At 47.8% G+C, this 126,414-nt stretch overlaps 5 protein-coding genes and 1 long non-coding RNA gene across 12 annotated transcripts; 2 read left to right on the top strand and 4 right to left on the bottom strand.

The window, feature by feature from the left end:
* Window positions 1-12,137: 12,137 nt before the first annotated feature.
* SELENON (selenoprotein N) lies at window positions 12,138-28,418 on the top strand. Of its 3 annotated transcripts, none has more exons than XM_082366728.1 (12): window positions 12,138-12,342; window positions 12,974-13,091; window positions 16,248-16,381; window positions 18,941-19,153; window positions 19,370-19,494; window positions 20,058-20,195; window positions 21,903-21,984; window positions 22,445-22,633; window positions 23,016-23,121; window positions 24,206-24,318; window positions 24,412-24,513; window positions 25,964-28,418. In XM_082366728.1, exons 1-12 carry the CDS (start codon window positions 12,154-12,156, stop codon window positions 26,132-26,134), a joined length of 1,680 nt encoding a protein of 559 aa, XP_082222854.1. In that variant the 5' UTR covers window positions 12,138-12,153; the 3' UTR covers window positions 26,135-28,418. The 3 variants fall into 3 exon arrangements, with proteins under 3 accessions (XP_082222854.1, XP_082222855.1, XP_082222853.1); XM_082366729.1 differs by lacking the exon at window positions 12,138-12,342 and adding an exon at window positions 12,500-12,523; XM_082366727.1 differs by lacking the exon at window positions 12,138-12,342 and having other exon boundaries at window positions 12,556-13,091.
* Window positions 28,419-30,158: 1,740 nt separating this feature from the next.
* MTFR1L (mitochondrial fission regulator 1 like) lies at window positions 30,159-42,167 on the top strand. Of its 3 annotated transcripts, none has more exons than XM_082366963.1 (7): window positions 30,159-30,289; window positions 33,128-33,269; window positions 33,693-33,797; window positions 36,988-37,097; window positions 37,322-37,533; window positions 38,752-39,073; window positions 41,147-42,167. In XM_082366963.1, the coding sequence occupies exons 2-7, from the start codon at window positions 33,246-33,248 to the stop codon at window positions 41,250-41,252; spliced, it is 879 nt and encodes a 292-aa protein (XP_082223089.1). In that variant the 5' UTR covers window positions 30,159-30,289; window positions 33,128-33,245; the 3' UTR covers window positions 41,253-42,167. The 3 variants fall into 3 exon arrangements, with proteins under 3 accessions (XP_082223089.1, XP_082223091.1, XP_082223090.1); XM_082366965.1 differs by lacking the exon at window positions 30,159-30,289 and adding an exon at window positions 30,301-30,550; XM_082366964.1 differs by lacking the exon at window positions 30,159-30,289 and adding an exon at window positions 30,586-31,728.
* A 407-nt stretch (window positions 42,168-42,574) lies between these two features.
* On the bottom strand, window positions 42,575-84,334 carry AUNIP (aurora kinase A and ninein interacting protein). 2 transcript variants are annotated; one of them, XM_082366814.1, is made up of 5 exons: window positions 84,205-84,334; window positions 80,518-80,613; window positions 73,140-73,234; window positions 46,231-46,372; window positions 42,575-44,183 (listed from the first exon to the last, which is right to left on the bottom strand). In XM_082366814.1, the coding sequence occupies exons 1-5, from the start codon at window positions 84,260-84,262 to the stop codon at window positions 43,330-43,332; spliced, it is 1,245 nt and encodes a 414-aa protein (XP_082222940.1). In that variant the 5' UTR covers window positions 84,263-84,334; the 3' UTR covers window positions 42,575-43,329. The 2 variants fall into 2 exon arrangements, with proteins under 2 accessions (XP_082222940.1, XP_082222941.1); XM_082366815.1 differs by lacking the exon at window positions 80,518-80,613 and having other exon boundaries at window positions 84,205-84,287.
* Window positions 74,457-84,331, bottom strand: PAQR7 (progestin and adipoQ receptor family member 7). 2 transcript variants are annotated; one of them, XM_082366950.1, is made up of 3 exons: window positions 84,205-84,248; window positions 80,518-80,613; window positions 74,457-76,539 (listed from the first exon to the last, which is right to left on the bottom strand). In XM_082366950.1, exon 3 carries the CDS (start codon window positions 76,516-76,518, stop codon window positions 75,466-75,468), a length of 1,053 nt encoding a protein of 350 aa, XP_082223076.1. In that variant the 5' UTR covers window positions 76,519-76,539; window positions 80,518-80,613; window positions 84,205-84,248; the 3' UTR covers window positions 74,457-75,465. The 2 variants fall into 2 exon arrangements, with proteins under 2 accessions (XP_082223076.1, XP_082223077.1); XM_082366951.1 differs by lacking the exon at window positions 80,518-80,613 and having other exon boundaries at window positions 84,205-84,331.
* A 10,637-nt stretch (window positions 84,335-94,971) lies between the features above and the next one.
* On the bottom strand, window positions 94,972-103,343 carry LOC309616446. The gene is made up of 2 exons (XR_014237485.1): window positions 101,502-103,343; window positions 94,972-100,997 (listed from the first exon to the last, which is right to left on the bottom strand). It is a non-coding gene; the product is annotated as an uncharacterized lncRNA (long non-coding RNA).
* Window positions 103,344-114,717: 11,374 nt separating this feature from the next.
* On the bottom strand, window positions 114,718-120,302 carry STMN1 (stathmin 1). The gene is made up of 5 exons (XM_082366999.1): window positions 120,197-120,302; window positions 118,522-118,594; window positions 117,847-118,019; window positions 115,664-115,855; window positions 114,718-115,234 (listed from the first exon to the last, which is right to left on the bottom strand). Exons 2-5 carry the CDS (start codon window positions 118,532-118,534, stop codon window positions 115,163-115,165), a joined length of 450 nt encoding a protein of 149 aa, XP_082223125.1. The 5' UTR covers window positions 118,535-118,594; window positions 120,197-120,302; the 3' UTR covers window positions 114,718-115,162.
* Between the last annotated feature and the right edge of the window lie 6,112 nt (window positions 120,303-126,414).

Raw genomic sequence — 126,414 nt, 5'->3', positions numbered from 1 at the left:
GCGGATGCTATTTTTTGTATCTAAAAATATCTGATTGGTTTCCTATATTTGGGACAATATTTTGATCCCGCTCAGCCTGTCTCTTAAGTCAGAGCTTCTCAAATTTGAATGTGCACCTGAATCACCTGGGGGTCTTATTAAAATGCAGGTTCTTATTCAGTGGGTCTGGCATGGAGTGTTTCTAACAAGCTCCCAGGAGATGCTGCCGCTGCCGGTCCTTGAACCACACTTTGAGTAGCACGGCCTCAGTGAATGGCCACTCCTTTAGTTTCTGCCCTTTATGTGCATCCCTGGAGTTGGTGCTGGCATGGCATCTATCGGTACCTTGGCTACAGAGGGACCGACCTCAGAACAGGTGTCTATCACCTACGCCGGTGGCTCCTGCTCCTCCAGGACAGTCAAGATAAGACAGGAGCAGGCTCACTGGGGGCTTAGAACAATGCTGTCCAGTAGAACTTTCTGTGATGATGGAAATGTTCAAAAGGGTGAATATTTGAACTGCTGTCCAAAAGGGTGGCCACAGGTGGATATTGAGCATTTAAAATGTGGCAAATGCGACTGAAGAACTAAATTTTTAATTTTATTTCATTTTAGTTAAATTTAAATAGCCACGTGCGGTTACCGGCCGCCATTTGGACAGTGCAGCCTTAGAGCTCAGAGAGCCAGTCCTCCGCTCGCTGACTCCCTGCCCCACTGGAGCCTCCACCACCTGCATCGTTACAGAAAGAATCTTAGCACAAAACATATTGTTTGGGGACTTGACGATTCCTTTGAACGTACATGGTTTTTTGTGTTTTTTTTTAATAAATTTATTTATTTATTTATTTATGGCTGTGTTGGGTCTTCGTTTCTGTGCGAGGGTCCTCTCTAGTTGTGGCAAGTGGGGGCCCCTCTTCATCGCAGTGAACGGGCCTCTCACTATCGCGGACTCTCTTGTTGCGGAGCATAGGCTCCAGACGCGCAGGCTCAGCAATTGTGGCTCACGGGCCTAGTCGCTCCGCGGCATGTGGGATCTTCCCAGACCAGGGCTCGAACCTGTGTCCCCTGCATTGGCAGGCAGATTCTCAACCACTGCGCCACCAGGGAAGCCCCACATGGTTATTTTTATATGCATTCCAGCCTCTGTTTTCTGCAAAAGCCCCTGGTTTTTGCTTTGTTTTGTGTTTCTTCTCACTCACTGTTTATCTGCAGATTGGCCTGCATTCGGTCAGGTTGAAGTTAAGAAAGGCAGAATGGCAGGCCAGGAGAGGAGGAACACAGGCCAAAACCGAATGGACCTGGGTTCAGCTCCACCCTGCCCTTTCTCTGGGCTGTGTGACCTTGGGCAAGCCCCTTAACCTCCCTGAGCCTCTGCTTTTCCATCTGTGGAAAGGGAGGGTGGTTTCAAGGGTGAATTGAGCTCCTTAGTGTAGGAACTCAATACATATAGTGATGATTGTTATTGTTATTATGTGAACACTCTTCTTAAACTATAAACCTTGCGTAAATGTGAGGCAAAACACTGCTGTCAAAAATTATTTTTTTTAACAAAATGCTATGAAACTTGGAGGAAACCACGTCAACCAGGCCCAAGAGACAGACCAAACTCTCAAAGCAATAAATCTGAACATTTTCTGTTTTTCGCATAGAACAAGCACATTGCCGTTAGCCCTGAATCTGGAAAATTGGGAAGTTGGGATGAAGATTTGTAGGCTGTCCAAGGGCTTCCAGGGGCCAGCCTGCTTGTGAAGGATGCTCAGGCAGGGGTGGAGGGCTGAAGGAAGATGCTGAGAGCTTGCCCAGGACACTGGCAGAGTGGTGTCTCTGCTTTGGAGGGTGTTTGAGGTCCTTTTCGTCTTTCCTCTTCATGGAGACCCTGAATCCTTCCTACAACTTTGGAAGGGAGGCGAGGCCTGCAGCTATTTACGGAGGAGGAAACTGATTTGATTAGTCCACCTCTCGTCCCATGGAGACAGTGGGGAGACAGGCCAGAGCTGCTTATCACTCTCCACGTGGGGATGTCCCCAATCTGGGGGCTGAGATGAGAGCATGCCGAGTAGAGGGAAAGGTTTCACACACACACACTCACATACACACATACGTACGCATGCATTCGCATGCATACACACTCACACACATGTACACCCTCACATGCACACACACAAACACCCAAACACTCACACATTCACACATATACACATGCACAAACACACAATCACACCCACTCACGTGCACACACATACACACACACACAAACACACCCCTCGACTTCCCTCTCCTAAGCCTTAGGATTTATTGGCCAACCTGGCAGTCATCAGGGGTTGGCTGTCTCCCGGTAGGGGGGGCGGGTGTGGGGAGTTGACCCAGATCGTCCCAGCTCCATCAGGAGCCCCTCACCACCAGTCCCCTGAGACCTGGAAGGCGCGGGGCGGGGGGGGGGTGGCCAGGGAGGTTGCGGATTCTGCGCTGGGCCGCAGAATGATTCAGAACTGGACAGTCATTAGATCCGTGGCTCCCAGAGTGTGGAACTGGGTCGCAGCACCAGCAGCACCTGGTAGCTTGTTAGAAATGCAAATTCTCAGGCCCCGCCCCAGACCCACTGAATCAGCAGCTCTGGGGGCGCCCAGCAGCCTGTTTGTAACAAGCCCTCTGGTGACTCTCACTCAGGCAGAGGTGGGAGAACCGATGCTGGCTGACCTCCAAGGCCACCCAATGCCCCAGAGCGAAACCTATGCCTGGTCAGTCTCCATCCCATATCGCTCCCGCCTCAATTCTGCATGTGTGGCTTATCAGAGGTTCTGCCATAAACCAAAGAAGAAGTCTGCCCCCCCTTTGAACAACAGAAACACCCTCTGATCACTTAATTCTCTCCTCAAAAAAATAAATAAAATTCACAATGAAATCTCTTTGTCACGGAAACTGAAATCCAAGGAAATTGAAGTCCAAACTCCTCCTTCTCCAATTTTTATTCTGCACAGTTTTGACCAGAATAAAAATTCTGCTCTCAGTTTTTTTCCTTAGATGTCAGGCCCTCTCAGATGTTGGGGTTCCTACAGCTGCAGCTGAGGAACCATCTCCTACATCACTGGAGGTGGCCCTGTCACCTCCTCCAATGCTGAATTAACCTGACCCTGAGTTTCTGGAGCATCTTGCTTTTCTGGGGTCAGGCTCAGTAGGACGTGAAGAATCCCAGCAACAGCCAGAGGTTAGAATCTACAAGCAAACTCCACTTTCTCTGGCTGTCATCCCTGCAAAATAATGCTCCAGAGCCCTGCTAATCCAGACCCATGATGCCCTCATCATGCAGGGGCTGGAACAGTGACAGAGAGTCCCAGGTGGAGAAAAGCCTCAGCCCTTCCAGGGGCCAGGTGGTGTAGCCTCGGGGGCCACTTCCTCTAACCTGGAGGAGAAACCCTGTACATGCTTGGCCTCCTCCCAAGGACGGAGGCATTAGGGATACTTCCATCTTCTGCAATTCTTTAGAGAATTTCAACTGTGGCAGTCCTAGGCCTTAGGACCTGCCTGGGACCCTCTCCAGGCACGATTCTGCGTATTTTTAATGACTAGGTACCTTTGCTCCTGGTTGCTGGCGCCCAGCTGATTGGAGCGTGGGCTCTGCCTGGGTCACATTCTCCACCCCTCCTATGTGCAGGAGACCCCACGTTTGTAATAGGTCCATTCCCTACCAGGCCATCTGTGCTTTTCTCTCTGCATTTCTCTATCCATTAAGTTCTTGAGATTGGGTTATGGGGCTCATTGCTGCTGCCCTGGGCACTGTTCTGGAATCCTCCAGGCTTTGTAATTCAACAAGTAGCCGTTAACCATCTCTGCTGCGCAATGAGCAAGGTGCTAAAACTGCAGCTGAGAACAAGACAGACAAGGTGGCTCTTCCCACGGGGCTTCCAGGCTAGTGACCGAGATGTAAACATATCTGTAAGGTGAGTGCAGGCGGAGGCCACGGACAGGGGACATGTGAGAGTAACAGGGGGGACACAGATGGGGAGGTCAGGGACGCCCCGGGGAGCTGACACGTGTGACAGAGCATCCCAGGCAGAGGGAACAGCGAGTGCAAAGGCTCAGGGGTGGGAAGTTCTAGTGTGTCTGAGGAGCGGGAAGCCAGCAAGCCAGGGGGAGGCGCTGTCCTACCGGCTGGAAGAAGTCGGACAGACGGGGCTCCACCCTGCAGGCCTCTAGAACTGGGCGGAGTTTGATTTTAACCTGAGAGCAGCAAGAAGCTAGGAAGGGTTTGAAGCTGGGGCGTGAGATGACCTACTTTCCATTTTTGAAAGTTTCCTCTCACTTCTGAGTGGAGAGGCCTAAGAATTCTTTTTTTCCTCTTACATCTGTCTCAGTGGAAAACCATTCTTGGGTTCCTAAGCAGAAGCTTCTGGAACCAGTGCCCCCAGGAGCGCAGAGAGAGGCCAGTGCCCTCTGCCATGTGTTCCTGCGGCCCGTCCTCAGCCTCTGCACTCTTCCGGTCTCGGGCCTGGGAGACTTCAAGCCACCGGAGCCGCCCTTTGACCTTCGTTCCTGCGGCTTCCACTCCACTCCGTTTCCCCCCCGCTCCTTTCAAGCAAGCCCAGCTGCGTTTCTTAAAAATAGAAGCCTCTTCTTAAGATGGCTCTTCTCCTTCCCTTGTGCATACGGAACCAAGGCTGTTTGTGGGGTCCAGGGTCTTCCTCTCTTTTCTCTTTGGAACCTTCTGGATTTGTGGCAGGTACGAAGTCAAGTTGGGTTCTGGGTCTCAAACATAATACTCTCACCACCTTCACCCCCTCCCCGTGGGGAATGCCGGCCAGGAGACGGCCTGCCATGGGCGTCCCCCACAGGCCTGGATTTCACCCACCTGCCCACGCCATCCCCACACCCCGCTCTGCCTTAGAGCCCTCCCAGCACTTCCCGGAGGGTCCTGACTCCACACATTTCTGGGGCTTTCCCTCTGGCACATGGCTCCCCACCTACAATCACCATGTGGCCTCCACACCTTCTCTGCCCAACGCTCACCTGCTGGCCAAGGGGTCCACCCTGACTGCTGCCGCCCACCGTGGCTTTAAGGGCCCCCAGAGGGGTGCCCTGCCCCCAGCTCTCCGGGGAACATCTGACAGTGCTCTCTGAGATCCTGCCTCTGTCTCTGTTAAATCTCTCCAGGATCCCTCCCATTGAGGAACACTTCCAATGCCTCCAACCCCTTGCTCCCATCTTGCGAGACTGTCAGCCTCCTCTTCCCTTTGCATCTTTGTCTCTGCGCTCACCCTGCCCTTAAGGAAATGCCCCCCTTGCTCCACCTCAATCACCATGTCTTCCTTCATTTTACTTTCATTTTTCTGCTTTAAATCAGTCCTGTTTCTCCTTGAGCTTTTAAATGAAACTTTTTTTAAAAAAACTTTTTCTGGGGGGGTTGGTAATTTCTTATTTTTTATTTAGCACCCCCCAAACTGAAAATAGAGTGAAAAACAGTTGAAAATTGAAAATTGCCTAATGTCATAGGAATGTTTACTAAAAAAAAAATAATAAAACCTTTTCGATTGAGGTTTAATGTAATCCAGTAACACGTGTAAAGGACAGTAATTTTAAATTCACAGCTCAGGAAATGTTGACCCCTGTACAGCCCTTATGACCACCTCCCCGATCAAGACAGAACATTCCCAGTCCCCCGGAAAACTTCCTCCTGCTGCTTCCTGTCAATACCTGCCATCCCCAGAGTGAATCCTATGCTGACCTCGTCCACCGCTAATTTCAGCACAAAATCTTTTAATTCCCTTCTTGGTCTTTGAATTATAAAAATTCCACTGAGTTTTCCTCTGTCTCAATTTGTAAGAGACGATGTATAACGATTTATCTCCTATATAATAAGGGCCCTCACACTTTTTGTCTGGCCATCATAAAGCCCTCTTCTATCCTTTGTGGTTAAAACCTCTGAAGTACACAACTAAGATCAGAGCTTATGAAATAAAGCATCCTGGAGGCACCTAAGATATGTCCGTCCCTTGTAGGGCGGCCGGCTCATCCCAGCTGGCCTGGGATTTTGCAGCTGTTCATAGTGAGCGACCCTCAGTCCTGGGCAAACCGGGAGGTTGACCCCCAACCCCTGTTCTCTCCGTGGCCACAGTTCAAAATGGACACGAGGAGCAGAGCTTGGGGCTGTTAACTCCGCACCCTCTTCCTGTGCCTGACACTGTTTGAAGGCCCCCAAATGGCAGATTCATTTTCTGTAGCTTGTGTGGAACTTGGCTATCTTTGCATTTGAAACTCTCAGCTTCCAGTCCTGAATGAGCAACAGGATCGCGGGGAGGGTGGTTTTATAAAAAGGAAAAATTCTTCCGGATTTGGCATTCGATGCTTAGCACTCCAAAAATCCCACAGAGGAAAACTCAGCTAGTGCTCGCTGCAGCCCAGTGATTCTCAACCCTGACTGTGCATCAGAATCGCTGGCGCACTTGGGAGAATGCTCTCCCCACTTCTCCAAACCAACTGGGGTGGGGGTCGGGCTGGGGCTCTGGTCTCTCTTCAAAGGCCCCAGGCGACGCTGGTGGCAGCCAGGCTAGTGATGCTGAGAATAAAGCAGTGCATGTGGGCAGAGTCCCAGGGGCCGGCCCGACCCCAGGAAACAAATCTCTCTCTGCCTGGACAGCATGAGAGTCTAGCCAGAGGCTGTCGTGACCCCTACAATCAATCTATTTTCTGGCTAATCACAGCCCCAGCCCCGCGCCTTTGAGTCCAGCCAAAGCCACTCAGCATTCCAAGGCTCGGCCACATTTGTGGCCACATACAGCTGCTGTGGCCACACAGGCCAAAGGCCTCTTCCCTCTCCTTTGAGATCTCATTGAATCTGGTGGCTTTAGATGTCATCCAGAGGCTGGGGACTCCCAAGTCTCTAGCCCAGGCACTGCCCCCCTGCAGCTCCGGACTCCCACACACTGCCTCCCTGACAGCTTCAGGCTTTGCTCCACACGGGCAGCTCAGGCATCTCCACACTGCAGCCCCGACCCAGCTCCCCCCGCCCCGCCTGGGCCTCTCAGGCTTCCCCGCCTCGGGAATGGCACCACCATCTACCCGAGCTCAAGCCCAAACCGATGCTTGTCTTTGCTCTCACCGCCCTCCTCTGACCCATCAGCAAGCCCTGTCTCTCATCAGCCGCCGCATCGCTGGCTGCATCCTCCCGCCTCTCTCCAGGAGCCCAGCCCCTGACATCTAAGGGCTGGGAGCTGAACGAGCCTCCCGTCTCCCTCTTTCCACTCTTGCTCCCCTCAGTCTATCCTTTACCCAGAAACCAGAAAGGTCTTTTTAAAAATGCTTTACCGGGGACTTCCCTGGTGGCGCAGTGGTTAAGAATCCGCCTGCCAATGCAGGGGACATGGGTTCGAGCCCTGTTCCGGGAAGATCCCACATGCCGCGGAGCAACTAAGCCCGTGTGCCACAACTACTGAGCGTGCGCACCACAACTACTGAAGCCCACGTGCCTAGAGCCCGTGCTCCGCAACAAGAGAAGCCACCGCAGTGAGAAGCACGGGCACCGCAACAAAGGGTAGCCCCCGCTCGCCGCAACTAGAGAAAGCCCACACGCAGCAACGAAGACCCAACGCAGCCAAAAATAAATAAATAAAATAAATAAAATTTTTAAAAATGCTCTATTGGTTTATAATTTATATGCCATAAAATTCACCCATTTAGAGCAGACAATTCTTTTTTTTTTTAGTATATTCACAGAGTTGTACAACCATCAACATAATCTAATTTTAGAACATTTCATACCCCCGAAAGAAGCCTTGTAGCTATCAGCTGACACTCCCCATCCTCTCTCCTCCCCTTCCCCACTCCAGCCCCAGGCAACCACTAATGTACTTTCTGTCTCTGTAGATCTACCCATTCCAGACATTTCACATAAATGGAATCATACAGTATGTGGTCTCTGTGTCTGGCTTCTTTCATTCAGTTCTCTCATTCAGTATAATGTTTTTGAGGTTTGTTCACACTGTAACACACCTCAGCACTTCAATTCTTTTAATTGAGTAATACCCATTGTATGGCTATACCACATTTTGTTTATCCACTCATGAATCGAAATCTGGGTTGTTTCTCTTTTTTGGCTACTAGAAAGGTCTTTTTAAACACAAATCACGTCACTCCCCTGCTTAAAACCTTATGATGGTCTCCCATCATATCTTAAGTGAAACTTGTTGCCATGGCCTGCAAGCTCCTTGATGACATGGCCCCAGCCTCTGTCACCAAGCTTTTCTCCTGTCACTCTCCCAATAACTCACTCTGCCTTCTTCATGTTTCTTGAACACACCAAGCTTGTTTCTACCCCTGGGCTTTTGCCCAGAAGAGGAAGGGGCATCCCAGGCAGGAAGAGGAAACTTGTTTCCTCTTCCCTCTGCCTGGGATGCCCTTTCCTCCGTTCTCCACAGAGCTGGCCTCTTCTTTTCACTCAGGTTGCAGTGTAAGTGTTACCTCCTAGCTGAAGTCACCTACCCCCGCCTGTGTCACTCTGTTGCACCTTGTTTTACCCCTTCGTGCTCACCATTATCCGAAATTATCTTCTCCGTATGTTCATCACCTCTCTCCTCCTACTAGAATATTTAGCTCTAAGGGAGGAAGTACCCTGTCTGTCTTCTTCGCTACTGTGCTCCTGGGATGTAGCATAGCTGCCGGCACAGAGTAGGTACTAAGTTTGTTGAGAGGCCCACGGGGTCCAGACAGGTAAAGCCACTCCTGCAATGGCACCAGAAGCCTCAGTTTTCCCAAGTGACACTTTGCTCCCATTTGGAATGCCGGTCCTATTACTGGCTGCCAAGATGTTAGTGTTGGGTCTGAGGCGAATCACCCCTCTGACTCTCCAAGGTCTCAGATGATAGGGGAGAAACACAGAGCCACATGGCTCTCACTACCCCCCAACCTCACCCCCACCCCCACCGGTTTATTATCTCAGTAGAGCTAGGGTAGAAAATCCTAATTTCGTCTTACTGCCTGGAGAGTGGCAGAGCTTCCTGCCGGAAAGAGACCCGTTCCTGGCGAGCTAACCCCGGGAGACAGGAAGCAGAAGAAAAGAGGATGCTTCCAGAAGGCAGGCAGGTGTGGTTGTGTGTGTGAGAGAGAAAGAACCACGGCCAGGGTTTGAAGCAGTGACCCTGCCACCAAGGCTACAGCAAGGCCCGGCCCTCCCTCCTCTTCCAGTGGGTGGGTGGAGTTTGGGGAGTATTTACACCGACCCCTGGCTCGTGGAAGCGGAACTCCTGTGCCTCGAGGCAGAAGCAGGGACACCGTGGGCAGGGAGCCGCCCTCAGCAGTCTGAAGGTGCGTGGTGGCGCAACGTTCCTCCCTTCTGGTGACTGCATTGTCTCCAGGATGAAATCCAAGATTTCCACATGCTGGGTGGAGCCCAGCCTGTCTTTCCTGCATCCTCTCCCTTCACAGCACCCTCAGTCCCTCTGCCCAGAACCACTGGACTACGTCCTCACAATCCCATGGACATGCCCCCAGGCCTTTGCCTCTGTTCTTCCAGTCCCTGCAATGCTCTTCCCAGTGCTCCGCTGGTGACCTCCTGAACGCAGGCCCGCCTGGACTCCTGCTCCGTGAAGCCTCTCCTGACCCCTCCTGACAGTCAGGGGGACCTTCCCCTGCACACATCCCTCTTGTCGAGCACTCACCTCCAGGGAGTCGGCGTATCCCTGGAGGATACTTGTCTAGAAGACCAGACTCCACTTTCTTCTCCGATGGATCCCCAATGCCCAGAACAGAGCACAGAAGACCCTCAACAACTATGTGTTGAATGGGTGAATGAGTGATGCCCCTGCTAACCGGTGAGCTCCTCAAGGACATGGCCAACGTGCCACTCACCTTGGTGCAGTTTCCAATTGCTGCTACTACCAAATACCACCCTTGCCCTCTCGGGGGCCAGAGACAAGGTGCCAAAGAGCTCCTGTAGGGCGCTGGCCACAACTGCCCCGCTGGCCCAATTTTTCAAGGCTCTGCCCTGCTCTGCCCTGGCCCTTGGCTTGGAGGCAAGCCCTCCTGGGAACAGAAGGACACCCAGCCCTGCTCCAGGGCCAAGGCCCAGAGCTGACGTCTCCCCAGAGCTGGGTCCCAAGATTGACCCTTTTGCCAGAGGCTCACTGACCTGATTCAAATCCTGCAAGCCCACCCCTCCCCTCCAGAAACCCCTTGAGCTTTGAGAGACACGCCCCTCCCAATCTCAGCCGAATCTCTCCAGCCCTGGGCCACCAAGGCCAGTGGGGTGTCTGTCTTTAACAAAAAGCAAGTGTAACAAGTAAAAGTAACCTGGCAAAGAAAACTTCCCTCATTTATTTTCCAGGGGCCTTGGCTCATCAATCTTCCCACCTAACCTGCTCTGTTATCTGTTAGCTTTGCTTCTTGATAGAATGGAATTTGGTTTTCTAATAGCATTTGTCGTATGCAAGGTGTCCCCAAACATTAGCGGTAATGAGTTGGAAGTGGCACAGTTGGACGCCTTCGGAAGCCAACACTAGATGTCAGGCCCTCAATGGGTCCCTTCGAGGATATGGGCCGAGAGCTGGGCCCAGGGCCCACAACTCTTGGTCCCTGGGAGGCAAATCACCCAAAAGACATGGGAGTGCCCATGATGTGCTGGGTCACGCATGGGCACTGGGAAGGCAGGACCCTGCCCACATGGCACTGTCATGGCTGGTTACCCATGAAGGACAGAAGTGGTGGTAGAGACCAGCTCCGCCCCCACTCAGTCGTTTGGACCATTCCCTGAGAGGCCGCATGGCAAGAGATTTGGACTCAGATAGACCTGAGTGAAAGGGCTAAGGCTCCTCAATTTTATTTTATTATGATGATGATGATGGTGATGATGATGATGATGATGTCCTTGCCTCACAGCTTGCGGGATCTTAGTTCCCCGACCAGGGATCGAACCTGGGCCCCAGCAGTGAAAACGCGGAGTCCTAACCACTGGATCGCCAGAGAATTCCTAGGCTCCTCAATTTTAAAATGAGACAAACAAACCTCACGTCACCGTGTGGCTTGAGGACAAAATGAGATGGCATGAATCTCCCAGCACCAAGTCCAGCACATAGTGGGTGCTCAGTACCTGTTAAATCCCCCCTGACATCCCAGACCTGGGAGGTGCACGTGCAGCACCGCTGCTCCCCTGGGCTCGGGGTTCTTGTCTAGAGGCTTTGGCAGCTGCTGCCCTCTCGTGGGAATTGCAGGCAAAGCCATCTCCGGCCTCCTGGGGCCTTGATATAACGGAAGAGAGGCCCAGTGCAACCAAGGTTTCTGGGGACTTGAAAGAACTTCCTCAGACTCCACTCGCTCTATTCCCAAGGCCCTCCTCCAAGTGTTGTTCTCCGGAAAAACCACTCCTGTGGCCAGGGCAGGTCCAGCAGGGGAGAGCGGGTAACTCACAGCCGGTCTTGCCTTGTGCCTGGGAACTACCACCCCTGCCAACCCGGGTATTTCGTCTTCACCACAACCCACAGAAGGGCCTCTGTTGAATCCTCCTTATAGGCGAGGAAACTTTGGCCCCGCGGGTGAGGGTTCAAGGCTGCACCACCTGTGTTGGCCTTAAACAGGTAGTTCCCATCCCTGAGGAACTGGCAGGGGTGGCCTTACAGCCGGACCATGAAGGGAATAGGGAGGGTTGAACTTCGTAGCTTTTCTGTTTCTAGATGACTTAAGACCTTTCAGCAAGCAGGTGGGATAAGGGTGGAGAGTGGGGTGCCCGGCGACCGCTGGAGGACGGCAGTGCCCTTCTCTGGCCTCCCTCACATCTGCCAAGTAAGGTGGACACAGGCCTGGCGGCCCCTGAGCCCCCTCCCAGGAAAAGCTTCGGCTGTGCGGGTCCTCGCCACCCCCACCCCCGCCCAGCCCCTCCTCCCAGTCCTCAGCCTGGAAGTGCTCACGGCTCCACCAGGCAAGATGAGACGCGGAGGCCCGGTTTCGTTTTGGGAGACCAAGTACAAGAAGGAGGCACCGACTGGCAGGAAGGGGCCTGTGGAGCAGGAGCCCCGGCGCCCCCTCACGGACTCCTGCGCCCACTGAACCCGCTGTGCGCCGGACCCCGCGCCCCAGCCCGCCCCGCCCGGCGCCCAGGCCCGCCCCCGGCCCCGCCCGCGCCCGCGCCCGCGCCCGCGCTGCCGCGGGTCAGCGTCCCCTGCCGCCCGTCCGGAGCCGCCGCGAGCCGCCGCCATGGGCCGGGCTCGGCCGGGCGAGCGCGAGCCGTCCAGCCCCGGCCCCGCCGCGCCGCCCGCGTCCCCGCCGCGCCGCGCCCGCGCCCGCGCCCTGGCGCTGCTCGGAGCGCTCCTCGCCGCCGCCGCCGCGGCCGCCGCCGCCCGGGCCTTCGCTCGCCACGCCGAGGCCCAGGCGGCCGCGCGGCAGGTCCGAGCCGGCGGGGAGGGCGCGGCGGCCGGGAGACTCGGGTGGGCCCGAGCAGCGGTGGGGCTCGCGGAGGGACCGGGCTCCGAGGGGCGGGTGGGGGCCGGAAGGCCGGGAGGGCGGCAGGGAAGGGATAGGACGAGGCTCCAGGGGTCGGGCAGACTTGGAAGGACTGATGGGGGAGGTGAGAGGACTGGCCCAGTGTGAGGCAGGAGCTGGGACAGGCTGCAGGGGGACAGTGCAGATGGGTGACTAGGACAGTGCAGACAAAGCAGAGAGCAAAGGTGGGACCCGAGCATCTGGACGGGCCGGGAGCGCTGGGACAGTGGGGAGGGGAGACCGGAGAGGACAATGGGTGGACCAAGAGGGTGACACGAGATGGGTGGGATGGGCCCAGATAGAAAGGGAGCACTTAGAGAGTGGACAGTGGATGAAGGCTCAGAGTGAAGCAGGGACCAGGAGGGATGGGAAGGGGGACTGGGGCTCTGGGGCGTGCAGAGGTGGCATTTGGACAGATGGGCTGGGAGATGGGCTGAGAGAACCCAGGAAGATGTGGCGGAAGCAGCTCCCTCCACCCATTTGGGATGCCAGTTGGGTGCACAGCTGCTCAGCCCAGCCACCTCCTCCCGAGCAGGACTCGGCGCTGAAAGCCCTGGGGACAGAAGGCCTCTTCCTCTTTTCCTCTCTGGACACTGACGGGGACACGTACCTCAGCCCCGAGGAGTTCAAGCCCATTGCTGAGAAGCTGACAGGTACCGGGAGAGGCTGGGGACTAGGCAGGAGGGAGCCGGGGCACCGCCCTCTACTTCTTGCTCTGTGTCTTCTGTGTCTGCTGTGAACAGAAGGGCTGCCTGGAGTAGGGGGAGGACGGTGCGTCCTGGCAGCCCTGGGGTCCTCCCAGCTCTGACATTTTCCGGCTGGTGGTTTGGGCAAGCTGCTTCAACACGGGCACCCACACATACTCGCACACCCAAGCCTGTTCTCCTCACTTGTGACTAAAACTAGTTAACATTCCCTGACCACCTTCTCAGGACCAGACATCACTTTAAGCACCTCCTGTGAGTCATCTCTTTAATCTTCACAGTGCCTGTGAGCTGGACCTGTCCTGATCCTCTTGTGTATAGTTTAGGAGACGGAGGCGCAGGAAGGCTCTCCAGCTTGCCCAGGCTGGAAAGGTGCAGAGCCAGGATTAGGGGCCTCCTGTCTTCAGGTCCTGCACCAGCTCATTTGAAGCTTAGAGAAAAATGTCTGCAAAGTGCCCACCATGCAGTAGATAGTCAGTAGACAGGAGCTATTACCATTACTGCTAAATATTAAACTCTGCTCGGGAGCTGTCAGATTCCTATCCCACCTTGTTACCCGTTTTTGCCTGGTTGTAATCAGTGATTTTTATTGTAAAGATGAGGGGCTGAAGCATTCTAATGAATTATAAAATGCCTCTCTCACTGCTCCATCACCACCCTAACCTCTGTGTCCATATCTTGTGACGTTTCTTGAACTTATGATCTTGGGCATTTACTTGTTACCCAAATTGCCTGGTGTAAGTAGGTCAATAGATGGGAAAGACTAGAAAGAGACACCAGCTGCTCTCAGGCCGGTAAGCACCAAAGGACCGTGATGGGCTTTCTGTGTCTCAGGATGGGTCAGGTAGGTCAGCCACGTGCTGACCCGGTGGCCTTTGGTCACTGCCAGAGGAGGAGGGTCAGATGAATAATGCTAATTTGCTGGAGCGGATGTGTCAGTGCCTCCCAGGGGCAGTCAGTACTGTCATGAAAGCAGATGGGCAGATACACAGGTCAGCCCTGTGTGGATTTGCTTTGACTTCTTATTTTGCACACACTTCTCCGAGCAGCCACACAGCCACCTCCTTGTCCTTTTTTATGGCCAGAGAGCAAGAGTTCCCTCATAATGACATGTTGGCCAAGCTTGCTGGGCTTGGGGCTGCTTTTAATTTTTTCACACAAATCTTTTTCTCCATCAGGGGAAAAGAGTCCCTCAATTACCTCCTAGGCCACTGTGAGTGCAAAACTGGACCAAGTTTTTGGGAGAACAAAAAACAAAACAAAACCAGAAAAACACCAAATCTAAGCAGGAAGTAGAGGCAAACAGTCCTCTCTAGTTGGTACAGTTATGTGTGTTTAATTTTCTGCTTTATACCTTAAAAGTTTTACAAGTTGTCAGTAGTGAGCAAATTTTACTTGTAAGTCAGGAAATAAAACTTTTTATTAAAAAACCAAAGAGCCATAAAATGCTGGGTATTATTATTCATAATTATCTATGATAACAGTTAAGTAATTGGATAAGCAAGCCAACCAGTAACGCTGCACATTCCCATTGTTCCCTTCCTCTGAGGTTTCCAGATTGCTGTTTTGAAATTTTGTTGCCTTGACTTACAAATGCAGAAGTAACCATGATTCTTTAGAACAGGGATTTGCATCAGGAGCCACTGGGGAGCATTAATCGGGAGCACATTTTCCAGATTCTAGCCCCTGAAAACTCTGACTCAGTAGGTCTGAGGGGGGTTCTGGGCATCGGTAGTTTAAAAAGGCATCCTGGTGATTCTGATGATTCCTGGTTAAGAATGCACCCATTTTAATGCACCCATTCAGTCTGTCAGTCCGTCTGTCAACAAATGCCAGATGTGGTCTCTACCAGCAAGAGAGCAGTCGTAACAGGACCCACCCGTGCTTCATTCCGTTATCTGTGTCGTGGGACCCCACCCTGCTGTTAGTCACCCCTTCTGCAGTAGCCGTCATGCCTCCCTTAAGCCTTCATCGTGACTCCCTCCACCCTTGAAAGACTACAGACTTGGCAGGTCTCTGAGCAGGAAGAGATCTGACGAATCAAGTTCAGCCACTAGCCAGTCCAGCCCCTCGTAATGATGGGGAAACGGGCCACCCAGGAAACAGGAAGAAGCAGGTGTCCTCACTTCTGGACCAGTGCTCTTTCTGTGACACCAAAGATGACCTGATTCCACGTCCCCTGACCTCTCTGAGCAGCCTTTGCTTCTCCATGAGACCTCATGACGGGACAGGCACAGTAGCATGGGCTCCATCTCTCATGTGGGAAAACTGGAGAGGATGAGTGATTTGCCCCAAATTGTCCAGGAAATGGAGCCAGCCTCACCCCGGAGCTGGGCTCAGGGAAAGGGGAGTGAGAATGGCCTTTCTGCAGCCAGCCTGGCCTGGTGGAAAGAGCACACATTAGAGTCAGAAATTAGGTTTGAGCCCTAGCCCCGTGGATCCCCAACCATGAAACCACCGGTAATAGCAATACAGCTGACATTTATTACGGGTTTACTCTGTACCAGGTCTGGATTATCTCATTTAATCCTCATAACAAGCCACTGGGCCAACCATCACACAACCTGTTGAGGAGTGGGGCTAGGATTTGAACCCAGGTCGTCTGGTTCCTAAGCCTTTGAGGAAACTTTTGAGATCTTAATGCCCCTGGAAGAGGGTTGTGGTTGATCGTAGGTTTAGAGTAAAACAGACCTGGGTTTGAATCCTGATTCACACACTACCTAGCTGTGTGTCCTTGGGGAAGTGACTTCACCTCTCTGAGCCCCCAATTTCTCATTTGTAAAATGGAATTGATAATACTGCCTTCACAGGGTTACTGTGAAACTAAAATGTGATATACATTGGAGAAAACGTATATGTGTGATATACCATGTGGTATACATCATATGTACACATTATATATCATATACATACAATTTGTATATGTTTGATAAACGATGTGATCTATATTGTTACTTTGTTGCTTGTTACCTGTTACAGCCCCACCCCCACCCCCATCCCTGCCAGGCCTGGCTCCCTTAATCACTGGCCAATGTGGACATCCTAAGAGAAGTGAGGCCCTGCCATCTAAGGCAGGACCCCTCTCCAGCGACCTGTATCTCACAGGGTCAACTCCTTCGGCCAGCTATGAGGAGGAGGATCTGCCCCCTGACCCCAGCGAGGAGACACTCACCATAGAAGCCCGATTCCAGCCTCTGCTGCCAGAGTCCATGACCAAGAGCAAAGATGGGTTCCTAGGGGTAAGTTGGGGCAGGAGTGGCAGGGGGTCCCCCACAGGCGGGACCAGAGACAGAGGGACCATCTGTGTGCACTCACCTCCTGAGAATGGGTCTGTGGTCTGCTCACCTTCCCTTCTTTCTGTCTTTCCTTCCTTCTTTCATCAGCACCCTCTGTGCACCCAGTGCGCCAGGCCCTGGGGGTCCAGAAGTGGGTGCGACGCTGTCCCTGCTGTCCGGGCACACAGTCTGTTAGGGGAGGTAGGAGGGATAAGCATGAGCCTCTGACCCAGAGTGGGGGTCTGGATGGCTTCCTGGAGGGAATGACATTTGACAATGACTGCAGGGGACGAGGGCTCAGCCCACTGTTAGTAGGGGTAGGAAAAGGATCCGGCTGGAGGAAACAGCAAGTGCACTAGAGACCGTGCTGATGCAGCCGCCTCGCTTGTAATCATTACTTTCTGCAAGTCAGTCTTTCCCCCCAGGCTGTGAGTTTCCTCAGGGCAAGGCCGGTGACTCTCACATTTGTGCCTCCCCAGGCCCCTAGCACAGTGCCTGGAGCCTGACAGGTGCTCTGTTGAGCTCCGATGACCGGACCTGAGGTTCAGCCCCTGGCAACGGCTGTAGGGTGGGGATGACCCTGACAAGTGCCATCCTAACCAGCCCTGTGGTTAGGACCGGAGGCCCTGTGGACAGGGTCTCAATCCCTCCCAGGACCTAGGCATCCCCAGGCCCTGCCCGCCTTTCCCACTGTCTCCCCTGTGCTCTCCTCTCAGCTTTCCACTACTCCAGATGTCCGGGCTTTCTTCCAGCTGAGAGCCTTGTCATATGCTGGTCCCTCAGCCAGGAACAACCTTTTCTCTTTGCCTCACTCACAGCTACTCAGCTTTTACAGCTCAGCTGAACTGTCATTTCAGCAGGAGATGCCAGGCAGGCCACTGAGGGCAGAGAGAGGGGGTGGCTGGACCCAGGGCATGGGGGACACACGCAGGGGCATCCTGGTCAGTGGGACTGGAAGAGAAGTTGCCAGATGGCAAAGGGCCTCAGCTGCCTAACTTTGGCCTTTGTTCTGCAGCAGCAAAATACCATAGCAGATTTTGAAAGAGGAGAATTCTCTCATCAGATCTAGGCTCTCCAAACTGGCAGCTGGGGAGAAAAGGGAGGCAAGAAGACCAGTTCCCAGGAGGGAGGGGGAGACAGGTGGGGGGAGGCCATGGTGATGGAGAGGAAAGGCAGCCCGGGGGATGCTGGGAAAGGGAGAAAGGCAGGGTGTGGCTACTAATGGAAAGGGAGGGGGGGCAGTTGAGGTGACTCAGGCTTCTGGCTGGTGGCCAGGTGCATGGGGGCCCATTGCCCGATGGGGGTTGGAGGAGGGAAGCAGGTCTGGTAGGGAGGGTATGAGGTCAGTTTGGACTGTTGAAGTTGAGTTCCCTGAGAGATGTCCAGGGGGAGAGTCCAGTAAGATCTGGGTGGAGAAAGGTCTGGCATTGATGGACTGAAGTGATGTCTGAGCAGATGAGTCCCTCCTACAGGGCAGAGAGAACAGGGTGGGGCAGGTGCAGGGGGCCCACCTGCACTTACAGGGGAGATGGGTCCGGAGCAGCACCGCAGCCCTGCGTCCCTAGCTCAGCCCCCTTTCGCGGGCCGCTCCGCTAAGAGCTCGCCAGCCTGTGAGCAGGACCCAGCAGACGGGCAGGCTCTGCCTGGCCCTGCAAGCCAGCCCCGCTTTGAGAACTTGCCTGTGAAAGCCCTCTCCTCCCACCTCAGCTTCCCACTGAGCCCGGGTCCCATCACCAGGGAGGTCGAAGGTGGGGCAGCTCCCTGGTGGCTGAGCACCCTGAGGGGGGCCAGGCACTCACTGTCCTGGTGGCCACTGATGGTGGCCCAGAAGGGCAGGGAGGAGCTACGGAAGGTGGAGCTTTGACCAGGGGACCTGCATGCTCCAAGGTCCCGCCTCTGCTCCAGGCAGATGTGCAGAGAGGCCTGCAGAGCGTCTGACCCTCATTCTGTCCCGCCCTTCAGCTCATCAGACAGCAGTGGGGTGGGTTACTGTTGAGGAAATGGCTCAGGGAAGGCCTTTGCCAGGGATGCGCAGCCAGCGTGGCCCAGGCTCTGCAGAAAGCAAGGCCGGTGGACGGGGAGAGGAAGCCCAGGGCAGGGTGGGGCACCCGGGATTGGTCTGCTGGCTTATGTACAAGAGGCAGGCAGGCCTGTGTGAGGCCCGGGACCTGGGCTTGGAGAGGGAGGGAAGAGGCCATGAGAACCCCCCTCACAGAGCCCCCCGTTCCAGTCCTGGGTGGCCCCTCCAGCTGCCTCTGCTCCCCTGCCCTCGAGCGAGCTGTTCCAGCCTGGGCTGGACCCGAGGGGCCACAGGGGCACCACTTCTCTGGGCAAGGGGCCGGGGAAAGTGAGATGAGCCTCAGCTCTGGCAGGAGAGTGCCAGGCTCGTGGCCGTGAGCAGGCAGGAGCCTCCCGGGTCCCTCTGCTTCCTGGGCTTGTGGGTTGGCTCAGGGCTCGAGGAGACCTCCGCACACACCTGGGACGTTCTCAGTGCCCCAGAGCTTCGACTTTCCTCTGCCCCAGGTCTCCCGCCTGGCCCTGTCCGGCCTCCGCAACTGGACGACCGCAGCCTCGCCAAGCGCGGTGTTTGCCGCCCGCCACTTCCGGCCCTTCCTTCCCCCTCGGGGCCACGCGGAGCTGGGCGAGCCCTGGTGGATCATCCCCAGTGAGCTGAACGTCTTCACTGGATATCTGTCCAACAACCGCTTCTACCCACCACCCCCCAAGGGCAAGGAGGTAAGGGTAGCCCACGGCAAGCCCCAGGGCCCTGCCCCCCAGCCCCAGCACGGCCCCTCCCCATCGGCAACTGGACCCCCAGGGCCACGCCTACCCCACCTGCTCTCTGGCCTGCCTCTGGCCCCACCCCCACCTGGGCCCCAGGTCCAGAGCTGACCCTCACCCAGGGGAGCTGGGCCCAGCAAGCCAGCCCAGGTCCCACTGCCCTCCCCCCAGGTCATCATCCACCGGCTCCTGAGCATGTTCCACCCTCGGCCCTTCGTGAAGACCCGCTTTGCCCCTCAGGGGGCCGTCGCCTGCCTGACCGCCACCAGCGACTTCTACTACACCGTGATGTTCCGGTGAGGGGTCCTGGCAGCCCCATCCTTGCCTCCCACCAGGGCCTGGGACTCCAGGGAAGCACAGATGGGTTGAGCACCAGGAGGCGGGGCCTGACTCAAAGCCCCCAGCTCCACCACTTACCAGCCTGTGGTCCCGGGCAAGCAGCTTTGGCTCTCTGAGCCTCACTTTCCTCATTGTGCATCAGGGCGGTGGTGACTTCCTCCAGGAGGAAGAGAAAAGGTGTTGAATGTGCTTAGCATGGGGCTGTTGGCCGTGATTGTCATCCACACAAAAGGGGGTGCGTAAGAGCTGTGACACCAGGTCACACACACCGTGGAGGGCTCAGAGGAGGCTCGGGCAAGGCTTCCGGGGAAGGCAGCACCTGAACTGGGCCCTGAAGGATGGGCAGCGCTTGGAGGGCGTCCCTTCTCCCTGCCCCACACACTTCTTCCTCCCCCGCCCAGCCCTCTGCCCCACACACAGTCTGGCCAAGGGTTCCAGGCTTTGGGGCAGAAGTGAGAGGGGAGGTGGGCAGGCTCTGCTCAACAGGGAACCTGCTCCCAGCCGGACCCTTTCCCTCCAGCATCCACGCCGAGTTCCAGCTCAGCGAGCCGCCCGACTTCCCCTTCTGGTTCTCACCCGGCCAGTTCACGGGCCACATCATCCTCTCCAAAGACGCCACCCACGTCCGTGACTTCCGGCTCTTCGTGCCCAACCACAGGTGAGAGCCTTGGCCCCGGCCCCGGCATCCTGCTCCCATTTGCCCCTCACCAGCTCCAGGAGCTCAGATACAGGGGCCCGGAGGCCCCCTCAGTCTCTCCCCAGAGCTACTTCTCTTGGGAGGGGCCTAGAGCTGACCCAGGAGGAGGTAGCTTGAGGTGGGCTGAGGGAGGTCATTCCATCATCTGATAGGTGTGTCCCAGGCGCTGTGTGGGCCTGGCCTGCCAGCTCTGTGCTGGGACCCAGCGCAACGGCCAACAGCCTCTCCCTGAAGATGGAACTGCCCCCCCGCCCCCCGCACCGTACTGCTGACAGACCTCCAACAGACCCGTAACCACAGCCTGCTCATGCCATCCTAGGCGAAGGCCAGCAGGTGGGGAGGGACCCGGCTGGTCAGGGTCCAGGAAGGCCTCCCAAAGGAAGGGACGTCTGTGCAGCGACCTGGGGGCTGAGGAGAGTTTAGCCAGGCAGAGGGAAGGGCACATACAAAGGCCTAAGAAGCAGGCCCTCCACGCCTGCAGTTGCTACCACAGACCCTGGGGGGCCAGGGGGTGGCTTCTGGGAGGGCTCAATGCCAGTCACCTGCCTGCTTGCCTGCCTGACCTGCTCAGGGACAGCCTCTTGTCAGGGAGGAAAGGGACGCAGAAAGTCTTTCCAGATTCCTGACCCCCAGCCCCAGCACGGCCCCTCCCCATCGGCAACTGAACCCCCAGGGCCACGCCTACCCCACCTGCTCTCTGGCCTGCCTCTGGCCCCATGCCCACCTGGGCCCGTGATAGCACGCAGCCGCTTAGTGAGCCTGAGTGACTCTGTGCAGGGACAAGACCTGGGCTGAGAGATGAGGGGCCCAGAGCGAAGTCTCAGCCGTGGCACCCTTGGGCTCCGTGGCTGTGGGCAAGGCCCTGGACCCCTCCAGGCCTCAGTTTCCTCATCTGCTAGATGGGAGGCTGGCTCCTGGGCAGGAGTGAGGGGGTCATTGGGACAGCCTGGGAAGAGAAAGTTGCCCCCAGGACCAGGAGCGGTTTCCTCTCAGTCCCCCGAGGGAGGGAGCATCCTGGGCCACGGGGAAAATGAGGAGGAAGGACGAGCTGTCCTCCTCCTTCCTCGCTCCTCAGGCAAGCCCTTGTGCTGCAGGGGCTCAGCCCAGGGTTGGAAGTGGGGTCCTGGACTGAATGAAACAGAAGGAGGGGGCAACTGCTCCTGGGCCTGTGTCTCAGGCCTAGACCACGGGACCGCCGACCGGCTCTGAGGGCACCCAGCTCACCCTGACTGCCTCACCTGCCCAAGGTGGTTGGTTGTCTGTCCTGGGGCTCCCCCATGTGGCGGATCTGCAGGTTGCACATGCTCAGGCCAGACTTCCCGCGGGGGGAGGCACTGATGAGCGCTGTGTGAAAGAGTCATGGATCGTGGACAGTGCGTGAGCCATGGGTATGGAAGCCCTTCATGAACTGTAAAGGACTGGGCCAGTGGAGGGTGGCATGGTCGCAGTGCCTTCCAAAGAGGCAGCCTGGGGAGAGGAAAGGGCCCAGGCTCTGCCGTCAGAACTCTAGTGGCTCTGAGACCTTGGGTCCACCCTGCCAAGTCTCAGCATCCTCATCTATAAAATAGGGTCAGCTGCATGCTTTCAGTGAGATAAAGTCTGACGTCTGGTTAATGGGCCTTGATGGCGGTGGTGTTCTGCCCTGGCCACCCTCTCACCTGTCCCCAGGTCTCTGAATGTGGACATGGAGTGGCTGTACGGGGCCAGCGAGAGCAGCAACATGGAGGTGGACATCGGCTACATACCCCAGGTGAGCGCACCTGGGTAGGGTGGTCCCTACCCAGGTAGGTAGGCGGGGCTCGGCCGCAAGGCCCCGCCACAGGGCCCCGCCACAGGGCCTCTCAGCCTGGCTGCAAGGAGGCCCAGCTGGCTAGGAGCCTGGGGGCAGTGAAGGACGGAGCTCCTGCAGGCTGAAGCCGCTGTCCCCAAAGCAGGACCCTAGGAAGCCACCCGTTCTTCCTAGCCAGCGTCTGCCATGGGCCCGCAGATGGCGTCACACTGGCTGGACGCTGGCTCTGTCCTGCACTCACTGCACAGCCCTGACCAGGCCCTGCCCTTCCCTGGGCCTGTCTCCCCTCCTCTGCAATGAGGGGCAGATCTGCAGAGGTGCACCTCTGCAAATCTTTGAGGGTCTCTCGGGGCCCCTGGAGGACTCGGGCCCCTCGCTGAGACGTCCCTCAGTGACCATCCCTCACTGACCTCCGGCCCAGATGGAGCTGGAGGCCACGGGCCCCTCAGTGCCCTCTGTGATCCTGGACGAGGATGGCAACATGATCGACAGCCGCCTGCCCTCGGGGGAGCCCCTCCAGTTTGTGTTTGAGGAGATCACGTGGCAGCAGGAGCTGAGCTGGGAGGAGGCCGCCCGGCGCCTGGAGGTGGCCATGTACCCCTTCAAGAAGGTGAGGCCAGACGGGGGTAAGGGGCGGGGCTGGGATCCCTGGGGCTGGGTCCGGAGCTGTGGGAGCAGCAGGTGGGCACTGGGCGTGGGATGCCATGCAGGGCTTGCTGCTGAGGCTGCCTCCCTGTGGGGCCCAGCCTGGGCCAGGGAGCCTCCCCTTTGCCCTTTAGAACTTGGAGGAGGTACCCCCTGGCTCAGCATCACCCCTTCACACAGACACACAGACACACGCACACAAACACACACACTGCAAACATACATGCATATGTACACACACACGTATATACACTACAGACACACACTACATGCACATCACACACTCAGCCCCTGAATGGGACCCTGGCGGCACACAGTAGCTTCTCTCTGTCTCGACTTGGCCCCAGGTCACCTACCTGCCGTTCACCGAGGCCTTTGAGCAAGCCAAGGCCGAGAACAAGCTGGTGCACTCAGTCCTGCTGTGGGGGGCCCTGGACGACCAGTCCTGCTGAGGTGAGGGAGACCCTTGCAGTCTGAGGGGAGAAAGGGGGGCAGACTTCATACCTTGCGGGTACAGGAGGCCCTGAGACCAATGGGACTCTCCTGTCGCAGTATGAGGGACTCAGGGACGACATGGGGCAGGGTGTCGGGTGACGGCTCGCAGGGTTCTGTGCTAAGCCCAGAGGAAGCTGCTGGACACAATAGAAAGAGCCCAGCTCAGCCATTTTCAGCCTGGAGACCTTGGCCAAGTGACTCCTTCCCTGAGCCTCAGTTTTCTCAGCAGTAAGAGGGTAACATACTTACCTCCCAGAGTTGTGAAAACAGATGTGAAAGTGCCTGTACTTGCACACGAGTGAGAGAAGGTAGTGCCAGAGCCTGGGCTGCATTCACTTATTCAGATAATTCAACGAAGACCCGCTGGTGCAAAGTTCTTTGGGTGCCTGACACTGGGTACAAAGATGAGCAAACAATGGCCCTGCCCACATCCAGCCAATCGACAAACATCCTGGGCACCTCCTGTGCCGAGCCATAGGCTAGGTGTTGGGCATCTTGCACTGAGGAAGTCAGAATCAGCCCCAGTCCTCAGGGAGCACACAGTGTGTGCAGAAGGCAGACAGTGAATGAACAAGTACAAGCGTGGTGAATTTACACAAGGCATGGTCCAGAGTGGCACGAGAGTGTGTAACGGGGTGGCAGGGTCAGGGAAGGCTTCTTTAGAGAAAGTGACATATAAGCTGAGACTTTGAAGGATGAGGAGGATGATTTTGCCAAGTGACAGGGGAAGTGTTTTAGGTAGAAGAATTGTCTGTGCAAAGGCCCTGGGACAGAGTTTAGTGGATTTAAGAAGCTGTCACTGTCTAGAAGCCCCTGGGCCAGGTAGGCCCCCAGCCAAGTCTCAGCCCAGGATGCCAGTATGTTATTGATGTTAGTTACAGCTGCCATTTATTCCCCACCTCCTCTGTGGTAGATTCTTTGAATCTGTTATTTCACCTGGGTGCACTGACCGTTCTACAGTTTATGAGGTTTACAGCTGATAGAAAACCCAGTGAGACATGCAGGGTGCCTCACCCACCTGGCCTTGCCTCTCCCGGAACAGGTTCAGGGCGGACTCTCCGGGAAACTGTCCTGGAAAGTTCGCCCATCCTCGCCCTCCTCAACGAGAGCTTCATCAGCACCTGGTCCCTAGTGAAGGAGCTGGAGGACCTGCAGGTGAGTGGCAGGTGGGCGGGAAGAGCCCCATGGGCGCCCTTGGGACAGTGCTGGGAGCCGAGGTGTCAGGAGCGTGCCCAACTGTCCCCATAGAACAATCAGGAGAACCCATCCCACAAGAAGCTGGCCAGCCTGCACCTGGAGAAGTACAGCTTCCCCGTGGAGATGATGATCTGCCTGCCCAATGGCACCGTGGTAGGTCCCCCACCACTCATCCCCAGCCCCGGGCCAGGCACCATGGGGCAGGGGAAGCGGCAAACAAGGGGCACGGCTTACAGACCTCATCAGGCTCCAGGTCTGGCTCTACCACTTCCTGGCTGGTGTCTTAGCCAGTCCGAGCCTCAGTTATCCCCTGATGTCCCCTCGGCCTGCCTCGTGCAGGTGTCGGGACACTCCCTCAGAAAGGGAACCTCAGCAGCACTTTGGGGACCTGGCAGCAGTGGGCATGGTCTAGCAGCAGAGTGGACAGGAACGTGACCTGAAAGAGAAGGCTCAGACCATTGCGGCCAGTCCTGGGATGGAAGGGAGGGAGGGACAGGCCTCGTGACAGGCAGAGAGGACCTGGGGACGCCCCAGGCTGAGCCAGGCTTCAAGACCCTATCTCTCCCGAAGGGCCCCTTACACAGCACTCACATCGTCGCGTTGGGTTCTCACGGGAGCTTTGGGGATAGATGAGCACGAATGCCGATCTCACAAACAAGGAAACTGAGGCTCAGAAAGGTTCAGAGACTTGGCAAAAGCTGCATAATTAAGAAGTATAGCTGCCGGGAATTCCCTGCAGTCCAGTGGTTAAGACTTGGCGCTTTCACTGCTGTGGGCCTGGGTTCAGTCCCTGGTGGGGGAATTAAGATTCCACAAGCCGTGCAGCGCAGCCAGAAAAAAAAAAAGAAATACAGCTGACTTTCAAAACAGGCGCCCGCCTGTGAGCCTCAGCGTCACCTGCTCTTCTGAGCAGAGCTGCCCCTTATCCTTTAAGTCCCAGGGGATGGTTAGTGTGGGACTGAGGGATGGAAGCAGGTGGGGAGCAGCGCAGGAGCAAGAGCTGGGGCTGGCCTGGAATGGGGGCGTCCAGTGAGGGCTTGGTGGCGAGGAGGAGGGTGCCAACCAAGGGCCTTCTGTCTGGAGTTCAGAAGAGGAAAGGCCCGGGAGAGCCAGCCAGCTCGCACCCGTCCACAGGCGCCCACTGTGGTGGACTCGGCCCAGCCAGGGCCCGGGCTGGCGAAGCTGGGCGGACAGGACTCTGCCTGGGCTGCGGGTGGCCCGTGCTCTCCCGCTCGCTCGATTTGTTTGTTCGTTTACCGGACACCTGCCCTTAAGGTGCCCACTACCTGGAGTGGGAGGCAGATGGGGACACAGGCGTGTGGGCATTTCGACAGAAGTGAGTGCGGAGTTCAGGGCTTCTGGGAACAGAGGAGAGAGGTCATGGGGCTCAGAGGCAGAGGAGGGAAAGGTGATGCCGGAAGGCGTTAGGTTTCACCTGGTGGGCGAGGTGTGGAGCCCTGGAGTCAGAGGGCCCTGTGAGCAGAGGAGGAGGGGGAACGGGTTGCCCCTGCTGTCCGCCATCTGCCTCAGCAAGAACAGTTGAGGCTGCGGGGGCACTGAGCCCGGCTGGGCCCCCGCCCTCCTCACCCCACCCTTCTCCCAGGTCCACCACATCAACGCCAACTACTTCTTGGACATCACCTCTGTGAAGCCTGAGGACATCGAGAACAATGTCTTCAGCTTCTCATCCACCTTTGAAGACCCGTCCACAGCCACCTACATGCAGTTCCTGAAGGAGGGCCTCCGGCGCGGCCTGCCCCTCCTCCAGGCCTAGTGCGCCTGCTGGGCAGCGAGAAGCCCGCTGGACGGGGAGCTGGACAGGCCCCTCTGCCCCGGAGCCAGAGCAGCCCTCGCACATTTCACCTTCCACCTCTCAGGCTGCCCGTGGGGTCTGCGGCCATCCGAGCTTTGCCTCAGTGAAGGGGGGACAGGGGGTCCTCGGCTGACCAGGTGGATGAACCTCGAGCTCCAGCTGCCACCATCAACCTTTTACTACCTACCTGGCTCCGGAAGCTGCTTGGGACCCCAGAAGAGGGCCCGGGGTCATCTCCCTGGACCTCGCTCACTCAGGCACATAGTCCCGGCCCTTGCAGGGCAAGTAGTAGGGAAGAGTGGGTGCTAGGAAGACAGGGCCACCCCTCTCTCCTTACCTTCACCCCCTCCCAAAAGAAACATCAAGAAGCCCTGGCCTGAGGGTGTGGGCAGGCTGCCGGGGAAGCACTCCTGTTTGTCCGGCGCCTTCTTCCTCGCGTAGCCCTGGCTGCGCTCCTGTGCTTGGTGTCCCCAGTGGAGTCAGTCTCAGCTGGAGACAGCCTTCTGGAAGCTCTGGGTAGAACCCTCCTTCAGAAGCGGAAATCGTACTGTACCCCTGCTGCTCCCCAGACCACTCAATCCAACCTAACGATAGGACCCCACAACCTATTTCAGGACTCACTGGAAGCCAGCTCTCTAGGGAGGTTTACCACGAAGTAAGCTTCTGCCCTTGGCAAGGAGTCCGCTGAGGCCCAGGGCCATGGCACCCCTACCGCCTACCCCAGCACAGGCCACAGCGGGGCGGCTGGAGCCAGTGTCCCTGTAACACCTCCTGCCCCTCAGACCTCAGCTCCACAGAAGTGTAACCCAGTCAGAGAACACGGTGTCCCCCAGCACTGGCACTGTCCCAGCCATCAGGCAGCCCCACCAGCCTGTCCATTGCTGGGTGGCCACTGACTCTCCTTGGCCACTCTCAGGGCCTTGGTCCACATCCTGAGCCACTGACCACGGCCAGTCTCTTTTTATACACGCAGGGCAAGTGTTTTTATGTGAACTTTCTCACAGTTTATATGTATTTTTGATAGCCCCGGCACTGAGGAGAAAGGAGGGGGCAGTGGTATCCCCCAGCAGCTGCCCCGTGATGGCTGGATCTGAAAGCCTAGGTGGATCCAGCTTGATGTCTTAGCAGTTGCTCCTGTGGGAAGAAACACCCCTCTCTTCCTTCTCCTCTTCCAACTGTTTAAAAATAGTCCTCAGAGGGTCAGTATACCCCCTACTCTATCCTTGTCCTCCGCTCAGGCCCATGAGGGGCCCTTGGGCTTTCATAAATCCCCCTCCGCCGCCCATCCCTGCCCTCATTTATGCCCCCTCCGCCACCCCACAGGGGGGCTCCCTCCTGACCTGGAAGAGGAAGGAAGGCAAACATTTCCTCAGATGCACTCCCAGCCCTCCCACCTGCCACTGGAGTTTCCACACTGAGTCTTCCCCACAGACTGTCGTGTTCTCAGTGTTGTATCAAGTATCGTAATAATGGCCAGTTACCAAGAGCTTTCTCTACCTAAGGCACTTTGTTAAAATCACATGCATGTCCTCATTTAATCCTCACAGCAGATGTGAGGCGGATAGTAATCGTTCCCATTTTGCAGATGAAGGAATTGGGTCTCAGGAAAGTGAAGTGACTTGCCCAAGGTCACTCAGTGGTAGGGTTGAGATTCAGCCTGTGTCTTGATGTTGGAGTGTTTTGTCTTGCACTACACACGCCACCCCGCAGCCCACCCCCTCTCTCCCCTGCCTGTTTTCAGTGAGGTGAGAAAGCCTTTCAAACCAAAATGTCTTATTCCCCTCCGTCCTCCAGAGCAAATGAGGTGTGAGCCAACAAGCTCAGCCCAGTTCTTTGTGTCCCTTCTGCAAGGCAGTGCTTCCATGCCGCTTACAGGGAGGGAGGGCGGGCCCCGAGCCTGTCTCAGTGCTTCCAGGCATGGGTGGCAGTAGCCTGTCCCATGAGCCACCCAGTGTCAGCAGAGGCTCAGCCTTCCCACCCAGCAGGGTCTTCCCCTCACGCTGGTCTGGGAAGGCCGGCGCCGTGATGAGCGACCCGTACCCCGTGAAAGGTAAAGCTTGCTTGGGCTTTCTGCATCCTCACCTGATGCCTCTGCCTGACCCCCCACCATGAGCCTTGAGGCTCATGGTGGGGGAGGGCCGCAGCTGCCCTCTTTTGTCACCCCTCTGCCACTTCCCTGCCCTGTCCCCAATGTGTCCTATAATAAAATTGGAGATTAGGGTGTTTCTAAGTGCCTTTCCTTTGAGCTGGATGTTGTTCAGTTCTGTTCTCGGTCTCATTCCTCTGCTGAGATTGGCTTGGCAGATGGGCAAGGGAGCATGGCTGGAATGCCTTTGGGGACTATCTTATTTGTCACCAGAAGGCTTGAGTGACTTGCTTAAAATAAATTTGTGATAGACCTAGAGGAAGAACTTACTATTTTTAGAATCTGGTGCTCTGTGTTGAGAAAGATTCTGAAGTTAAACCCATCATCTTAGAAGCAGAGCCTGAGACAGGCATTAGGTAAATTTTTTTGAGGGTGTGGACTTCAGGAAAAACCTGTAAAAGAAGGATTGAAGCAGAAGGGGGAAAGGAAGAACCTTGAGCAGGGATAGAGTCTCAAAGCCAAGCCTTGGCCAGATCGCAGGAGCAGGGCTCTAGAGCACAAACCACACTGCCAAGTTGAACTGGCCTCTTGTACCCTGTATCAGTCAGTCAGTGGTTTAGGGGGTAGAGTAACTTACCAGGTTAGGGCTTCCATTCTGAGAATGGGGCAGCTGTGAGTAGCCAACACAGCTGCTGGGGGATGGATTCACGGGTTGGGTAAAAGGTATCTTTGGGGAGAACCAAGGAAAGGCAACTAGAGTGGATTTGCAAGAACTGCCGTTGCCCAGGATGGGAAAGCAATGATTAAAGCAACGATTTGTCATCCTGGAAAGAGGGCTGGACCTGAAAGTCAAATTTCATCATTTGAAATATGGTGGGGATCAGGGTGGACACTGTCTCTGACTAGGACCAGTTACATAGTTCGCAGGATCCAGTGCAAAATGAAAATGCAGGGCCCTGTTGAAGAAAACTATTTTGTTAATTTCAAGAGGTCAACAACAGGGCATTAAAGCAAGAACGAGTCAGTCTGAGCATGATGCCTGTGTGAATGCACAGGTTCTCCCTGCCATGAAGCCCATCTGTCCCTGGCAGCTAGGGCTTGCAAGCTTTGAGCCTAAAAAACTGCAGCCTAGGAGCCAGGCACATCCATGTGCTGAAGTCAGAGGAGGGCATGTGACCCAGGCCTGGATGCCGTGGAGACAGGACCCTGGAGGTTTGAGCACGAAGAGGGAGTGGGTGAGTGAGACTGGAAGGAATGTGGGTCTCTTTCGCAATGCCTCTGGTGTCTTTCCCCATCAATCTACCCATCTGATCAACCAACTCACTGAATGTACCGTGTGTGTGTGTGTGTGAGAGAGAGAGAGAGAGAGAGAGAGAGAGAGAGAGAGATACATAAAGGCTAAAATAAAAGAAAGCTACAAAGCACTGGGGGGCAGGAGTCAGAGGAGAAAGAGGCCCATTCTTGCTGCAGAGAAGACTGTAGAGGGTCTTGGCTGGGAAGCATGAACTGTGAAGGCACCAGGGCGAGATGAGGCAGCCAAGCACTAAGTCTGGGGCCTTGAACGCCAGAGGGAGGATTCTGAAGTTTGCAGTAGGGGTGGGGACAGCAGTCACCGATCAATTTGGGGGCCGAATAGCAACAAAGACCCCTTCCAGAAGTCGTTTCGAGACTAAGCGCGGAGAGCGGCAAGGAGGCCGACAGCAGCGGCGGATGAGACCGGGCAAGCCTCAGGGATCTCCTAGCGCAATCAGCTTTTCCCCAGGGCTTTGACAGGCAGGGGCGTGGCCTCTGGTGGGTGTGCCTCCTCCCTCAGGAACTGCAAGTGCGCCGCCCCTCCCCCGCAGAGCCCTCGCTCGCCCCGCCCCCAGCAGGGCCCGCCTTCCGAGGGCGCGCGCCGCCGCGGCTCTGTGCGCAGCTGCTAGGGATCGCTTCCGGGGGGCGGGTCAGCGGAAGTGAGGGCGGTTGAGGCTGGGCGGCCCGCTGTGGTAGGAGGGGCGGTGAGGTGAGCGAGTCCGGAGCTGCAGTGTGAGGTGAGACTAGGTCCGAGTGCCGCCCCGGAGCGGGAGCGTGGCCTTCCGGCCCGGCAGTCACGCGGCCTAGTGCCGGGCGCTGTGCGGTGCCCGCGGCTGCTGTGCCCGCGCCGGTTTTCGCGGGAGCCCGTGTCGTCCGCCTCACTATGTCGGGGGAAACTGAGTCCCCAGGGGCAGTTGCTCGCCCGAGTCACCCAGCTGCACCAGAGGCTTCTCGTTTCGGCCGCCTCCTCGCTCCTTCCGGGACCCGGCCCCGGGCCTGTGGGTCCAAGGGCCGCCCGAGCCGCGGCGAAAACTTGGCCGACCTTGGCCCTGTCGGGTCGGGCTGTTGCGGGGGAGGGGAGGCGTGTCCCGGGCAAGGTCCCCGCGGCGGCTCCCCCGGCGCAGAACTGCGCTGAGCGCGGCGACCTCGGCGGGGACCGGGGTGATGCGACCAGGCCCCGCTCGGGAGGCGCTGCGTCTCCGGCGGGGGACCGCGTGTACACACTGGGGCAGCAGCCTCGGAAGGGGCAGTGCGCGCGCAGAGGTGGTGGGAACCAGCCCCCAGCTTGCTGGCCGCGTCTTCTAGCCAGACGATTGTGGAGGGTTCAAGGCTAAGTCGGCGTTCTCGTTGGTCCGTGTCTTAATTGAACAAATGCTCGAGTGCCTGCTGTGTACTGAGCGAGCGCTGGGCTGTGCCTGGGAAGTCCCCGTCCTTCGGACAAACTGCACAGCACACCGTTACCTAGTTACTGCTGCTCGAAGGAAACGCGGGGTGCGGGTCGGGGAAGGGGAGGCGATGCTTGAGTTGAGCTCCAGGAATGATTAAGGATGAGCTTGGAGAAGGGGGTGCTGGTGTTTCGAGCAGAGGCAATAGTGTGGACAAGGTCATCGAGGGGCTGAAAGGCCAGCGTGGCTGGAGGGCAAGGGGAAAGCAGGTGTGGCCGTGAAGTGTGCAGGGACCAGAGTGGACAGGCCTTGTAGGCTGCGGGGAGTTGGGTACACAGGGCAGAGAAAGATGAGGTTGGGCCTGATTGGGGCCGGCCTGCTGGCCATGCTGAGGAGTGTAGATGTTATCCTCTTGGCTCTAGCAAGCATAGTGGGTTTGAAGCACGGCAGGGATATGATTAGCACTGTGTTCTAGAAAGATGCCCCTGGCTGTCGTGTGAGGGTGAGGCCCAACTGAGTTTGGAGGTAAGTTTGGAGAGGAAGTGGCTGCAGTGACTAAAGTGAGAAACACAGGGAAGCAGTGTCATGTGGAGCTTGTGGCAGCCACTGAAATTCAGCAAAGAGCCTGGCACACAAAAGGACTTTGATAAAAAAGCTTGAACTTTGCTGAGAAGATGGAGCCCGTGCAGGAGGCAGCAGGGTCTGGACCAGACTTTCTACTGCCGTGACCACTGAGTGACCTTAAACCAGTCCCTTCCTCTCTCTAGCTTCTTTTCCTCATGCATCGTAAAGTGAGTGATACCTCCTCTCCTAGCGGTGGAAGAGAGACCCTCCAAGGGAGGTTTCCAGAAAGAGCTGCTCCGGTCAGCGCAGCCCAGCCCCTCTTCAGAGGCTGCCCTTGGCTCCCCAGTGACTTCTTACCCAGGGCATTCCCAGCCCTCGTGACTTGAACCCCACCCTCATCTACCTTTGCGGCCTTACCATACTCTGCTTTTTACATATCTCTTCACACTCCTTTCCTAGACCTCTGGTGGTGGTGCTGTTTTCCTTCCCTTCTTACCCCCTCTGAACTCGCTTTGGGGCCGGGGACTGAACTCACCTGGCCACCTGCCTGGTGTGCCTTTCTTAAGCAGTGATATTCAGCCTCGGCTAGAATTATGTATTCAGGTCCTATCTCTCGTCTAGATTATGAGTCCCTTGAGAGCCTGGCTGTGTCTTACTCCTTCCATAGCCCCTCCAGTGCCCAGCACAGGGCCTGGCACAGAGCGAGTGTTGTTAGTGTTTGATGAACAAGGGACTGAATGAGCTCATTGACTGCAGCTGCTCACCATGCAAGGGCAGCTGTGAGGAATCCAGTCAGCAGCAACTCCACCCATCTGTGTCTTGCTTTAACAGTTCATTAAGTACTTTAAAATCCCGTTTCACTGATTGACTCTTAAGGTAACTTAGAGTGGCAGCTCTTCTTGTCATCTTTTTACAGATGGAGAAACCAACATTCAGAAAGGTTAAGTGACTTGCCTATGGCTACTAAGCCAGTAGATGGCTGAGCCAGGATAAACACTTCTGGCTCTTTTCCCTTGTAGCCCAGTAGACTGAGTTTGGCTACCGGTGGCTGGCTGTTCTTTCTACTGTTGTCTGTTTTACCTCTTCCCCTTATGGGGGCCCAGCAGCGCTAGGCTGGGTGGCACATGCTGGCCTTTTTACATCTTATCCCCAGGAATGAATGTTGGGCTTGGATGGTGCCTACACTGTGGCTTTCCCATGAGCTTTTTTAACTACCAAAGGGTTCTATTTACATCTTAAGAAGTTTGCTTGTTGTTTTATCTTTCTTATCAACTTTTTAAAAAAAATTTTTTTTATTGAAGTATAGTTGATTTACAATGTCATGTTTCTGGTGTACAGCACGGTGATTCAGTTATACATATATATTCTTTAGAAGCTTTGCTTCAGGAAACCTAAGTGCTCAGGAAGCCTCCCAGGGTTGGCCAAGCTCATATAGCGAATCTGAAATAGAACCTTTAAGGGTCTGGATTTGTTGAAGCCATTGTTGGGTGAGGGCAGCCTCTTTGGCTGGTTTTCTCCCCCTGTGAAATGTCAGAGAAGCCTCAGCGTTAGTCATGGCTCTGCAGGGCCTGGTTTTGTGGGGCTTGTGTGGTGGCCACTGAGTCTCCTGTGGGGGCTCTTTCACAGGAAGAGGAGTCTGGTTCCTTAAGATGGCCTGATATGAAGGCGTCACGCCTCCTGCGTCCCCAAGCCTCCAGAGCTGCCCTGTGGCTGCCTTGTCCTTCAAGTCCAGGAGCCAGTCGAAATGTCGGGAATGGAAGCCAGTGTGGTAAGGGGCATTCCCAGGGCAAGGGTGTGGTGGGGAAGGTTAAGCACCGGACCTGCTGCAGTTCTGAGATTCTCAAGTTAATTCTTCCCCCACCCAGGCCTGGAATTGAAGGGTCCTCCCTTCCATCCCCTCCCCCAAGGCAGAACCAACTATGATCTTGGGGCAGTTAAGGAGTCAATGTGTTTCCATCATTCTGTGCAGAGGGAAGGGAGGGCAGCCTGGCTGATCCCTACACCCGGCTAATTCCTCACCCTTTCACTGGACCCTCCCAGCATTGACTGTGCCTCGACAGCAGCAGGTGTCCCCTTAGGTGGCTGGCCCAGGTGAAGGCTGGCCCCTGCTAAAGGGGACAGGGGGAGAGGATGGGGACAGTAGTTGGATGTTCTCTGAGGTTGTGGCCGTCCCTGTCTCTTTCTGCTCTAGACCATCCCGATCTGGCAAAACAAGCCGCATGGGGCTGCTCGAAGTGTAGTAAGAAGAATCGGGACCAACCTGCCCCTGAAGCCATGTCCCCGGGCATCCTTTGAGGTAAGTGAGCTGGAAGGGCAGGCAGAGTAGAGGCTCAGAGTGTACGGGAGGCTGGTGCTGCTTCTGTGCCCCAGACTCCTTGGCGTTGCCAAGGCAGGTTGCTTTCCTGGTCACTTCTAGCTACCTATTTTCAGTGTTTCCCTGAGGCCATTACATCCCATCCTCTTCCTTCTGGCCAAGTCTAGCCATTCCTTTACTGGGCTATTTCAGTCTCACCTCTGTGCCTAGGGGGCCTTTAGTACCCACTTTGCAGCACAGATTCTTGTCTGGCCCAAGTGAGTAAGACCCCCTTGTGCAGTGGAAAGCTCAGTAACGTTTATTAGTCCCAGCTGCCTCCCTCTGAGAGCTAATGGTTAAGCATCAGCTCCAGGCTAGATGGTTAAGGTGTGTGCATTTGGGGAGCTGGGACACAAAAGAGATACTTCAGCTTTCTGCCTACACAAAGGAGACAGAAATACATGCCTGAAAAGATGTGGGCCCAGGGCGAAACAAAAATGAAGGAGCCGAGTTTGTATGTCACATGGCTGAGCTGCAAAGTCTGTGTAGGAGCTTGATCTGGAGTCTGAATTGGTGTCAGGGTTGGTATTAGTCAGGAATGGGTTGCGAGGGTGTTGTCCCTTGACCCAGATTGCCAATTATTGTGTAGGGCAGGAAGTGGCCCTAGCTGCCTCAAGCATCAGGAGCAAAGGGAAGGACAGCTAGGGAGTGTGAGTCTGTCGGGGTTGCCCCCACACTCGGCTGTAGCCCCTCCAGTCCTTTGCCTGCATGCTGCTGGGCAGAGATGATCAAGGGCACGGGCTCCCACGGAGCAGGAGTAGTGTTAGTAATACTAGCTAACATTTACTGAGCCCATACAATGTGCCAGGCTCTGTGCTAAGTACTTTATATATGTTAACTCATTTAATTGCCGATAGCAGAGGAGCACTCTGGCTAATCAAGGAAAGCAAATGGAGGCTTCCCCTAAATGGCCCATCTTAGCATTAGCTCCTGGGTCAGTGGAAGTCTTCCTCTGTAACCCTGGAGTATCACTTCACTCCTGTGAACCCAGGTTTCCTATCAACTCCTGATCTACCTACCAAACAGTCTGTAACAGAAACCTCTGAACTTAACTCATGTATAGGTGGATTTTTGAGAAATTATCTCTAGATTTGTTGTAAATTGATTACTTTAAATATTTGAAGGGAATCTTGCTGATTTATTATTCTTTAATTTACCCATATAAAAATATTCAATTATGAAAAGTAAAAAAGGAGAAAGGGAAACAAATTACCTATAATCACACAGTCATGACACAATAACTGTTAATGTTTTAGTGTAGTTCTTTTCCATCTTTTTCTAAACGCATGGTTCTTTCTTTGTTGTAATCAGTAAGTACATAATTGAACCTTCCTAATTTTTCATTTAACATGGTGTCACTCAGTCTCTCTGTTCCCTAGTTGTTCATTTGGGTGAAGGAGCTATTTTAAGGAGTTACATTATGATTCCTTTTGTATAATTATTTTTTTATTTAAATCTAAATAGTCAGATTATCAAGTTTGCTTCTAACAGTGTTTGTTGCTGTAACATGTTACACCAGTAGCTAACACCAGTTAGCTACAAAGGTGTTGTAAAGAGCTTGCCAGCAGAAATTTCCTGTTGCTATAACAGATTGTCCATGTCCTTGCACCTGTATTCTCACAACCAGAAGGCAAGACACTCTTAGGCAGTGGTCATCTCTGTTAAAAAGTAACTTTGGCCAGTACCACTGAAGACCCCTTTGCTTTAGCCAGGGGTCAGCAGAGGGCCAGAGAGTAAATATTAGTTTGGCCAAAAAGTTCGTTGGGTTAGTGAATACGTTCAATAACGTTCTTGGTGAAAATGAAAAATGTGATTTATTTTTACTTAAAACCGAACTAGGGCTTCCCTGGTGGTGCAGCGGTTAAGAATCTGCCTGCTAGGGGCTTCCCTGGTGGCGCAGTGGTTGAGCATCTGCCTGCTAGGGGCTTCCCTGGTGGCGCAGTGGTTGAGCATCTGCCTGCCAATGCAGGGGACACGGGTTTGAGCCCTGGTCTGGGAAGATCCCACATGCCGCGGAGCGACTGGGCCCGTGAGCCACAACTACTGAGCCTGCGCGTCTGGAGCCTGTGTTCCGCAACGGGAGAGGCCGCGACAGTGAGAGGCCCGTGCACCGCGATGAAGAGTGGTCCCCGCTTGCCACAACTAGAGAAAGCCCTCGCATAGAAATGAAGACCCAATACAGCCAAAAATAAATAAAATAAAATTAAAAAAAAAAAAAAAAAAAAAGAATCTGCCTGCTAATGCAGGGGACACGGGTTCGATCCCTGGCCCTGGAAGATCCCACATGCACGGAGCAACTAAGCCCATGCGCCACAACTACTGAGCCTGCACTCTAGAGGCTGTGAGCCACAGCTGCTGAGCCCACGTGCCACAACTACTGAAGCCTGCGCGCCTAGAGCCCGTACTCTGCAACAAGAGAAGCCACGACAATGAGAAACCCGCGCACCACAACGAAGAGTAGCCCCCACTCACCACAACTAGAGAAAGCCCACGCAAAGCAACAAAGACCCAACACAGCCAAAAAATAAATAAATTAAAAAAAAAAAAAACCGAACTAACTTTTTGGCCAACCCAGTATTTTAGGCTCTGAGCCATACTGCTCTCCATTACAACTACTTACTTCTGCAGTTATAGCTTAAAAGCCATCACAGATAATACTTAAACAAATGGGTATGACCATTTTTCCAGTAAAACACTGTATATAAAAACAGGTCCCATCCCTGCTCTCGGCCACCGTGTTTTGCTTGGAGGATGCAACAGGCTCATGACTGGTCTCTGCACCTTCCCATCCAGTAGCCAGAGTAATCTTTTAAAACCTCAAATCTGATCCTTACTTACTTAAAATCTTCCAGTGGCTCATTACTGATCTTAGAATCAAAGCTCCTAATTCACTTTCCAGTCTCTCCCAACTCCCCACCCCACCCCACCCCACCCCACCAATCCTGTTCCAGCCATGCTGAATTACTTGTAATTACACAGACTCTTGCTTCTGGCCTCTTATTCAAGGTATTTCCAACTGGGACATCTACGAAGACTTCCCTACACATTAGGTGTTCCTCCTTTGTATTTTGCCCAGTCTCCAGTTGTTTCATCATGAAGGCAGTAAATGTTGATCAATTTTGCTTCCCTACAGACCCTGCCCAACATCTCTGACCTCTGTCTGAGGGATGTGCCCCCAGTCCCTACTCTGGCTGACATCGCCTGGATTGCTGCAGATGAAGAGGAGACTTACGCCCGGGTCAGGTAGCGGAGGCAATAGCCTGCCGGCTGGGGAATGAAGAGCTTCTTCCCAGATGAGGTGGTAGGCAGCAGGAAGAGTGAGAGGTGGAGGGCAACAGGAATGAGAGCTGTGGGCTCAGAGTGGGAGCAGAACCTGGCTGTATTACTCTTGTAGGAGTGGATGAAGGAATTGTGGAAGCAGTGCAATGGCCCGCTCTCTCTGACACACTTGTCTTTCCCTGGTCCAGGAGCGATACACGCCCCCTGAGGCACACCTGGAAGCCCAGCCCTCTGATCGTCATTCAGCGCAATGCTTCAGTGCCCAACCTCCGTGGGTCGGAGGAGAGGCTCCTGGCCTTGAAAAAGCCAGCCCTGCCGGCCCTCAGCCGCACCACAGAGCTGCAGGAGGAGCTGAGCCACCTGCGCAGCCAGATTGCTAAAATAGTGGCAGCTGATGCAGGTAAGAGCCCCTGAGCTAGGACCAGGATATAGCAGGCTGTTCCTTTTTGCTTAGCTTTTGGACAGGATAGGGACAAGGATGGTCCTTGGTTCGGGGGTACTCGGGCCTAGGGCTCTGAGGTTGCCATGAGGCCTGGCTAGCCTGTTATAATCTTTGGATGGTTTCCGTCAGCCATTTTGGGGCTGACTGGTTGGGTTAGGAACAAAATCTTCACTTAACCTGGGGCCCCAGGCAGATTCCCCGCCTTGGCCACAGAAACCAACACTCTCTTCCAAGTGTCTTTAAGATCATGTCTTCCATGAGCGCTCATGGCTTTCCTTTTCAATATGAAAAATAAGCATTCCCTACCACTAAGAGACATCCCTCTTTGTAAGCACCTATCTCCCCTTTCCTTGCCCTTTCCAGCAGAGACCCTCCACCCATTCCTCCACCTTTCTGTCTGCAGTTAAGGCAGAACCACTGGAAATGAATGGGATGACCAGATGCAGGAAATACTAACAGGTGGATCTCTCCCAAGGTGCTCAGTGTTTAACCCTCATATACCTCCCATTCTCACTGTTTTGCTCCTCACTGACTCAAAGTCATAGCTCCCAAACCTTGTCAGTTGGTAGAACACATAAAAATCATGGTGTTCTCTTTGAAATCTTCATGTATTTAATTCCCTCATATGGCAGTTTTATAGAGGAAATGGACCTGAATTTTCCATTTATATTTGTTGGCTACTTTTTTTGTCCCTAGGATGTTCCCTAGAGACTTAGCAATTGAGGAAATTCTATCCATTAAAATCTGGGCACTAGGAGGACCATCACCATTCTGGTTTTTTGCTTCAGAACAATTCTTTCAGTCACAGATAGCTGGATTCAAAGGAGCATAGTCAGAAGCACTGGCCTAGTTAGAGAAAAGGGCAAATTCAGGCCTTGGTTCTGCACTGTTGCTTCAGTCTAAAGAGTGCTGTCACTCCACAGCCCACTGCAGAATGGGAGCTTTTAGGAGGCAAGGCCCTTATGGGGTGGCTTTTTTTCTGCCCTCCTGGAACACTGGAAGAGCCCAGTGCTGCTACATCTTCTTGAGATCCTGAGAGGGGAAGGTAGTGGAGGAACCCAGGATGTCATGGTGTCAGCCTAGGAAATGAATGTTTGGTAGGCAGTGCTTGCAGGGAGATGTAACTGCTGTATTTTAGCCCCAATGTCCATCCATGCCTATTGTTTTCTCTTTCAGCTTCGGCTTCATTAACGCCAGATTTCTTATCTCCAGGAAGTTCAAATGTCTCTTCTCCCTTACCTTGTTTTGGATCCTCATTCCACTCTACAACTTCCTTTGTCATTAGTGACATCACCGAGGAGACCGAGGTAGAGGTCCCTGAGCTTCCATCAGTCCCCCTGCTTTGTTCTGCCAGCCCTGAATGTTGCAAACCAGAACACAAGGCTACCTGCAGCTCGTCTGAAGAAGATGACTGCGTCTCTCTGTCCAAGGCCAGCAGCTTTGCAGATATGATGGGTATCCTAAAGGACTTTCACCGGGTGAAGCAGAGCCAAGATCTGTAAGTATATTATAAGGAGCTGTGATGATCTGTTTATTGTTTAAGTTGCCTGTGGCCAATAATCCAATAGAAAGTACTTACATAGTAAGTCCTCAATAGTAGTCATGTTATTTCATTCACAAAGCTTGCTGCCTGCTTGCTAGTGCCTGGGGCCCCAGTTTGAGGAAAGAGCAACACTTTACATTTGGTTGGGGTGATCTAACCCAACCAAATGTTGTTAGACTAATAGGGATTTTACAAGAAGGCTCATCTAATCCAGCTTCTGTCCCCCAGAGGGGCTTCACCACTTCAGTTTTCATACTGCTAGTGACAAGTGTCCCCATGCCCCACCCTTCAAAACATAATTGCGTAATAGTTATTTTAGTATCTCAAAAAAGTAGACTTATTTGGTGAAAGGAACATTTCCTTTAAACACAGTGGTCCATTATTCAAACCAGCCCTACAAATTCAGAGATTTATGAACGAGGCTTTTGAGACTCCTAGGTAGTTCCTAAACCTGGCCACCTATCAGAAGTGCTCAGATTTGTTAAAAAAAAAATACACCTTAAACTTACCAAAGCAGAACCTCCAAGGAGTAGAGCTCTAGGTGTTTCTGATGTCAGTGTAAGGGGATGTGGGAAATACCTACCATGAGAAACTCATCTAGCAGAGAAGCCCTAGAGCTCCAGCCTGAGGGAGTCACCACCTTGCAGTGTTTCCCTACTGCACAGGACATACCAAAAGAGCTTATTCAAATGCAGGTTCCTGGGCATCGAAATATTTGACATCCGGACCTCAAAATCCAGAGGCCAGATGTGCAGCTGTATTTGTTAATGCAGTTAAAAAACTGTTTTGGGGGGTGGGGAGGTGAGGGCTGTCTCCTGAGCTGATGAAGTTCCTCTTAAAGGAATAGTGACTCACCTCGCACAAGGATCCCTTTGTGTTTTCTGGCCCCATTTTCGTCGGAAAACTAGACAAGGGTCCTGGTAGTCGATTCTGTAGGAAAGTTACTTTTACCTTCCTTCTCTGGCCATACGGACCCGCAGTTCTTTGTTCTCCTGCATTCCCAAATTCAGCTGCTGCTGCTGCTTTGGGGCCACACTGAGCCTTTTTCTTCTGGTCAATGTTTTATAGATTGGACTCTCCAACTTTCTTATACCTGCCTCTTGTACCATATTAGATCTGTGACCCCTTACTGCCAAGCCCTTCCTCTCACTTGTGTCCTGGGCCCTTTCCTCCTTTGTTGATAGAAGGTGCTGGGGGTTGATGACTAAGGAGCTGGGCTGATGACTAAGAACGGGAAAGTAGCCCCATCATCAGGGTTCAGACATGTGACAGACTGAAGGCAGTTCCTCTTGTTTTTGTTTTCAAGGTTTAATAATCAATCTTGGCCTTTATATCTAGCATAATGACCAATAAAATGCTTTCGTGAGGATGTATGTATGTAAGAGTTCACTAGAATTTCAAGCAACTATTTTCCAGGAAATTACCTGATGTTATCAGGTAATTTGAACCTACCCTAATCTGAAACTGGTTTTGTTCCCACGGGTCCCTTATGATGTGAACATTTTACTATAAATTCTGGATTGCTTATAAAAAAATCTCTCAGTTTCCCTGGCAGGGAGACGAGGTAATAGTAAATCCTCAGCACACCTTTTCCCCAGAACGAATAAATGTCAGAAAAGCCTAGAGTCATCAGTCACTTCCCCTGCTCACCTGGGGAAATGCTACTAAGAAAAGATAGGGCCAGAAGGTGGGAACAGAAGCTTAGCCACCACAGGCCAATACCAACAGGTTGGCCCACATTTTGTAGCCATTTCAGGAAATAGTAAAGCCATGTCTAGTTAAGAGATGAGATCTGTAACCAGCAAGCTTGGTTTTGAACTGTGGATTCACCACTTACTGAGTGACTAATGACTTTGGGTAAATTCATAACCTCATTGTGCTTCAGTTCCCTCATCTGTAAAAGGATTGTAGTAGCTTCTACCTCATAAGAGTGTTGTGAGGATTAAATGAGATTGTATTCCAACATACAAAACACTGCCCAGGGCAGAGTAAGTACTCAATAAATATAAGCTATTATTGTGTCTCTAGGAACCGGAGTTTATTGAAGGAGGAAGACCCAGCCGTCCTTATCTCTGAGGTCCTAAGGAGGAAGTTTGCACTGAAGGAAGAAGATATCAGTAGAAAAGGAAACTGATAGCACTCAGCTCTGCAAACTCAGTCTCATGCTCCTGGAATTCCTTCAACAGCTGCCTTCCTCACTGCAGATGTTTCTGCCTCTCAATTAGAAATCTTCTGCAACAGTCTTGCCGAAAGCTAGAGCTTGGACTAAGAGAAGAGCTGCATTATATGTTTTCCGTACTTCAAACCTTAGCAGAAGCTGCCTGTTTTGAGCTGAGACACGTTACAGGTAATTGTGTAGGTTGGAATGTCCCAGTTTAAAGGGTGAGATAGAAGTTTCTGGTTTTTCCTTGCCCCTGTGTGAAAATAGGTCCTAAATGAATGACTGACTTCACTGCACTAGACCCCATAACTGGTCTCACTGAACACTTTGTGCCCAGCTGTCACTTACTCTCAGCCAGTTCCTTGCAGCAGAGCAGGGCTGAGGGGAGGGGGCTATGTTTATGTACATGTTCACAGGGCAGGGAAAATCTTATGCTGCTCCATCATGAACTGACACCAGTGCCCAGCAATCACTCTCTCCCCCTTCCCTGTCCAACACCTACATGTAGAGGTCGAGCCACTGGACCAGCTGACACTTGGGCTGCTGGGAGGCCTGGGCTGTTTTTTCTTAAATATATTTTGTAATACTGTACAACCAAATCTACCCTCCAAGGCCCTGGGCCCTCATTGGTTCCACTAATTGAAAGCTCTTTCTCTTCCATGGACTTTAGTTTAAGCCCAGTAGGAAAGAGAAATGGAGATGGGAAAGAGAGTACCATCCCTCTTCCAGGCCCTTGACTGCTCCTTTGCATTGGGCCAAGGTTTGTACCTACCATACCATGCATGACTCAGATGCCCTCAGGTCCCTTTTCTCTACGGTATGTATCCTGTGTGTGTTTGGGTTGAAGCACTACCTGACATTAAAGGAAGGATTTGGAGAGATATTGCATTTGCTGTGTCCATCTCTGAGTTGTGATCACCCAGTATCTCCCACAGGTATAGAATTTTTATTAATTTTAAGGTATATGAACTTCTGTAAACAGGTTCCTGGCTTCCCCTTGCCTTTAGAAGAGAAAGCTTCCCTAGGGAGCTTCTTGTCTCTTTGTTTACAGAGAGATTTTGCCCTAACCTTTCAAAGCCGGTCCGTCTTATAACTTGCAAGCTTGCCCCCCAGAGGCTTATTTTTAAGCCTCTTAGGTACCACACCTGCAACATGGGAAACTGCCACCTAGTGGATGTCTTGAGTAGAACACAAGTCAAATTAGACTCGTGTTCAGATCAGACCCATGGCAATGACAGCAGAGTTGCGTTTTCAAAAATAAAATTGGTAATGTTTTAATTACCAGCAGAGCCAGCTTTGTACACAGTCATTTATTTGGATTCATAGTTTTACAAAGGGAGTTCTCTCCTACCTTGTAGTAGAAGAATGATATAGTCCCATTTAGATTGTTATATAGGTCAGCCTTTTTTAGGGAGATGTTTAAACATATAGTATATAACTTTAAAATGCTGTAAAGTTACCACAAAAATAAAATAACAAAACTACCTAATCATTCTACCTCTCTCTCTATCCTCCCTGCCCCTGTACACCTGGGTCTGGGAGATTTGCCTTATCATCACTCAAAAAAGTGTCAAGAATAATGGTCACAGCTTAGGTTGCATGGGTAAGATTACAGCCAGAGATTAAAAGACCACACATCCGTAAGAAGCAGTATCCCAGTCAGGCATCTGAAAGGGCAAAGAGGTGGCTCTGTGCAGGCTGAGTAGCAGGCTCTTCAGTGGAGAGATGAGCACCTGCCCTGCCTCTTCAGTGCTCACCATAGACTCATGCAGGGAATATGCCAGCCACCTCCTCCTCAGGGAGGGGCATGATGCCAATCAATCAGTCATACTGTCTCAACAAGCGGCACCACCTGCTTTATTTACACAAAGAAAATGCTCAATAATAACAGCATCATCCCATGCCTCCCTCCCACCGAAGATCATTCTCCTGAATGACCTTTCTAAAACAAAGATCTTATATTCCCCTACTCCAATATACTCACCCCCTGGAGATACTTTCTTATATGTCATTTCAAGATACATTTAGAACCAAACCCTCGCAAAGACATTTAGACTTGGTGCCTGATAACTTGATTACCTTCAGAGTCCTGGGTAAAGAGCAAATCAGGCTGCAGATTTAACTGAGTGGTCCTATCCTGGCACTGAGCCCAAGGGCTGTTAGGAAGCTGTCCTAAGCCCTGATACCGGTCATTGGTTACATCTCGGAAAGGAGCTCTAGAGTTGTGGGCAATGACCCTCTGGCCCTGAGAATCCTCGGTGAAAAGCTGACTCCAGGAGTCCTTGTCATTCTTTTCGCTGTCCCAGGAAAACACAGGAATAGGACAAGGGCTTTGTTTCACTGCTTCTTTGTTTGCTCCACTCCAGGAATCCTCGTATGTTTGAAGCAGGATGGGGGCCTGCCTGTTTCTTTTGGCAGACACCTTTTCCAAGTTAGTCTTATCCAAGAGCTGATGGCCCTTGTGCCCAGGTGTTTTACTGTGTCTCTCCACATTCTGATGATAGTTCTTTTTCTTAGATCCATGAGGCCATCCCCTTTTCCAGGAAGAATCCTCTTCCTCCTTTTGGTCCAGTAAGCAAGAACTCTCCAGATCTTGGGTGAAGGAACAGGCCAGTGAGGCTTTACTCTCTCCAGCACAGACAAAGGTATCAGGCTGGAACAAAGACAGCACAGTCACGCATGGGCTTCCTGTTCCATGGTGATAAGAAGCCTGGAAGGACTGAGGAGGAAGTCTAGCTTCCTGGATGTCTGCAGGGGTTGAAGTGGCTAAAGGGGGTGCCATGCAGTCATCCCCCAAGCCCTGGATCAGATGGTCTAGCTGGGTTGCATCTTCCTTAGACTCTTTGTTGGTCTGACGTTCTATATGAGATGAAACACTCCTCTGGTCACCACCATTTGTCTTTCCTAGTAAAACAAGACAAACAAATATTATTCTGCAGGAAAACTCCACCTGAGTAGGATTTAGGTGGCTTTTTCTGAAATCAGTATCAGCTACCATAACTACTAGTGCAGGGGTCTTAGGACTCTTCACAGATCTTTGTAGCTGATCTTCCTACTTTCAGTCTCTCTTCTTTCCTGAATGATCTAAAACACAGCTCTTATATTCCCCTACTCAAATATACGGATGCTTCCCATGACCTACCTAATAAAGTCAAACATGTTACACAGTCAGACCACAGCCTACTTTTCCAGTTGATTGGGGTTTGTTTAACATAGGCCACATCAGTTTTGCTTTTGTTTTTTATTTAACGTAGTTTCTGCTAAATAGTGATCCTGGCCAAATATCACCCCTGGATATTATCCTTTGAGAAACATGTTCAATATACACCATTTTTGTAAAGTCTCAAAGATCACATTGACCAGCCAACTCTGAGAAACCTTCTGGTGACAGTGAGAAAGAATGTGGGTCTCCTGCTCCCCAGACATTTCATGGGAAAGGGAGTAAAGACACAATTAGATGCTAAGTCCATCAGTAGAAAGGACAATTAAAAAAACTATTAGGGGCTTCCCTGGTGGCGCGGTGGTTGGGAGTCTGCCTGCCAATGCAGGAGACACGGGTTCAAGCCCTGGTCTGGGAAGATCCCACATGCCGCGGAGCAACTAGGCCCGTGAGCCACAATTACTGAGCCTGCGTGTCTGGAGCCTGTGCTCCGCAACGGGAGAGGCCGCGATAGTGAGAGGCCTGCGCATCACGATGAAGAGTGGCCCCCACTTGCCGCAACTGGAGAGGGCCCTCGCGCAGAAATGAGGACCCAACACAGCCATAGATAGATAGATAGATAAATAAACCCAAAAGTTAAATAAATAAATAAATAAATTAAAAAAAAAAAAAAAACACCAAAAGATAGGATGGTTCTTATTGGTGAGATTATTCAATAATACAATTGAGATTCCAAATACACACTAGAAATGAGGATGAAAATTAGATTCTCAGGTAGTGTAATGAACAACAACAACAAAAAAGCATATCAATACCCTCCAAAAAAAAAAAAAAAACTATTAGTGTCCAGCCTGTCCACTTTATCAGGTGTGGAATTGATCCTGTCTGCCTTAAAGATAGATGACATGGAATTCCTACTCCCCCCCCCACCAAATTATGCCAAGATCTAATTACAAACAAGGCTGAATGACTGATTTCTTCTTTCCTTCTCCAAGAAATATACCACAGAAATTGTTTTGTAAAAGCGTTCTCAACTGGCCTAAGACTTCAATACAGACTATGTAGAATATACCAGAATTTTGAAATGGAAAGTGGTTTTGAGAAAAATCTGCCCTTGTTACTTAAAGCAAAAGTAAGTTTTTGTTTGTGGTAGGGAGAAGGCATTTTGAAGGTTTATGCAAAGCAGTCTGGGAACAGCACCAAGAGTTAGAGCTCTCTTCCCTGCACCCTTCAACTGGCAAGAACCCTGCTCTGTAAGCCCCAGCCTGGTCTGAGGCAGCTGGTCCCCTGAAGAGGAACATGCAAACAAAGAATTGCCAAAGGATGATGAAACACAAGCCAACTTTATGCCAAGCTTTCTAAGAAAAAAAGCGCTTTTGAACTTTGATTAATTTGAGAAGCTTCATATAGACATATCAATTATCAATTAATCTTATACAGACTGCTAATTGTGGCCAGTCCAAGACATATATCTTACTAATGGCACATCAGCTCCCCTCTGCACCCCCAACTCCCAAGTATACCTTTCCTCACTGCTCTGTCAGGGAATACCAATACTTTTCTGGTTCTGTTTAGACTGAGATAAACAGAACCAGAAAACTACGTTTGTAAAAGTATGTATATATTCCTTTCCAAAAGACGATGCTTTACTTGTGTTTTAAAACATCTTCTAATAGGTCAGCTAAGTTTAACAGAATGCACTAATGGCACCACTTCTCATAAATATCCCAGCATGGAAAAATGAATGCACTCCCTTTTGGTCCCTGGTTGCTTCCAGTCTGGTCACCATACCTGGCTGCAGGGTGAAGAAGGAAGCAATGCTGGTCTGCCGAGTGCCTGCAGGTGGACGACTTCTTTGAGTAAAAGAAATGTTAGCCTTTCTCTCTCCAGGAAAGAGTGTTAGCATTTTGGTACTTGACTTGATTAAATGTGTCTGAGAAGGGGGAGAAAAAGAATAAGAGAAACCTATTAATATCAAAACAGCTGCCAGACAGGATTCAGTAAACACCAGTAACCCTCTTGGAAACACACTAGACCTCTTGGACTCGACTAATATCCTCTACTCTAGTCTTTGCTGTACATCGCCTTCCACCATTTTCTGCCAACTGATGGTGTTTGTTTTTCCTCAAGAATCACATATTCCAACCATAGCCCATTCTCTCTGCTTCCCCATGGAAATCAGGCAGGCTGACTAAATAGGAAGGGATTCCACAGGTGATATTCTCTCCTTTATATTTAAAGATAATTAATGAAACTAGGGACCTCTCTGGCAGTCCAGTAGTTAAGACTCTGTGCTCCCAATGCAGGGAGCCGGGGTTCGATCCCTGGTCAGGGAACTAGATCCTGCATGCCGCAACTAAAAAAAAGATCCTGCGTGCCACAACTGAAGATTATTATGCACATGGCAACGAAGATCCCGCGTGCAGCTAAGACCCGGTGCAGCCAAATACATAAGTAAATAAATTTTTTTTAAATAATAAAGATAATTAATGATTCTACATCAGTAGCAGTTGATACATTTTTAATAGTTTTCAAATAGTCACACAGTGGTTAACAGCATGGCTCCCGAGTCACACAGCTTCTGTTCAAACCAATACCAATTCTGCCACTGCCAATTACTAGCTGCATGACCCTCTAGAAGTTGTCTGATCTCTGTCTCATTCTCATGTGTGAAATGGGGACAATAATAGTACCAAGCCCATAGGGCAGTTACGAGGATTTGGTGAGTTAATTCACATAAAAGGCTTACAAAGTTTTGGCACATTATACAGCATTTAATAATAGTTGGCTATTATAAAGAGGAGGAGCAATGAAACAGCAACAGTCTTATTACATTTTCATCTCCCCGCCCTTTATACTTTGAGTATGAACTGGAAGATGGGCCAGAGAGGTTTGGGATGTGTCAACTTTTATACCTCATCCTTATTTAATGTAATTTGATTTTGTTTCCATTTGCTTGTTATGGAATGCTTGAGAAGTAGGGAGAATAGGATTATATTCAATTCAATTTGGCTGTGAAAGCCACAGAAGAAATGAGATTTGCCAATATCCATTACCAAGTTGGAAGTAGGCCTGAAACTTGAACCCAAATTATTAATTCTAGCCCAAAGTTGACTTCATTTCATTTTTACATTTGGAAACTAAAATGTACTTTAAGTGGTTAAAAGACGGAAGAAATCCTGGATGTAAAACTGATACTTTGACTTGTACTGGTATGGAACATTCTCTTCCACCATACCAAACTAGAAAACTGGATAAGATACATGAAACAACTGATTTTAGACAACGGATAACAGGCAGTGCAGAACTGTGATCCCCAACAGCAGGAAAACAAATGAAGTGAACCCTGGGACACCCTAGCTTTCTGCTTGAAAGCACTTCTCAGAATGCAATGTATAGAGAGAGTACTCAGGCAAAGCATTGCAGTCTTGATAAATTGAGTAGACTGAGATTGGAATTTGGGGAAGATGAGGTGGCTGGGATTTGCAGTGCAGAGAAGTATATCCAGAAATCTACATAGGGATCCCTTCAGTCCATTACTGAGTACTGACCTACACGTGTGTTAGGCGAAACCCCGTGAGGCCAGACAAAGAAATGCCAGGAACTGCAAGATGAACAATTCCCAGAGCTCACACAGGGCTGGGAGAGTTCCCACTAGCCAAAGTGGAAAGACCTTTTTAATACCAGTGGCATTCAGCAGAATTAGCAGAAGGATCACCCCTTAGCAGTAGAGCTAAACTAGCTGCAGAGCAAAAACTTCCAAACCTGTCCTAACAAAGCTTAAAAGCAAGCTTGATTAGCAAGTAACTACCTGCCAAAACAAATTTCAGTATTCTTTAAAGACAGTAAAATCCAGATACCCAGCAATGTAGCACACAACCAAAAATTGCTAGATATGTGAAACAGCAGGAAAACAATCCATAATGGGGGGTGGGGGGTGGCGTGGGGGATCGGTTAAATGGAAATGAGTCAAATACCAGGGATGACAGAATTAGCAGACAAACTTTACAATAAATATGCTCAAGGATTTAAAGGAAAACATGAAAATACTGAGAAAAAGAACATACAAAAAATTCATTAGATGGGCTTAACAACAGATTAGAGACTACAGGAAAAAAATAACAGTGGACCTGAAGTCAGAGCAATACAAACTATCCAAAATGAAGCAGAGAGAGAAACAAACTGAAAATAAACAAATTCTTAATGGTCTGTGGGGTATCAAGCACACATATAATGAGAATTCCAAAAAACAAGGTGAAAGTGGGCAGAAAATATACTTAAAGAAATAATGGCCCAAATTTTTCCAAATTTGATGAAAACTACAAACAACTGTGATTGTCTTTTTCAAAGACAAAGACCAATTCAAAGACCAATACAAGATCTCCCATTTCACATGCTTTTCTTATAATTTGACCTTGCTACTCTTCCCATCAAGTGGTGAGAGTCATATTCCCTTACCTTGAACTGGTGAAGAACTTTGTGACTGCCTGACCAATAAAGTATGATAGAAGCAACACTACACGATTTTCAAGACTGGGTCATAAAAATGCCATGCACTTCTCTGCCTTGCTTTCTTGAGATGCTCACTCTTGGAACCAGGCCCCCATGCTATGAGGAAACCCAAGCAGGCACACAGCTCTCTAAATTGTATGGGAGACACATCCTAGATATTTGAAATAATGTGAGTTAGTATGCCAACAAGTATCTGAGCACCTACAGGCTAGGTACTAGGAAACAGTGATGAACAAAACACTAATAACCAGTCTCTTGACTGGTCAGGCCCCCATTTACTACCTGTTTCAATCAGTCCCATACCCAACATCTAGATAAATCTTAAAGCACAACTGTGATCATACCATCTTGTTCTGGCAAGAACCTATAGCATAAAATGTAGACTCTTAGACTGCACACACTGATAACGATTTCAGCTTTCTTCTTCTCCATTACCAAAAACCCTTTATGCACACTCTAACATAATACTCAACTAGATACCAGTCCCTATTATGGACTTCACCGTCCTCACTTCTGTGGCTCACAAAGAAGGGCCTTTTTCACACCCAACTCTGAAATGTTACCTATTCTTCAACTTAAGAGCCAAGCATTCCTGATTCTCACAGCTAGATGTGACCTCTTCCTCTTTTGAACTTGACATTTATCACTTGGTATTTCAAGACTTACACTACAAAATCCTGGGATCAACATTTGATTCACATACTTTTTTCCTATCCTCCACACAACCAGCTTAATACACATACTAGGTACTCAATTCAACAAATATTTTAGGAAGAAAGTGGATATATAGGAAGGATACATTCCAGTTTCTGTTTATTATATACCTACTCATTACATTTTCAACATCAACAAAGCTGTCAGAAAAAAACTAAAGCATTTCTAATACTGTGATCAAGGTTAAGATGAGCTCCTGTCACTGTAGTTGATGTCACACATATAGACCAAAAAACAGTGCAGAAGGCTGCAAGTAAGAAAAGAGTTTTTTGGGGGGGGATCTTAAGAATTGCAATTTGGGAGACATAGATTCTGGTAAAACCTAAAGAGTGTTCCAGAGAAGAGAAAGAGGGGCTTATAAAGACAAAAAGCCATGAGGTTGTTCAAAGTTGCCTGGCAAGAATTGTGGCTGACTCTGACATGAGTCAGGAAATATTTGTCCTTAAGGAATCACAAATTATTTTAGGGTAAGGGTCTGCTAAGTATCTTGAGTTTCTGGCAGATGCTCTGGATGTCTTCATTAGGACAATAAGTGGTCAAAAGGTCAAATTCCATCCAGGCTGAGATGTGCATAAGTCACACTTCCTTAATGGCCTCCCAGCTCCATTTTAGAGAGCTCTCTTAGCAATACCAACTCCATTTTTATTTTCCTTTCACACACATAAGGTCTAGGACACAGCAGGGTACACCCATTGAAAACTGTGAAGATTTTCCCCCCAAAGTAATCTAACAATAGAAAATTATTGCAAGAATCTTCTCTAGAATGACCTGGCACTGGTTTTTCTTCTAAACCTAATGAAAATTCAGCAATGATAAGAGAAAAGCAATTTCTTCTAAGTATCACAACTCCTAAACTAGAGACCTGATATGTCTACACCCATGAGCAACACTAAGTCTCATACAAAGGTGCTTCTTGCTAATGAGATTTTTCTCACTTAAAGGATGTCATGCGGGCTTCCCTGGTGGCGCAGTGGTTGAGAATCTGCCTGCCAATGCAGGGGACATGGGTTCAAGCCCTGGTCTGGGAAGATCCCACATGCCGCGGAGCAACTAGACCCGTGAGCCACAATTACTGAGCCTGCGCATCTGGAGCCTGTGCTCCGCAACAAGAGAGGCCCAATAATGAGAGGCCCGCGCACCGCGATGAAGAGTGGCCCCCACTTGCCGCAACTAGAGAAAGCCCTCGCACAGAAACGAAGGCCCAACACAGCCATAAATAAATAAATAAATAAATAAACTCAAAGTTAAAAAAAAAAAAAAAGGTACTACTCCTACTTAAAAAAAAAAAAAAAAAGGATGTCATGCATGTCAGAGTTCATCGTAGTACAATGTTTAGTACACTTATCATCAGTTTTGCCCTAATAAAGACTATTTATTGAAGATCTGTTTAAACATCCTGCTTTAACTACTTCCAAAATAGGAATGGCCACATGTGACCCTCTCAATAGTAGAGATGACAGTCCCATGAAAGAAAGAAGAGCACTGTGGCTCACTTAAATGGGAAAGTAGGTGCCTCAACTGAAACACAAAGGAGGGGGAATCCCCACTCTGGGACAACTCCGCGAATCCGCCTAGATGTCAACTTTGTGAATAGAAGCATTGTGTTTGTCTGTGTGTGTCACACAGATGATATAGATATAGATACAGATATAGATAGATATAGATATACTGAAGGAGGGCAGAATTTGTCACCCTAAAATATGCCTCCTTGGCATAAGGATTATTTTAGGCTGATTATTTTTAAGAAAAAGCAGACATAGGAAAAGCTCTGAGTATAAGTTACCCTTTTGTAAGAGACATTTATATTAATAAGGGAAATCTCCATTTGTAAGGCTGTCTTCCTCTCTGTACCAGGAAGAGGATGACTCTAAATCTCTTGAAATTCTCATCAATGGAGAAGGCAACAACTTACATCTGCCTAACAACCTTACCCTTGTTTACTGTGCTTTTCCTGGTAACCTCTCATAACTGACTCTCCACCCCCAACATCTTCTTTGTCTTTAGCTGAAAATGGTATTTAAGGTGATAGCTTTAGCCATTTCTGAGAGTTACGGTTTTCCTGCGTCTCTCTCATCTATGCAGGAGATATACGTTACTAAACTTTTGTTTGATTTTTCTTTTGTTAACCTGTCTTATATCAATTTGATTATTAGACAAGCCAAAGAACCCAGAAGGGAACAAGGGAAATTTTTTCCGCCTCTACAATACACATACACACACACACACACACACACAAATCAACCTATACTGTTTCTCCCAATTTCCAATCACTATTTCAAGTTATATTTTTAACTTTTTTCTCTATAATCATCCTCTACTTACTCAGGTACCAATTTCTGGCTCCTAAATGTATACAGAACTGAAGGGAAGATGCAAAGGTCCTTTAAAGGTGAGAGACACTGAGGGCTGCAGATAACTGGACCAAAGTCACAGCTTAAAAAACATATTTAAGGGCTTCCCTGGTGGCGCAGTGTTTAAGAATCCGCCTGCCAACGCAGGGGACGCGGGTTCGAGCCCTGGTCCGGGAAGATCCCACATGCCACGGAGCAACTAAGCCCGTGCGTCACAACTACTGAAGCCCACGCGCCTAGAGCCCGTGCTCTGCAACAAGGGAAGCCAATGCAATTAGAAGCCCGCGCACTGCAATGAAGAGTAGCCCCCACTCGCCACAACTAGAGAAAGCCCGCATGCAGCAACAAAGACCCAACGCAGCCAAAGATAAATAAAAATAAAATAAATAAATTTAATTTTTTAAAAAAACATATTTAAGCAACACCCCTCTCCCCTCACCAAAGCCCACATTTAGGTCCTTCTTGAGCATAGCTATATTTTAGATATATACTTAAGAAACCAAGGGTAGTCATCAGTTAGCTCTCTTAAACTATAACTTGCTTATTAATAAATAATATCATGTAACCTGCCTTTACTGACCAAGCTTGCTTTAACTTTTCTTGCAAGCTGCATACCCTCCAAGCTTCAAGTAGCTTAGACAACATATCACAAGACTCCTTTAACCACTCCCTATAGATAACACCTCTGAATTATGGGTCACTATACTAATGGTTGCTTAAGTTGTACTTCAGGAGCATGGAGCTAGTCTTGCTCAATTCAAACCAGTCGAGACCACCAAACATTCAACTAGGCCTGCTCGAGTGTCAGATAGATGACTTTTTGATGTCAGAGGGCCAAAAATTCCACCCTCAGATCATGCTAACACTGCCATTTTCTGAACATGCATCCCATGATAGAAGCATGTAACTCAGGTATGCCTGCACAGAACACACCCATTACTCCACCTTTTTCTTGCCTCCAATCATCTTTCCCTGAGACAGGAGGGAATGGGGCAGGGCACAACCTTTAAAAGAATGGCATAGATGTTGAGGATATGTCAAAAACTGGTTAGAACCTACTAGGCCCAGGATGGCAGAAGATTTGACTTCCAGTAGACCTTGAGCCTCATTATATGCTCACTGTAATACATGAGCATGCTAAGTGACACACCCACAGGCGCCATGACAGTTCTGAGGCTGACCATAATAGGCCGGAAGTGGGGGGTGGCCCAATTCCTGGAAATCCCTGCCCCTTCCCCAAAATAGTTGGAATAATCCTTCCACTTATTAGCCTATGAAATTACCCAGCCCCTAAAAACTAACCAGCCCCACACCTTGGGGCCGCTTCTTGCCTTCTGAGAATGACCGCATTCTGCCTATGCAATGTGTATCTCTCTAAATAAAATGCTTTCACATTACTATGGGTCGCTCTTGAATTCTTTCCTTCGCGAAGCCAAGGACCCTCACTTGGTGGCCTATCCCAGGAACTCATCCAAGACGTGGGACATGACCACCCTCTCACACCCCATTCTCCTGCAACATCCCCAACACCTCAGACTACCCTGCCTCTTTATCTCACAAATATCCCAAGCCCCTCACCTTCAGGGAGGCAGATATGAGATTTGTTCTCTCATCTCCTTGCTTGGCTACCTTGTAAATAAACCCTTTCTCTATTGCAAACCTCAGCATTTCAGCATTCGGCTTGCTGCACATCAGGCAAACAAACCTGGTTCAATAACACTCACTTTTAGAGATCAATAATCCAAAAAAACAAAACAAAACAAAAAACTTCAACTTCTACTATCCTGGATTGGGCCCATGTTATTTCTTGCCTTAACTTCTGCAATATATTCCTCCAGCCTACCTTTCACTGTACCACTTACTTTCCTATAACCACTGTTGGGTTTATCTTCTTAGAGACACCTCCCATTATGTCAAACACCTTCCATGAATTTCCAACAACATGGCAAGAGTTTACCCTCCTAATCTCACCTTCAACTCCTCTATGTATACCCTACACTTTAGCCAAACTGAATTACTCCCATGTAGGAAAGTATCTTACCCAAAGAGAGGTCTGGCCTTTGCCCTCAGCTAATAGGAAGCAATCTCTAATGTCCTGACAGGAGTGTCTTTGTTTACCCTGAGGCCTTGGGCCACATCAGATAGTCTGTACTAACAATGTGATCTATGGCAAGAGCTCTGGGCCAAACAGTATCAGCTTGACCTGAACAGAAAATAGAAACTAAGGTCAGCTGCCCAAGTATCAACCATATCTACAAGACTAAGCCCCAGTAAAAGCTCCAAGGCTCAGTGAGCTTCCATGACTGGCTATACTCTGTGTGTACTGTCACTGGTAGAGGACACTGGGAGTAATGAGTGCTGTCCAATATGCCACTGGAAGGACACTGGAAATGTCATGCTTGCAATTCTCCTAGACTCTGGCCTATGTGCTTGAAATTCACCTAGAATCTGCCCCTTTAATCTTTAATCTGTATCTCTTTGCTGTAATAAACTGTAACCAGACTCCACTCTCAAAGGGTGCACACACTGGGACTCAGGGCAGAAGCAGTAATTTGAAAGAAGCCTGGGTCAGACGTACCTGCTGATCTTGGAAAGTCTCCCGGAGAGGCAGGAGGCAACTAGAGATCACCCTGGGGACACAGACACTGGGGCTGGCAAGCCTATTTTGGAAGCCCCCCTCTAGCTTATTATTAGCTTCAGCACCCAGCCCCACCCCTGCCCACCAGCCTATAGGCACCAGTACTGGGATGCCTCAGGCCAAGTAACTAACTGGGTGGGGACACAGCCCCACCCACCAACAGACAGGCTGCCTTAAGACCCCCTGCTAAGCCTACAATCACCCCTGAACACGGCCCTCCCCACCAAAGGGGACAGAACCCAGCCCCAAACACCAGTACACAGGCACTTGACCCAGGACCCCTAGGGTTCTGCAGCCAGAGAAGCTGGGACCCAACTCCACCCATCAGTGGGCAGACACCAGCCCCAAAACCCACTGGGCTCCAGCCCCCTCACCAGCAAACCTGTTCTAGCCTCCAGACCAGCCTTACCCACCAGCAGGAGGACATGAGCCCCAAGACAACCACAGCACTGCTGCTTGCTATGACAGGACCCAACCCACCCACCAGCAGGCCAGTATCAGGCCTGGGACCCTGGGCCCTGCAGCCAGATATCAGGACCTTGTTCTGTCTGCCAGTGGGCGGACACAAGCCCCAGGATCTGGCTTCACCAACAGGGCACTGTAATAGGGAAGAACAAATCTGACTCCATATTAGATCTGTTTCTTTTACTTTAACCTTTGTATTCTACGCTTTTGCTACAAGAATGTTGCCTATAGCCCAAAATATACAGGATAGCCCATTCTCAAGGCTCTGACCTTTAAAGATATAACACTTTTCCATTTACATAGAGAAAAAAAGTTGCAGAACAGAAAATAACCTTTGTCTCAGTTGGAAGTTTATGGGAACATTGTGACCTGACCTACGTGGACAGTTGCAAGAACAAAGGATTCCAGCATCAAGAAGTTTGCAACAACCAACCACACACCCTCCCCCTTTAGTATAAAAAAAGCCTGAATTCTAACTTGGGTAAAATGGTTCTTTGGGACACTAGTCCACCATCTTTTCAGTTTGCTGGCTTTCCAAATAAAGTCACTATTCCTTGCCCTAACAACTCATCTCTTGATTTATCGAGAGGGGGCCAGCCACACCTACCAGACAGCCCATAGTAGTCAGCCTGCCACAACAGAAGGACCCTCACAGCTCACACAAGGGCCACTCGGACCAGAGGGGAGTGCACTGATGGGACACACAGAATGTCTCCTACAAAAGGCCACTTCTCCAAGGCAGGGAAACATAACCAACCTACCAGATACAAAGAAATAAAAACAGCAAGTCAGGTAAAATGAGGCAACAGAGGAACATGTTCCAAATGAAGAAACAAGATAAAATCTCAGAAGAACTAAGTGAAGTGGCGATAGCCCATCTACCTGAAAAAGAGTTTAAGATAATGATCATAAAGATGACCAAAGAACTCAGGAGTAGAATGGATGAACAGCGTGGGAAGTTAGAAGTTTTTAACAAACAGAAAATATAAAGAACAGCCAAATAGAGGTGAAGAATACAATAACTGAAATTAAAAATACACTAGAAGGAATCAACAGTAGACTAAGTAATATAGAGGAATGGATGAGCAAGCTGGAAGACAGAGCAGTGGAAATCACTGAAGCTGAACAGAAAAAGAGAATAAAAAGAAATGAGGACAGTTTAACACATTATTGGCCAGAGACATATTAATAGGTCTTTGCTACCTGAATGTTATTGACCGGAGATGTTTCAAAATATTCACTTACATAACAAATTGCCAGCCACAGGCGTTAGTTCCTGCAAAAATCCCCTGGTCAATAATGAGTTAAGAGACCTCTGGAACAACATCAAGCACACTAATAGTCACATTATAGGGGTACCAGAAGGAGAAGAGAGAGAAAAGGGCAGAGAACATATTTGAAGACATAATAGCTGAAAACTCCCCTAACTTGGGAAAGGAAAAGTACACCTAAATCCAGGAAGCACAGAGAGTCCCAAACAGGATCAACCCAAAGAGGACCATACCAAGACACACTGCAACTAAAAAGGCAAAAATTAAAGATAAAGAGAGAATATTTAAAGCAGCAAGAGGAAAGCAACAAGTTACATACAAGGGAACTCCCATAAGGATATCAGCTGACTTTTCAGCAGAAACTCTACAGGCCAGAAGGGAGTGGCACGATATATTTAAAGTGATGAAAGGGAAAAACCTACAAACAAGAATACTCTACCTGGCAAGGCTCTCATTCAGATTTGATGGCGAGATCAAAAGTTTTAAGGTAATCAAAAGCTGAGAGTTAAGCACCACCAAACCAGCTTTACAAGAAATGTTTACGGGACTTCTCTAAGCAAAAAAAAAACAGGCCATAACTAGAAACATGAAAATTATGAAAGGAAAAAGCTTATTGATAAAGGCAAATATACAGTAAAGGTAGTAAGTCATCCACACACAAAGTTAGTAGTAGGGAAATTAAAAGACAAAAGTAGTAAAATCATCTATATGCACAATAAGCAGTTAAGGGATACACAAAGCAAACAGAAAAAGACTGACAAAATTCAACATCCATTTATGATAAAACTCTCCAGAAAATGTGAATAGAGGAAACATACCTCGACATAATAAACGCCATATATGATAAGTCCATAACCAACATCATACTCAATGGTGAAAAGCTGAAAGCATTTTCTCTAAGATCACGAACAAGACAAGGATGCCCACTCTAGCCACTTTTATTCAACACAGTACTGGAAGTCCCAGCCACAGCAATCAGATAAGAAAAAGAAATAAAAGGGATCCAAATTAGAAAGGAAGAAGTAAAACTGTCACTGTTTGTAGATATCATGATATTTTACATAGAAAATCCTAAAATCACCACCAAAAAGAAAAATACAAGAGCTCATCAATGAATTGGGTAAAGTTGTAGGATACAAAATTAATAAACAGAAATCTGTTGCATTTCTATACACTAACAATGAACTATCAGAAAGAGAAATTAAGGAAACATTTACAATCACATCAAAAATAATAAAATATCTAGCACTTCCCTGGTGGCGCAGTGGTTAAGAATCCGCCTGCCAATGCAGGGGACACGGGTTCGAGTCCTGGTCTGGGAAGATCCCACATGCCATGGAGCAAATAAGCCCATGCACCACAACTACTGAGCCCGCGCTCTAGAGGCCGCGAGCCACAACTACTGAAGCCCACGTGCCTAGAGCCCGTGCTCTGCAACAAGAGAAGCCACAGCAATGAGAAGCCCATGCACTGCAACAAAGAGTAGCCCCCGCTTACCACAACTAGAGAAAGCCTGTGTGCAGCAACGAAGACCCAACGCAGCCAAGAATAAATAAATTGATTAATTAAAAAAACAAAAAAGACCACAAATAACAAATGTTGGCAAGGATGTGGAGAAAAGGAAACCCCTGTACACTGCTGGAGGAAATATAAATTGATGCAGCCACAATGGAAAACAGTATGGAGGCTCCTTAAGAAAACTAAAACTAGAGCTACCATATGATCCAGCAATCCCAATCCTGGGCATATATCTGGAAAAGATGAAAACTCTAATTCAAAAACATACATGCACCCAAATGTTCAGAGTAGCATTATTTACAACTGCCAAGATATGGAAGCAACCTAACTGTCCATCAACAGAGGAATGGATAAAGAAGATGTGGGGTGTATATATATGTACACATACACACATACATATACATACAATGGGGTAGTTCCCTGGCGGTCCAGTTGTTATGACTCAGCACTTTCACTGCCATGGCCCCAGGTTCAATCCCTGGTTGGGGAACTAAGATCCCGCAAGCCACGTGACGGCCAAAATACACACACACACACACACACACACACACACACACACACACAAAATGGAATACTACTCAGCCATAAAAAAGAATGAAATTTTGCCATCTGCAACAGGAATGGACCTGGAGGGTATTATGCTTAGTGAAATAAGTAAGACAGAGAAAGACAAATACTGTTTTCTATCACTTATGTGTGGAATCTAAAAAGTAAAACAAACTAGTGAATATAACAACAACAACAACAAAACAGACTCACAGATAAAGAGAACAAACTAGTGGTTACCAGTAGAGAGAGGGAAGGAGGGAGTGGCAAGATACAGGTAAAGGATTAAGAAACACAAACTACTATGTATAAAATAAGCTACAAGGGTATATTGTACAGTACAGGGAATATAGCAAATATTTTATAATAACTATAGAGTATAATCTATAAAAATTTTGAATCACTGTTGTACACCTGAAACTAATATAATATTGTAAATCAACTATACCTCAACTAAAAACAACAATTTACAAAACCATAACCATAAGTATAACAGCCTTCAGTGAGTTCTGTGAGTACTTCTAAGTAAATTATCAACCCTGTCAATGGTTTGGGGGACCCCTGAAGGGGAGCAAAATTTGCCGCCCTAAAGTATGTCTGTTTGGCATAAGGATTATTTTACGCTGATTATATATTTTTTAATTAATTAATTAATTTATTTATTTTTGGCTACGTTGGGTCTTCGTTGCTGCGCGTGGGCTTTCTCTAATTGCGGCGAGCAGGGGCCACTCTTCATTGCGGTGTGCAGGCTCCTCATTGTGGTGGCTTCTCTTGTTGCAGAGCACGGGCTCTAGATGCACGGACTTCATTAGTTGTGGCTCACGGGCTCAGCAGTTGTGGCTCGTGGGGTCTAGAGCACAGGCTCAGCAGTTGTGGCCCACAGGCTTAGTTGCTCCGCAGCATGTGGGATCTTCCTGGACCAGGGCTCGAACCCGTGTCCCCTGCATTGGCAGGCAGATTCTTAACCACTGCGCCACCAGGGAAGTCCTAGGCTGATTATTTTTAAGAAACAGCATACACAGGAGAAGCTCTGAAAACCAAGAAGTTACCCTTTTGTAAAAGAAATTTACATTTATAAGGGAAATCTCCATTTGTAAGGGTGTCCTCCTCTCTGTACCTGGAAGAGAAGGATGACTCTACATCTCTAGAAACTCTTATCAACAGAGAAGGCAAAGGCTTAAATCTGTATAACAACCTTACCCTTGTTTACTGTGCTTTTCCTAATAACCTCCCATAACTGGCCTTCCCCAACCCCCCAACATCTTTTGTCTTTAGTTGGAGATGTTATTTAAAGTGATGGCTTGGGCCATTTATGGTAGTTAGTCAGTTTTCCTGGGTATCTCCCAGTATAAAGGAGACATATGTTATTAAACTTGTTTGTTTTTCTCCCATTAATTTGTCTTTTATTACAGGAGTGTCTCAGCCAAGAACCTAGGAGGGCAGAGGGAATATTATTTTTCCTCCCCCATGAAACAGAGGGCTAACCTGATTAGGCCTGCCAAACCTAACCTGCCTCTCCTGCTTTTAATCCCTTGCTTTTAGTTGATTTAAAAACCTATATAGGGCTTCCCTCGTGGCTCAGTGGTTAGGAATCTGCCTGCTAATGCAGGGGACACGGGTTCGAGCCCTGGTCTGGGAATATCCCACATGCCACGGAGCAACTAAGCCCATGAGCCACAACTACTGAGCCTGCACGTCTGGAGCCTGTGCTCCGCAACAAGAGAGGCCACGACAGTAAGAGGCCCATCCACCGCGATAAAGAGTGGCCCCCACTCGCCACAACTGGAGAAAGCCCTCGCACATAAACGAAGACCCAACACAGCCAAAAATAAATTAATTAATTAAATAAATTTTAAAAAAAAAGAGGAATCCCTTTTAAAAATTTTTTTTAAAAAACCCATATAGCTAACAGTCAGTAGCCAAGATAGATAAATAGATAAAAAGATAGACATAAATTCCCACTAGCTTCCTTACAGATAACACCTCTGACGTATGAATCACTACACTAACAGTTGCTTAAGTTGTTTTTCAGGTACTTGGAGCTAGTTCTTGCCCAGTTCAGACCAGTTGAAACCACTGACCATCCAAATGGGCCTGTGTGAGTGTCCAATGGATGACCTTTTGATGCCAGAGGGCCAAAAACTCCACCCTCAGAACATGCCACAATTTTCTGAACACGCATCCTATGAAGAGCCATGAAGCTTGACTACACCTGCACAGACCACTGATTACCTCACTTCTCTTACCTCCAATCACCTTTCCGCACACCTCGAACTACCCTGCCTATTTATCCCATAAATATCCCTAAACCCTATCTTCGGGGAGGTGGACATGAGATTTGTTCTCCCAGTCTCCTAGCTTGGCTGCCTCCTGAATAAACATTTTCTCTGCTGCAAACCTTGGTGTCTCAGTGTTTGGCTTGCTGTGCACTGGGCAAACAAACATGATTTGGTAACACCTATACCTGCAAACGTGGAGTTGGGTGTCAGAAGTGAGGGTGGTCCTGGGGACTCTCTAACTTTCACCCGCTGTTTCACAAACATCTCTTATATTTCCTGCCACTATGCCACTATTCATAATGTCCCTAGAATACCTACTTCACCTCCACTGCTTTCCAACAGTATCTAACCCCTGCTTTAAGGTCTGCCTCAAATGCCACCTTCCACAAAGCCTTTCTATTTTAACAGCTTTATTGGGATATAATTCACTTACCATAAAATTCACCCATTTAAGTATACAGTTAAGTGTTTTTTAGTATATTCACAGAGTTATGGAAACATCACCACAATCTAATTTTAGAGTATTTTTCATTACCCCCAAAAGAAACCCTGTATCCATTAGCAGTCATTCCCCATTCTCATCCTACCCCAGTCCCAAGAAACCACTGACTTACTTTCTGTCTCTTAAGGATTTACCAATTCTAGACCTTTCATATATCATACAATATTGGTCTTTTGTGACTGGCTTCTTTCACTGAGCACGTTTTGGAGGTTCATCCATGTTTTAGCATGTATAGGTACTTCATTCCCCTTTTATTGACAAATAATATTCCATTGTATAGATACACCATTTTATCTATCCATTCATCAATTAATGGACAATTGGGTTGTTTCTACTCTTTAGCTATTATGAGAAATGCTGCTGTGAACATTCATGTACAAGTTTCTGTGTAGACATATGTTTTCATGTCCGCTGGGTATATGCCTAGGAGTAAAGCTGTTGGGTCATATGGTAACTATGTTTAACATTTTGAGGAACTGCCAAACTATTTTCCAAACTGCCTACACCATTTTATGTGCACCAGCAATTTATGAGAGTTCCAATTTGTCCACATGCTTGTCAACACTTGATATTATCAGTCTTTTTGATTACAGCCATCCTAGTATGTGTGAAGTGGTATTTCATTCTGGTTTTGATCTGCATTTCCCTAATGACTAAAAATGTTGAGTATCTTTTCAAGTCTCTACCTGAATAGATAGAGACTGAACTATTAATTTTAAAACTTCCTGCAAAAAAAAAAAAAAAGCCCACCATTCCATTGACAGATGAATGGATAAAGAAGACATGGTATGTACGATGTATGTATACATACAAACATACTGTGGAATACTACTCAGCCATAAAAAAGAATGAAATTTTGCCATTTGCAGCAACAACTTGGAGGGCATTATGCTAAGTGAAACAAGTCAGACAGAGAAAGACAAATACTGTATGATATCACTTATATGTGGAATCTAAAAAATACAACAAACTAGTGAATGTAACAAAAAAGAAACAGACTCAAAGAACTAGTGGTTACCAGTGGCAGGGGAAGATGGGTAATACAGGGGTAGGGGCTTAATAGGTACAAACTATTAGATATAAAATAAACTACAGAAGGTGGAGTGAAGATGGAGGTGTGGGAAGACACCGAGTTAGCGTCTCCCCACAACTAGGGTGGCTGCTGGCCATTGGTGGGAAACCCTGACACCCAATGAGACGGGAGGAACCCCCAAGTAAACCAGTAGGACGTGGGGGGACAGATGGGGGAGGAGAAGTGGAGGCCAGACAGGACTGGCACCCCTGAGGCCGGGGAGATCAGGAGAGGTAGGCAGGAGGGGCCCTCTGGGAGGAGCGACAAAGGAGCGGAGGGCGTTTGCCCTGCCCACTCGGGCCCAGGAGCCCGCTGAGCTCCCAGGCCGGTCCCCTGCCCTCCAAAGCCCTCTCCAGGCCACGTGGGTCCTGGGGGCATAGGAAGAAGGCCGAGGGGAGAACAGGAGAGGCAGGCGGGAGGGGCCCTCCAAGACAGGAGGAGCCCTCCAGGACAGGAGGAGCAGGAGAGGAGAGGAGAGGAGACCGTTTGCCTCACCCACTCGAGCCCAGGAAGCCTGCTGGGCTCCCAAGTGAGGTCCCCCACCCTCTGAGACCAGGTGTGGGGGGGAATGCCTGTGCCCCTTCTGTTCCTTGAGCCTAAGCCTCAACCCCCCACAGCCCCCAGGGACTTTGCCAGCCCTGTGGGTCCTAAGCATAGGCCCTGTCCACCACCCAAACCTCACTCCTCACAGCCAAGGCCTTTTCCCTGGCTTTCTTTTTTGTTTGTTTTTTTCTCTTTTCCCTCCTCCTCTTTTTTACTATTGTGGTACTGTTGTACCTTCCGGTTGTTGATTCATCTATATTTTTATTTTTATATTCTTTCTAACATATCTGTTAGTTTCTGAGTCTAATTTTATTTTTAACTTTGTTGTTGTTCTCTTTTTTTTTTTTTTTTTTTTTTGCCACCCCACGCAGTTTGCGGGATCTTGGTTCAGGAGCCAGGGGTCAGGTCGAAGCTCCTGCAGTGGGAGCTCCATGTCGGAACCACTGGACTAACAGAGAACCTCAGACCCCAGGGATTATTCATCACAGTGAGGTCTCACAGAGGTCCTCATCTCAGCACCAAGACCCAGCTCTACCCAACAGCCTACAAACTCCAGTGTTGGAAGCCTCAGGCCAAACAACCAGTAAGAACATATTCCCATTCATTAAAAAAAAAGAGAGACAGCAAAAAAAAAGTCACAGATGAAGAAGAAAGGTAAAAACCTCTAAGACCAAATAAATGAAGAGGAAATAGGCAATTTACCTGAAAAAGAATGCAGAGTAATGATAGTAGAGATGATCCAGAATCTCGGAAATAGAATGGAGGCATGAATTGAGAAAATACAAGAAATGTTTAACAAAGATCTAGAAGAACTAAAGAACAAACAAACAGAGATGAACAACACAATAACTGAAATGAAAAATACACTAGAAGGAATCAATAACAGAATAACTGAGGCAGAAGAACGAATAAGTGAGCTGGAAGACAAAATGGTGGAAATAACTGCCAAGGAGCAGAATAAAGAAAAAAGAATGAAAAGAATTGAAGACAATCTCAGAGACCTCTGGGATAACACTAAACGCACCAACACTTGAATCATAGGGGTCCCAGAAGAAGAAGAGAAAAAGAAAGGGTATGAGAAAATATTTGAAGAGATTATAGTCAAAAACTTCCCTAATGGGAAAGGAAAGTCACCCAAGTCCAGGAAGCACAGAGAGTCCTATACAGGATAAACCCGAGGAAAGACACACCAAGACACATATTAATCAAACTAACAAAAATTAAATTCAAAGAAAAAATATTAAAAGCAGCAAGGGGAAAAAAATAACATATAAAGGAATCCCCATAAGGTTATCAGCTGAATTTTCAGCAGGAACTCTGCAGGCCAGAAGGGAGTGGCAGGATATACTGAAAGTGATGAAAGAGAAAAACCTACAACCAAGATTACTCTACCCAGCAAGGATCTCATTCAGATTCGATGGAGAAGTCAAAAGCTTTTCAGACAAGCAAAAGCTAAGAGAATTCAGCACCACCAAACCAGCTTTACAATAAATGCTAAAGAAACTTCTCTAGGTGGGAAACAGAAGCAAAGAAAAAGACCCACAAAAACCCAAAACAATTAAGAAAATGGTAATAGGAACATACGTATCAATAATAACCTTGAATGTAAATGGATTAAACGCCCCAACCAAAAGACACAGACTGGCTGAATGGATACAAAAACAAGACCCATATATATGCTGTCTACAAGAGACCCACTTCAGACCTAGGGACACATACAGACTGAAGGTGAAGGGGTGGAAAAAGATATTCCATGCAAATGGAAATCAAAAGAAAGCTGGAGTAGCAATACTCATATCCAATAAAATAGACTCTAAAATAAAGACTATTACAAGAGACAAAAAAGGACACTACATAATGATCGAAGGATCAATCCAAGAAGAAAATATAACAATTATAAATGTTTATGGACCCAACATAGGAGCACCTCAATACATAAGGCAAATGCTAACAACCATAAAAGGAGAAATCGACAGTAACACAATAATAGTAGGGGACTTTAACACGCCACTTACACCAATGGACAGATCATCCAAACAGAAAATAAATAAGGAAGCACAAGCTTTAAATGACACAATGGACCAGATAGATTTAATTGATATTTATAGAACATTCCACCCAAAAGTGGCAGAATACACTTTCTTCTCAAGTGCACACAGAACATTCTCCAGGATAGATCACATCTTGGGTCACAAATCAAGCCTCGGAAATTTTAAGAAAATTGAAATCATATCAAGCATCTTTTCTGACCACAACACTATGAGATTGGAAATCAATTACAGAAAAAAAACTGTAAAAAACACAAATACATGCAGGCTAAACAATGCGCTACTAAATAACGAAGAGATCACTGAAGAAATCAAAGAAGAAATTAAAAAATACATAGAAACAAATGACAACGAAAACACGATGACCCAAAACCTATGGGACGCAGCAAAAGCAGTTCTAAGAGGGAAGTTTATAGCAATTCAATCTCACCTCAAGAAACAAGAAATACCTTAAATAAACAATCTAACCCTACACTTAAAACAACTAGAGAAAGAAGAACAAAGAACACCCAAAGTCAGTAGAAGGAAAGAAATCATAAAAATCAGAGCAGAAATAAATGAAATAGAAACAAAGAAAACAATAGCAAAGATCAATAAAACTAAAAGCTGGTTCCTTGAGAAGATAAACAAAATTGATAAACCCTTAGCCAGACTCATCAAGAAAAAAAGGGAGAGGACGCAAATCAATAAAATTTGAAATGAAAAAGGAGAAATCACAACTGACACCGCAGAAATACAAAGGATTATAAGAGACTACTACAAACAACTATATGCCACTAAAATGGACAACCACGAAGAAACGGACAAATTCTTGGAAAGGTACAATTTTCCAAGACTGAACCAGAAAGAATTAGAAAATATAAACAGACCTATCACAAGTAATGAAATTGAAACCGTAATTAAAAATCTTCCAACAAACGAAAGTCCAGGACCAGATGGCTTCACAGGAGAATTCTATCAAACATTTAGAGAAGAGTAAACACTGGTCCTTCTCAAACTCTTCCAAAAAACTGCAGAGGGAGAAACACTCTCAAAATCATTCTACGAAGCCACCATCACCCTGATACCAAAACCAGAAAAAGATATCACAAAAAAATAAAATTATAGACCAATATCACTGATGAACACAGATGCAAAAATCCTGAACAAAATACTAGCAAAAGAAATCCAACAACACATTAAAAGGATCATACACAATGATCAAGTGGGATTTATCCCAGGTATGCAAGGATTCTTCAATATACACAAATCAATCAATGTGATACACCACATTAACAAATTGAATAAAAACCATATGATCCTCTCAATAGATGCAGAAAAAGCTTTTGACAAAATTCAACACCCATTTATGATAAAAACTCTCCAGAAAATGGGCACAGAGGGAATCTACCTCAACATAATAAAGGCCATATACGACAAACCCACAGCTAGCATCATACTCAATGGTGACAAACTGAAAGCATCTCCACTAAGATCAGGAACAAGACAAGGATGTCCACTCTTGCCATTCTTATTCAACATAGTTTTGGAAGTCCTAGCCATGGCAATCAGAGAAGAAAAAGAAATGAAAGGAATACAAATTGGAAAAGAAGAAGTAAAACTGTCACTGTTTGCGTCACTGTATACATAGAAAATCCTAAATATGCCACCAGAAAACTACTAGAACTAATCAATGAATTGGTAAGGCTGCAGGATACAAAATTAATGCACAGAAATCGCCAGCATTCCTATACACCAACAACGAAAAATCAGAAAGAGAAATTAAGGAAACAATCCCATTTACCATCACAACAAAAAGAATAAAATACCTAGGAATAAACCTGCCTCAGGAGGCAAAAGACTTGTACTCAGAAAACTATAAAACACTGATGAAAGAAATCAAAGATGAAGTAAACAGATGGAGAAATATACCATGTTCTTGGATTGGAAGAATCAATATTGTGAAAATGACTATGCTACCCAAAGCAATCTACAGATTCAATGCAACCCCTATCAAACTACCAATGGCGTTCTTCACAGAATTAGAACAAAAAATTTTACAATTCGTATGGAAACGTAAAAGACCCCAAATAGCCAAAGCAATCTTGAGAAAGAAAAACAGAGTTGGAGGAATCAGGCTCCCCGACTTCAAACTATACCACAAAGCTACAGTAATCAAGACAGTACGGTACTGGCACAAAAACAGAAATATAGATCAATGGTACAGGATAGAATGCCCAGAGATAAACCCACACACATATAGTCACTTAATTTATGACAAAGGAGGCAAGAACATACAATGGAGAAAGGACAGCCTCTTCAATAAGCGGTGCTGGGAAAACTGGACAGCTACATGTAAAAGAATGATATTAGAACACCATCTAACACCATACACAAAAATAAACTCCGAATGGATTAAAGACCTAAATGTAAGACCAGACACTCTAAAACTTTTAGAGGAAAACATAGGAAAAACACTTTTTGACATAAACCACAGCAAGATCTTTTTTGACCCACTTCCTAGAGTAACGGAAATAAAAACAAAAATAAACAAATGGGACTTAATCAAACTTAAAAGCTTTTGCACAGCAAAGGAAACCATAAACAAGACAAAAAGACAACTCTCAGAATGGGAGAAAATATTTGCAAATGAAACAATGGACAAAGGATTAATTTCCAAAATATACAAACAGCTCATGGAGCTCAATATCAAAAAAACAAACAATCCAATTAAAAAATGGGCCGAAGGGGCTTCCCTGTTGGCGCAGTGGTTGAGAATCTGCCTGCCAATGCAGGGGACACGGGTTCAAGCCCTGGTCTGGGAAGATCCCACATGCCACGGAGCAACTAGGCCCTTGAGCTACAATTACTGAGTCTGCGTGTCTGGAGCCTGTGCTCCGCAACAAGAGAGGCCGCGATAGTGAGAGGCCCACGCACCGCGATGAAGAGTGGCCCCCACTTGCCGCAACTAGAGAAAGCCCTCGTACAAAAACGAAGACCCAACATAACCACAAATAAATAAATAAATAAGCCTACACCTTTAAAAAAAAAAAAAAAAAAGGGGGCCGAAGACCTAAATAGACATTTCACCAAGGAAGACATATAGATGGCCTAGAGGCACATGAAAAGATGCTCAACATCATTAATTATTAGAGAAATGCAAATCAAAACTACAATGAGGTATCACCTCACGCCAGTCATGATGGCTATTATCAAAAAATCTAGAAACAATAAATGCTGGAAAGGGTGTGGTGAAAAGGGAACCCTCCTGCACTCTTGGTGGGAATGTAAATTGATATAACCACTATGGAAAACAGTATGGAGGTTCCTTAAAAAACTAAAAATAGAACTACCATATGACCCAGCAATCCCACTACTGGGCATATACCCTGAGAAAACCATAATTCAAAAAGAGACAAGTGGGCTTCCCTGATGGCGCAGTGGTTAAGAATCCGCCTGCCAATGCAGGGGACATGGGTTCGAGCCCTGGTCCAGGAAGATCCCACATGTCGCGGAGCAACTAAACCAGTGCGCCACAACTACTGAGCCTGTGCTCTAGAGCCCACGAGCCACAACTACTGAGCCCACGTGCCACAGCTACTGAAGCTTGCACGCCTAAAGCTCGTGCTCCGCAACAAAGAGAAGCCACCACAATGAGAAGCCCACACACTGCAATAAAGAGTAGCCCCCGCTCACCGCAACTAGAGAAAGCCCACGCGCAGCAACAAAGACCCAACGCAGCCATAAATAAATAAATAAATAAATAAATTTTAAAAAGAGAGACTTGTACCACAATGTTCACTGCAGCGCTATTTACAACAGCCAGGACATGGCACCAACCTAAGTGTCCATCGACACATGAATGGATAAAGAAGATGTGGCACATATACATAATGAAATATTACTCAGCCATAAAAAGAAAGGAAATTGAGTTATTTGTAGTGAGGTGGATGGACCTAGAGTCTGTCATACGGAGTGAAGTCAGAAAGAGAAAAACAAATACCGTATTCTTACACATATATATGGAATCAAAAAAAAAGAAAAAAATGGTACTGATGAACCTAGTTGCAGGGCAGGAATAAAGATGCAGACATAGAGAATGGACCTGAGGACATGGGGTGGGAGGGGGAAGCTGGGGCAAAGTGAGAGTAGCATCAACATATATACACTACTGAATGTAAAATAGTTAGCTAGTGGGAAGCAGCAGCATAGCACAGGGAGATCAACTCTGTGCTTTGCAATGACCTAGATGGGTGGGATAGGGAGGATGGGAGGGAGGCTCAAGAGGGAGGGGATATGGGGACATACGTATGCATATGGCTGATTCACTTTGGTGTATAACAGAAACTAACACAGTATTGTGAAGCAATTATACTCCAATAAAGATCTATTAAAAAAATAAATAAAATAAAATAAGCTACAAGGATATATTGTACAACAAAGGGAATATAGCCAGTATTTTATAACTATAAATGAAGTATAACCTTTAAAAACTGTGAATCAATATATTGTACACCTTTAACTTATATAATATTGTACAGCAACTATACTTCAATTTTTTTTAGTTTAATATAAGTAAATAAATAAATCAATAAATAAATCCCACTGTGTGCTGCCTGGAGAGGCTGGGAATTTTCAAAAACCAGCTAGGCTATGCTTCTTTTTAACAGACCTTCCTTCAGCGTCTCTCTCTCCTCTAGCTTTCTGCTATAACCAGCCAAAAAAAAACCCAGCTAGCACCTTTAACACTCTGCCTGGAAATCTCCTTAGCTACATCATCCAGTTCATTAGGTACATTTTCTACCTTCCACTTTACTACAGCCAACAGTGTTGCTAAACTTTGTCAATGCGTAACCACTTTCCAAGATTTTTCTCACTTTCCTTTAAACCCTCACCCAAAGCCTCCTCCAAGGTCATCAGACTTCTAGAAACAGTTCCTAAAAAGCTCTTCAAGCTTTCACTAGCATTCCCTTCAAAGTCCTTCCAGCTGCCACCCACTGCTCCATTCCATTTGCATTTCTGAAAGCCAAGCCCACCAGATAGATTAACTCATTCACTCATTTGCTCATTCAATAAATGTTTACTGAGTACCTATTACATGCCAGAAAGTTTCTGAAGGACTGCCTAATGGAACTTTCATTCTAGTAGGGGAAGAAAGACAATAAATGAAAAAGTAAATATGCAGCATATAATATGTCTGATGGTGAAAAGTGCTATGGAGAAAAACAAAGCAAGATTAAGGTAGTTAGAAGTATGGAGAGTAGAGGATAAGGGAAAGGATGGTTAAGAAAAAACTCAGTTAAGTTGATGTTCGAACAAATGAAGGAGCAGAGCAATGTGGCTCTCTAATCCCTTTGCACTTCAGGCACAAGTATATAAAAGTCTCAAGCACAGACGTACTTGCCTTGAAAGACAGCAAGAAGGCCAGTATGGTTGGAGCAGAGGCAGAGAGAAGAGTAGATGAGGTCTAAAAGGCATAAGAGGGCACACAAGACCAGATGGTGTCTTATGAGCATTAAAAAGATTTTGGTTTTTACTAGAAGGTAAGAAACCACTAGATGGTTTTAAACTTAACAGTGAGCAAAGGCTCACTCTGGCTCAGGTGGCAGCAGTAGAAACAGCAGGAAATGATGACATTCTAAATACATTTGAAGGCACAGTCCATAGCATTTGCTGATGGACTGAAAGTTAATAAAGTTGCAGAATGTCAGAGTGGCATTCAGTGTTCCTCCAAGGCTGGTGGAGAAACCACTGATGACTCGGCCAAGATTTCTGATATCTTTGCATTTCTGTCTCCCTCTTAGTTAAGTCCACTTCTCCTTCTCTGCTACATATCTCAAGGGTAGGGAACTAAACTGCATCATAGATGAAGAAGAAACAGAAATTATTTTCTAAGTTATAATGACATTTTAAATATAATACACTTAAGAGACAGCAAATATACAAATCAAATGCTAAATCTTTTTACCTCTTTAATGTACAGGAAAACCTTTGTTAAAAAATTTTCTCCAATATTTTAATATAGAGGCAACAAAGTTAAAACACCACATTTGAAAATCACGGAAATTAAAATGGTCTTTCTTTTTAAAATATTTATCTATTTGGCTGCACCGAGTTTTAGTTGCGGCATGCGGGATCTTTGTTGTGGCATGCAGGATCTTTAATTGTGGCATGCGGGATCTGTTTTCTACTTGAGGCATGCAGGATCTTTTTTTTTTTTTTTTTTAGTTGCGGCATGTGGGATCTTTAGTTGCGACCTGTGAACTCTTAGTTGCGGCACATGGGATCTAGTTCTTTGACCAGGGATCGAACCCAGGCCCTCTGCATTGGGAGCGCTGAGCCTTAGCCACTGCACCACCAGGGACGTCCCAAAATGGTCTTTTTAAACACCCATACTAAAACCCGTATGTCTCACATGGAAAGTGCTCCATCATATATTTAGTGAAAGGTGAGTAGCAGAACAAACTGTCTGATATAATCTCATTTGTGGGGGAAATACATAAATATATTTATTTATCCATCTATCTATTACCTGTGCTTCTGACCAATTGGCTATAGATTAGGGGTTCCAACAACCCCCTCCTACTCAGGACGCCAATCCCAAGTCCAGGTTATTAACTATACTTCTGACTAGCTGGCTATAGATCAGAGGTCCCCACAACCCCCTCCTTGGGTTCAACTGCTAGAGTGGCTCACAGAATTCACAGAAACATTTTACTTGCTAGATCACCAGTTTGTTATAAAAGGATATAACTCAGGAACAGCCAGATAGAAGAGACGCATAGGGCAGGGTATGTGGGAAGGGGTATGGAGCTTCCATGCCCTCTCCAGGCGTGCCCCTCTCCCTGAACCTCCACATGTTCACCAACCTGGAAACTCTCTGAACCCTGTCCATTTGGGTTTTTAATGGAGGCTTTATTACATAGACATGATTGATTTAAGCAATGGTCATTGGCAACTGAATTCAATCTCCAGCCCTTCTCCCCTTAGAGGTAGGGGAATGGAGGGAGTGAAAGTTCCAACCCTCTAATCACAAGGATGGCTCTCCTGGCAACCAGCCCATCCTTAGGTTACCTAAGGGCTTTCCAAAAGTCACCTCATTAAATATAAAAGACACCATTATCACTCATAACACAGGAAATTCCAAGGGTTTTAGGAGCTGTGAGCCAAGAACCAAAGACAAAAACCAAATATATATGAGAAATATAAAACAGAGATAATGACAGTACCTACTTCATTGAATTTTGAGTACCTGCCACTGATAAGGCATGTAACGTCCCAGCAAAGTGCCTGACACATAGAAAGTAGTCAATAAATTACATATTGCTATTATCTGTACATCTTTTCTTCCCTACATGACTGTAAGCAACTTAAGAGCTAGAACTCTGCTGTTAGTGTCTGCTTTGAGCCTGTTTTTCATGTGTAAAATGGGTATCATTACATTACTACTACATAGAATTGCACCAAATAACAAATTCTCAGCACAGTGTCCAGCTTAAAATGCTCAATAAACATTAACTATTATTATCCCATACTTTTGTTTCTTTGTAATGACTAATAGAAAATCTTGCATATGTGCCAAACCTGGGTGGGATTTCCAATTCTCCTAGTTGGGTGAACCCGGGTTCATTACCTCACCTCAGTTTCCTCATTTCCATAAGGGTGATGACACATATAACACATATTAAATACTTAATACAGTATGTGGCACCCAGCGGATGCTTAATAAATATTAGGCCAGCTCCCCTCCCCGTCTCTTCTATTTTTTCCCCTAAAGTAACATGTTCTGGGCAGGTAGATGGCGGGCAACCTGACAAGTAGGGAAGAAACGGACCTCCGGGCGAGAACTTCCGAAGTTTGCATATGCACCCACCCCTCCGTATTTCAGCCTCTGCTACCGTCTTGAAGGGACTCCGAGTTAAGGGGTCTGCTGCATTACGCTCCTCGGAGCAAATTTTCTCTCCACCCTCTTCCCTCACCTCGAAACCTCGCTGCCCCAGTCTCTCCACACACACCCCACCCCACCCCCCCGCCAGCCTGCCTGCCTGCCTTCCGCCCCCATTTTCTCTCCACCCTTCCCAAACCTCATTTTTCAACCTTCTTCAGACTCCAGCCCCTCTCTCCCCTGAACCGCCAAAGCTATTCGTTCTCGGTCCCGACTCCATCTCCACATCACATCCCGGTCCCCCCAAACTCCTCCCTTCTCACGCCTCCGGGCCTCTAACACCTCCCCCAACACCCTCTCTCGCCTCAACGCCCTACCTGCGCTTTCCTCCTCTTCAGCGCCGCCGCGTCCAGCCACACGCCGCAGGCCTCCTCCTCCTCCGGGCCTCTGCGCCTCATGGCCGCTGAGGAGACTAAGACAACGGGGTAACGGAGTGGGAGTTCGGCCGCCTCAAAGAACCGCCATAACTGACTCCGCCGACGTTCGAATCTCGCGCCAACGCCGGGAGCGGAGCTACGCCGCGGCCGCCCCCGCTCAGGCACCGCCCCCAGCGTCAGCTCCGCCCCGGCCCAAGCCCCGCCCCTTCCCTAAACCCTGCCAGCCTGACTGCTTAATGTTACCAAGGCCACGTTCTTGCTGGTTTTCTCATTCAAAAGTTGTATTCCAGAACTGTGCTGTGTGAACGCGTTCGTGACACTGCACAAGGAATGCACATTTTCTTTTTGCTGAGTTAGTTGGACTTTCTTACTGATAACTATCAGGGCTCAGGGTTTTCGCTGAATCCTCACGAACATCTCAAAAGGAAGAGGAGAGGAGGCTCTGGTCCGCCAACTGCAAAAAGCTAGGGTCCTCAACGGTACCTTAAATGGATTACTTTTGTAATTCAAAACAAGAAACAAAAAGCTAAGTATAACTATGAAACCTCATGGGAGAGGATTTAGAAAACGTTAAGTAGAATGAAAACTAAAAATTTGCAGTCAAGAATTAGCTTTCAGTATTTTCTCGCTTACTGTGTGGCCTTGGATTTTAAAGAGGATCAAATAAGGTTTGTGAAAGTACTTTGTAAATTCTGAGAGCCCCTCAGAAATGCAAAAATGCTGGCAACCATAACCACAATCTCCATAGATGTACTATATGTATAACAGGATATTTTAGCAGTGGAGTGGTATTTCTTATTCATTTAGGGTTTTTTTGCTTTTCTTACCTGTACTTCCTAATTTTCCTTCACTGTACATATATTACCATATATTGCTTATGTACTGTGGAAAAGGCAATACTGTAAACATTAACATATAACAATATCATAAAAGTTAACATATAAGATCCTCCTTGATTGAAAAACCAAAAAGTGAAATCTTTGTCAAATTATATATTTTTAAACACATTCTTTTAACTTCTAAAACTTATTTAGTAATAAAACTGCCCCACCTTTCCTACCAAAAAAAAAAAAAGTTCACATATATAGTGAATAAGACCCCAACCCCACCCCCAGGCAAAGATAAGACAAGATCTGTCCCCTCCTCCCTATGCCCACCCCCAGCCTCCCCCTGAAAACCTCCTCCAACACAGTGAACAGGTTCAAGGGGCACCAGGGCTCCCTCTCTAGGATAGGAGACAAAAAGCAAAGAGGCAGCTCTTATCACAGTCACTTTATTGCATCCAGGACATCAGAGTCCAGACCACTCCTAACTCCAGCCGCAGTGAACTCCTCCTTCCATACCTCTTGGCCTTTGGACAAGTTTTTCCCTCTACCTGGAATGCCCTTCCTCTTCTCCACGTGTAAACTCCTATTCACCCTTCCCAACCCCAGACCCTGAGGGTCCCAGGCAACACTAATTATTCCCTCCTCAGTGCTTCCCCTGACGGTTCATTCTGATATTAAAGCCTTTACCACGGAGCCCAGTCAGTGGCCTGCCTCTGAGCAGAGGCCCAAGAAACACTAAATGGATAAATACTGAATCATGAACAAGGTAACCAGGAAAGACACTGGGAACAGGGTGTGTGGGACATTGAGGCCAGAGCTAGGAGGGTCAGGGCTCACTGTCTGGGACAGTGACTGAAGAGGTATGGGGCACTGGATGGGATCCATTTCTACCTGGCACAATCTTCTATCTTTGGGGGCTCTCTGCAGCACCAAAACTTCAGGCTGGGGTTCAAGAATGGTAAGATCCTGCACACATTTTGGGCCTGTCCTTTCCCTATCCACCAGTGAAATCTGGGTAGAGGGCAGCTGCTGATGCTTTCCCTGTCTCTCAGCTCAGATCTGACTCTGACCTAAATCCCAACTTCACCCCCTCCCAGATAATCTGGAAGGCCCAGGCCAGGGTCTTGGCCCCAGCTGATCCTCTATCCTCACCCCTAAGTGAGAGGCAATGGGGGGAGGCAAACCAGGGTAGCCCACATCTTTCTCTTTCCCTCTCCCAGGGCAGGGGGCTGGGGCAGGCCCTGAAGTGGACCCCAGCAGCTCCAGCCAATCCTCAAATCCAAGGACTGGCCAGTGCCCCCCTTGGCAGCTGAGGTGTGCGCACAGAAGTCACCGCGGGCCAGACACAAGCAATTTTACCAGGCCTTGTTCCCATCTGGAGCCAAGCCCGGACCGTTGGGCCCCCACTATACCTCCCTCCCTACCAGCTGCCACCCCCTTCACTGGGTCTTCCGATCGAGATTGAGTTTGCGCCGTACCAGCTGGCTCAGAAGGAATGCAGTGAGGATGCTGCTGCCTACAGTAAGCAAGAAGAGGCCGGAGAAGTTTTGGGGCCAGCGGGCGTGCAGAGGCTCATAGATGGGCCGCCGGGCCTCGTAGTCCAGCGTCACGGCCTCCAGCTGAGCCAGCGTGCACAGCACCAAGAAGACATGGAAGAGCTGGTGGCCCTGCCCAAAGACGTGGCAGCTGCCAGGGAACCAGCGCTCAGGCATGAAGGCAGAGAAGAAAGTGGCAGCCAGCAGAAAGAAGACCACCTGGCATTTGTGGTAGAGAAGAGCCGGGTCGTCCATGGCAGGGTTGGGGGACACGAGGATGCGGTGCACCACGGGGCTGATGTCCAGTGCGTAGGCCAGCGCCGAGGGCACCTCCTGGCAAGTGCGGCCCAGCAGGCCAGGCTTCTGGATGTACTTGTTGTAGCAGGAGCCAGCGCAGGAAAGCCAGGCGAGAAAGGCAGCCATGGGCAGGTAAAAGGTCTGCACCTGGGCATGCCAGGCGGGCTCAATGGCGTAGTAGAAGTGTGCCAGGGCACTGCCAAACTGGTACACAGCCACACCCACGTAGTCCAGGAAGAAGAAGCTGTAATGCCAGAACTCGGACTTGGCCTGCAGGAGGTGAGCCAAGGCACTGAGGGAGAGGTAGGTGAAGGAGGTGAGGACAATGATGAAGAGGGGCAGGGCGTGCAGGTCTCCCCAGAAGTCCACGGTCCCCACAAAGATGGCCAGCCGCAGCAGCAGCACCAGGGCCGCCAGCAGGTGGGTCCAGACGTTCACCGCCTCGTTGTGCTGCTGGAACAGTGTGCGGAAGTAGAAGCGCCAGGTCCGATGCAGTGGCCGGTAGCCCACATAGATGTATGGCTTCCAGAAGAGGGGCGGCACCTCGGCTCGGTCCACTGTGAACACAGGCTCTGGCTGCACAGACGGCCGAGGCATCTGGTGGACCTGCCGCAAACTGGGCAGGAGGTGGCTGAGCTTCTGGGCCACCATTGTGGCCATGGCTGTGGGTGGGGCGAGGAGCTGGGAGAGAGGCCCGAACAAGGTCAGGGGGCTGGTGTCCTCACCCTCCTGCCCCGTGAGCAGCAGTTGGGGGGCTGTGCTCTTCCCCACCCCCTTATCCCTACACTGAGTTTAAGAGGAGAGGAGTTGTCCTAAAGGAGAGCTCAGCTCTGACTCATGATTGTTCTTCTCCCTGATGTATCCCAAGTGCCTAGAACAGTGCCTGGCACATAGTAGGTGTTCAGTAAATGTTTGAGGCATGTGTTAAAGAGGCTCACTATGTCATCCTACTTCTTTCCAGTCCAGGCTCCATACAGCAACCCTCATTGTTTTCTCCTGTGTTCATGCTGCCATCAGTGTTTACCTGAGAATGATCTTGCTAACAGACCTGCTGCCTCTACCTTTAGCTCCTTCAGAGTGGCCAGGGTCTGCCATTGACCCTACATCACCCTACATGATCTGGTCCCTACTACCTTTCCTAGCCTTATTACTCAACCACAGTGCACTTCACATCCAGCCACAGCCTCATCAAAACCGTGGGCCTGATGTTTCATATGTCTATAGCTCTGCACAAGCTGTTCCCTCCATCTGAGCCATTTACCTCATCTTGCCCATCTGGCACACTCCTATTCATCCCTCAAAACCCATTTCTTCTGTGACACTTTCCCTGGAGGTCCTCCAATGATGACCCCTCTAACTTGAGTGCCTACAATCCTTTGACCATTATAATACTTCTTACGGGCATTAAATTGTTAGTGCGAGCTCCTCCAGGGCAGGCAGTTTGTCTTATTATTTTGTGAACCCCTGGTGCTTAGCAGGTAGCTGGTGCTCAATGTTTGTTGAATGAAAAAACAACATAATAGCATCCTGATAATACTTCATAGCCTTCAAGGCCCAACTTGAAAAGCCACTTTTTTCCCGAAAGTCCCTAGTAACAACTGATCCTATAAAAACAGCCCTTTCCCTCAGCCACACCCTCACTCAAAAGTTCCCCTCTCCAGCCCTTCCACCATTGCTAATTGTAAATAAATCCAATCTAACCCCTCACCTGGCATTCAAGACCCCATGACCTGCTCCGACCCTCATTTCCCACCTAACCCAAATGTCAGACCCTGTGCCAACTTCCTTTCCCTCTACTGAAATCCTTTAAAACCAGTACAAGCTGCCACCTCCAGGGGACTTCCTTAATGCCCCCTCACTTCTCCCTGTGGGAGATCTATAATGGGTTATACAATTTAGCATTTAAAACACATTCATTCATTCATTCATTTAGCAAACACTTACTGAGCCCCTTCTCTGCCTCATGTCCTGTGCCGGATCCCAAAGGTAGGAGTGGGCTGGAGAGTGGACAAGAATTTGATCCCTGCCTTCAGGAACTTCATGATATGGTAGAGGTTATAGAGAGGAAAACAAAGCATAGCAAATGCTTACACAGCATGTGCTATGCGTCAGTGTCTTAAGCACTTTATGCATATTTGACTCATTTAATCATCATAGCACCCTATCAGATAGGTATTATCATTATGCCCATTTTTCAGATAAGGAAACTGAGGCACAGAGAAGTTAAGTACCTTGCCTAGGAAGTGGCAGAGGCATGATATAAACTCAGTTTGCAATCTTATTCACTTCCTTAAACTGCCCTTTGCAAAACAAGGTGGCAAGTACTATTAATCATTTCATAATTATATACTGCTTTTGCCTGGTACCAATTGCTTAATTCAGGCTTATCATTATTCACTGTTTCATTCATTAAATCAAATATCTGTTGAAAAACTAGCCAGACAACTAGCTAGACAGACAACCCCCCTCCCTCAGATTCTCCCCCAAGAAGCTTATTGGACTCAGCAGCCAGATGTACTCTGTCCATCATTCATCAGATATTTATTGCAACTTCCTTGGCACCAGTCATTCTAAGTGGCAAGAAGATCTGCACTCAAGTTCCCCGCCACCAGCAGCACCGTGATCACCCCCAAAGCCACCCAATAATTCGCACATGGTCCAAGTAAATGCAATGTGCTTGCTATGCAAAGGCGACATCAAGACAAGCCCCCAGCCCACACTCCTCCACATCCCGAGCCTGATTTGCATCCCTGAGCTCCTCCTGCATTACATTCTGGAGTCAGCTCTGGTCTCTGGCCTTTCCTCGTCTGGTAGGGAGGAAAGAATTAAATGTCATTACACCACTACTTTCTATTCCCAGACAGCCTGGCAGGTTTAGGAAGCAGACCTTGCTGATGAACTAATTAGTGGGGCCACTTCTGTCCAGAGCATAAGAACTCCCCTGGCCCACTTGCTGGTTGAGGAGCCAGCACTGGATTTCTTCTCTTCCCCAAGAGACAGGGCTTCAGCCTCAACAGTCTGGCCTCTACCCTTGTCTACAACTTTGTCTTCCCAACTCAGAACCTCAGGGGACCAGAAAAGGCCTCTGAAAGCATCTCGCAGCTCTTTTGTTTTACATTGAGAAAACAAGAGCCCAGAGACAGCAAGGCCTTCCCCAGAGTTGCCCAATCCAGCCATGTTTCCATTCCACCATGAGGGCAAAGACCAGGGAGTGATGACATTCGATGGTGCCTTAGTTCCTGAGTCCCTGTGATCTGTTAAGTCCAGTCCGATGCTCCACATCCCACTCTTAGAACTTCCCAAGTCATAACAGCATATTAAAGGCTCGGAGAAGGTCTGTACCAAAGAAGCCTGCTTCACTTTGTTGAACCTACATTTGCCAAGCTTACGTGACCAAGGATTCCTTTCCCAGTAATGATTATATTATAAAGCTAGCTGAAATGTAGTAAGTGTTTACTATATGCTCACTCTTCATAGCCTTGTTGCAATTAATTCTCATAACTAGCCTGTGAGGTAGGTATTACTGTGCCCATTTTGTTGTTGAGTGAAATTCAGAGAGGTTGGAGCTCCTTAGCCAAGGCCATACACAGAGAGAGAGAGAGAAGGAGAGAGAGAGAGAGAGAGGGAGAGAGAGATGGAGCCAGGATCCAGACCCAGCTCCCCGACTGCAGAGCGCAGATACTCTCAGCCACTCCTGCTGCCCTGCTTCTTGTCACACCTAACTGCATCCCAAAGAACTACTTTGGAAAACACTGGTCTAAAGCAGGCAACCAGGTCCTTTCCCGTAAATTATTTCCTTAGGCTTCTAGCAACTGACTTGCATCCAGGGACCTCAGACTCACCCAGTTACCAGTTACCCACTCTCTCTGCACCAATGAAGCCCTGGCTCACAGCTACCTCCTCAGGTGGGTGATAGCTCACTCGCAGCCCCTTCCTCTCCCCCAGACACAGTGGGCCCTAAGCACAGAACCCAGAGGCTGCATACTGGGATGACAGAGGTCCAGTTGCCCTATTTCCTTTAGACCTTTAGACCAGTGGCCCCATTCCATTTGAATAGCTCTATTTTCAGAGTTAGTTCCCATCTCCTGACTCCATGGAAAGGGGCCCTGGATCCAGGGGAAAGAAGCAGGGGCAGGAGTCTAGCAAGAGCCAGAAGGATGAGGGTGAGTATTCAGAGGGCACCCTCAGGGCATCCTTTGAGTAGTCTGCCCACCAGGCTGCCAGAACCTGGCTTTTCCAGGCATCCCACCCCAATCCAGTACACCTCCATGGCCCCCCCTCCAAGTCTCCCTAATTGCACAGGTTACCTAAGGATTTCTCTTGAACCTGGGGGCTGATGACTTCTGCTGTGGAACAGGGCAAATTCGCCAGATGCCAAGCACTGGGTGGCACTTCCACAGGTGAGGGTCACTAGGGGTGGGGCTTCCAGGGACTGTAGGGGTCTTGTGTGATGTCACCAGAGGGTGTGATGTCACCAGAGGGTGGGGCTAACGACAACCTCCACCCTCTCGCCTCCCTCCATCACCACTCCCACGTTGGTCAAATCCAGGCTAAACTCTGCATCCCTAGCCAGGCCTCAGCTGCAGAAGGAAGCTCGTGGTTAACCTTGGCATGAAACATTTGGAGAAACCGAGGGCTAGCTGAAATGTTGTGACTTACCCAAGATCACACAGCAAGGTGGGCAAAGCTGGGCTGAGACCAGGTGTCCAGGGCCTGGTTCATGAATGTGAGGCAAACTTGACTGGCTTCTGTCCTCTACTCAGTGGGAATCACAATGAAAGGAAGTTAGGAACCAAGGAGAAAAGAGACACTATAAAGGCTCGTGAACGAGATGGACTTCAGATTTGGACAAACCAGGTTTGACTCCTGATTCCATAACATACTAGCTGTGTGACCTAAGACAAGTGACTTACCTTCTCTGATCCTCAGCTCCCACATAAGAATTATATTATCTACCTCATAGATTGCTACAAAGATTAAATTAATGAGAACAGTTTTAGCACTGTTTAGGGATTCAATAAATGATTCCTATTATTAGTATTAATTACTAATAGTAGTAGTAATTATTATTATTAAGAGTAGTAGTATTTGAAATATCCCCAGCCTGAGTATTAGTACTTAAAATATTTCCAGCTTGAAAAATTTGCTTGGGGTTCTCTAAAAAACTCGGTCCCTTTTAGCCCTCGATAGCTGGCTCCACTGGATTTGGAGGCCTTAGAAAGTTATCTGTCTCTTTAAATCTTTACCTTTCTCTGAGGATGCATTTAGGGACCAGGGAAATTTGGTTGGAGTTTAATAATTAAAGTGTTCTCAGCAAAGACTATTCAGAGTAACCTCTCTGGATTCACAGGACTCTGAAGATTTGCACTTGCCCACTGACCCAAGAGAAGTGGCTAGGAAGTGAAATCCCCAGAGAAAAGGGCTTCAAGCTCAGCAGCCCCAGGAGCCCCATCCCGGAGCAGGAGGGTAGAGGGGGTAGACTGTGCTAGCAGGTAATGCAAGAGGCCTGTGGCCTGGTTGGGGCCTGTCTTGCAGGTTTGGGAGGCTCCTGGGTTGGCTGAACTTCAGAACTGGGATCTCCAGGGCCCAGGTGGGAATTCTTCTGTCAATCTGAGCAGCACCTTCCTCTTCTCCTCTCCTACCTCCCCAGCCCTCCCAATTCACATTCCCCTTTTCTAAACTCAAGGTCAACCTCCTCACCTCCTTCCTCAACCAAGGCTTGCCACCCCTAGTTCCTCCTGGTCTCCCCCTGATACCTCTGGGGGCAAAACAGCAGACCAAGTTGTGGGGATGGGGTAGTGAATAGGCTTTGGAGTGGGAGAGCCCTGCGTTATACCCATTCCACAGATTTTACTCAGTGCTTACTATATGCCAGGCACAAGGCTGCAAGGCTGGGGCACATGGTGAACAAGGCAGACAGGCTCCCTGCCCTGACAGGGCTCACCCACACAAATGAAATGCCCTTGGGCCCAGGAAAATCCAGCCCAGAGAGAAGCCACCCAGGTGGTAACCATGGAGAACTGGAGACAGCTGCTCCCCCCAGGGAGGGCATCTACCACTCACCTCGGGCAGATATTTCAAGAGAACCCAGGTCCCCATTTTTATGTGAGGATGGGATTTCAGGTCTGGAACTTACCAGCTGTGTGACTTTGCTAAAGTCCCTTTAACTCTCTGGGCCTGTTTCTTCATTTGAAATCGGAGGATAATAATAGCTACCTCAAGCAAAACAAAGTCACAGATGCTAGCTAGGTGTTGGCTCTGGCACAGCATAGGCTCCATTATCTTTGTTGGATTCTAGTCCTGACTCAGCCACTCAATCCCAGTGTGACCCTGGACAAGTCCCTTCCGCTCTTGGCCCTGTTTCTCCAAATGTCAAAGGACAGAGTGAATTCACCAATGACTTCAAACGGCCCTTCAGTCCCTGAGACATTCCAGCAATATTTGTTTTAGGCTTACTGTGTGTAAAGAGCTGAAGCTTCCGCAGTGAACAAAGCAGTTAAAACACCGCCCTCATAGAACTAATAGTCAGCTAATTAACAGCTAAGGGTAACCCCTAAGGGTATTAATACCCTGCCCATTTGGAGCTTAATAGCCTAACTAAATAACACCTAAGTCTTTTAAGTATCATTTGATTATAATTCTACTTCCTCTTTTGCCTGCTTCCTGGCATGCAAAATATTCATTGTTGCTTCTCTGGGCCCTGATGTTTCAGCAACTCCCTTAAAGACAACTTTATCTTGCCATGAAAGGCAAAGTTTAACCTCATTAGATAAAAATAACAAAAAAGCCAGACCAGTGTTAACAATGGGGCTGTCAGAGGTAAACCCTCTTGAGGGGTCCTGACAAGGATGACACAATATGGCAGAGCCTGAAATATTATTAATAAGACTAGGCATTAACATTAATAATTTACAGTGGCTTGCTGTTTACAAAGAACTTTTACACACATTTCACCTCTCCCTCTCAGCAACTCTTTGAACCTGTGGCTAAGCTGGTGTCACAGCCCCGGAGTGAGGCAGGAAGGCAGAGCACATCTTACCCCAAAACCAGTGCTCTTGCCCTTCATCTGCTGTGGTCAACTCCCAGGCACCCAGTGGGTGGCCACAGATTGTACAAGCAAAGTTTTCATCCCTGGCTGGCTTCTTGATATCTCAGCAACTGGGTCACCTCCCTCAATGCAAACCAATTCCCCAGTTCTGCCCAATGTGTTTAAAGAAAAAGTTCCTCCATGTCTTCCAAAACTGAACAGAAAACGCTTTTGTTTTTTGTAACTGCACTTTGGACTTCCATTTGTACTGAAAAGTGTGATCAGCATGAAATAAATCACTCTTAAAGGAATTCCTAGGATCTCAGACTCAGAACTGTTCTGAGGAAAAGGAAGCACCTGGTGGAGGAAAGCAGGCCCAGAGAGGTTGGGTGAGCTAGGTACAATTGTCCAGCCCAGGGGGACAGAAAAGGGACCTGGGTTTTACCACTGACCAGTTTCACCACTGACCTCTTGGCAGGGAAACTGAGGCTGGGGAAAAGCAGCCTATCACTAAGGGGCTCAGCGGTGGCACAAGTCACATGATGGGAGGCTGGGTCCCTCTCTAATGGGACATCCACCTAGGAGCAGCCAGCCAGGCCCTGAGAATACATCTAACTCTTAAACTCCCCAGCCTTGGCCTGACCTCTCACTCCCGCCAGGCTTGGGGCGGAGTGGAGGGGTGGGCCGGTGGCATGCCCCAGGGAAACCTCTAGAGGTCCTCAAAGCCTATAGTCTTGAGGCAAGTGCTTCCCTCAGTGAGTAGGAGGAAACCTCATGCTCTCCCGACTCCAAAGGAGGCCTCCCCCTCCCACGGGACCTAAACTGCTTTGGAGCAAGAGCCCCTCTGACCCCAGCAGCGCTCTTACCACTGTTTCCGGTTTCCCAACTGGGAGGCCCTCACATCACCCAGTTCCAGGTACTCACGCCCCTTTTTGCCCCCAGAATCTCACTAGATTCCTCCTTCAGTGGAAGGAGAGTGCTCCGTGCCTATTCTCTTCCAAGACACCACGGCCCTCCCAGGCCAGCTCGCCCCTCTGTTCACTCCCTCACAGATGCGCTTCCCTCCGGCTCTGATGGCCCCTCTCCTCCAGTCTCCTCCCGTCTCCTCCCACTCCTCCCTGAGACTCTCCCCCTCCAGCTCCGCTCCTCCTTCCTGCTCCAGTCCCTCCTCAGTGGCGCCCCACTCCAGCCGATCCCCGCTGTCAGCCTCCCACTCCCTCCCCAAGTTTCCGCTGCACACAGCTCCCCGCTCTCCGCCCCGCGGGGAGCGCCCCCTCTGCCCGCCGCCCGCCCCTCCCACTTTTCCCCCAGCGCCGTACCTGCGACCGAACCGAGTTGCAAAAGGAGGCCCGACTGCGACCCAACAGCCCTCGGCATCCCGGCTGCAAGCGGGCAGATAAAGGGGCGGCCCGGCGGAGGCTCCGCCCCGAGCCGGGGGAGGGCGGGGCGGCGGCGGGCGGCAGCGGGCCTTCGCTTAGGGCTCGGGGCCCAGGACTAGGCCGCCGCCCGCCCACCGCGCCCGCCTGGCCGGGCGCCAGCAGCCTCTACCCAATGGCGTCCACGTGTTGCACGCGGAGGCGAAAGTGGTCACCCACACCGGTGACGACAGTCTTGGGAGTTCCTGTGGTTTACGTGCTGATGGGAACTCTGAGGCTCAGAGAGCAGAAGTCGTTGCTCAGCAGGCGCTCCAGCTGAGCGGTTTCCACTTCCGGCCGCCTCGAGCCACGAGCTTCGGAATCTGGAACTGGCTGACCTGAGAGGGAGGGGGCAAGTTGTAGCAGGAGCACCCGGGGGCAAGTTGTAGCAGGAGCACCCGAGTTTCCCAGCGAGAGCGTGCGGCCCAACCCTGAAGCCACTTAAACCCACACAGCCCACCTCTCTAGAATGCTTCTGGTAGGGACACACCTGACCTTCCCCATCTTCATCTCTCTGCCTGGGGAGCTCCACCCCACCTCTGCTCCCCTAACTTATTCAAGTTCCCACCGAAAGCCCTTTCTTTGGGCAGCTTCGCCTGATATGCCCAGCCCAAGGCACATAGTTAGGACTTCTATTGAAACACCTTTCTGCTCCTAGTGTAACATCTCCCCGCAGGAGTGGGAGCACCTGAAGGGTGAGGAATCCCTGCACATAGTAGGCCCTCAGTAAATATTGGACCAACAATGGCAGGGCTTGTCAGCTCCTCAGGTGTGCAAAGACCTGGACCAGGCAGAGTGGGGAGACACCCCAACCCTTCTTGGAAGCATCAGCCTGATGGATGGACCGCTGAGAGAAGACAGTCTAGGAGGGACGCCCCTTTGCCCTCAGGGAGCTCTGAGCCCGTTCAGAGAGACAGCTGTGGGGCACAGGCCTGATGACAGGATCCAAGTCCTGGTGGTGTTACCCCAACTCACCATGTGACTTTGGGCAAGGCTCCTCATTGTTCTCTCTGGGCCTCAGTTTTGGGGTTTTTTTCCTTTTTATTTTTATGTTATTTTATTTTTTATTTTTTAATTTAATTTTATTTATTTTTTTGTACAGCAGGTTCTTATTAGCTATCTATTTTATACATATTAGTGTGTATATGTCAATCCCAATCTCCCAATTCATCACACCACCACCCCCGCCACTTTCCCCCCTTGGTGTCCATACGTTTGTTCTCTACATCTGTGTCTCTATTTCGGCCCTGCAAACCAGTTCATCTGTACCATTTTTCTAGGTTCCACATATATGCATTAATATACGATATTTGTTTTTCTCTTTCTGACTTACTTCACTCTGTATGACAGTCTCTAGATCCATCCACGTCTCTACAAATGACCCAATTTCGTTCCTTTTTAGGGCTGAGTAATATTCCATTGTATATATGTACCACATCTTCTGTATCCATTCGTCTGTCAGTGGGCATTTAGATTGCTTCCATGACTTGGCTATTGTAAATAGTGCTGCAATGAACTTTGGGGTGCATGTGTCTTTTTGAATTATGGTTTTCTCTGGGTATATGCCCAGTAGTGGGATTGCTGGGTCATATGGTAATTCTATTTTCAGTTTTTTAAGGAACCTCCATATTCTCCACAGTGGCTGTATCAATTTACATTCCCACCAACAGTGCAAGAGGGTTCCCTTTTCTCCACACCCTCTCCAGCATTTGTTGTTTGTAGATTTTCTGATGATGCCCATTCTAACTGGTGTGAGGTGATACCTCATTGTAGTTTTGATTTGCATTTCTCTAATAATTAATGATGTTGAGCAGCTTTTCATGTGCTTCTTGGCTATCTGTAAGTCTTCTTTGGAGAAATGTCTATTTAGGTCTTCTGCCCATTTTTGGATTGGATTGTTTGTTTTTTTAATATTGAGCTGCATGAGCTGTTTTTATATTTTGGAGATTAATCCTTTGTCCGCTGATTCGTTTGCAAATATTTTCTCCCATTCTGAGGGTTGTCTTTTCGTCTTGTTTGTAGTTTCCTTTGCTTTCCAAAAGCTTTTAAGTTTCATTAGGTCCCATTTGTTTATTTTTGTTTTTATTTCCATTACTCTAGGAGGTGGGTCAAAAAAGATCTTGCTGTGATTTATGTCAAAGAGTGTTCTTCCTATGTTTTCCTCTAAGAGTTTTATAGTGTCCAGTCTTACATTTAGGTCTCTAATCCATTTTGAGTTTATTTTTGTGTATGGTGTTAGGTAGCGTTCTTTTACATGTACCTGTCCAGTTTTCCCAGCACCACTTATTGAAGAGACTCTCTTTTCTCTGTTGTATATCCTTGCCTCCTTTGTCATAGGTTAGTTGACCATAGGTGCGTGGGTTTATCTCTGGGCTTTCTATCCTGTTCCATTGATCTATATTTCTGTTTTGTGCCAGTACCATATTGTCTTGATTACTGTAGCTTTGTTGTATAGTCTGAAGTCAGGGAGTCTGATTCCTCCAGCTCCATTTTTTTCCCTCAAGACTGCTTTGGCTATTTGGGACCTTTTGTGTCTCCATACAAATTTTAAGATTTTTTTGTCTAGTTCTGTAAAAAATGCCATTGGTAATTTGATAGGGATTGCATTGAATCTGTAGATTGCTTTGGGTAGTATAGTCATTTTCACAATATTGATTCTTCAATCCAAGAACATGGTATATCTCTCCATCTGTTTGTATCATCTTTGATTTCTTTCATCAGTGTCTTATAGTTTTCTGAGTACAGGTCTTTTACCTCCTTAGGTAGGTTTATTCCTAGGTATTTTATTCTTTTTGTTGCAGTGGTGAATGGGATTGTTTCCTTAATTTCTCTTTCTGATCTTTTGTTGTTAGTGTATAAGAATGCAAGAGATTTCTGAGCATTAATTTTGTATCCTGCAACTTTACCAAATTCATTGATTAGCTCTAGCAATCTTCTGGTGGCATCTTTAGGATTCACTATGTATAGTATCACGTCATCTGCAAACAGTGACAGTTTTACTTCTTCTTTTCCAATTTGTATTCCTTTTCTTTCTTTTTCTTCTCTGATTGCCGTGGTTAGGACTTCCAAAACTATGTTGAATAATAGTGGTGAGAGTGGACATCCTAGTCTTGTTCCTGATCTTATAGGAAATGCTTTCAGTTTTTCACCATTGAGAATGATGTTTGCTGTGGGTTGGTCATATATGGCCTTTATTATGTTGAGGTAGTTTCCCTCTATGCCCACTTTCTGGAGAGTTTTTCTCATAAATGCGTGTTGAATTTTGTCAAAAGCTTTTTCTGCATCTATTGAGAGGATCATATGGTTTTTATTCTTCAATTTGTTAATATGGTATATCAGATTGATTGATTTGTGTATATTGAAAAATCCTTGCATCCCTGGGATAAATCCCACTTGATCATGGTGTATGATCCTTTTAATGTGTTGTTGGATTCTGTTTGCTAGTATTTTGTTGAGGATTTTTGGCATCTATATTCATGAGTGTTATCGGTCTGTAATTTTCTTTTTTTGTAGTATCTTCATCTGGTTTTGGTATCAGGGCGTTGGTGGCCTCATAGAATGAGTTTGGGAGTGTTCCTTCCTCTGCAATTTTTTGGAAGAGTTTGAGAAGGATGGGTGTTAGCTCTTCTCTAAATGTTTGATAGAATTCACTTGTGAAGCCATCTGGTCCTGGACTTTTGTTTGTTGGAAGATTTTTAACCACAGTTTCAATTTCATTACTTGTGATTGGTCTGTTCATATTTTCTGTTTCTTCCTGGTTCAGTCTTGGAAGGTTATACCTTTCTAAGAATTTGTCCATTTCTTCCAGGTGGTCCATTTTGTTGGCATAGAGTTGCTTGTAGTAGTCTCTTAGGATGCTTTGTATTTCTGCAGTGTCCGTTGTAACTTCTCCTTTTTCATTTCTAATTTTATTGATTTGAGTCCTCTCCCTCTTTTTCTTGATGAGTCTGGCTGAAGGTTTATCAATTTTGTTTATCTTCTCAAAGAACCAGCTTTTAGTTTTATTGATCTTTGCTATTGTTTTCTTTGTTTCTATTTCATTTATTTCTGCTCTGATCTTTATGATTTCTTTCCTTCTACTAACTTTGGGTTTTGTTTGTTCTTCTTTCTCTACTTCCTTTAGGTGTAAGGTTAGATTGTTTATTAGAGATTTTTCTTGTTTCTTAGGTAGGCTTGTATTGCTATAAACTTCCCTCTTAGAACTGCTTTTGCTACATCCCATAGGTTTTGGATCATCGTGTTTTCATTGTAATTTGTCTCTAGGTATTTTTTGATTTCCTCTTTGATTTCTTCAGTGATCTCTTGGTTATTTAGTAACGTATTGTTTAGCCTCCATGTGTTTGTGTTTTTCATGGTTTTTTTCCCTGTAATTGATTTCTAATCTCATAGTGTTGTGGTCAGAAAAGATGCTTGATATGATTTCAATTTTCTTAAATTTACCGAGGCTTGATTTGTGACCCAAGATGTGATCTATCCTGGAGAATTTTCTGTGCACACTTAAGAAGAAAGTGTAATCTGCTGTTTTTGGATGGAATGTTCTATAAATATCAATTAAATCTATCTGGTCTATTGTGTCATTTAAAGCTTGTGTTTCCTTATTAATTTCCTGTCTGGATGATCTGTCCATTGGTGTAAGTGAGGTGTTAATGTCCCCCACTATTATTGTGTTACTGTCGATTTCCTCTTTTATAGATGTTAGCAGTTGCCGTATGTATTGAGGTGTGCCTATGTTGGGTGCATATATATTTATAATTGTTATATCTTCTGCTTGGATTGATCCCTTGATCATTATGTAATGTCCTTCCTTGTCTCTTGTAACATTCTTTATTTTAAAGTCTATTTTATGTGATATGAGTATTGCTACTCCAGCTTTCTTTTGATATCCATTTGCATGGAATATCTTTTTCCATCCCCTCACTTTCAGTCTGTATGTGTCCCTAGGTCTGAAATGGGTCTCTTGTAGACAGCATATATATGGGTCTTGTTTTTGTATCCATTCAGCAAGCCTGTGTCTTTTGGTTGGAGCATTTAATCCATTCACGTTTAAGGTAATTATCGATATGTATGTTCCTAGTACCATTTTCTTAATTGTTTTGGGTTTGTTTTTGTAGGTCCTTTTCTTCTCTTGTGTTTCCCACTTAGAGAAATTCCTTCAGCATTTGTTGTAGAGCTGGTTTGGTGGTGCCGAATTCTCTTAGCTTTTGCTTGTCTGTAAATCTTTTGATTTCTCCATCGAATCTGAATGAGATCCTTGCCAGGTAGAGTAATCTTGGTTGTAGGTTCTGCCCTTTCATCACTTTAAATATATTGTGCCACTCCCTTCTGGCTTGTAGAGTTTCTGCTGAGAAATCAGCTGTTAACCTTTTGGGAGGTTCCTTGTATGTTGTCATTTTTCCCTGTTGCTTTCAATAATTTTTCTTTGTCTTTAATTTTGTCAGTTTGAATACTATGTGTCTCAGCGTGTTTCTCCTTGGGTTTATCCTGCCTGGGACTCTCTGCACTTCCTGGACTTGGGTGACTATTTCCTTTCCCGTGTTAGGGAAGTTTTCGACTATAATCTCTTCAAATATTTTCTCGGGTCCCTTCTCTCTCTCTTCTCCTTCTGGGACCCCTATAATGTGAATGTTGGTGTGTTTAATGTTGTCCCAGAGGTCTCTTAGGCTGTCTTCATTTCTTTTCATTCTTTTTTCTTTATTCTGTTCCACGGCAGTGAATTCCACCATTCTGTCTTCCAGGTCACTTATCTGTCTTCTGCCTCAGTTATTCTGCTACTGTTTCCTTCTAGTGTATTTGTCATTTCAGTTATTATATTGTTCATCTCTGTTTGTTTGTTCTTTAATTCTTCTAGGTCTTTGTTAAACATTTCTTGCATCTTCTTGATATTTGCCTCCATTCTTTTTCCGAGGTCCTGGATCATCTTCACTATCATTATTCTGAATTCTTTTTCTGGAAGTTTGCCTATCTCCACTTCATTTAGTTGTTTTTCTGGGGTTTTATCTTTTTCCTTCATCTGGTACAAAGTCCTCTGCCTTTTCATTTTGTCGGTCTTTCTGTGAATGTGGTTTTCCTTCCACAGGTTGCAGAATTATAGTTCTTCTTGCTTCTGCTGTCTGGGCCTGAGTTTTTTTACCTGTAAGATGGAGATAATAACACCAACCTGACAGAGGTGTTAGGAGAAGTAAATAAAACAGTGGATATGAAGGTTGTTTGTCAACTGCAGTGTACTAGAGGAACATACATTTCTTTATTATATTATAACAAAATGTATATAATCATAATGTAATAGGATGAAACAGGTCTTTACTTCAACATGTTCAGACAAACATACAAGAATTACTTAAATCCCCATTACCCTTATGCTTAGGAAAAGTGACATAGAAAATCCAATCATTTAGAACAGGTAGGCTCTAGGAAATGAAAACAAGTAAGGACAATATGGAGATTATATTCTACGTGATGAAATATATCCTATCATAGTGAATAAAAACTTGAAAGGTGTCTTGGATTCAGCTTCCATTTTTGAAACACCTGCTCTGTCCTAGACTTGTTTTGTTTTGTTTTTTTTTTTTAAACATTTAATTTTTTTTTTTTTAAGACTTATTTATTTATTTATTTATTTTTGGCTGTGTTGAGTCTTTCGTTTCTGTGCGAGGGCTTTCTCTAGTTGCGGCGAGCGGGGGCCACTCTTCATCACGGCGTGCGGGCCTCTCACTATCGCGGCCTCTCATGTTGCGGAGCACAGGCTCCAGACGCGCAGGCTCAGTAGTTGGGGCTCATGGGCTTAGTTGCTCCGCGGCATGTGGGATCCTCCCAGACCAGGGCTCGAACCCGTGTCCCCTGCATTGGCAGGCAGATTCTCAACCGCTGCGCCACCAGGGAAGCCCTAGACTTGTTTTTAAAACTGTAGTTTATTAAGCTCTTGCCGTGTGCAGAGCCATGTGCTAAACAGTTGCCATGACTACCTCCTTTGATCCAGATAACGCTATTAACCCATTTACAAATTGGAAAACTGAGGCTCAGCAAAGGGACACAGGACTGTTAAATTATCTCATTTGGGACTTCGCTGGTGGTCCAGTGGGTCAGATTCTGCACTCCCAATGCAGGGAGCCTGGGTTCGATCCCTGGTCAGGGAACTAAATCCCACATGCATGCCACAAGTGAGTCTGCATGCCGCAGCTAAGAAGCCCACACGCCACAAGGAAGATCCCGCGTGCAGCAACTAAGACCCAGTGCAGCCTAAATAAATAAAATAAATATATATATTTTTTAACCGCAAAAAAAAATCTCACTTGGCCTCATGCATTCCTGCATGTTGAGTGTGTTGGTCCCCATTTTATGGATAGAAAACCTGAAGCCGAGTGAAGAGAAATGACATACTCCAGGTCATGGAGCTCCCAAAGTATCCAGGCTCTGGGAAATGAACCTGGAGGTGTGCGTGGGGGAGAAAAGCCACTTAACCATGAAACTTGGTTGTGGATATTTGAGAGCTGAATGACAAAAATAATAAAAGTAAGAACAGTGATCCGTCATGGAGCACTTGCCATGTGCAAAGTCCATTAGATACACTGTATGCCATAATAGGGTTCTGTCATTATCTCTGTTTGTGGATGAGGAAACAGGCTCAGGAGGATCCTACTTGTCCAATGTCACCCAGCTGGCTAGTGTCAGGCCTTAATCAAAGGCCAGTTCTTATCTGCTACACAGTACTGGTATCAAAGAATGAAACTATGGGGCTAGGACACTTCATTCCCTGCCCTGCTCTGCTCCAACTCCTTCCAGCCCAGGTAGGGTGAGAGCAGCCCCAGGGCAGCCAAGGGTACCTCCCTTCCCTGCCCTCCTGCAGCTCAGCCCACCTGGTTGAGGCCCAGTGACTCCACTGCTCCAGGATCCCAGAGCCCTGTAAGACTTTGAGTCCAGTCCCTGGAAAGGGGAACCTATCCGGTAAACTGTGCATCATCCATCTGCCCTACCAGGTGCCAGTCTCAGCCCTTGAAGGAACAGGGAGACTGGATTCCTGGGCAGGCCTAAGGAGCCAAAGGCCTCAGAAGTCAGGCTCTGAGCTGGGAGACCATCAGGAAGGGCTTCAGCAGACTCAGAGTAAGAGAAAGGATGAATGGGGGTGCCTGAGCTGTCTGGAACACATTCTTGTCTTTTCCCCAAAACAAGTGCTTCCATTCACTGGAGGCAGCAAAGCAGTGAGACACATGAGTGTATTTTGCCTGGGTTCACATCTTAGTTCTACCACTTACCAGCAAGTTATGTAACCTCTCTGGACATCTATCTCCTCCACTCTAAAACAGGTTAATAATACCCATGATATAGGGTTGGCATAAGGAGTAAATGAAATAATACATGTGACGTGCTCACAGAGCCTGGCATAGAGTGACAGCTTGATAAATGCCAGCTATCACTCTGTTTCAACTCTTTACTCCCTCCCTTTGCCAATGGGTGAGGAAAATAAAGGCTTGTTGTAAGCCCCCAAATTTTGAGATGGTTTGTTACACAGCATCATTGAAGCAAAATTCCTGACTCATACACATATTGAAGCCAGAATTCAAACCCAGGGAATCTGACTCAAGACCACAATCTCAACCATGCCTGGTGCATTGGGAGTGCAATGCAGAAGGGACTGATTTCTTACAGAGATTCACTGCCACTTGGGGTGAGTCTTAGAGGATGAGGAGGAGTTCACCAAGCCATGAGGAGGGGAGAGAACTTTCCAGGCAGAGGGAACAGCATGTGCAAAGGTGCAGAGGTGTGAGTGGTGGGGTAAGTTTAAAGAATCAGGTTCTGGGCCTGAAATATAGGAGACCTGGTGACAACAGATGACATTAGAAAGGTAGGGAGAGGCTAGAATGCAGAGAGCCTCACCAAGATGGGAGGGCTTTACTGTGAAGGCAATGCGGAGACTGGAGTTAGAGATTAGAGAGAGCGTTTTTTTCTGGAGAGAGTTGGGTAGGATGGGATGGCTTTCCTCTCACTTCAAGCCTGGTGAGGGGGCTTCAGGGAGACCAGTCAGAGAGATGGAGGGCACCCCCTGGGACTCCGTGGCCTGGTATCTGACTCTTGCCCAAGAATCCCAAAGGGATTAGTAGTAGCAGAAAATAACGCAATGGTGGGAAGGAACTTCACTCCTGCATGCTCAGGTCATGGGTCGGTGCTGCCCCCAGACCAGAACTGGGCAACAGAGGAGAGTCAGCCTGGGGCGACCTTAGATCCAGCCCAGAGAGGTCTCCAGAAGTGGCCACCAAGAGCAAGACTTCCAGGAAAGAGGCCCCATCCCCAAGAAGAAAGAGTCAGCTTTAAACCCCTGCCAAACCTGGAGAGCGAGAAAACTAGCTCAAGACAGGGCAGTTAAGTCACACCCTTCCTGACCCTATAACCTTCCCTGCTCCCTCCCTCCCGCGGGGGAGGGGGGTCAGAACCACTGTGGGCAGTGGGGGGAGGGGTGCAGGCTCAAAAGGCAGAAATAGAGAAGCCAGGCATGGCGCCACCATGGCTCCTTTCCTACTCCAAACTCAAGCTGCCAACTCATTCCCACCTCTTCACCTTTGCACTTGATATTCCTTCTGCCTGGAGCTCACTTTGCCCCAGACAGGACCTATTACATAATTTCTGGGGTCCTGTACAAAATGAAAATGCAGGGCTTTGTTCAAAAATTAAGAATGTCAAGATAGGGCTTCCCTGGTGGCGCAGTGGTTAAGAATCTGCCTGCCAATGCGGGGGACAGGGGTTCGAGCCCTGGCCTGGGAAGATCCCACATGCCGCGGAGCAACTGGGCCTGTGAGCCACAACTTCTGAGCCTGCGCGTCTGGAGCCTGTGCTCTGCAACAAGAGAGGCCGCGATAGTGAGAGGCCCGCGCACTGCGATGAAGAGTGGCCCCCGCTTGCCGCAACTGGAGAAAGCCCTCGCACAGAGATGAAGACCCAACACAGCCAAAAAATAATTAATTAATTAATTAATTTAAAAAAAATTAAAAAAAAAAAAAAAAAGAATGTCAAGATAGCAACAGCAGAGTGTTAAACCAAGCGTGGGACCCTTCTGAGCGCAGGGCCCCGTGTAACTGCATAGGTCCCAAGGCCTATGAAACTGGGCCTGGCTCCAAACAGCTGAACTTCTGGCCACCCCTTCCTTCACATCTCTCTTTAAACGTCACCTTATCAGAGATGCTTTCCCTGACCACCTATATAAACTGATACCCGGCACCCACTGGCACCCCCATCCTACCAGGTACCTCTGATAACCCTTTCCAGCCTCATTTTCCTTCTGGGCACTCAGCACCCCTGCCATCCCGATGACCCCAGAGGTCATCAGTCCTGCCTGGCCACCGCTCTTTCCCCAGGACTGGAACAGTTCCTGACACACAGTAGGTGCTCAACAGAGATTAAGGGAATGGAGGGAGGGAAGAAAAGAGGGAGGAAGGGGAGAAGGAAAGAAGATGTCTTCACCCATGGAGCAAGCCTGGGCTGGGGGAGAGGAAATCTCTGAATGGTCTGAAGTTGCGACTCTCCACTCTTTCAAATTACTGAAACTGTTTCGTGACTTACAGTGATTGGAAACTTTTTAAATCTGAGAGCGTCCAGTGAAGTCATGGAATCTGCTCTCAGTTTCAACCAAGGGACGGCTGCAGAAAGTGTCTAAACAGGCAGTGGGGGTAAAAGACAAAGCTGTTTTCTTTTTTTTTTTTGGCCACACCGCACAGCATGTGGGATCTTAGTTCCCCCACCAGGGATCAAACCCATGCGCCCTGCAGTGGAAGCAGCACGGAGTCTTAACCACTGGACCGCCAGGGAAGTCCCCCAAAGCTGTTTTCTTCGGTACATTACTTGCCTGTGTGCAAGGATTTTTGTAAGATGAAGTCCTAGAAGCAGAATTATCAGGTCAAAGGGGATTCTGATATCACTGGAGTGCGCGTCTTCACATTGGATTAATTTACACTCCTGCCAACAGAGTGTGCTATCAAACCTTTTGCTCTTTGCCACCCTGCTATGCGAAACATGGAAACTTGGTTTTCTTTTACTTCACATTTCTCCTATTACGAGTGAGGCTGAATATCCATTAAAACACATTGTGATATTGTGATTTATTATAAGAAATATATGTTTGGTCTTTGGCCCTGTTTCTGGCACCGAGCTCCTGAAACCCTTGTAATTTCCTCTGTTATAAGAACACTAAGAGCATCTCTTGTTCTAAAATTTGTCTTTGACCCTGTTCCTGACACAGGGCCCCTAAAACCCTCATAAATTCCTAAGTGATAAGAACACTAGGAACATCTTTTGTTCTATTAAGGTGACTCTGGGTGGGCTCCTGGATGGCTCCTGGATGGGGGCTTGTAGCCAGAAAAACCAAACCATGATTAGAAGCTTAGAATTTTCAATTTTCACTCTGTGTATCTCTTCATCTGGCTGTTCATCTGTATCCTTTATCATATCCTTTAATAAACTGGTAAATGTCAGTAAGTATTTCCCTGAGTTCTGTGATCCACCCTAGCACATTAATCAGATCCAAGGAGGGGGTTGTTGGAACCTCCGATCTATAGCTGGTTGGTCAGAAGCACAGGTGATAACCTGAGCTTGCAACTGGCATCTGAAGTGGGGGAAGGGGTTAGTCTTGTGGGACTGAGCTCTTAAACCTGTGGAATCTGACATTGTCTCTGGGTAGAAAGTGTCAAAATTGAGTTGAATTCTCAGAAGCCCTGCTGGGTCTGAGAATTGCTCAGTGTTGTATGGGAAGTTCCCCCCGCCCCCAACTCAGACATTGGAATCAGGTCCAGGAATCCAAAAAACACATTTAAAAGAGAAACAGTTCACCCCAAATCCCCTCCTCTAACACTCTAGCTGACTTTAATTTCCCTAAGTTTACAGCCCATTTTCAGACATTGTTTTTCATAATTTTAGAGAAGACAGAATTTAATGTTCTGCCCTTTAGTTTCATTCATCTTTTTCAACAAACATGTATCCATATACTAGTCAGGATGAGCTAGGTTATGCCACAGTAACAACAACAATATCTCAGCAGTGTAAAGCAGGTTGTATTTCTTGTTTACTCTACATGTCCATTGGCAGTGTCTCTACTCCTTATCCTCATTCCAGGGCCAGGCTGATGGAGCAGCCTTGAGGTGCACCCGGCCACCTCTGCAGAGGTTAAAGTATGGCATGTTGCACACTGGATCTTAAAGTTTCTGCTGACGTATAGGACATCCTTTCCCGTTTCATTGGTTAAAGCAAGTCACAGGGCCACAATTAACTTCAAGGGGTGGGGAAGTACAACAGGAGAAGAAACAAATATTTGGTGGCCGGCATGAGTGGCTACCACACGGAGTGTCTAGTCTGTGTCTGGCTGTCTGCTCAGTCCCAGGAAAAGGGAGATGAATCCAGTATTGTCCTTACCCTCTACATTCTCCATGGTCAGAATGATCCTTCTGGGGGAAACACATAACAACCACTTTTAATAATCCCAGAATATCCCATCAGTAGAACAGACAATCATTTGCTCAATCATTTATCAAAAGCCTACTCAGGATATTTTTATTTTCCTTGCTTTCTCTTTTTCTTTCAGCATTAAAATAACATTGCACATGGAAACAACCTAAGTATTTATCAATGGATGAATAGATTAAGAAAATGTGGCATACACACACACACACACACACACACACACACATATACAATGGAATATTATTTAGCCATAAAAAAGAATGAAATCTTGCCATTTGCAACAACATGGATGGACCTCGAGGTGTTATGCTAAGTAAAATAAGTCAGACAGAGAAAGACACATACTGTATGACCTCACTTATGTGGAATCTAAAACAACAACAACAACCAAAAAAACCGAGCTCATTGATACAGAGGACAGATTGGTGGTTGCCAGAGGTGAGGGGTAGGGGATGGATGAAATGGGTGAAGCAGGTCAAAAGGTACAAATGTTCAGGTATAAAATAAATAAGTCATGGGGATGTAATGTATAGCATGGTGACTATAGTTAATAATAATGTATTGCCTATTTGAAAGTTGCCAAGAGAATAAATCTTAAAAAGTTCTCATCATAAGAAAAAAATTTTGTACCTATGTATGTATGGTGACAAGATGTTAAGTAGACTTATGGTGATCAGTTTGAAATATATGCAAATACTGAATCATTATGTTGTATGCTCGAAACTAATATAATGTTAGATGTCAATTATACCTCAATATAATATATAAATAAATATAAATATAAATAAAATAAAATAACATTGCACATAATCACATTAAAAGGAAGTAAACACTGAGGAATAAAAATAGTGCAAGACTTGTACAATGAAATCTACAAAATATTGCTGAAAGAAATTTTAAAATATATAAATATATGGAGAGACAAACTATATTCATGGAATGGAAGATTCAGTATTGTTAAGATAGCAGTTCTCCCCAAATTGATCTATATATTCACTTCAATCCCTATCAAACTCCCAGCAGACATTTTTTTTGCAGAAATTGGCAAGCTGGTCCTGATCCAGCCTCCAAAGCTGATCCTAAAATATGAAAATGCATTGGACACAAAATAAGCAAAACAATTCTGAAAAAGAAGAATAAAGTGGAGGATTTATACTTCATAATTTCAAAATATACTATCAAACCACTTAACCAAAACACTGTGGTACTGGCATAAGAATAGATTTCAAAATATACTGTCAAACCACATAAACAAAACACTGTAGTACTGGCATAAGAATAGATATACAGGTCAATGGAATAACATTGAGAGTCCAGAAATAAACCTTTACATTTATGATAAATTAACTAAAAAAAAGATAAGTCAGACTTGGAGAAAAATATTCCTAAACATCACGTATCTGCTAATGAACTTGTATCTAGGATATACAAAGAACTCTTACAACTAAATAAAAAAGATAAATAATTCAATTTTTAAATGGACAAAGTATTTGAATAGATATTTCACCATAGAGGATTTATGAATGGCGAATAAGCACATGAGAAAATGCTTAGGATCTTTAGTCACTGTAGGAATGCAAATCCAAACCACAAGGAGTTACCACTTCACGCCTACCGGAATGGCTATAATTTAAAAGAAAGGAAACAACAAGTGTCAGGATGTGAAGAAATTGGAACACTGTTCATACACTGCTGATGGGAATATAAAAATGATACAGCCACTTTGGAAAACAATGTGCAGTTCCTCAAAGAGTTACACATAGAGTTATCTATCATATGACCCAGCAATTTCATTCCTAGGAGTCTATCCAAGAGAATTGAAAACATATGTCTACACAAAGACTTATATGGAAATGGGAATTTCCAAAGACAAATGGGAATTCCCTGGCAGTCCAGTGGTTAGGACTTGACACCTTCACTGCTGAGAGCGTGGGTTCAATCCCTGGTCGGGGAACTAAGATCCTGCAAGCCGCATGGCATGGCCAAAAGAAGAAGAAGAAAAAAAAACTTATACAAAAATGTTCAAGGAAGCATTTTCCAAAAGTGGAAACAACCCAAACATCTATCGATGATGAAAAGATAAATAAAATGTAGTATATCCATACAATTGAATACTGCTTGGCCATAAAAATGAATGAAGTACTGATACACGGTACAACATGGATGAACCTCAGAAACACCATGCTCAGTGAAAGAAGCCAGATGCAAAAAACACATACTGCACGATTCCATTTATATGAAATGTCTAGAAAAGATAAATCTGTAAGACAGAAAATAGATTAGTGGTTTCCAGGGCTGGGGGTGGGAATAGGCATGAGATATCTCTTTAGGATGATCGAATGTCCTAAAATTAGATTGTGGTGATGATTGTACCCCTCTATAAACTCACTAAAAGTCATTGAATTATACCCTTCACAGAGGTAAATTTTATGGTATGTAAATTTTGTCTCAATAAAACTGTTTAAAATAACATTGTAATTAACCTCTAAACAACAAATTTAAAGACTGTTTTATTTCCTCACTATCAGAGGAGATCATTTTTCAGCTTGCTGCCTGGCTTCCTGAGGCCCACCTGAGTTTGTTTCAGACTTTGGGCTTAGGACACACTTAATTTTCCTGCTTAAAACTACGAGACCTCAGGTGTTTTTACAGACTGGCAAAGTCTGGCAGGGCCATTTAAAAACAGAGGCATTTCACAGCTAGAGAAACTGAGGCTCAGAGAAATAAAGGGCCTTGCCAAGGCAGCACAGGAATCTGCAACAGCTCCATCAATGCCCAGCACAGACTGGCTTCATAATACAAACACCAGTGCAGCCGGTCGCTGATCAAGCTGGACTCAGCCTGGCACCGGCAGTCCCATGGTTCGTTCCTGCAGGCGCCCCTTTAATTTCTCTGAAGACCCTTGTTCCTGCTCGAGATGCTCCTGTACCCTTTCCCTCTTGGGTGTACAAGCGCAGTCTCATTTTCTGAGTCACAAAAAGTCCAGTCCTGTTTTCCATTAAAATCTTCAGGTTCTTTTTGGTCTAAAGCTTCCTCTCTCTGACAGCTCGGAGGAAGAGATAGAAGTAGGAGAGTTATTCTTTGCCTGGCATGGTTGCAATTGGACTTTGGTGCTTCTGCGCATGGCAGGTACCCACATGCAGATTCTGTCCTCATGGGATGCTTTTGTGGGTTCCCAAGAGAAAGCCCCACCGAGGACTTCATGCTGCATCCCAGGCAGGGTGGTGGCACTCTCCAGCTGACCGCTTATGACCCACACCCCTCCACTTCTGCCTTCCCCATGCACCTCTCCACTGCAGGTGCCTTGCCCTGGGAGGAAGCCCCTTGGGCAGGGTCACAGCCACCTTCCTTCCTAAGGCTCCATTTCTCCCACCCACAGAAACAGTCACAGTTGCCCACCATCTGGGCAAGAGCAGCCTGTTCCCACAGGAACTGGATGGGGAGCTGCTGGGCCCTCTACATGTATTAGGTGTGGTGTGCGCCAAGGACAAAAAACAAGGTAAACTCAAAGGGCCAATATTGCCGGGACAAAGGCCTACAGGACTCCTATCACTCTGTCACAATGTGACCATTGCAACGTCCCAGCGCCCTCCCAAGCAGCATGCCCTGTCCCTTTCCCATCCATATAAGGAAAGACATTTGCCCCCTTTATCTCCGCTCAGCACGCTGAAAGTATACGTACTCTGCCCAGTCAGCAGATGACTTACAGGTTCCCTGGCTATAACAGCAGACAAGCAACCCATGCTCATTATCGACTTTCTCTGGCTACCAGGAATTCGGCCCGCTGTTCTTGCAGTGACCCTTTCACTTTAATAAACTCTATCTTCCTTACATTCTGCCTTGTGTCTGGAAATTCTTTTCCAACCCGTGCTTGGACCACGACATTAGGTAGTATATTTGAGCTTTACAGCAAACTATAAGGTAGGCATTTTCACCCCTCACTCAACCTCCCTTCATAGCTGAGTAAACTAAGACCCAGAAACAGCAAATAGAACTGGCTAGAATTAGAATTCAGGTTTGCCTGACACCAAAGCCATTTTCTTTCTTCCACATCAAAGATCTTCTTGGCTGGACTGAGGTCATCGCTATCACTAATAGCAAATATTTAATGATCACCTGGTGCTGGTGAGGCAGGTCAGACGACACAGTCTAGTCAGACTGGAAGCCCAGAGTTGGGCAAAGGGCAGGAGCAGGCGGGAGAGAGGTTTGCTCAGCTGAGGTCTGGCTTGAGGCCCAGGCCCATGCAACAGAAAGTAGATCTGGAAGAAAAAATATATATACTGTATCACCAGCTAATCTTCAACCTCGGGACCAAGGGACAGGAGGTGGTGGTGATATTAATCAAGGCCAAAACCGTGGCTTCCAAACTTTGCTGCAATGGAATCACCCAGGGATCTTTAAAAAAATACTGAAGACTGGACCCCACCCCCAGACGTTCTAATCTAATTGATATGGGGAGCAACCAGGGCATCAGGATTTTTAAATGTGTGGCAAAGTTGGTGGCAGGGACAGAGTGTAGAGTGGAGGGGCAGGGAGCCCTGGAGGTCTCACAGGAGGAAGTGGCAATGACATAACCTCAAGTCCTGAGGTTCCAGGGTGGGGAGCTCAGGGCCCAGGGCACTGGGCTGGCCGGAAGTGGCCCTCGGGAAAGATTAGCTAGAGGACGGTGGGAGGGAAAGGCAGGAGGGAGGGAAGGAGTGGAAGAGAAGAGAAGCAAAAACCCAGGCAGAGCAGTGAGTTTGAGTCCATTGTCTGTCACTAACTTTCTGTGTGACCTGGGACAAATTGCTTCCCTCCTCTGGGCCTCAGTTTCTCCATCTTGAAAAGGAGGGAATTGAACTTGATGATGGCTAAAGGTCCCTCTGGCTCCAGGGTTGGAGGACGCCCGAGGCCCCAGCAGGCTGGGCCTAGTGTGAGATAAGCCCAGATGGAGTTCCAGATCTGCAGATCTGTAAAGGATGTTGCACACCAGTCTGGGCTGGGGCAGGTTTAGAGGTCCATGAGATTGGTCCTCCCCTGGCCCCTCCCTGGGCTCCTGGGCCACTCTGTCAGGCTGCCAGACATGGTTCATGGAAATTTCCTCTCCGCCTCTCTAGCCAAGCTCAGGGAACTTGGTTATTGTTCCAGTTTCTAATGGAAATTTCCACTATCCCTCTGACAGCTGGTGGGAGACACAGTGCCTTGGAGCTGGAGACACAGAGAGGTCACGGCAGTGGTGGTGGGGGACAAACACCTGGTTATAGGCCACACAGGCTTTGTCAGTGGCCCAGGCATCTTCCTTCAACAAGTATTTGTGGAGCACCTCACCTACTGTGTGCTGGGCCCTATTCCAGGTGCCAGGGACTCAGGACAGGACGGACTCAGGACTGGACAGACACTTGTCTCCTAATAGGGGGAAGAGAATATACATAGATACTGTGAATACAATGAGGCAGGGTAAGGAAAAGGCTGTGATGCTGGGGGCAGGGTCGGGAGGGTGACCAAAGAAGGCCTTGCTGTGGATAAGGCGACATTTGTGTGATTATCAGGGGAACAGCAAGTACTATAGTCCCCGGTTATCCGCAGTTTCCCTTACGTCAGTTTCAGTTACCCACCACAACCACAGCCGGAAAATATTCATTGGAAATTTACAAAAGTAAACAATTCTGAGTCACATGATGAAATCTCGTGCGGTCCGGCTCCATCCTGCCCAGGCCGAGAATCATCCCTTCGTCCAGTGCATCCCGCCTGTTACTCACTCAGTAACCAGCTGGGTTATCAGAACAACTGTCAGCAGTCGCAGTGTTTGTGTCCAAGCAGCCATTATTTTACTAAATAATGGCCCCAAAGCACAAGAGTAGTGATGCTGGCAATTCGGATACGCCAAAGAGAAGAGTAAAGTTTTTCTTTAAGTGAAAGGGTGAAAGTTGTGGACTTAACAAGGAAAGAAAAAAAATTCTATGCTGAGGTTGACCGAATCGTCTATCCATGAAATTGTGAAGAAGGTAAAGAAATTCGAGCTAGTTTTGCCGTCATGCTTCAAATTACAAAAGTTACGGCCACTGTGCACAGTGAATGCTTAGTTAAGATGGAAAAGGCATTAAATTTGTACAATAAGAAATTTTGAGAGGGAGCCAGAGAGAGACCACATTCACATAACTTATTACAGTATACTGTTATAATTGTTCTATTTTATTATTATTGTTGTTACTCTCTTACCGTGCCTAACTTATAAATTAAACTTTATCATAAGTATGTATGTATACATAGGATAAAGGAAAAAACATCACATATGTAGATAGGGTTTGGTACTATCTGCGGCTTCAGGCATCCACCGGGAGTTTTGAAACATATCCCCCACGGATAAGGGGGGACTGCTGTACAAAAGCCCTGAAGCAGGGCCTTGGCTGGCCTGCTGAGGACAGCAGGGGAAGAGAAGAAGGTGATGGGATCAGAGAGTTTCCTGCCAGGCATCTGGACCTCTCTTTGCCAGGGGCGACCTCCTGACCATCAGAAGCTCATGGCCCTTCTAGGGGAAGGAGGAGGAGGACACAGCAGGGCCGTCTCCTGCTCCGGGTCCAGGGTGACGTAGCACTGCGTCCCCCCAACGTCAAGCACCAGTTCCCTCCCAGCTGTGGTAGTGAAGCCATAACCTCTTTCTGTCAGGATCTCTATGAGGTCATCCCTCAAGTCACTGTTGGCCAAGCCCAGATGCTGGTGGGGGGCAGGGCTAGCCCTCACTATTGGGGACCGTGTGGGTGGCACCGCTCCCGAGTCCACATCCATCCCGGTGGCATGAACAGAGGCTGCCGGGAGGGCACCACCTGGGCAGCGGCACACGTGGGGCGGGGGGCAGGGGGGACCGGACGTCTCACACCCCGCCTGGGTCATCCTCTCTCTTGGTCTTAGAGTTCGGTGAAGCTTTGGTGAAGGGAGCAGGGTATTCCTCGGGGCAACGTGAAGCCGTGGGACAGGGCATGATGCCGGGTCTTCCTCCACGTCAGCCCAGGTCAAGGGGGGGCCCTTCAGGGTCAGGACGCCGTTCTTGCTCTGAGTTCATCGCTCACATATCTGTCCTGTCCCATGTTCCCCATGACACTCTGGGGGCATCATTCCCGCTAAAGCCAGCTTTGCACATGCCAGAGTCGCTGAGGGTGAAGGGCTGGATGAGCGTGGCAGTTGCTTCTTCCATGTTGATGTAGCTGAGGTGGCAAAGGCATCGGGCAGAGCGCTGTGGTGGAGAACTTGACTCCAGAGGGTCATGGGACTGCCTTCGAGAACACACTGTAGAGGGGCCGGGGCAGCATTTGGGGGGGGCTGGTGTGGAGGCTCCCGTAGAGATCCCATAGAGTGATGGTGCTGGTCCAGTCATGGGAGTCATGGAGGAGGAGGTGAGAGAAGTGGTGTCCCGCATCCAGGTGTCAGCTCATTCAACCGTCCCCTCCCTGCACGGAGCCCCATAGTTATCATTCCTTCTTCCATGGGTTCATTCCAGCAACAAGTGTTTATGGGTTGCCCAGACAAATCTGACCTGGACCCACCCTGCTCACCACCCATCGGTGGCTCCCCAGTGGCTACCAAATCAAGTCCAAACTCCTTGTCCTGACTGACAACGCCTTGCGTGGCCTCCCAGCCTCGTGCCTCCCTACTGCCTCTCCATCCACAGCTCAGTCACCCCCACGTGTTGCCACCTCGCCTCTCTCAGCCCTCCACGTGATGCTCCCTTTGTCTGAAATACCCACCGCTGTTTTTTTTCACCTGCTCAACTCCTGCTTCTCCTCTGGGACTCAGCTCAGGTGTGAACTCCTCCATGAAGTCCTCCCTGACTGGTCGCCACTATCTCGATCTGACTTGGTTACCCTTTTCTGTGCTTCTGTTGACTCTTCTGATACCAACACCCAGTACACTGTGACTCCTATTAATTGCCTGTCCTAGTGTGTTGTTCTGTGACTTGTCTTGCATTCCTAGCACTCATTGCAAGGAAATCCACTTGAAAAATGGGACGAATGAATGAAGGGTGCCTGGACTAGACAGACGAACAAGAGACACTGTCCCCGCCCAAAGCAAGGAGAAAGGGGAAATCAGGAAATGGTTTGTCAAACAATGACCAAAAGGGGTGTAGGGAAAAGGGGCCACGAGGTTGCCCAGGGGGGCAGTGAGTGCAGTGGAGTTTCTGAAGTCAGAAAGTCCTGGGTTCAAATCCCAGCACAGCCGCTTATTAGCTGTGTGACTGGGGCTGATTTCTTTTTTTTTAACTTATTTTTGGCTGCATTGGGTCTTCGTTGCTGCGCGAGGGCTTTCTCGAGTTGCCGTGAGCGGGGGCTACTCTTCGTTGCGGTACACGGGCTTCTCACTGCGGTGGCTTCTCGTTGCGCGGGCTTCTCTCTTGCTCGTGGGCTTCAGTAGCTGTGGCGCACGGGCTTAGTTGCTCCGCGGCATGGGGGATCTTCCCGGGCCAGGGATAGAACCCATGTGTCCTGCGTTGGCAGGCGGATTCTTAACCACTGCACCACCAGGGAAGTCTCAGGGTGCTGATTTCTTAAACTTCCTGCGAGATGGAGATGATAATAAAACACCTGCCTCATAGAGAATGCAGCCCCGTGTTCGGTTCATAGAACACACTAGAGAAATACGTTGACCATTTTGATTTACGAACATAGTTGGGGGGGGGGGGTGAGGAAGGTTGTGAGAACAGATGTGCCACACTCTAGCCCCGTCACCTGTTTGTGCTTCAAACCTTGCTACCTTTGGATCAAATGAGAATGTACAGTCCAGAACTCAGGTCTGGCTTCCAGATTACACCAGAGTGTAAACTCCTTGAGGGCACGTATTTTTGCCTGTTTTATTCACTGCTGAATTCTCAGCACCTAGAAGGGTGTCTGGTACATAATAGGTCCTCAATACACATTTCTTGAATGAATGACTGAATTCTGGCCCCCCCCCCAAATCTCAAACTCTGCATGACTCCATTAGCTATAACTGCATTCAGCAGCATACAATGAAAAGCCACAAAATGGTGGCTTAAACAAGTAAAAGGAAAAACTTGCTCCCCATAACAAGAACTTGGGGGCAGGCAGTCCAAGACTGGTATGTCAGCTCATTGGTATAACCAAGGACTCAGGCTCCATCTACCTTCCTGCTCCAGCCATCTTATCACGTGGCTTTTATCCTCATGGTCACAAGGTGTATGCTGTACCTCTAGTATCATGGCTCCATTCCAGGAAGGAAGGAGGAGGATGGGAAAAGGGCAAAAGGTCAATACTTAAAGAAAAGACTGTCAGGCTTCTGTTACAAGGAAGGAGAGAATTGATATGGGGAGGGCAGCCAGCAACGTCTGCCATGATGGCTAAATGGAGTCATTGCTTCTCCCCAGCCTGCAGCCGCCACATCTGTTCCGTCCCCAGACTTCTTCATAGGAGTAGATGACCCCTCCACTCAGCTGCCCATGTGAAAACCCAGGGGTCAGCCCTCATCCCACAGCCCACATCCGGCCCATCAGCATCCTGTTGGCTCCACTGTGACATAGATCCTGAATCCGACCCTGTCTCTCCAACCTGTTGACCCCACCTTAGTCCAAACTACCCTCATCTCTCCCTCCTGCACTCCTGCTCACTTTACATCCATCCTCCTCACAGTGGCCGAAGGATCCTTTACAAACGTAACCCCATCACATCACTGGAGGCTTCATATCACACAGAATATAATGCAACCCCGCCCAGCCCACAGGTTTGCATGGCTGGGCCCTCCCTTGCACCAGACCTCCTTGCTCACCTCATCCAGCTAAGCAGGCCTTGTATGTGCCCCTTCCTCACACCTGCTGGCTCCTGCCTTTGGGTCTTTGCGCTAGCTCTTTCCTCTGCTGGGAACACACTGCCCCCTGCCCATCTATCTGTGGAGACCCCTCACTCCCTGCCATGGTCACTACCTATTATTGTAACACATCACCCCTTTCATGTTCTCCATGCACCCCTCATAAGCTTTTCTACTGTCTTTCTCCTCCACCAGGATGTAAGCTCATGAGGGCAGGGACCATGTCTGCCTTGTGCACAGCCGTATCCCCAGGGTCTAAAACTGTGCCGGACATGTAGGAGGATTCAGTATTTGTTCAGTGAATAAATGAATGAACGGAGAGGCTTGTTTTGGGTGTTCCCTTAGGGAAACTTCCGGCTCTTGGACATCTAAAGAGAAAGGAGAGGAAGGAGATTGGGGGTAGGGAACGCGATGCCTGAGATATAAGTCAGAAACTGAAACCAACGAGTGACCAACTTTCCACCGAAACCCAAACCCTCCTCCCTCACTGCCCAAGTGATCCTGCCAGGCAGAGTGCCTCTGGGGTGGAAGTGAGAGCCCATTTGGGGAAAACAGGAGGGAGGAGGTGAGCACAGGCAGGCACCATATAGAGCCTGCTCTATTCCGACCAACATCTGGGGAATAATGTTGAGAGCGCCCCCTGCTGGCTTGGCCACTGACAAGCTATGGGGTCAGTACTGTAACCTCTCTGAACCTCAGTTTCCTCTCATGGAATAATATTTAATTCACAGGAAAGTTTTAAGGATTCATTCAGATGGAATACGTAAAACACTTATATGGTGTGTGGCAAATAGTAAGTGCTCAAAACACCTTAGCCATAAAAGGAGGAAGAAAGGGAGACAGGAGAGAGTCAGAAAGTGCAAAGAGGCAATGACAGAGAGAGGCAGGTGGCTGGTAACCCAGGGGCAGCCCAGTCTGACCAGCTGGAAGTTTGACTCTCCCACAAAAGACACAGAAAGGTAAAGCATCCAAACTTTAGCACCCACTCCCCAAAATGGACCTGAGTTCTTCTGGTTCAACACCCTCATTTTACAAAGGTTCTGAGTCCCAGAAAGAACAAAAATGTCTCTGAGATGCCCAGAGAGCTGGCAGAGGAGCCAAGTGCGGAGGGATGATGGCCAGCTGGGGAGGGAGCCGCAAAGATGGGCCAGGGCCCTGGATTATGTTTCCTGTTCTCCGCAGTCCAGAGGGAGAGGGTCTGCCTTCCTCTGTCCCCTCAGCCACAGTGATCCCTCAGATCACAGCAGACTGAGAAGAGGATCACTGGGCAGGAAGGGACAGGGAGGGGCAGGGAGGGGCAGGGGACCGACTGGTCCTGCCCAGGCCCTGTGCTAGGAGGCACTTCCTTAAACTCAGCACAGACTCAATACTCATCCAGCCTGAGAGGGATTATCCCCATTTCACAGGTGAGGGCACAGATGCCCAACGCCCCTGAAGAGCTAACAGAGCTAGAACTTGAACCTCAGTCTGTGTGACTCCAAAAAGCCCTGCCCCGCTTCTGCCTGGGAATTGAAAGGCCTGGATTTGGGACCAACACTAACTGGCTGTAACTGTGGGCAATCCTTTCTCTCTGGCCTCAAGCTCTTCCTCTAAACAAGGAGGGTAGACACTGGTCACTGAGGGCCCTTCCAGCTGGAGCTGACATTCTTAGAATTCTAAACAAAAGCCTCCCCCGGCTGAGTCAGGAGGAAGGCCTGCCAGATACCCCACAGCCTATCATCCGGCCTTCTTGCCCTGGGAGCACAGGGCAGCCCTGCCCAGGGAGAGCCCCTCGTCCTGCCCCAGCCCCGGGCAGCACGATGCCTCCTCCCTTCCCTTCCAGGGTGGTGCCCATCCCTCCATGCCTCTAGCCCAGGGAGCCTGGGCCTCAGCCCCCCCCACTCTCTGGGGCAAATCTCAGCTCAGCAGTTTGGGGAAATGAAACTAAACAATGAATCAAGCCCTTCAATCAGGAGCCTATTTCACCCCAAATCCTCAAGGCTTTGGGGAGCCCACAGGTCAAGATTTAGGTCAGTGTTTCTCAAACTAAAAAAAAAAAAATTGGTTTTTAATCTGCTAAGAACTTAGACTTTTGTAAAATTAAATACACTAGATAGTGGTAACGGTTACACAACATTATGAATGTTCTTAATGCCACTGCATTGTACACTTAGAAATGATTAATATAGTACATTTTATGTTATGTATATTTTACAATAAAAAAAATTTTGATGAAATGAAAAAAAAAAAGATGCAAAATGCTAGCCTCAACTTTAATAGTCTTCAACAGACCTTGTAAGATTGTTATGAGAGTTTCTATATGCTTACTTTCCATTTCTGTACTTATCTCATTGCAGACCAGTAACATTTTGTGGACTGACAGCGTTCTCAGGACTGCTCTGTGATAGCACTGATTCAGGCTGCTGAGAGGGGGACTCTGGCTTTGCAGAGCTTCTCAGGAGACCTTCCAGAAGGAACAAGGTTTCTGCTCCCCTGCTCCCCAAGCAGATACTTCTGGATACCAAGCCAGTCAACCCCAAGCAGCCCCAGGCCAGGCACAATTATCTGAATTATGCCTGGACCCCTTCTTCCACCCTAGTCTGTCTCCCAGGGTCTTCTTGATGTGCATTATTAATAACTTTTTCCCGTTTGTGGCCCCTGATAAGCATAGGGAATTGTGAGGTAGGGGATGGAGTGGGGTGAACTGGGAGAGAGAGAAGTACAGGGTAGAACTGTGATCTTCTTTGTGATCTAACCCCTATAGCAAACTTGGCCCAAGCATCACCTCCTACAGGAAGTCATCCTGGGCCCACAGTGGAACTGAGGAGCCCCCAGACCACCCTGCACACATCTCCCTGTATTCTCATTGAATGGTTGACGTGGAAAATTTGAAAGTGGTGCCTCCTCTTCTGGGGTGCGGTAGGCCTTGGTTTGCGGTTCTGGCCAGATTTCAGGCGTTGGCTAGGAGCTCTTGTGCAGGGTATTCTCTGCACAACTCTGAGCAGCTGCGTTGATGATTGGGGTTCCGGGCCCATCTCCACCAGACTGTGGGGTACTCCAGAGAGGGGCCCATGTTTGGGATGTTGCATCTGAGTACAGTGGTCTCTGCTTGGCTGAGCAACAGAAAATACTGAGGGCTTTTGAAAGATCTAAACACCTGGGCTCCAATTTTAGAAAGTCTACCTCCAAAGGTCTGATGAGGGTCCTGAATCTCTGTATTTTGAAAAAGTGCCATGTGACTCTGATGCCCAGCTGGTGTCTGGCCTATAAGAGGTGCCCTCGAGTGTTTGGTGACTGTGGTCATAGTGGTGCAGCCTGTCTGTGGAAGGAGACTCGGGGACCTCCAGGAGGGGAGCTGGGGGACGTTAGGAAGGAGTGGCACTTTTATATATCCTTTTGTACTGATTGGACTTTGACCTAAAAAAAATGTGTGGCTGACTGACGAAGTGTCTGTCATCTATGTCAGGAACTGCAAACTCTAGGCCTGTATTTATACCTGGGGCTGCGGTCCTTAAGGACAGAAGTGGGTGGGTCAGAGGAATGGAGAGCTATAGAGCCCACATCCCACCTCAAGGGGGCAGCAGCTGCCCAGAGCTTGCTGGGTGGGACTGTGAGCCCAGGGTGGCCAGATCTTCTGGTTTTTCAAGATAAGCCTGAAATCACATTTTCAAGTGTAATTAATTGTCAACTAATTCAAAAATTTAAAGCACAGCATGGGGTGAAGACAACATGCCTGCTGACCGACTCTGGCTGCAGGCCACCAGTTGGCGCCTTTGGATCTAGGAGGATGCTGTTTAAGATTGGGCACCTCCAAGGCCAGTCTGCAAAGCCAGGATAGAGCCAGTCTTTGCTTCTAGAAAATCGGATTGACTCCCCACGGGGTCCACACAGGACAAGAACAAAGCAGGTGCCCAGAGGAGTCACCACCCACTCATAATTCAGCTCATATTAACCTCCCACCATGTGCCAAGCTCAGTGCTGGAGATCCAGTGATGTGACAGGCACAGTTCCTGCTCTGGGGGATGCTTCCTTCTAACTAGAGAGACACACTTGAAATAAATAATTGCATGATAATGAATTCATTGGTGAAACATGAGGAGCTGCAGCATAGCATGGGGGTTAAAAGTTTGGGTTAGATTCCTGACTCCACACCTAGCCAGTTATGTCACTTTGGGCAAATACCTTAACCTGTCTCAGTTGCCTCATTTCTTGCCTGTGAAATGGGCATGAAAATGTCATAGGGTTGTTCTGGGGATCCACTGAGATCATGCAAATAATTATTAGCCGCTGCCATGAAGCACAGAGAGCTGTGAGACCACGTAAGAGGGAGCCTAGGCTTCGCAGAGAAACCCTCCAAGGCTCCCCCAATCCCAGCGATACTGCAGCTTCTCCCCAGAGAGGGGAGTGGGAGGCCACAGGTTGGAAACCCAGGCCCAGGGACTGCTGCACCCCCAGAGCTCAGTCCTCCTTGTACCCACCATTCTGCTGTAGCGGCCACGGGCATCTGGCCAATCTCCCGCCTGTTTCTTCTCCCCTTGGATCAATTTCACAGCTGACTGGCCCCTAGTAGGATTGGTGCCCAAGGACAGGGAAGGCACTGCTCTTGACCACACTGGGAGAAAGCTAGGCATTTCCCACTATGGGCCAGAGGCCCTCCACTGAGGTTGCTGCATTTCAGAGCTTATCAAACCCTGCAACTAAGTTTTACAAATCTGAGTGCCTGTGTAAAACAAGTCAGAAAACCTTCCTGGTGCCGCTGAAGTGCAGAACACCAGCTTCCACTGGCAGGGGCCTCAGCCATGGGGACACTGTGGACCTTCTATTTGACCTGGGCAAAGAGAGAGGAGGCAAGAGGCTTAAGTGCCAGCAATGTTTCTGGGGCCTTGAAGTTCAGCTCAGTGGAGGGATCCTCAATGGCCAAGATATGGTCCCTGATCTCCAGGTAGAGAAGACCTGCAACTAGTCTTGAATGTGGAAGGGAATTTCCAGGGCACCTAATCCAGCCTCCCGTCCAAAGGAGGAATCTCCTCTATAAGGAGCCTGGCCTTATCTTGTTCCCAAACAAATCACTTTCAACAGTGATTCAGAAGCCAAACTAACGGTAAGGTGGTCAAACCATTACCTGGGAGGACAGAGTTATATGGGGTGCTAAAACATCACTGGAAATGAGAACTCTCCACTGGGAGAAAAATCCACACAGTCGAAAGGAACACCTTTATAAAAGGCTGGTGGGTGGGGGATAAAACCTTTATTCCCCAGAATAACAGAAGATGGTCATTAATTGTCTTTTTGAGGGTGGTATCACTGGCTGAATCTGGGGCAGAGGGGAATTGTTCAGGACAAGAGGGGATGCCAAGCTGCCAGAGCAGCCCCCCTTCCTGTGCAGGGCCTGGAGTCAGACTGCTCCAGTTAGACCCTTTCCAGCTCAGACCCTGAGCAAGTTACTTCACCTTCCTCAATCTGTTTACTTCTCTGTACTATGGAGATGGTAGCAGCACCTACCTCACAGAGTTGGACCTGAGGAGACAACATAACAATGCCTGAAAGTAACCGCTCAACCCTCAGTAGCTTAGGACCGGCACCACCATTTCCCAGTCAGCAGCGGAGCGTTTATTTTTCCTCCCGTCGCCCACGGTCAGCAGTAACTTTCCCAGTTCCTTGGTGTGGGGTCTCCAGAGCCCAGGGGCCCCCTCCAGCTCAGACGCTCATCACTTCATCCCCGTGCTGCTGAGACAGCCTCCTGCTGTGGTCTCCACCGCCTTCTCTCCAATTCATCCTGCCCCTGCCTCCATTTTCTCTCCCTCAAAATGGCTCTGTTCACTGAACACTACCACTCCCAGTGTTCTAAAGCCCCACTGCTTCGGATAAAGGGAATGAGAGCCTGCCATGAGCCAGTAACCATGGCAGGTTCTCAGAAAGTGCGTGCTCATCAGTGCATGCTTGGGTGAACATCTGACTTCTCAAAGGACTGGCTCAAGTCTTCCCTCCTCTATTAAGCTTTCCAGACCACCGACGCCTGTGGTTACACTCTCCACCAAACCACCAAAACACACTTGGCCAAGTACAAGCATGTGGTCGAGACCGTATTCTCAGCAAAGTGTTCCACAGCCCTCCTGCCCGCTTCATGCACAAGCACAAGGTGCGCTGGGACCCCATCTCATTTTTCTTCGCTAGCACATAGCTCAATGTGGGGCACACTCTAGCAGCTTGTTAAACGTGGATTTAAGGGCTTTCTTCATCCCTCAAACCTCTCTCTTCTGCTGAGGCCACTCAATCACCATGTCCAAACACAAAAGCCTCAGGAAGAAGGCACACACCTCATTTTCCACTCAAGTCAAAGGAAACAGTGTGCTCTGTGGTGACAGCCCCCAGACTGCAGTCAAACCACTCTGGCCTTACAAGCCCAACCTATGACGGAAGTCCTGCCAGGAGAGGCTGGCCCTGCTCACTCGAAGGACAGGACAGAGAGTCCCCGGGCCCAGGAAAGCACAGACAGACGCTCCCCAGAAGCTCCTGGACCCCCACTCCTCCTTCTCTCCAAATTATAGGCAAAGAATTTGCATGGAAATTACTTAACCTAGTTCAATCCTCTCATTTTATCCTGGAGAAAACTGAGGCCCAGGACTAGTACCTCTCCAAAGGTCAGAGGTAAAATAGAAAAGCCAGGGCGTCTGATTTTGTGGGTAAGATGCATCCTCTTCAGTTCCCTGTGACAATTTTTGTCACAAAGTGGGAGCTCAGGACCACTTTTTGATACTAAGTCAGGGCCACCGTGGGGTTGGCTGTTAACTGGGGGATCTCTCCTCAAGCCCATCTTGACCCTCTTCTTGCTTTTTCCTGATCTCTGTTCCCTAGCCTACATGTCCCATATAAACAAAAACTTACTGCTAACTGTATCATTACTCCAAATTTCCATCTTCACGCCATCTTTATATCCCAACTACTCAGAACTGGTGCTTTAAAGATTCCCAGAGGCACCATCTCCCCCATGAAAACCTCTAATACCTACTATATGCACACAAGCCTCACCTTTGCCTATGTGTTCAGGTATTGCCATCATTAACTGAATTACACTTGATCCTTTTCCTGTTTGCCCTACATGGTCATGACTCTTTAAATTCAGCCTTCTTTCAGAACCCCTACAATTGATCACCTTGTAAATTTGTAAGTCAATTCAAGGCATACAAAAGCTTCATAGTCATTTCTACCTCAAGAGTATACACTTAGCTCACTCACTAGCCTCTGGTTAAAAAGTTATTTATATATAGTGCTAAATATATACTAAATACAGTTCTAAGTGTGCTCTACACACACACACACACACACACACACACACACACACACACTCTCACTTAATCCTAACAACATAGAAGAAAGGTTGGTAGGCTATTATTATAAGTTTGGTAAAACCCAAATCAAGAGCTGCAGAGGCATAAGCATGGCAACATGCAGACCCCACTGCAGTATTAGCAGTCATCCTGGAAACTTTCACTAAAGGAGCGTGGCTTCCAAGAGCTTTTCCACAGATGTCTGAGAAGCAAATAATCATATGTAATTAAGGCTATTTCCCAAATAGCCTAGGAAAGCTGCCAAAGGCTTTCCCAGAATTGAGAGGCAATCCTTGACAACTGTGAATACTGTAGCCTCTGGATACAAGCTGAAGCAACTGCCAACCTTCACCACCCAAGTCAATGTTGCTCCAGAAAATAAGGTTCCCTTTATCAGTTCATAAGGGTTGCTATAGTGGTACACAAGGTTTTACTACTCTTTTGATTCTTGAGAAATGGCTCCTATGGCAGGAAAGCATTAGGATTCACGCCACCCCCAGCTGTAACATAAAGCAAATAAACCATCAAATATCTCTAACTAGGATCTTAAGATTTCTCTAAACTGTTCTCTAGAAACACCATTTGCGCCTTCAGTCTGCCTTTTTAATGGGGGCACAGAAACAAAAAATGCTTGTTTGCCAATAAACATCTGAAAGACTATCATAACAGCTGATCGGAGCCGAGGCATCACAACAAAGTGACATTGTGGAAGAAGACAATGCATACAACTCTGGAGCAAGAAACTCCTGGGCAGAGAACTCGCAGTATTGTGTGTACTGGGTATTTCCGCCAGCCTAAAGGCCCCATCTGGAACAAATATAAGCTAGGAGGGTCTCTATCACTGGACAATTTATTACCTGGACAGAAAGAAGTCACTGCCACCAACAGCACTGTGCAGTTTTATTAACCATTCAAGTACAGTAGCATCTGTTAAGATCGGGACAGAATTGGGATTTAAAAGTGAACAGATATTCAGCATCTAACAGTTTGAAAGAAGCCACTACATACTCTTTTCACAAAACATGTTTTCACAGAGCCAATACAGTACTAGCCATTAACCCAGCACACCAAGTGTACTGAAGTAGAAAAGATGCAACAAGAAAAATAGCTACATTAGAAAGACTTCAACACTTTAGAAAAAGAGTAAAACACTTTTAGTTTCTCCCCTTTAGCCCCTAAAACAACATCATACAGTCTGGATCTACCTATACAGTCCTACATCAGCTTCTAGAATATTTGTCAGGAGGGCAAAAATAAAATGACACTGGCCAGTACAGTCTTTGGATATTTAGGAAGGGGAGGGGGAGAAAGTCAGTTCTCAGAACAAATTAGTCAGCTTCAGTCTCATCAGCAGGATCTTTGGATTCTTTGTTCTTCCGCACTTCTTCAATGTGCTTGTCCTGTAAAGAAATAGTATATATCATCAGTCAAGTAAAAAAAGCCTGCCAGGTCACACCCCCAAGAGGCCCAAATCAGCATCAGTACGTATGTTATATAACATACATAATAATATACTATTATTATATAATTATATATTATGGGAATCACATAATTAGAGTTCTAAGACATCATCTTTGAACTTCCTGGGTCACTCATGGAACCTAATGATTCAGCCTTCTACTGCTCTTCCAAAGAATGTGCAATTATGCTGGAAATTGGTGAATATTCCTTCTTATTTAAAATAAGATGCCTCTGATTTAACATGTTGACCCCAAAATTGATGACAAAGACACCAAGCACATGTGATCAAGGCAGAGAGTTCAAGCCACTTCACTGTTGTATTAAACCTCAAGCTCTTAAGCCCCACAAAGCCAGGAAGAGACACCAACCTTCTCTCGCAAACGCTCCAGTTTGGCAGCCATTTGCGCCTCTCGGTTCTCTTTGTTGGCTTCCATTTTGTGGGTCAGCTTCTCTTCTGCCATTTTACTGAAGTTGTTGTTCTCCTCTATCGCTTTTTGAAGCACTTCCTTCTCATGCTCTCGTTTCTCAGCAAGCTGCTTCAAGACCTCAGCTTCATGGGACTGGAAAAAAATTTAACAGGCTAATTTAACAGGCTAATTTAGCATAGTTAAAAATCACAAAAGAAATTATTGAAGATTGAAGATAGAAAATTAGATCTCTTTAAATAATACTGAAGTCAGGACCTGAATTATCCATATCAAAATACCGTGAAAATGATATTCTTTTTCTAGTGTTTGTATTTACTTTGGAAGACTGCTCATATTTGTTCAGAGATTCTTGCCCAATTATTCCTTAAGGAAATATTCGTAAGATTTACTGCTTAACGGTATCAACGTGACTTGAGTGACATGCACTTAGGAATGGCACTTTATTGTAAAGAATTTTGGTTTTTTAACTTCAGAACCCCTGAAGTTACTAAAGAAACTAAAGGTAGTTTCTTTCTACCTAAAGAAAATTAGGTCATTATAAAAAATGTAACCATATTGATAAAAAGAAAATACATGGCAATGACAGGAAATTTAAGACTAAGCCTCCAGATGACTATTTAAGTCAGAGGATTTGTTTCAAGGAAAAGCTTATTAGCTTTTTTCTGTGGAAGCTGCATTAAATTCCAGACCACTGGAGCTCTGTTACCACGGTGTGCCTCCTTCAACAGACTCAGAATAGCTTATTGCCAAACAGATTCCAATGTGTTTGGAAGCATCAACTTGCAGGAAAACTTCAGAGCATCTGCCACTGGTTCTGTTAATTCTCTTCTTCAAAATCCCAGTCGTGATAAGAGTTTCACTATATTTAGCCAGTTACTATGTAAAGCACAGACTAATGACTACAGGGCCAGCACTGATTCCTAAAAAAAGTCTCTGTCCAGCCTTCGGCTACATCTCTTCCATGAACTCAAACTACGTGAACTCCATCAAACTCCATCAACTCAGACTAAACAGAAGAGCAGGTGGGAGATGAAACACCATTGCAAACACAGCCACTCTTCCTGGGGAAATAATTCCATTTCGACAGTGGGTCAGCATACATACATAAAACATGCAGCACCAAAAGGTGCACAGCACATGCTACAGCAGCTTAAAAAGGGGCCCAAACTGTATGTGTGTGGTTACAAGTACCCGACTTCAAAACACTAACTGTGTTGGTCATAGGCAGGTTACTACTTCACCTTTTTGTGCCTTCATTTCCCTAATTTTAAAATTAAACACACTTACCCCAAACAAGGTTGTTGGAAAGGGGGACTAAATGAGAATTTATGTAAAATTCTTAATGAAACGTTGAATAGAGGGAAATACACCAAAATGTTAACAACAGTTATTTCTGCAAAGTAGGATAATGGATACTTTTAATTTCCTACTTATAAACTTCTGTGGTTCTCAACTTTTCTCTAACAAGCATATTAATATTTGTTGACTTTTCTGACTAGTTCTTTTTAAAGATAGCTACTTTATAATAGAAGTACTTAGATAAAAGCTGCCACAATACCAGTATGCCAGCTGAGCAACACAATCATATAACTAGCAATTTAAAATGTTTTTATTGTACAGCTCTCAAAAAACAAAACAAACAAGAAAACCACACAGACATACACAGAAACCCAAAAAACAAAGCAAAACAAAAAAACCCAAAACCTTAAGAGACAAAAAAAGAATCATCCACCAACAAACCTATTTTTCAAAAAGAAAGCATGAGAAGCATGAACTTTGGTTTCAGGCAGACCTGGGCTCGAATTCTGCCTCCAATACTCACTAGCTATATGACTCAGAAAAATGACTTAACATTCCTGAGACCATTTTCTAATCTAGTATCTCAGACAACACCTACCCTCTAGGGTCACTGCAGAAAAGAAGAATATAAGTAAAGGAGATGGTACACAACAGGAGCTCAATAAATGATGGCTGGTATTTTCTTCCCACCACTGGCATATGTAATTTTCACACAGTTATAATCACCATCTGGCTACAATTCTGTTTTCCTCCTCTTATAAAAATAAAACAGATTTGCCATATTACATTAATAAATATCCTGTTTTCTGTGAATTGATGTTTACCTTGCGTCTTTCTTCTGCAGCTTCTAGTTTCTTCTGAATTTCCTCCAGGGAAAGATCCTTCTTCTTTGGAGGGGAAAGGGGGAATTCTGGGACAGATTCTTTTGATCGAGGGCTGAGAATCAGCTCAAAAGCCTGGCCTGAGGCACGCTTCTCCAGTTCCTTCACCTGGATATCTGGATTTGATCATATTTATAATATAGTCAGAAAAATGGAGTTTTCCTATTCTAATAAACTGTTCCACCGTTTTCTAAAAACCAAATCAATTTAATGGATAGAATTAGGGCTGATGAAGCAGCTGTGTTTACAGGCAAGAAATTATTATCTAAATACCACCTCCCAGAAAAACAAAGCTCAACATTTTTGGATTAATAAATACCATTCTAAGGTATCAGTATTTGACAATCATTTCCCTGAACAAAACAAAGACTTATGCAAAACTTCACATTTTGCTTTACACCAAGCCAAATCATCTAATAACGAACCAATTAATTATGAGCTCTCAGTACATTCAAGTAACAATAATTTTTTCTTCTTTAATTACTCTGATTTATAAAATATTTTTTTTTGGTAAAACCAAAACACAAGTGCCAAATTATAAGCTTAAGACTTGAGCCATCTCCTATTCTAAAATTAGAAGCCCATCACAATTTCGGATTTTCCAAATAGATTACCTACCAGAAGAAGCCATGGTGAACAGAAGACAAGAGACTGGCAGTGTATTCTACACAATCCACTATCAAGGAAAACCCTGGAAACGATTTTCAAAAGCATGCGATCAATTTCTTTGCATTTCCATGCCATCGATTCAAAGGGACCTCAAATCACATCCATATAAATCAATGTCAGAAAAATCACTACTGTGGAATTAAATAAGACATCATTAACTAGAAAATTATAAAAATCCATAAAATACTCAAACACTGGGAAATCTGAATTGAATAGAACGCTGGTTGCAGAAGATGAAGTTAACTGAGCTTGCCTGTTTAAAAAATACTTATATTTTTAAAATTAGACGGAGTTTAAGTCACAAGATTTTTTCCTCCCCTATATTTTCCCTCTGGTGAGAAGATATTCCAGGTTCAACGCCTAGCGAGACCGGAGCCATCTTAACACTGCCTACAACTCATTGTGCAAATGAAATACCCACCCCTGCTTTGTCTGTGTCTGCCATGTGGAAAACAAAACGCCCAAGCTAATATTAACCAATAATGTCGAACTCCCATTGTTCCTGCGGTTTAAGCTCCTTGTCCAACAGCTGGTAACATTAATTAGTTTTATGAACCTCTAGGTTTTAGGTTACAATAGTTGCTGCCTTGCATAGAATTTTTTCATGAAAAATTCTACATCCCTTGATTTTTTTTAAAGGTCATGATTCTTGTAGACCCCAGACTAGTACCAAAACCGTAGGAATACAGGGTCTCAACAGCTGGAACTTAAAATCCGAGTCAGCAACACGGTCTAACCCCTGCGGAGCATTAGACTCAGCACCAGACCCAGGGTGGGCGTGGCCCTGGCCCAGGCGAGCAAAAGCGGCAGCCCGCCCCCGGCCAATCAGAGAACGCCCTACACACCGGCCCCTGGCCCCGCCCCGTTCCTCCCCGCGCCTTTTCGAATCTCCCCGAACTCACAACACCCCGGAGCCCGCGCGCGTGGGAAGGGGCGGGATAGGCGGGGCTAACGGTCCTATCCGGGTAACTCCGCCCTTCCCGGGCTCGCCCAGTACGGACGCCCCCCCTAACTCCCGCCAAAAACACCTTGCGGCGGCACCCACCCTCGCCGCAGCTGGGCGGGTGGGGCAGTCCCCGGAAAGAAACCGTGGGGTACCCCGCCATCGGCTCGCCACCTCTTTCCTTCACTTCCAATCTGCCGCCACCCAAGCGGTCCGCGCCCCCCGCCGCGAGGACTGGAGCGCTCTCATGGGGTGTCAGCCTCTCGGGCGCTGCTCCTTGGGGGCGCCGCCCCGCCCCTTCAGACAATGGGGACCCCAGCGGGGCCGCGCCTGGAGGAAGGTGGGGGCCAAACGAGGGCCTACGCCCCCTATTGTCTCCTCGACGACATCCCGGGGCTAACGCAACGAGCTCGCCCAGCAGGCCGCGCCCCCTCCCCACCACAGCCGCGCCCCCGGGGAGCGGGGACAAAGCCGAGGCTCCGCCCGAGCCAAACACAAAGCGGAGAGATCCCCGCCCGCCAGCCCCTCTGGGGCCCGCGGCCCCGCCCGCCGCCCTCCAGCAAGGGGTCGCTGCCAAGACCCTGCCCCTCCCTCCGGCCGCGTCCCTCTCGCTGCCCCCAGCCTGCAAGCCGCCGCCGCCGCTGCCACCGCCACCACCTCCTCCTGGAACCCCGCACCCACCTGCTCGGTCCGAGCCGCCTGGCCACACTCTGAGCACCCACAGACCCGGGCGCGCACAAAAGCGCCAAACAGCGGCACGTGACCTCCCCGCAGGGCTCCGCATTGGCTGAGAGCGGCGGCACGTGCCGGCCCCTCCCCACCCCCCACAGCCCAAGTGGGCCCCGCCCCTGGGGACCCCGGAGCACCTCGGGAAGTGTAGTTCAGGCTGGCGGGACAGAAGGACAATGCGAGGGGTGAGGGCTTCTTGGCGGTGTCTCCAGGTGTGAGCCGGGGGCTGGGACGGTCGTCTGGCCGCGGAAGAGGGGGATGCGGTGACCCTGCCTGGGTCTGAACCAGTTCTCCCATCCTTAGGAAAAGGGCGGGGCAGTGTCCCTTTCTACCTCTCAGACGGTGGCCGCCTGGACTCCGCGTCTGTTGAGCCACTTGCCCCACGTCGCCCCAAGGGCAGCACTCGGACAGCGCATTGCCCCTTCGGTGCCCCACCCTGTACCGCCACCTAAGACGCCCAAGCCCTTGTGACAGGACAATGCCACTCGACGCCCCCATCTGTCACCTGTATTGTGACATCATCATAATCTCTAACCCACTCAGCCCTAACAGGGCACGGGCGTGGCCCTTAACTCACTGTGTGAGTTCTCGCTACCATATTAGGGTCCCTGAGCTGGTGACCAGACACCTGTGGGGGAAAAGCAAGAGGCTCTGGAATTTGATCCCCTTTGGTCTAACAAAGTCACTCGGCTTAAATGCAGACTCCCATCTGTTCTGCCAAGCCTTTTGCCGGATGATAGGGAAGGAAGCGCAATAGCAGTTCTAGACTACTACACAGACTGCAGTTAAGTGTCGCTTTTGTTCTTGAAGCACGTGTTCCTCGGATCGGTGGGGGCCCTTTTAAAGAATCAAAACAAAAGAAGCCACAAGGTCACGGTTCTCCCTGCCCTGGATAGATCAGAAGCACAGCAGATACACAAAGGAAATTGGTCTGACCCTGGCTATCTTAGAACGACTAGCCTCATTCTTACCACAGAAAAGCCAGAGGAAAAATAAATAAAATGAACATGGTTCCCAAGCCCCTTCTCCCATTCCCCCGACCAAGGCTCTGTCCTCGGTGGTGGTCATTCCACCAAAGCACCTGCTTTGAGGTCCCGACTAGGCAAAAGGACACCTTCATTTTATTGCTCCGCCTCCCCAAACCAAGAAACAAACATGACCCAGTTTGCTGAAACAGGAGTCCTAATTTAAAGACTCCCCATGTCCAGCTAGTCACTAGGGATATGCTGGAGTTAAATACAATTCAGAGGTGCCTGAGACAAGGAAAACTGGATCATACAGGCAGCAGACACATCACACAAAGCAAACAATTAGCAATGCACTGATGCCTGAAATATGCTTGTTGCAGCATTTTCTCCAACAATCGTCCTTGTGTGGGGTCGGCCTCTCCCCCGCCCCCAGTCTAAGTGGTTTTCCCTTAGCATGTGAGGAGGACCAGGAATAATTCAGATTCTGAGCCCTGAGAGCCTTCTCCCTCTCAGACCAAACTTAGCCACCAAACAGCCAGGTGTTTCCATCTTTCAGATTTTCTGAGCAAAATCTCAGAAATCGTTAGGAAGAGGAGTGGGGATAAGAGCTCGCTGAAAAGTGACAGATTGGCAGGCAACACACACGAGCAAGAAACCCAAGGCCAAGAGGTCTGTTATCCCCTGAACCAGCCTTTATCTTGAAGTCTTTGTACTTGATCTGGAGGTTTGCAGAGGAAGGTCCCACCCATTTGATACATTTTTTTTTTTAATACAAGAAATTGCCACAAAAATCTCACATTTCTGACTATTAATGTTTTGACAGAAAAAAAAAAATCTTTCAAAACACTGATTATTTTAAAGCACTTATACCGCTTCCCCCCACCTTTTCTTTCTCCCTGGAGCAGATGTCTATTTCCATGGAAACCACAGCTAGGAATGAAGATGTTAGAACTCATGTAGATTTTTAATCTTTTTTTAACGATGCCACTTGGCTCCTGGGTTTGTTGATAGAAGCCTGGCCCTGCCAGTCTCTATGACAAGGATTTCCTGAGATCCCTACTGCTGCTTGAGGACTTGAGGGGGCTGGAGTAAGGTTTCCCCCAGAATGATCCTGTGAATAAAAATGTGTCCGGTGGGATGATCCTATTCTTTAGGGTGGGGCTGCTTTTCTAAGAGCTATTTATTGTCAACTTTTTTTTTTTTTTTTTTTTTGGCCACATTGCATTGCATGCGGGATCTTAGTTCCCCCACCAGGGATCACACCCGTGCCCCCTGCAGTGGAAGCTCGGAGTCTTAACCACTGGACCACCAGGGAAGTCCCAATTGTCAACTCTTATGAGTGTTCATGTATGAGCCTTGGAATAGGGAGGGCTTCAGACAGTAAGGAGAGGAAACAGCTTTGCCACTTCACTTTGCAGAGGGGCAGAAGCTCCCTTCTTGGAAGCTTCCTAAAACTAACTTCAAAATCCACTCCCTCCTGAAGTGGCAGCAAGGAGTTAATGTTCACATCTTGGAATTGTCTGTCTTTGCCCATGAGAATTATTTTTGCCTCTGCTCAGATGGTTTGGTCGAATTGCTGTGGAGCTGGCTGTGACTATGGATTAACACAAAGTGAAGTCGAGATATGGCAGCCATCCAGCTTATTTGATCTGTGTAGACAGCTAAAGGAAAGCACTTCAGGCTTCAAAGTGCAGAAGGGATGTCTACACTGATCAAACAAGCTGGGCTGTTGTCAGATCTGCTCTGTTCTTACAGAGCACCGGCAGCCTTTGTTCATTGTTGGTTCTGAGGCTGCAGGGTTGTCTGCCACAGAGGCGCCTCCAGGTTCCACTGCTGCTTACAGGGCCTGTCCTTGGCAAAAGGGTGTCGTGGGAGAGGTTTTCTGCTTGTCCCCAGCCTCGCTGTTCCCTTTGTCCCCTAATCCTTAGGCATCGTGCTCTAACACTCCTTTTCCTGTTCAAAACCTGTCTGTGAATCTGCTATTTTACTTGTCTGTCTCCCTCACTAGACAACTAAGTCCAAGAGGGCAGGGGTCGTGTCCTTGTCTCGGTATCCTTAGTGCCTGCCCAGAACTGAGCCTGGCCCCGGATGGTGGGGCCTGGATGTTTGCAGCTGACTTTAGGCGAGAACCACCTCTCTCCTCCTCAGCTTCCTCTTCTGGTGCTGGACACCTCCACCAGATAGGGGTGGTGAGGATTAAATGAGATAATGTATGTGAAAGTGCTTAGCACAGTGCCTGGCCCATCTCAGTGCTGAGACTTGTTAACCATTATTGCTAGAGAAGTTTCTTGATTACTATAGGTTACTGAATAAATGAATGAATGATGACTAGTAGACTTTCTCCTTTTGGTGGGAATCATTGTCACTGGCTTAACTCTTCCCACGGGGTATTTTTAAAAATTCAATTAATTTAACATTTTGAATAGATCAACACATTCACGTAGTTTAGAAATAAAGTACAGAAAGTCCTCCTCCCTTCTCTATCCCCATCTGCCAAATTCTCTACTTACCGCTCCCCCACCTTAACCATTGTTATCAGTTTCCTATGTATCCTAGGGTTTCTCCATGCGTACATAAGCAAATTTTTAGCTATGTATTCTTATTCCCCACTTCGTAATAAAATGGTAGTCTGCTGTAACTGTTCTGCACTTAGCATTTTTTCAGTTAACAGTACATATCAGTGATCTTTTCCCTGTTCATACATCAAGCATTTCCTGGATCTGGGATCCAATGTATGAATGTTCCATAATCTAGTTAACCAGTGCCCCATCCATGGCTCTTAGGTTATTCCCAATTATTTGCTATTTCAAACAATGCTGTAATGAACAAGCTAGTATATATGGCATTTTCCATGTGGGTAAGTATATCTGAAAGTGTGGTATTGCTAGGTCAAAGGGCAAACACATTTGTAATTTGGATAGTTCCAAATTGCCTTTCATAGGAGTTGTACCAATTCAACACCCACCACAAAACAATGGTGTTTTAATTCATTATCTCAGTTCATTAAAAAATGGATGGAAAGGCTTTGTCCCTAGAAATTTCAGGCATTAGGGAAAAGGAGGGGGAGGACTAGAAATCCCTAGAAAGACATGGCTGTCAGTTCTGTCTATATTAATAACTCCTCTCAATACTTGAAAAGCAGCAGCTGATCTCAGAACAGCTCTGGTGCCTGCACTGTATCACTGTCTCAATCAGTCTTGTGGTAGAAGTATCTGCAGGTGTCACCATGAGATTGGAAGATTACTGAAGGCAGGGTCTTCTTCATAGCTGTATCCCACTCCCCTCCCCATGATGCCTGACACAGTGGCTGGCATATATTTTATTTAATCCATTCTAAGATGTATTTTCCCCCACATTTGTGTATCTTTGAAATCAGTGTGCTCATAGTCCATAAGTACCATGTCATAATTGCTGACAGCATATTTTCTTAGTGGCGTATAAAATAATGCTATCTTAAAAATAAATGGCACATGTGAGTCAACAAAATATGGTAAAATGCACACATATTAAATGTGTGAGTGGAACAGGGCCTAGATGTCACTGCCCCTGCCGTCTTCTCACTCTATGTTCTAACCTTCATCCCTCTTGTCTACCTCCATGCCTTCCTCCAACAATTCCTTTTATGGGGATGACTTCCTATTTGCCTTTTTGAGCTTCCATCTCTCCCCTGAACTTTAAAAAACATTTCCAGCTGCCTAAAGGACATCTCCTCATGGATGCCCATAAGGTCCTCAAATTCTGTATGACCCACATTGAACTAACATCTTCCCACCAACCATATCTCACTTCCCCATTCTGCTAGAGGCTTTGCTAGACTCTTGCCCTCCAGGTCTAAAACTTCAGTCAAACTCAACTCTTCCCTCTTTCTCACCCAAGCTTCCACTTATAGAAACTTAGCATTTTCTAATAGAATGGAACCTTTAAAATGATAGTAGCTACAAGAACAAAGCTGGAGGACTCACACTTCTTGATTTAGAAACTTGCTACAAAGTTACAGGAGTCAAAACAGTGTGGTACTGGCATGAAGACAGATACATAGACTAATGGAATAGAATAGAGAGCCTAGAAATAAACTCTTGCATATACAGTTGAATGATTTTTGACAAGGGTGCTAAGACCCATTCAATGGGGGAAAGGATAGTCTTTTCAATAAGTAGTGCTGGGACAACTGGATAGCCACATGCAAAGAAATGAAGTTGGACTCTTATCTCACACCATATACAAAAATTAACTCAAAATGGATCAAAGATCTAATTATAAGACCTAAAACTATAAAACTCTTAGAAGAAAACATAGGGCAAAAGCTTCATGATGTTGGATTTGGCAATGATTTCTTAGTGTGACACCAGGCAACAAAAGAAAAATTGGACTTCAGGAAAATTAAAAATTTTGTGCATCAAAAGACAATATCAACAGATTAAAAAGGCAACCCACAGAAAGTGAGAAAATATTTGCAAATTATATATCTTATAAGGGATTAATATCCTATAACTCAAAACAAAACAACCTGATTTGAAATGGGCCAAGGGATGGACCTTGAGGGCATTATGCTAAGTGAAATAAGTCAGACAAAGAAAGACAAATTCTGTATGATCTCACTTATATGTAGAATCTAAAACAAAACAAAACAAAACCAAAAAACAAGCTCACAGATACAGAGAAAAGCTTGGTGATTGCCAGAGTAGAGGGTGAAATGGGTGAAGGAGGTCAAAAGGTATAAACTTCCAGTTATGAAATAAATAAGTCATGGGGATGTAATGTACAGCATGGTGCCTATAGTTAATAATACTGCATTGCATATTTGAAAGTTGCTAAGAAAGTATATCTTAAAAAGTCCTCATCACAAGAAGAATAATTTTTATAACATGTATGGTGACAGATGTTAATTAGATGTTACTATGGTAACAATTTTGCTACTACAAATATTGAATCATGATGTTGTATACCTGAAATTAACATAATGTTATATGTCAATTATACCTCAATGAAAAGTTTTTTTAAAAAAGAAATAAAAAGAAAATGGGCAAAGTACTTGAATAGACATTCCTCCAAAAAAGCTGTACAAATGGCAAATAAGCAACATCACTAATCATGAGGTAAATGCAAATCAAAACCACAATGAGACATCACCTCATACCCATTAGGATGGCTACTATCAAAAAAACAGAAAATAACAAGTGTTGATGAGGATGTGGAGAAATT

This window comes from Balaenoptera borealis (genome assembly GCF_965194805.1).
Source record: "Balaenoptera borealis genome assembly, chromosome: 1".
NCBI classification, from domain to species: Eukaryota; Metazoa; Chordata; class Mammalia; order Artiodactyla; family Balaenopteridae; genus Balaenoptera; species Balaenoptera borealis.
This window is presented reverse-complemented; position numbering and strand designations above follow the sequence as displayed.

Coding starts and splice junctions, on each gene's coding strand:
- MTFR1L (XM_082366963.1), top strand. CDS start 33,246: ATGTCGGGAATGGAAGCCAGTGTG. Junction 33,798..36,987: donor GTCCCCGGGCATCCTTTGAG/GTAAGTGAGCTG, acceptor GCTTCCCTACAG/ACCCTGCCCAACATCTCTGA. Junction 37,098..37,321: donor GAGACTTACGCCCGGGTCAG/GTAGCGGAGGCA, acceptor TCCCTGGTCCAG/GAGCGATACACGCCCCCTGA.
- PAQR7 (XM_082366951.1), bottom strand. CDS start 76,518: ATGGCCACAATGGTGGCCCAGAAGCTCAGCCACCTCCTGCCCAGTTTG.
- AUNIP (XM_082366814.1), bottom strand. CDS start 84,262: ATGCCGAGGGCTGTTGGGTCGCAGTCGGGCCTCCTTTTGCAACTCGGT. Junction 80,614..84,204: donor GCAACTCGGTTCGGTCGCAG/GTACGGCGCTGG, acceptor CCCACTGAGTAG/AGGACAGAAGCCAGTCAAGT. Junction 73,235..80,517: donor ACCTTGCTGTGTGATCTTGG/GTAAGTCACAAC, acceptor CCGTTGTCTTAG/TCTCCTCAGCGGCCATGAGG.
- STMN1 (XM_082366999.1), bottom strand. Junction 115,856..117,846: donor CTGCAGAAGAAAGACGCAAG/GTAAACATCAAT, acceptor ATTTTTTTCCAG/TCCCATGAAGCTGAGGTCTT. Junction 115,235..115,663: donor TGGAGCGTTTGCGAGAGAAG/GTTGGTGTCTCT, acceptor ATTTCTTTACAG/GACAAGCACATTGAAGAAGT.